At 38.6% G+C, this 144,179-nt stretch overlaps 4 protein-coding genes across 7 annotated transcripts in view; 1 reads left to right on the plus strand and 3 right to left on the minus strand.

Moving 5' to 3' along the window:
- Positions 1-8,441, plus strand: part of LOC121320074 (transmembrane protein 165-like) — a 12,890-nt gene extending 4,449 nt beyond the window's left edge. Inside the window, exons 4-6 of the mRNA XM_041258252.1 lie at positions 329-511; positions 1,416-1,521; positions 5,805-8,441. Coding sequence (XP_041114186.1) covers positions 329-511; positions 1,416-1,521; positions 5,805-5,881 — 366 coding nt within the window. The 3' untranslated portion in view covers positions 5,882-8,441. The remainder of the gene's footprint in view (positions 1-328; positions 512-1,415; positions 1,522-5,804) is intronic.
- Positions 8,442-14,174: 5,733 nt separating this feature from the next.
- clocka (clock circadian regulator a) lies at positions 14,175-72,795 on the minus strand. Of its 3 annotated transcripts, XM_041258273.1 has the most exons (22): positions 72,670-72,795; positions 49,474-49,558; positions 48,851-48,943; positions 46,582-46,641; positions 46,239-46,387; positions 44,254-44,345; positions 38,406-38,495; positions 37,857-37,977; positions 37,536-37,649; positions 35,012-35,130; positions 34,543-34,625; positions 34,122-34,228; positions 29,063-29,210; positions 28,578-28,653; positions 27,948-28,080; positions 26,421-26,524; positions 26,006-26,101; positions 20,535-20,693; positions 19,826-20,074; positions 18,635-18,831; positions 16,654-16,891; positions 14,175-16,381 (listed from the first exon to the last, which is right to left on the minus strand). In XM_041258273.1, the coding sequence occupies exons 3-22, from the start codon at positions 48,868-48,870 to the stop codon at positions 16,190-16,192; spliced, it is 2,547 nt and encodes an 848-aa protein (XP_041114207.1). In that variant the 5' UTR covers positions 48,871-48,943; positions 49,474-49,558; positions 72,670-72,795; the 3' UTR covers positions 14,175-16,189. The 3 variants fall into 3 exon arrangements, with proteins under 3 accessions (XP_041114207.1, XP_041114217.1, XP_041114199.1); XM_041258283.1 differs by lacking the exons at positions 48,851-48,943; positions 49,474-49,558; positions 72,670-72,795 and having other exon boundaries at positions 20,535-20,669; positions 46,582-46,904; XM_041258265.1 differs by lacking the exons at positions 48,851-48,943; positions 49,474-49,558; positions 72,670-72,795 and having other exon boundaries at positions 46,582-46,904.
- Positions 72,796-78,216: 5,421 nt separating this feature from the next.
- Positions 78,217-85,871, minus strand: LOC121321818 (phosducin-like protein 2). The gene is made up of 6 exons (XM_041261091.1): positions 85,866-85,871; positions 83,897-84,017; positions 82,257-82,347; positions 81,442-81,585; positions 80,360-80,568; positions 78,217-78,383 (listed from the first exon to the last, which is right to left on the minus strand). Exons 1-6 carry the CDS (start codon positions 85,869-85,871, stop codon positions 78,217-78,219), a joined length of 738 nt encoding a protein of 245 aa, XP_041117025.1.
- Positions 85,872-89,487: 3,616 nt separating this feature from the next.
- Positions 89,488-104,562, minus strand: nmu (neuromedin U). Of its 2 annotated transcripts, XM_041258296.1 has the most exons (10): positions 104,340-104,562; positions 100,338-100,378; positions 98,774-98,821; positions 98,604-98,664; positions 95,982-96,010; positions 95,837-95,887; positions 93,167-93,241; positions 90,912-90,965; positions 90,512-90,550; positions 89,489-89,938 (listed from the first exon to the last, which is right to left on the minus strand). In XM_041258296.1, the coding sequence occupies exons 1-9, from the start codon at positions 104,506-104,508 to the stop codon at positions 90,515-90,517; spliced, it is 564 nt and encodes a 187-aa protein (XP_041114230.1). In that variant the 5' UTR covers positions 104,509-104,562; the 3' UTR covers positions 89,489-89,938; positions 90,512-90,514. The 2 variants fall into 2 exon arrangements, with proteins under 2 accessions (XP_041114240.1, XP_041114230.1); XM_041258306.1 differs by lacking the exon at positions 93,167-93,241 and having other exon boundaries at positions 89,488-89,938.
- Between the last annotated feature and the right edge of the window lie 39,617 nt (positions 104,563-144,179).

A 144,179-nucleotide genomic window follows, 5' to 3' on the forward strand; every position in this document is an offset into this window, starting at 1 on the left:
CAGCGTGTATGAAAATAAATTGGACCTGACGTGCCTGACAAGTGCTGAATAAATGGACTGCGAAGGGTTAATGAGTACACGTCAAAGCAAAAATAAAAATTAGAAAACGCATATGACTTTCAATTTATACAATGAAGAAATACCTGTGTAGTATTTTGTATGTCTTTTACGTAACCCGGTTTTTATTTTGAATTATATACATATGATATCAGGAACTTGCATTATACATACAGTATAGAGTAGATAAGATTAACTCCCAGATTACAAATGGAACATTACAAGGATTTAAATAGCATGATGTGGTGGTAATGTATTTGATATATTGCAGCTCCAGAGATCCAAGTTGGTGAACGGCAGCCCAGATGTTGAAGCTGGGGCAGGAAGCATGATGCCACAGAAGAGCTGGCACAATATCATTTCTCCAATCTTCGTTCAGGCATTTACACTCACGTTTCTTGCAGAATGGGGAGACCGGTCTCAGCTAACAACGATTGTCCTGGCAGCAAGGGAGGTATTTGGAGTCTTCTATTTGATTGCATGCTTGTAGTTAGCTAGCCAAGAACTATACAGGCTCCAGCTAGAGCCTGCTATGTACAAGCTAATTTGGTGATGATGCAGAAATAAGTAGTGTTCTAATAATAGTTTTTGTTTTGTCTGGAAAATAGTAAAATAAGTAGCTTCAAATTTTTGCTTTAATTTGTTGACTGTTCCCTTACCTTTTATAATGTTTGCAATCATTTTAAGTTCTTATTGCAATTACTTAGGTACTTTTATTATTATTATTAATAAAAACATAGTTACAAAACAACAATGGATAATTAGGAAATATGCATATTTCAGAATTACATTATTATTATTATTCTGAGCTGCTTTTCAGTTTTATTTGCCTGTCATAGATACATGTAACACGGGTCAGTCAAAGTGTCTTTATTGAAGTAACTGTGAGCACCATCTATGAGCACCATCTATGGCTCTGCCTCTCTGGGTCAAGCTTCCCTTTGTTTTGCTGGCAGTCTGCTGTGCACTAGAGGGTGAGGGTGCTTTGGCTGATCTAGCTTACATTAGTTCTAGCTGCCTGACATAGACATCTGTTAAGAGACACCTAGGCATTGTACTTTTAAATCTATTTTAGTAATTACAATAAGAACCACTCTGAAAAATTGCAAACATTTATGTTGCTTGATTCCTTGAAGAAAGCAGTCCACTATGCAGTTTTCCACAGTCCATGCTCAAAAGCAGAGTTGATAGGTTAGCTTAACTACTGGATAAAGCTGGAGTTTGTTACCTCTACTGTTGGCTTTGCCATAGCCTAATAGTCCACAGTTTATTATATCATTAGTTATTATAAAGCTAAAACAAATTTAATATTATAAATAAAATGTTTTGTTAAAACCTTTACATTGCATTTGTTCTAGGATCCCTTTGGAGTAGCAGTTGGTGGAACACTTGGGCATTGCTTATGTACAGGACTTGCAGTGATTGGAGGAAGAATGATAGCACAGAAAATATCTGTCAGAACCGGTAGGCTATTATTATTTTAATGGGAATACATGAAGCTGTAGTTGAGCAGAAGTAAAGCATTACAGTAACTTGATAAAGCCTTGGTATTATGGAAAAGGGAAACCATTTTCTGTGATATTTACAGTTCCCTATTAATGGACAGATTCACACTTTGGAAACCAGCCAACAGCAAAATAAAATAAAAAAAAACACACCGGTTCAGCCTTAACTAATTTATTACCACACACCAGAGAAACTATGTACAAATGGGAAAGATCATAACTGCAGGGTGGCTGGTCTGCGCCTTTTGAAATATTTGACGCATAAACTGTAGTTTTGCACTTATATTCACACAGATCACAATCAAAACAAAAGCCTAACTCCAAGTGGGAGCACAAACTAAACTTTTTCCTAGTCCTTAACTAGATGGCTTACATACAGTATACAAGTTGCACACAGTACACACTTTACAATACCTTTGTTACACAGTTTCACCCCCTTGGGTCTATTCACAAGCCTTAGCCTTCACACAGACAGCCCTCTCACATTTTTACCCGCTTTTATATACCTGCCTGCTTAACGGCAGGCAGGTGTGTCTCATTCTATTAGAGCCAGGTGTTTCCCATCCTGGCTCTAATTCCAACCCTGAGGGAATGTAGTCCTGTATCCACTTGGTCTACACCTGTTACGCACAACAAACACTCAAACAATAGGACTCGCATTGAGGTTTTGAATTTCCCTTCCTTGTTCCCTCTTTCTGCCTTAATAGCAAGGGATTGTGGGATTGCTGTCTCTTAGAGGTATAGCTCTAATTAAAAATTCATACAGCGCTGCCTTGTATGTTGCCTGGCCAAGCATGTAAAGTATCATGATTTGGCTATTGGTGTTTTTTTAAAAAAAAAAAAAAAAAAAAAAAGAGAGAATTAAAACACTTGGGTGGCTAGGGAAAGCACCAGTCCATTTCCATAGTACACCTTTCTTAAGGTTGTTCAAGGGAAGAGAAAGATCAGCAAAGCGTGGAATGCATTTCTAATATCAACATGACAGAATCAAAAACTGCTGGTCCTCCTTAAGGGAGAGACTTTGAAGAAGTGGCATTTGTCCAGATAAGAGTGAAGATGGTCGAAGACACGATGAAGGTCTTCATAATGTTGGGCTTCATTGGGAGAGTAGATAATGATATTGCTAATGTAGACAAGAAAGCACTGGCCCTTCAGGTCACCAAGCACTTGCTCCATCAGGCAATGGAAGGTCGCTGCAGAATTCTTTAGCCCAAAAGGCATCACTTTAAAGTGGTAAAGACCAGAGGGAGTAATGAAAGTGGTCTTCTGAATGCTGTATGGCTCCATAGCCACTTGTCAATATCCTGACCTAAAGTGAAGAGTGCTGAACACAGACGCACCCTGGAGGAACTCCCAAGATCTCATGGACCCAAGGCATTGGGTAGGCATCAGTGTTTCTTGTTATTGAGTCGTTGGTAATCAATATAATCATCCTTTCTTTTCCACCAAGACCACAGGAGATGACCAGGCTGAAGATGACTGCTCAGTCACTCCATCTTTAATTATCTGCTCTAGTTGATGTTGTATAATGGTGCGCTTCAAGGGGGCGACGCTGTAGCCCGACTCCTCTGGTACTTTGTCTTGTTACTCCTAGGCCTTGGTTAGACAGTGGACCACTGGTTCATTTTTTTCAACTCATCCGACTGATGGGATGAAGGTGAGGGCAGTGACTCAGGACGTCCTTTCTGTGACCTCTCAGGTTATACGCTGTTTTTTCCCCTTTTGGTGGTACAGTTTTCACACAGGGCTGGGGTTGCATTGCGAAATACACATTCAGACCATGACCTCCGGTATCTCCCACACACCATGATGACCCACTCAACTCTCTCTACAAAGGGATAAAAGTGATATTGATCTTGATGTTTCACTCCGTAACGTCTGTGCTTGAAATCTCGACTGGGTTCTCTCCAGAAAGTTTAGCCCGAAGACTACAGGAAATGCCAGATGATGGTCAGCCATGAGAAAGATGTTGAATGACCAGAACCACCCATGGAAATCAAGAGTGACATGTGCCTTACCGAGTGATTTCGTGTGACTAACCGTCAGTGACAGCGAAAGTTTGCTCATAACAGGTTGTTAGGTTCCCATTCAGTCCTAATCTTCCTCCATAGCTGGTCTTGCATCAATGAGAAGGTTCTGCCTCTGTCTAAGAGCTGGACTGTCCACCCTTTGGGCTGCAATCTTCACCACCAAGTGGGAAAGGTTAGAGTGGTGCGCATTGACAGATTTGGCTTTTTGGCATCACGTGAATGACACTGACCTCTGCAGTTTTCTTTGTGGTGTATTTGGTGTTCTTCTTCTCTGCTGGGTTCTGGACATTGACCTTGGCCCAGTATTGCTTCACACTTGACTGGTCCCACTCCACCAAGGTTCCAACTCGGTCACAATCTTCAGGTCCAGCAAAGGCTACTTGTAAGCTTGGGGTTGTCGTTGTTTAAAGTCCTCCTCTGAGGTTCTGGTTCCTTGATGTCAGGTCTCCAGCGCATACAGGTAGCTCTGTAGTCATAAGTTGTCTTAGAGTCAGTTAGGTCAGTTGACAAAAAAAGCTTTAAGAAAAGTTTAAAATGGGCCTGCTTGTGGCCGTTCCGCTATCTACCAGCTTTTAGCGGGTCCTTTTAAAACTAAAGACAAAGTAGACATTTTTTCCTGTTCTCCCATAGGTCTTAGTGCTGAAAATATTGCATAGATACACTGTACTCTGTACACTGCTGCATCAGAGTTAGTTTGACCCTCTCCAAATTCAGGGAAGTTAATTTTAGTTGGAAGTTTGCTGTCCTTTTTCTGTGTTACCATGGGGGCCAAAGACAGCCCCGCAAATGTGCTTTCGGGCCTTGAACTGTGTTTTAGTTATGCTAATTCTTTTAGTGTTTTTCCTGAGCTCAGTTTCCCACCAGCTATGCCGGTGCTTAAAACAGTCAACCACTGCTCTCTCATATTCTATTGCTGTTGAAGAAACTAAATTTTCCAACCTCCTCGAATCTCTGATCCATATCTCCCTAAGCCTTTTTCTCTATTTATACTGCTTTGTTGGGCAGTGCGAACTTCATCCTCTTAATCTGCCACGCGTTTATTTATAACCTCAATTACATTTTCAAATTCTAGCAAGCTCACATTCTCAGCCTCATCATCCCCACAATCCTCTTCAGCCCTAGACTCATTTGCATACAAACCACTCGACAACTGGGTTAATTCATACACAGACCCCGTGGTGGGTAACAAAGAGACCAGCAGTGAAGTTCTACTACAATCCTGGGGTCTGTGGTGCCAGCTTGCTTTGTAATGGGAATAAAAAGGGACGCAAGTGAAATACGGGTGTAGTGGTTATTGGAATTTAGAGTAATTTTTCATCGTGCGAGCCACCAATTCTGTAACGGATACTTGGGGAACCAGTTATTACAAAAATCCCAACCAAAAAGTCGTCTCCAGCAGTCGTAGTTCAGCTGGCCCGGGTTGATGCTGCAGGTGCAAGATAGTAATGTGGAGATGACGTGGTTGTGAATACATCCAGACTGGTAGCACAATGGCATTGCATCTTTCAGCAGTGGCAGCGAAGTAGCAGTTTGCAGTGCAAAAAGAATGCAGTTCTTGCTCCAATAGTAGGTAATTCCCCCTCAGTCATCCAAAAGCAAAGAAATACCCACAATCAACAGCTACCTGCACACCCGTACACACAACAAACACTCAAACAGTAGGACACGTAATGAGGTTTTGAATATGTGTATATATATGTGTGTGTGTGTGTGTATATATATATATATAATAAATTAAATACCTGGGTATAAATGTAATGTCTAAATTTAACTTGCTATGTTATCCTTTATTGGTATTTCCAAGAAATTCTGGATTTTTTTGTGTCATTTCTGCACATTCATAGCAAAAAATCCTGACACCATAAAAGTTAAACCTAGAAATTATTAATGTCTAATTATGATACAAATGTATCTCTCTTTGGCCTCTGAAACCTAACCATTAAGTACCATTTCAATTTTTTGCTGTATTTTTAACTGGCATCTACCTGTTATTTTAATTTTCTTTCTAACTATATTTTTGTGATACCTTACTCTAACTTTAACTGCAAAAGTTAAGTCTAAATGTAATGTATCAAATTACATAAATGCAGCTTGTGTTCTGCTTTTTCATAGAACAATGTATTTGGTACTTAATGGGTTAATGTGCTAACACTAACTTCATCTTTAGTGGGTATGCAACTCTTAATAAATGTGTTTTTCTTTTCTTTTTCAGTTACAATTGTAGGTGGCATTGTGTTCTTGGCATTTGCATTCTCTGCACTTTTCATCAAACCAGATGCTGGATTTTAACCTTAAAGTTTCATCCCCAAGGTCATGGGTGAAAACAGAAGATTATTTCTCCTGTATATATGTACAGTGGTTCTACTCTAGAAACGGCAGGCTAGATACCCTGTCAAAGGTCTGAATGAGTATAGCACGGTTACAGATCCCATGTGTTTTTTTGTGAGTTTGCAACCCATTCACTGAATCAGTGTGCTATTAGAGGATTTACTTTTTTATCCAATCACTGCAGCCATGTGAAAAAAAAGTAGCAAAATAAATTATTAGCCACCAACTCTTAAACCCTGAATTCAGTATAACTTCCAGATGTTTTTCATCAAGGTATTTTTGTTGGTTTAAAATATACAAACCAGTGTAGAGATTTTCTTTCTTTTTTTTTTTAAACTTGTGATTTTTTTTTTCTTTTAAGATGAAGTATTGCACATCAGGGAATTTTTACATTGCTGGGTTGAAAACTTACAAGATACTGTACTACATTGTCAATATTTGATAAACTGCAGCAAACTGAAAGGAAATAATTGACTTACTATAATCTTGCAGAAAACATCTGCTTGTACACCGATACATGTAAAAAAATGTTTAAAAGCCAACTGTGCCACAATAAAGGTGATGTGTTTGAATTTATGGTATTTACATATTTACATGTTTTAAATATGCAGTGTTTTTACTGTATTCCATCGAATTTAAGATGTTCTTCTCAAAAATAGCCTGCATTTTAAAATCGATTACAGTATAGTGATGCATGTATTAAACCACCAACAAAAGATGTGACTGCCAGAGTACACAAACAGCGACATGACTTACTGCCGAGAAAAGACAAACCAAAACGTTCCATCCTGGTCTCGAATCATTCATGACACACAAGCAACAATTTTCAATTGCCGTTAGCTTCCTAAGGAATTTGAAGAGAAGCTTTTACAATTTCAGCATTTCTAACAAACTGTACCAGCTTGGACAGATTGGAAATGCTGAGCAGACCCCCATAGTTTTCGACATGCCAAGCAAATACCACAGTTTACAAACTGGGAGAAAAACAAGTGTGACAACTGGAAATGAAAAGCCACACATAACTGTAATGCTTCGTGTGTTAGCAGACTGTTGCAAAGTGCCTCCATATGCGTATTTGAGGTTGTATATTTGCAAATGCATATTTATGTTTTCCTCAAATTGAGAGTAGGAAATTTGGGCTGCGTCTTAAATTCAAAGGAATACGGTACATATTCTACATCGGTACATGTCCAGTTACAACATGCAACACAGTGTCGTACAAGCCCTATAAATGGAACACTAGGAGACTTTTTTTTTTTTTCAAAAATGAAAACAAACTACATCACTGCTGTTTTTTTAGCTCAGAACATGCTACTAGTCTTGAATACATGCAAAGTTACTGTAATGAACCAACTTTGTGGTCTTAAAGTTGTACATTGTACAAACCATACATTCTCTGTGATCAGGGAGAGAATTGGTTTAATACATTCTTACCAGACAGGTCTATTTGTATGTTTTAAGTAGTGAAGTATCCTAAAAGTGCTGCTTTAAAATGTATAAACCTATTCATTTGCGTACCTCATTTCATAAGATTTCTTGTGGTTTTTGCAGTGCCAAATATGCTCAGCCCTTTCACAATTCTGAATCTATTTACATAGAAATACCGGACAGTCTTTCATCATGTGGCAAGTGAAAATCACCACAGCACAGCCGATGGAGTAATATAGCAGAAATGTCATAACCAGCACTAATATTTATCCTTAGAGACATGTTTTAAAAAAAAATACTTTATTATATATATTGTATTTTATTATGTGTTTATATACTGAAATGGAGGAAGGGGTGTATGTTAATGTGAGGATGGTGTACCTCATTAAATGTTTTTTTTATTTTATGTTTTTTTTTTGCATTGCACATATTTAAAGCACCATAAACATTTGCTATGTACTGACTGAGTGAAGTTAGACTTCTAAAATCAAATAGCTCATTTATACATGAATCTTGACCCAGAGTTTACCATTTAAATGTAATGAGAATAAATTAAATTGTTAATGCATGCAAAACCCTGTTATTTCATAAGCTCAGCACAAAGAAAATGCTGTGCAATAAATAGTATGCATACAATACGACACAGAAAGAACACCAATAAAGATTCAGAGCTTTAACATTAAAAACGACAGAACATATAATATGATCTAACATGATTTCATTTTCTCTTGTCTCCAATAAACACTTTCAAAGAACAATATATTTTTATTGTAATTACACCTGGGTTTATTATTTTTATTGCACATTAGAACATTTTAACTTACTGTAATATCAGCAACAATTTAAAACAGCCAAAGAAACACCAATTTACATGATTTATTTTATTTATTTTTTTTTTTATTAAACTCAAACTTGCATTTTGGGAGTAGGTGGAATACATATAGTTTGAAAATTGGCTTTTTATTTCCTGGCATCTCATTGGCTAGTACCCTTGGCAGGGAGGGGGGACATTAACTTTCAATAGAAAAAGTAAGCATATCCTTGAGCCATCTACTCATCAGTATTAAAAATAAATAAAACTTATCTGTTTAAACTTGCTTTTGTCTTTTTTTTGTAACAGTTACCCAATTTGTAAGTGCAATAAGACCCTCCAGGGTGGACAGTGTTGGGAAATACCGGACCTTCCAGGTGCTACTTTGAATATTTTTTTTGTTAACTACACGACTATCAGGTATTTCTGTTTGTCCTTGATCACTACCTGGAAGGTATAAAGTATTCTGTAATACCTAGCATTTACTCTGTAGTTACCCTCATAGCATTTTAGAGATGCTTCCAGACTTGGTCCGGAATGCATTGATTTATATTCCTGTTCACTTCATCCTAGATGAGATCAACTGATATCTAGCCATATTAAGTTTGCAAGTGGCACCACAAATACTTTCTTTTTTATGCTGAAAGATGGATACACGGACTTTCAAAGGTGAAAAACTGAAGTAGAAACAACATTCTGTCAAGCACAGGTTAGTTTTGGGGTGTTTTGGTGCTGATATTCAGGCATCTGCAATAGCAGTGATCAATTAAATATACCATTTCCAATAAATTGTGCTTGAGGTACTATTAAAATGTATATATGGGCCAGCCCTACATTTATTTGTTTTGTTTTTTTTTCAATGTCAAACTACTGGCAAACCAAAGATGTTTTAATAAATCAGACTTTTGTGTAATACAGAGCCATCACCACTATAAATCTTGTTCTTGCTGTTAGTCTGTTACAGTATCAGTGATCATTGTAGCAAACATCATGTTTTCAAGAAATTACCCAATTGGTTATGTATGAGTGCTCGTCGATTCCAAAGTAATTTAGGTACAGTATATGTGATGATGAATCAACAGCAATACAGAACTTGTGTACTTAAAAGACAGATAGGGTATTTACATTTTGCTCGGGGTACATGTGGCAATATTAATATTTAGTAAGGGACTAATCAAAGGACCCGACAAACTCTTTATACTGTTTTCATTGGAACAGAGAACGTTCTATATGTAGATATATGTGAATATGCCTGCATTTTATTTTATTCTGCAAACAAAGGTAATCAAGGTTGTAGTGGCCTCTATTCCTGCCAATTTTAAATATAATGACAATGCCCTTCCGGAGACTTGAAAGTCCAGAAATGGTATGCGCATGTGTGTATATATATATATATATATATATATATATATATATATATATATATATATATATATATATATATACACACACACATTTTCTTTGCAAAGAAAATGTACAAAATGAAATTTACTGGTTGCAAAGATATTCAGCCCCTGAAGTCAGTACTTGGTAGAAGCACCTTTTGCAGCAATTACTGCCATGAGTCTTTTTAGATAGGTCTCTACTAGCTTTGCACAGTAGGATGGTGACATTTTTGCCCATTCTTCAAGGGAAAGTTGCTCCAGTTTTGGTAAGTTTGTTGGAGATCATCAGTGGACTGCAGTCTTCAAGTCTCGTCATAAAATTTCATTTGGATTCAAGTCAAGACTTTGACTGGGCCACTCAAGAACATTAATTCTCTTCTTGTTCAACAACTCCACTTTGGCTTTTGCTTTGGGTCATTGTCCTGCTGAAATGTGAATTTCTTCCCCAGTCTCAGTCTTGTCCGACTCAAACCGGTTTCCTCAAGGATTCACCTGTACTTTGCACCATCCATTGTCCCCTCTATCCTGACGAGCTTCCCAGTCCCTGCTGAAGAGAAGCATCCCAATTACATTATGCTGCCACCACCATGCTTGACAGTTAGGATGGTGTTGACTGGGTGACGCACAGTGTCAGGCTTGTGCCAGACGTAACGCTTGGAATTTAGACTGAAAAGTTCAATTTTTGTCTTGTCTAAAGACAAAACCTTTTTTCCACGTCTGCAGTGTCATCCAGATGCTTTTTAAATACAGTATAATCGTAAATCTCAAAAAACTACTCACTTCTAAATCTTTTGTAGTAATTTTTGTATTACTTTAGTATAAATACATGTTAATTTGGATTCATATGTTGTTTTTTTCTGACTTTATGTGAACGAAAAGGCACACATTTCCTGTTTTCCCATTGGAAATAGTGATATTTTGAAATATCACTGTCCTGGTCACAAAATCAAAGTTTGTGGGGAATAATAGCCATTTTCTATACTTTTGAGGCATAAGCAATTAGGAAATAACACTTACTACCCAGGAACCCAAAAATAAAAATAAAAAATATTGTTACACGGGGTAATCAGCGCCTTTGAAATTTTCTTGTACCCTTCTGCTCTGTGCCTCTCTACCACTTTATCCCTGACTTGTTTTGAAAGCTCTTTGGCCTGTGAAAGCTATAATGTGTCTGGTCTCGCATGACTTAAACAAAAATACAATAACTTCAAAACAGGAATTCAAATAACCCCGTGCTCCCACTGCCTGGGAAGAAATAGATTATTCTCTTGTGCTCATCTGAGGTTTAGTTCTTAGTAACCTTGTTGAAGATGCAGTAAAATTAAAATTAAAATAATAAAATAATAATAATAATAATAATAATAATAATAATAATAATAATAATAATAAAAGTGCAGTCTGTAAATAAAAAAAAAAAAAAAAAAAAAAAAAAAACACCACACTGAACAGGATTGTGTTCTGTTTTGTCAGTTTAGTAAATTTTTTTTGTTTGAAAAATGTAACCACTTTGCTGCAGAACCTACTGTAATGGATCTTTAACTGCAAATAAATACATTTAGATCATTTTTGTTCCCAAGTATTTACATTGGGTTTCTTTTGAAAATGCCAACTATGCTTAAATAATCCATACTTTGTATGTTTCATTGACGCAACTACCTTTTACAAACAATAGAACCAACATATGTGCATGAGTAACGCTTATCCACTTCTATTGCGAGCCTTCCTACTTAGTAAATAGTAGAAAATTATTTCTTTATAAAATAAAAATATGAATGGAAGAATAGTATGGAAAAATACACAACATTTTCTGCATTGTCTGGTAAAATGACATGTTAAATAAAACCTGTGAATCCCATCCTTATTTTTAAACTGGATTTAAAATATACTTCCTTACAGTATATTTCTGCAGCCGAGTTTATACTGTATGAGATATTTAAACTTTGTAGAGTCTTTAATTGTAACCTATATAGTCATTAATTTAATAATAATGAATAATTATCTATAGCTCAAGTAAATTATTGCTGGCAGTTCCTAAAGATGTCAAAGTTTTTTGTGTTTTTTTTTAATCAAATAGATTATTCTTGTGCTTTTATATACAGTAGTTTAATGTAATAAGAAAATGTACAATGTGTGTATTTGAAATAATGTTAGAAAATTATTATTTTCAGATGTAACTTGCTGGTACAGTACAATGCATTTATAGGGTTGAACCTCAACTGGAAGATGAAGTTAACTTGTAATACAGTGGCTTGCAAAAGTATTGACCCCCCCTTGACATTTTTCCTATTTTGTTGCCTTACAACCTGGAATTAAAATGGATTTTTTGGGGGTTTGTATCATTTGATTTACACAACATGCCTACCACTTTGAAGATGCAAAATATTTTTTATTGTGAAACAAACAAGAAATAAGACAAAAAAACAGAAAACTTGAGCGTGCATAAGTATTCACCCCCCCAAAGTCAATATTTTGTAGAGCCACCTTTTTTAACAATTACAGCTGCAAGTCTCTTGGGGTATGTATCTATAAGCTTGGCACATCTGGCCACTGGGATTTTTGCCCATTCTTCAAGGCAAAACTGCTCCAGCTCCTTCAAGTTGGATGGGTTCCGCTGGTGTACAGCAATCTTTAAGTCATACCACAGATTCTCAATTGGATTGAGGTCTGGGCTTTGACTAGGCCATTCCAAGACATTTAAATGTTTCCCCTTAAACCACTCGAGTGTTGCTTTAGCAGTATGCTTAGGGTCATTGTCCTGCTGGAAGGTGAACCTCCGTCCCAGTCTCAAATCTCTGGAAGACTGAAACAGGTTTCCCTCAAGAATTTCCCTGTATTTAGCGCCATCCATTATTCCTTCAATTCTGACCAGTTTCCCAGTCCCTGCCGATGCAAAACGTTCCCACAGCATGATGCTGCCACCACCATGCTTCACTGTGGGGATGGTGTTCTCGGGGTGATGAGAGGTGTTGGGTTTGCGACAGACATAGCGTTTTCCTTGATGGCCAAAAAGCTCAATTTTAGTCTCATCTGACCAGAGTACTTTCTTCCATATGTTTGGGGAGTCTCCCACATGCCTTTTGGCGAACACCAAACGTGTCTGCTTATTTTTTTCTTTAAGCAATGGCTTTTTTCTGGCCTCTCTTCCATAAAGCCCAGCTCTGTGGAGTGTACGGCCTAAAGTGGTCCTATGGACAGATACTCCAATCTCCGCTGTGGAGCTTTGCAGCTCCTTCAGGGTTATCTTTGGTCTCTTTGTTGCCTCTCTGATTAATGCCCTCCTTGCCTGGTCCGTGAGTTTTGGTGGGTGGCCCTCTCTTGCCAGGTTTGTTGTGGTGCCATATTCTTTCCATTTTTTAATAATGGCTTTAATGGTGCTCTGTGCGATGTTCAAAGTTTCGGATATTTTTTTATAACCCAACCCTGATCTGTACTTCTCCACAACTTTGTTCCTGACCTGTTTGGAGAGCTCCTTGGTCTTCATGGTGCCGCTTGCTTGGTGATGCCCCTTGCTTAGTGGTGTTGCAGACTCTGGGGCCTTTCAGAACAGGTGTATATATACTGAGATCATGTGACACTTAGATTGCACACAGGTGAACTTTATTTAACTAATTATGTGACTTCTGAAGGTAATTGGTTGCACCAGATCTTATTTAGAAGCTTAATAGCAAAGGGGGTGAATACATATGCATGCACCACTTTTCCGTTATTTATTTTTTAGAATTTTTTTAAACAAGTTATTTTTTTCATTTCACTTCACCAATTTGGACTATTTTGTGTATGTCCATTACATGAAATCCAAATAAAAATCAATTTTAATTCCAGGTTGTAAGGCAACAAAATAGGAAAAATGCCAAGGGGGGTCAATACTTTCGCAAGCCACTGTATGGTTTATTCGTAATCGAAGAACTCCACAGAAAAGTTTGGTTGACAAAAAGACACATCCAAGTTATGATTTGCAAAAGTGTTGACAGATGACCAGGTACCAGCCTTGCAAATGTCCTGAATGGGAACCGATTTTAAATCTGCCCATGTATTTGCCACTCCTTACTGCATGGGCTCTTATAGATCCCGGAATACATTACAGAAAATTGGACAGTGTTACTAAGCGGGTGCGGGGTTTTATGGAGGAGGGACAATATTCTGGCGCCAACAAGGATTAGTTTAAGGATCTCTGGGAAAGAGAGTGTTTTTTTTCTCCTGACCCAAGCAACATGAAGACTGGGAGTTCCCTTGGTGTGTGGAGTTAATCTGACTAATTTTACAAATCATAAACATTCACTAATACTAGGAATATAATGTCATCAGCAATTAACGTGTACACTAAATAATCCTCTGACATGTATCCATATATATATATATATATATATATATATATATATAATCTATATATGATATATATATATATACACACACATCTATCTAGATTCTATAGATCTATATATATATATATATTTAAAAAAAAAAAAAAAACATGAAATTTATATATCTATCTATATATAAATTTCATGTTTTGCCACACAGGTAAATCTATGAGGGTGGGACATCATGCATTTCAGACAATAATCTATACACTCCACAGATGAGTTGATGCATAAATACATTTTTTTTATTATTATTATTTAGACCCTTAATTATTATATACATGATGTATTTTATAATTATTTTTTCTTTTTTTTTCTTTTTTTTATTTAAACACTTGGACAGCACACAGCAGTGGTTAAGGAAAACAATATTTTTTACAACATATCAACCATGCACTGTTATGTTAAAGTACAACATTTCTTTCAGAAAAATCTGAAAAGGGGGGGTGGGGGTTGTTTACATCTAGAGGAACTGGACAGGTTGAATGTGCTCTAGGAGTTGAGGACTAATCCAGTTAAATAGCAGCAGATATCACAGTGTGTGTGGAATTGGGTCAGCTGTTGTATCATGTTTTAACCTTCACATCTTGACAATTCCTTTTCCCCTTTGAAAGAAAAATGTTCATTAAAATGTATACCAGCACCCTCTGCATTAGAGCAATACTAGCTACATTTTCCAAAATGTTTTTGGGAGATCTGTACTCAGCATCAATAAGTACCAACTGTTCATGCCTCAAAACACTAAGGAGTAGAGCTAGTCAGGAGAATGGATCACATCCACACGCCTAATACTGGGCGATCTAATCAGCAGTGGGTATTGGTATGGCATTCATAATCTTGCTTCAACTATTACGGTTATTTGAAACACTGATCACATTAAATAAACACAGTTAAAATCAGAGCAGCATTGCCATGAGTTTTAAAAGGTAACATTCATGCAGATTGACTGTGCTTTCTGGGTTCTTGCTTTACAGGGGTGGAGGTCAAAACCGGTATGTTCATTTGCATGAAGTACGGTATATGCCATAAAGTACCCAACAGCTCTGTCACTTTCATAAGCCACGGTGGTCTGTATTTTGCATTTCAGGTAATTATATTATAATATAATTGTAGTGTGCAAATGTGTAATTGTGTGCAGAAAGATAGCTCTATTAGGGATAATATTGTTTGTACTCTCAGGTTTTTACAATTTAAAATTAATTAAAATATACTGTGTTATATATCTTTTTTTTACAGTTACCAGGATAAACTCTGAAAATATTAAGACTTTCTTCCATAAAACCTCTGGATAGTTATTATAAAACTAATGTGTAGTATAATGACAGTAGTTGTTATTTCTTGGCACTGATTAATGAACTCTAAAACTGCATGCAAAGCTTTACAATCTCATTATTTACATATTAGAATATGACTTTGTCACCTTACCTTACATTTAAAATGTAAGATATAATTTGTCTTAGTGTGCATCTTTGGAACACAATTTTACAGAAATACTTTCTTTAAAATAAATCTCTCAAATTCACAAAACAGGATACTTAAAAAAAAAAAAAAAAAAAAAAAAAAAACACATACCTTATTAAAACAAACTGACACACATACTTGAAGCACAAACAAAAGGTGCTGAAGTTAAGCAGATGCAATATATCAAGTGAAAATATTAGCTTTAGCATCTTGTCAGAACACTAGAAAAAATATATATTCAAACAGTTTATACTTTCATGCATCATAAAATATGTTGTATCTTTCCTTTTATCCAGATATTTACATATAATTTTTACTGGTGTCTGTATAGTATATTTGAATCCACAGGACAGTCAGAAAATATTTCCTGACCCATAATAATTTGACATGAACAAAAATGTCCTTTGGACTTTTCGAAAAAAAAAAAAAAAAAAAAAAAAAAAAAAGGCAGTAGCACTTCTGCTTAAACACTCTGCATAATTAAAACTACTGCTTGAAATTGCAAATGAGAAGGAACATCTTAGCGCTGCTTTCCTGTTGCCATAATTAATATGTCTGAACTTGTGATGCTTGGCAGAGCAGTCCACTGAGAAGGGGGCAGGACACACAGCTTGCTTACTGGGGTCTTGTTGCCTCTTGGATCAACTTGTGTTAGAAACCCAAAGCACTTTGTAGTGATGTGTTATGTTATTTTTCTCCTTTAACAAAATACTTCTGAAGTACAGAATAAATACTGCCCTTTAAGCTTCCTGCACTACTGTTTCGTTCAGTGCAATTACTTGATTGGAAAGCACCAATGCTTGTCTTATGAGCTCTGCCCAGGTCACTGAGGCTGCACACTGGAAGAGTCAGACATGCTGTCAGTTCTACGCAGAGAAAGTCTTGTTTGCGACTGTTGCTGTTGCTGTTGTTGTTGCTGGTGGTGTGCTTCTGTAAAAGTGCTGTGTTGCTGTAATGGAAAAGCAGCTGACAGGATAAGCTGAGTGGACTGGTTGCCATGAAGGAATCGAGGACCCTGTATACAATAAAAAAAAAAAAAAAACTCAATATAGGCAATATAAATATCAATATAAAAAACAAACAAAAACACTTATGAAGCAGGAATAAGTTTGTCACAATTACATACCCACATATCCCCATGAAATGGTTGAGCAGAAATGGTCTCTGCAGAAATAATTGTCTTAGTGGTTAGGTGAACCACATTACAGTCGTCCGTCCCCCAACAATTTCAGGGATCACACAGACCATGCTGTGGAATAAGATACAAAAAAGATTTAAAGCCCTTACCTGTAAGAACTGCTGTGATTGGGATGGTTGCTGAACTGTGCTTTGCTGCTGTTGCTGCTCTTGCTGGCTCTGTTGCTGCTGTGTTATTGATACTGTGTGTGGCTGCTGCTGCTGAGATGCAAAGGTAGGATATGCTGTCACCACCTGACTCATAAACATAGTACTGGGTACCATGACTGTCCCACAGGCCACTGGGGCCGTCATCAACTTGGTAACAAGCTGCTGTCCTTGAGGAAACCTGTGAAGGAAGAGAACAATTAAATCAACATCTAGAGTTACTTCAGTGTCCTCTTATAGATACATAAGCACCAGACATTAGACAATATATTACACCGTGTAACACATTTTTTATTTTTTTTGGTTCCTGGGTAGTAAGTGTTATTTCCTAATTGCTCATGCCTCAAAAGTATAGAAAATGGCTATTATTCCCCACAAACTTTGCTTTTGTGACCAGGACAGTGATATTTTGAAATTTACCTATTTTCCAGAACATTGCAGATAGATTCAGTGCTGAGTAAACTTGGAGTAACTTCTAGAACTTTCCAGTAATATAAATAGTAGTATAAAATACAGGGGCCTTAAGCCCACCAGTTCAGTTTACTTCCAGCTGCCTAAGTGGATACATATCTGCATTTTTCTGAGATGGCATCAAGAGGCTGCAATGGTGGCATTCCTGATGGGTCTCCAAGGCGGTTTTACCAAGTTTCCCTGCTATCTTTGCCTTCGGGACAGCAGGGACACCAAGGCGCACTACCACAGGCGGGACTGGCCACAGCGGACCGAGTTCTCTGTGGGGAGGAACAACGTCAAGTAGAAGCCACTGGTGGACCCCTGGAAGGTGCTGATGCCACCACTGCACATCAAATTGGGCCTTATGAAACAATTTGTCAGAGCTGTAGATAAGGAGTTGGCAGCCTTCAAGTACCTTCAAGACTTCTTCCGTAAGCTGTCTGAGGCAAAGGTCAAAGCCGGTGCCTTCGTCGGACCACAGATAAAGAAGGTCCTGGAATGCAATGAATTCCCCAAGAAGCTCACTAGTAAGGAGAAAGCTGCTTGGAACAGCTTTGTTGCAGTGGTTCGGGGCTTCCTTGGCAATCACAAGACCGAAAACTATGTGGAGCTGGTTGAGACTCTGGTGAAGAACTATGGCACAATGGGCTGTAGGATGTCCCTCAAAGTCCATATCCTTGATGTTCATCTTGATAAATTCAAGGAGAACATGGGAGCGTACTCGGAGGAGCAAGGCAAGCGCTTCCACCAGGATATACTGGACTTTGAACACCGCTACCAAGGACAGTACAGAGAACATGATGGGAGACTACATTTGGGGGCTGATTCGTGAAAGTGATTTACAGTATAATCGTAAATCTTGAAAAACTACTCACTTCTAAATCTTCTGTAGTCATTTTTGTATTATTTTAGTATAAATACATGTTAATTTGGATTCATATGTTGTTTTTTTCTGACTTTATGTGAACAAAAAGACAGTTCTCATTGGAAATAGGTACATTTCAAAATATCACTGTCCTGGTCACAAAAGCAAAGTTTGTGGGGAATAATAACCATTTTCTATACTTTTGAGGCATAAGCAATTGGGAAATAACACATACTACCCAGGAACAAAAATTGTGTTACATAGTGTTATCAATCTATTAATATATTATCAAATTAGTTCTATTACATTTGTACAGACTTATAATGTAAAAGGTGGTAGTATTTTTGTCATGAACAAATATTATAAAGATTGTTGGTTACACTACCAGAAGTTGTGTATTTTGGTCTTTGTCACATTAGTTAGTGGTTAATGTTCACTAAGTACTTGTATTTAACATGTTTACTTATATTAAGTGTTGGGTGTCAATACTTTTGTCTGAGTAGTGGAGTTAATCTTAAATTATGGTTATTGGTACTGCAGAACTACATGATAATATGACTAATGATTTATTTGCTTCAAATCCAGCATCTTGTGTCCCTTACTTACCGTATCGGTCTGTCCTGAGTGAAAGTGGCCACTGCCCCACTTTGGTTGGTGTTTTGGGGTAAACTGGATGCAATCTGTACCATGTTTGCAGATCCCGGCTGAGAGATCATCATAGTGTTATACAGTGAGGGGGGGAATGTGTTTTGAGGGGAAGTCTGCTGGCTGTGTCCTGGTTGCAGAGACTGCTGAAACTGTTGCTATATAGAGGGAAAAAAAAATAAAAAATGCTTTTTAGTCACTAAACAAGAAAGCATTCAAAAACCTAAAATACTATAAAATATGGAGAATATTTTGTAAGGCTGCCAAATTATTTTAAGTTTATAATGTAAAGGAAAAAAAAAACTCCAACAGAATAAAATAACATTTTAATACAAGCAGTGCTAATCTCTGCTTGTCAGTCAAAAATAAACACCTTAAATGTATTGAGAGCCCTGCCTGTAAATAAAGTGTTGGGGTTAAGTGTTTTGGTGGTGGTTGGCAGGGATGGGGTTAATTCCTATCCCTGCCAAATACATGTGAGAATGTGGCTGTTTAAAAATTAGATAACTGGTGCTAATTGTTAACAACCACAGGATATAAAAAGGGAGCTTGAAGCTCCATAAGAGAGAGGACTGCCAGGGAGCTGGTAACAAGAGAAAGTACTGTGCGTTTATACTTGGTGTATATGTTTTGTGACCGGTAAACAGCTTAGCTGTCCGGTTTAGTTAAAGAAAACCAGCGAAGGCTTTACCCAGCTTGGCAAATTAAATGAGTGGTTTTGTTGGGAAAACGGCTTAGCCATCCCAACCCTTTAGTTACAGAAACACAAGTTTAGTTAGTGCTCCCAATTGGAGTTAGGCTTTTGCTTTGTTTGTTTTTGTGTGAATAATAAAAGTGCGCAGGAAAGGGCTAAACTACAGCTTCTATGTCGCCTATTTAAAAGGCGCAAGCCCAGCCTTGACTGGGGGCTATATCAAAGTATGTTTAGGAACCATGGTTTGAATAGTTATATTTTTAACATGTCCTTCGGGAATACCAAAGAGAAAGGAATTTATGTCAAATGTCCTTGTTCATAAAGAAGGTTAAACTGGCCAAAACAGCGCTAGTAAACAAAGAACCTAAAGTTGTAAACTAACTGTCAAGAAACTTTACAAGTGCCCTAATTAAGTTTTATTTGAGTGATGGTCATTAAGCATGTTCCTGGAAACTCACTTGTGTTAATGTGGCGTTTTGCTCTCTTAGTAAAAGCTGCTGCTGCTGCTGCTGCTGCTGCTGCTGCTGCTGTTGTATGACATGCTGTGTGCTGATATGACCAGTGCTCATGCCTCCTTGGATTGGACTTGATGGAATGACTTGTCCCTGCATTGTGATTGAGGTGGCCTGCTGCATTGTAGGTGGATTTCCACTGGAAAGCTGCACAGAACCAAAGTTTAGCCCACCAGCAGGCTGCTGCAGAAACATCTTAAAAGAAAAGTCAAATAATTAACTAAGCTAAATGTTCAAAAAGTGAGAAAGTTTGTAAAGTCATCCAGATCAATAGAATGCTTAGCAATCAAAGTTTTTGAAGAACTCTTTTACCCCACATGCATGGCAACTCTACACTACATCAGATACTGCGATAGCTGTGGGAATTTTTAAACATGGTTCAAATGAATTGTTCGACTTTAGCTTGTTACTTATCATTTTTATGTTTACACAGGAATAAATCAATGTTCCTGTTTAAAATTTAGTCTCATTCTCAAGTAAAATCTCTGGGACCACCAATAGAAAGGCACAAAATAAAGAAAGGATCTTAATCTCAGAAAAATATAATTTGAATCAATGCAGCCAGTAATTAGAACTAAATGAAAACCTGGGACAATCACTTTGTACCTATACCAAAACTGGGGGGCTGGCCAACAGTCAACATAGTGTGGCACACCTGCAGTCCTTGTCCCTGAACCATTTGGAGCTGCTCCTGAATCTTTCGTAACTCGTCTTGTTGTCTCTGGATGTTTGCCTCGATCATCCGTGTCCTCTGTTCCAGTTGATCTTTGAGATGCTGCATTGCTCCAAGCTGGGCAGAGAATTGCAACATGGGCTAAACACAAGTTAATATGAGGTCACAAAATGAGGTAGGTTATGAGTTGTGTGTATTACACCATGCTATTATTCCTCACAAACTTTGCTTTTGTGACCAGGACAGTGATATTTTGAAATTTACCTATTTTCCAGAACATTCCAGACAGATTCAGTGCTGAGTAAACTTGGAGTAACTTCTAGAACTTTCTAGAACTTTCCAATAATATGAATAGTAGTATAAATACAGGGGCCTTAAGCCCACCAGTTCAGTTTAGTTCCAGCTGCCTAAGTGGATACATATCTGCATTTTTCTGAGATGGCATCAAGAGGCTGCAATGGTGGCATTCCTGATGGGTCTCCAAGGCGGTTTTACCAAGTTTCCCTGCTATCTTTGCATTTGGGACAGCAGGGACACCAAGGCGCACTACCACTGGCGGAACTGGCCACAGCGGACCGAGTTCTCTGTGGGGAGGAACAACGTCAAGTGGGAGCCACTGGTGGACCCCCGAAAGGTGCTGATGCCACCACTGCACATCAAATTGGGCCTTATGAAACAATTTGTCAGAGCTGTAGATAAGGAGTTGGCAGCCTTCAAGTACCTTCAAGACTTCTTCTGTAAGCTGTCTGAGGCAAAGGTCAAAGCCGGTGTCTTCGTCGGATCACAGATAAAGAAGATCCTGGAGTGCAATGAATTCCCCAAGAAGCTCACTAGTAAGGAGAAAGCAGCTTGGAACAGCTTTGTCGCAGTGGTTCGGGGCTTCCTGGGCAATCACAAGGCCAAAAACTATGTGGAGCTGGTTGAGACTCTGGTGAAGAACTACGGCACAATGGGCTGTAGGATGTCCCTCAAAGTCCATATCCTTGATGCTCATCTTGATAAATTCAAGGAGAACATGGGAGCGTACTCGGAGGAGCAAGGCAAGCGCTTCCACCAGGATATACTGGACTTTGAACGCCGCTACCAAGGACAGTACAGAGAACATGATGGGAGACTACATTTGGGGGCTGATTCGTGAAAGTGATTTACAGTATAATCGTAAATCTTGAAAAACTACTCACTTCTAAATCTTTTGTAGTCATTTTTGTATTAGTTTAGTATAAATACATGTTAATTTGGATTCATATGTTGTTTTTAACTAAACTGAACTGGTGGGCTTAAGGCCCCTGTATTTATTACTCTTTATATTACTGGAAAGTTCTAGAAGTTACTCCAAGTTTACTCAGCACTGAATCTATCTGGAATGTTCTCGAAAATAGGTAACATCTCACAATATCACTGGCCTGGTCACAAAAGCAAAGTTTGTGATGAATAATAGCCATTTTCTATACTTTTGAGGCATAAGCAATTAGGAAATAACACTTACTACCCAGGAAAAAAAAAAAAAAAAAAAAATTGTTACACGGTGTAATTATATAGTGGAGCTCTCTGTTCGCTATGGGGCTATTATGTTTTATAAATACCACAAGGCTTTTTCAGCTAAAGCCGCCTCCATTTTATCAGCTGACAATCATACGTGGACTGGTCCTCTCCCGATTTGGATCTCTTCAACGTCATCTTCAGCGGCCTGCGAGCCAATGCCTGCGGAGTCTGCGCATCCACAGCCCACTCTACCCACCTCTGTCCAAAAGCAGCTTTAACCTCATTCAAAACAGGTTTTCGCTCCACCCCTACACGCTTCAGTTCAAGATTAAATGCTCCAAACCCTACCCATGCATCAGCTCCACCTGACAGATCGTCAATCTGTGATACATGGCCACAAACTATTAAGTTCTCTGGTTCCAAACAGACCTGTAATAACTTCAATTCCTCAGTGTTACCTTCCTTCCTGCAAATTCCTTAATATCTGCAATTTCTGTGGCGAAGCCCACTCCAAATCTATCTGTTCATCCCATCCCAAATGACATTCAAGCCTTATCAGAAGAGCTTCATCACCACTCGGACAAATCATTCACCTCCTATCTCATCAATGGCATCACATACAGATTCTCCACCGGCCTCTCCGAAATCCCATCACCTTCCTACATCTGCAAAAATGTGCGCTCTGCTTTAACCAAACCTCAAATTGTCAGCTCTCTCATTCAAGCAGAATGTTTTATGGTTGGACCATTTTCTGCTCCTCCATTTCCCATTTAATCGCATCAATTCCATCGGCATCGCTACCCGTAAATACTATGCAAAAAGCGCCTCATCATCGATTTATTAGCCCCTTGAAGAATCCTTACAAGCAAAATAAACACTCTGATCTCTCATGATCAGTTCTCCTTGCATTATATTAAGATATCAGATGCTGGGGCTCCCGAGTGGCGCATCTAGTAAAAACGCTCCACGTGGAGTGCAGGATGAACCCTATAGTCTGGAGATTGTAGGTTAAAATCTAGGCTATGTCACAGCCGACCGTGACCTGGGGTTCGTAGGGGGCGGCGCACAACTGGCTGAGCGCCGCCCGGGTAGGGAGGGCTTAGGTCGGCAGGGGAATCCATGGTTCACAGCACATCAGAGGAGGACGTGTGTTCTAGCCGCTGTTTATGGAGCCTGCAGGAGGGTTGCGAGCAGTGAGCCGAGGACACAGATAATAATTGGGCATAGAAAATTGGGGAAAAAAAATAAAATAAAAAATCAGGGTAAAAAATTTGCGAGGATTAAATTTATATATATATATATAAAAAAAAAGAAAAGACAACAGATGCTATCAAATTTATCAAAATAGCAGGCCAAGGTTCATAGCTAGCCAAAGCAGATATATTAGACTTTCAAAGTGATACCTCCTCACCCCTCCCTACACCACCTGTTTGGAATCTGCTGGAACAGTAAATATTATACCTCCACTCAGCTCACCTTTGGCTGCCGTAGCAGCCCCAAAATATTCAACACTCTCTCAGAAGCACTTTGCTGGATTCTTTTCAACTCCTGCCACATTCCATTCCTCCTCCACTTGATGGATGACTTCATTCTCATCTCTCCTCAATCGCATCCTCCAGCACAAGCAATTAATCAACTAGAAACCCTGTTTGCCTCATTTGGCGTTCAACATTCCAAAGACAAAAACCATCGGTCCGGTCCATTCTCTGGAATTCCTAGGGATAATGCTCGATACAATAAAATTCAAAGCCAGCCTCCCTTCTGCCAAGCTATAGCGCATTCGCTCCTTCATCAAATTTCAGCTTTCCTTCTCCATCAAGAAACAAGACTTTCTACCTGTCCTTAGCCATTTCAACTTCGCTTTATGCATTATCCGCAGGACAGAACATTCATCTCTCATCTCCTCACACTCCACTACAGCCAAGAACCTAAACTCCCACATCATTATATCCTTTGAGGCAATGAAAGACATAAAAAATGTGGGTTAAATCTCCCACTGGAACGGCCTCTCCTTGTTCTATGACAACTACATCTCAGCATCCCACGATCTCGCTCTCTTTACCGCCACTTCATTCATCTGATTCAGTAACTTTCTCGGTTCCCAATGGTTCACCAGCAATTGGCCCCCCAAAATCCAGTCTATCCACCCACCTTAAAATGTACAGCTTTAGTCGTCTCCAATTTACCCTGATTTTCTCCTCAATTTAGTGTGCCCACTTATTATCTGTATCCTCGGCACACCACTCGCAACCACCCAGCCGACTCGGGGAATGGAGGCTGGAGCACGCGTCCTCCAAAACGTGCTCCTGCCAGTCCATTATTTTTCATACTGCAGATCCACAGTGATCGGCCCACAGGAGTCGCTGATGCGCAGTGAGCCATGGATTCCCCTGCTGACCTAAGGCCTCCCTACCCGGGCTGCACTCAGCCAATTGCACTCTCGCCTACCCACATCAACCAAAATTTTGCTTTCACCAAATCTCAACTCTTAGGAAAGGCTGCTTTAACCCATTTGAGGATCTTGTCATGGAAGTATTGTGCCTAACATCGGTTTTCTCAGATGCTCATAATTCACAGTTTCATCAGCCTCCAGCTTTCACGCATCTAGCATCCATTCCAGCGAGCTTTTCCTGTTCCCTGACTCACACCTCCTCACCTGGCTCCGGACCCTCAAAATCAATCAAATTCATCAAGGTCATTTCATCCAACTATCAAAAATCAATTCTCTAATACGCCCCTACTCCTCCATGACAAAATCCCACTCCGTTAACGAACCTTACCTTCCCCTCAGACCCCCTATTCATTGATTCCACCCACACAATTATATCCAGTTACTGGTTTGCAGAACTGGCCTTCTGTCCCAAATTTACAATTGGGGCAACTGCATCCGCAGCTGAAACCAACATCAATCTCCAGCTAATCAAGCACATGGGACGATGGACCTCTGTAGCAATACCGCTGTTCATCCCCTACCAACATAGCAGCAGCCCATCAAAAAATAGCTAGCATGCCCGGAGTGTGGACTACCTGACCGCTGGGCTACCAGAGGTTTTCCCCTACTAGAAAAGGCTTTTTTTCCTATCCACTGAGCAGCAGATAATCACATTACCATCCCACACTAACTCGATCCTATCCCTCCCCCATTTGTCTCATACGTCCTTTCCTTACCCGTCTCCTTTCTAGCGGTCTTATTTTTATTTTATGCACGACTATTGTTTGTCTAATGGTGAGGGTTACTGTGGGGAGCCGGGGGTCCATCCTTTTGGGGGGGAAAGTGCGGATTCAATCCCGACTTCAGGTCAGCCACGTCAGAGGGGGACCCCCTGCCACACTATCCTTGCACAACACATGCGCCTATTTACCTTACCACGTGAGGCACTGTTCTTCTTTCGCTCGGGACATGGCCTGCTTTATTGTCTCAGTGTCCGAGTCCCAGTCTAACCCATCTCTCTGTCGCAAGTTCCCTGTGGGATGCGTTCCTACTCCTGGTTTCGGAGGCCTGTGCCTCAGTCAGGGAACCCTTTAATATCTCTCCCTTCAGGTCCTAATGCAACTGGACTATTCCTATTACCCCGGGAGGTGCCTCTGCCATCAGAGCCCTTTTATATGTTCTCAGATCCTCAGTAACGTGACCTTCGACCAAGCTCGGTCCTCATGCAAAACGACAGTTCCTCTATCAGGAACTGTTTTCTATCCTAATTTCAAGCCCAGGCCTCACTAAGACTGCTCATAATTCCGGGCCATGCAGCTCGTCCCTCTGCTGAGCTTCTCTCAGCTCGCTACAGACTTACAAACAGCTCGTTTCTGCTTCCTCTGCTCTATCCTTACACCCCCGGGAAACACCAAATATTCCTTTGCAAGTTTGAAGGCCAGTGACATAAAATTAAAGTCTTTTTTTTTTCCAGTGAACTCCATTTGTACGAAACCCACTATTGTGTTGACCAGTGTAGAAACACATCCCATGTTCTCACCTGTGACATGCTGGGTGAAATCTGTAGAGTTGCAGGCTGCTGGGTGATCATAGGTGTGGCCATAGCTTGGCCAGTGTTTTGAGAACTCATTGATTGCTAATCAAAGAGATAAAAAGGAAGGAACAGATTGACCCAAGAAGTAGACTTGTCTACGTTAAATATTTGTCTTCCTAGTGATATTCTTTGATATTACAAGATACAGTAATTAAAAAAGGAACTATGCTGCAGGTTTACTGGCATTCTTTAAATAACACTATATCTGTATTGTGAATGTATTACATTTGCAAATATATACTAAACTCACTTCTTATATTCGGCAGTAATAAATATACACATTATTTGATATATATATATATAAACATTTCTTATGTACTTATAAAGATGATATGCAAAGTTTAACAGCTTTGATCCTTACCTGGCTGCTTACTGATGATCTCCTCTGTGAAGTCATTCCAATTGCTGAAGCCATAGACTGCCGTGGGGGTGTGCTGGTTTCTGTTTGTAGCTTTGTGGGGGTTGCTTAATCAAAAAAAAAATATATATATATATATATATATATATATATATATATATATATATATTATATATATATATATATATATATATATATATATATATATACACACACACACACACACACACACACACACACACACACAACACACAGGTTTGCAAAAGTATTCACCTCCTACCAATAGTCATATTTTGTTAAATTACAAATAATGTATGCACAGTTTTTCAAACAAACTATTTTTATTCAGAGCTGTAGTGGTTAAACTGAACATTGTTATATGAGGAGGTTGTTAAATATTAGCAAAACTTGCAAAGAAAATGTACAAATGTACCGGTTGCATAAGTATTCGGCCCCTTAAGTCGGTACTTGGTAGAAACAACGTTTGCAGCAATTACTGTCTTTTTGGATAGGTCTCTACTAGCTTTGTACAGTAGGATAGTGACATTTTTGCCCATTCTTCATGGGAAAATTGCTCCAGTTCTGACAAGTTTGTTGGGGATCATGAATGGACTGCCATCTTCAAGTCTCTCCATAAATTTGGACTTTGTCTGGGCCACTCAAGAACATTAATTCTCTTCTTGTTCAACCACTGTAGTGTGGTTTTGGCTTTGTGCTTCGGGTCACTGTCCTGCTGAATGTGAATTTTCTTCCCCAGTTTCAGAGTATTGGCTGATTCAAACTGGTTTTCCTTCGCCTGTACTTCGCACCATCTATTATCCCCTCTATTCTGACAAGCTTCCCAGTCCCTGCTGAAGAGAAGCATCCCCATAACATGATGCTACCACCACCATGCTTGACGGTTGGGATGGTGCTGACTGGGTGATGTGCAGTGTTGGGCTTGTGCCAGACGCAACACTTGGAATTTACACCGAAAAAGTAAAATTTTTGTCTCGTCGGACCTCAAAACCTTTTTCCACATGTCTGCAGTATCATCTACATGCTTTTTTGCAAACTCAATACGTGCTTTTTGAGCAATGGCTTTCTTGCCACCTGTCCATACAGGCCAGCTTTCTGTAAGGACCGGCTTATTGTTGATGTGTGAACACTGACTCCCATCTCAGACATAAAACTTTGCAGATCTCTCAAGGTCATTGTTGGCTTCAGAGTGACATCCCAAACCAGTTTTCTTGTTTGCCCGGCTGCTCAATTTGGGAGGACGACCTGATCTGGGTAGTGTCTGGGTGGTACGATGCATCTTCCACTTCTAAATGATGGACTTCACTGTGCTGACAGGGATAATCAGCGCCTTTGAAATGTTCTTGTATCCATCTATCTATCTATGCTTGTCAATGTAGAATACAACTGTATTTTATACACAACAGATTACTTTCTTAAGAATAACTTGCATGTATGCTTTTACATAGCCATTAAATCAAATTAAAACTGAGCCGTTCATGAATATTCATGCAGCAAGTCTACAATACTTACAAGTCGGGTCAGACACTGCAGTGTGGGGTGAGGACTTTTGTGAACTCCTCGAGGAGGCTGAAGGAGTCCGATCAAATCTTTCCAGAGTCTCCTTCAGACTGACAGTGTTCAGCTGGGAATCCGAGTTTTGACTCTGTGCACACATACAATAATTTCTTTAGAAGTGTCTGTGTCTTAAATATATTCAAGCAACTGTACATGAAAGACATTTTTTGAAGAATAAAACAGTACAACAACTAGCAAGAAATGACTTACAACAGTTGCAGTACTGTTATTCAGTACTGTACTGCTTAGCACATTAATATTACTGTATTCTCTGAAATGTCTTTACCTTTGCATACACTAGAGTATTCTACGACAGTAATAGTTATAAAAGCGCTTTACCAGTAAGATTTATGAATAACTATAGCAAGCCCTTGTGACCAGGTCAATAAAGACCAACTCACTAAGAAAAACAAATTTTTCTTGACGTCTCTATTTCGTAACTATTTTCTCTATCTATCTAAGGGCATTTTACTCTTATGTGGTTGTAACAGGGATTTCACCAGAGCAATACAACTCATACTGCTGTTTTGAGCTGAAGAGTGCATTGAAATGCAAGTCAAAAATGCCATTCTAAAATGGGGTCACCTTATCTGCAACCACCTCCTGTGGAGTCTCTTTAATCCCAAGCTCTCTTCTTTGTTCAGCTCTTACCTCATCATAGCTGTACAACACATAAAATGTGGCTTAGATCATTATTTGGGAAAGATTCCTCAAGACTGATTGCAAGGAAGTGAGGTGGGGAAAGTATTAGCTGTACACTGAAGGACTTAGGACTAGCAAAGACTAAAGACTGTGCAGCGGTAGAACAGTATGCCTCCCCAGATTAGTTCCTTAAAATCAGCCGTAAAATCCGTTAGAGGCAATGTGTGCTTAAAATACTTCAGGGCACAAAATTGTAACTAATCATGTATATATTCTCTAAAAACACTGGCAACAAAAATATGAGAATACCAACCATGCTCACTCTGTCTACTGACAAAGAATGATTTAAAAAAGTATTAAATGGTATTTTTGAATTCTGAAGAAGAGTACAAGATACAATTACAATTGTATTATATGGTTCACTTTACCTTACTACAGTGTGTGTACAGACAATGAACTCAGGTCTAGAGTTCCACTGGTGGTAAGTGATATAGTAGTGGGTCTGAAGCCAAATCCACTGCTGTCCTTTGGTCAAGAATCTGTAATAACATGATTTTCCCTTCCCGTACTGCATTACTAGAAAACAAAAATAATGACCACAGTCAATCTGATACACTGTCTAGACATTATTGCTGGGAACCAATTGTCCTGAAAGATCATTCTTATTGTACACGAGTGGTTCAATATCTCTTATGCCACGGGCATTGCTAGAGGTCCTACAGTATATTCAGTCACATGATATCAACATGATAATGGATATCAAGGCAATGGATACCACAAGAAAATTAAAACAATCATTATATTTTAAAGTAATTTACATGCAAATACACAACGATTCAAGTATTAATTTAGAATACTGTATGTCACAGAAATAACAAACATTAAAAGATTGATGGTGTCGCATGATGCTTCAAAGGAGGACAGAGGCAGGGATAGAGAGCTCTGTGTAGTGAGGGAGTTTTTAAAATATTATTAAAAGGGACATTTTACCAAATTTCAAATCAGAAGCATTTACTAACTATGGATAACAGTCGTGGGAATAAACTCAGAAAAGCCAAGTGCTGCCAAAAAGTGTAAAAATCCGGATCTATCGCTGCCGATATCACTACTTAAGCAAAGCCAGGGCGAAAATAACCCTGAGAGAAAAAAAAAGAAATAAATAGTCAATGAAGCAATATTTGACAAACTGAAAAACCTTTGAACGATGTTGGAGAACTTAATAATATGGAAATTAAAATCAATAATAAATCTACACAAATAGAAGCAACTAATCTTGAATATCCTATGCAGAAGATGTGATAAGGAAACAGGACTCAGGTTGGTGTAAACCTAACCAAACAGGTAACAATTAAAAGAGAAACCTGAAGATTTTCAGAACAGAGCTAGATGAAAAAAATATGCAATTTGTTGTCTTGCTGAGGGAAACGAAGGTACTATCTGTACAGAATTTATTTAACGACTCCTGACTGACATTTTCGGAAAAGAGTCGTTAACAGAATTTCATTCAAAGTGGAATGACAGCACAGAATTGGAACAGGGAAGCAGGGAGGCTTCGAGTCCCCAAGACCAATAATTGCCAAATTACTTTGATACAAAGACAAACAGAAAATACTACTATGATTGGCTCAACAAACATCAACACTGAAATACAAGGAGCGCCAAATTTCATTCTGTGGAGACTTTTCAGCTGAAGTTCAGCGCAAAAGAATGGATTTTAACCAGGTGAAAAAGAAATACTAAAAAAAGGACAAAAACGTGAGATACGGCATGATTTACCCAGCTTGGCTCCGTGTCAGTAAGGGTTATCTCCTCAAAACGGTCCAGGAAGCTGAAAAGTTTATTCGGGACACATTTACGTCAGAGAGTGTGGAGATGAAAGAGTTGACTGACAGAAAGGTTATTCATCTCAAGAAAAATGAATAATGTAAACATGGTAATGCTTAGCACAGGTTACTCACTCTAATTATAACTAGGGCTACGATTTTGGCACAGTAATTTTTTGTACATTTCACAGACGAGGTGCGGCAAAAAACCAAGAAATCATGGAAAGGTCACCACATAAATTTAGTTTTAGCTACATCAACAGACAAGAGATTTTAAATAGTACACAAAAACCAATAATAAAGAAGATTTGACTACTGACAAGTTTAAATGTTACTTTGAGTACAAATACACTACATACTTCAACATAATTTCTGGTCGGAGTCAAGGGTCTCCAACCCTGTGCGAAAAGTCGGTATTACATCATCTACAATCATGCGACGTGCATCTTTTTTGGAAAGGCACACAGCCTTAACAGATCATCAAAACCTTTCATCTGTCATTCTAAAATAAATCTCTCACTGTTACATACCTGCATCTCTGAATAATGTTTGAAATTCTTCCCTTTGGGTTCTCTGTTGGTTGAGAGGATGAGTATACCAACAATGTTGCTTCTGATTTTTTTAAATGCTCTTGGATAGAGGTACAAACTCAGCACATCTACTTAAATGTATCCAATTCTGTGATGCAGTCTGTATTTAAAATATGAACAGCTGCAACCACTTTGCGCAGTCAGTCAAAGGGGCTGCGACACGATGCGTCCTATACAGCAAATAGTGAAGCTGCACCTGGCATACCGCATTCAGTGATGTATGAACCAGGCTTGAGTTTTTCACAGACAGTATGTTGTAAAGAAAGCCTCTAAGTTGCTAAACTTCTGCTCTCCGATGCATTTGTTCTGTCTTTTCAGAAAACAGCTCATTCACAATTTTGTTCGTATTTTAGCTATCACTGATTTACATGCTTGCTCATTCAGCTGTCTCATTAGCTGACATACATAGCTACATGTAAATGCTGCGTGCACACAGCCAAACAATTTACAGACACTCGCAGATTTGTATTTTCAGTGCATGACATACTGCATTTTTTTAATGGAAATAAAGGAAGCACCCAATCCAAATTGTTTTTACATCCATTTACTAGATTTCAGACTCTCAAATACACGATTTTCATGATTTGTGACCTCAGTGACAAAACTGTAGCCTTAATTATCACTAATTGGTTAGTTATTGGAGTGTTAACTTGATATGTATATATTCTGTATATTGACCTTGCCTTTCTGCAAGAGACACATTTCAAAACAGAAAGTTATGTATTGTTATCTTGCCGTATTTCTAAATCTAGGGGAGTTGCTATCTTAATAAAATATTAAGATTTACAGTAGCTGATACGCTCAAAGTTAAAGAGGGGTGATTGATAGCTATTAAAAATATTTATGCACCTAACAAATTAGGTTAAATTAAAAAATGCCCCTTTAGGGCAGGATAGAAGTTATTAAGATGTGATTTTTTCCTATAATAGCATATCCTCTTTCTGTGATCCACCCTAAAAATTCCTCCTCACGAATCCAAGCAAATGAATAGAATGTTTTCTCAATTTGGAGAAATAAAAGAAATCCAACTTGATTTGGGGAAACCCACAACTACAACTTAAACAAAAACCCTTTATCAGTGAACATTGGAAAGATAAAGCATTTGGATTTGAGAAATATTTGGTTGTCATTTGTATCCTTAATAGAACAGAATAAATTGTAGGGTGGCGATTCCAGATTGTATACTTAAATTTTAAACTGATTTATCAATTAATCTGATCTCAGACTACAATCTCAGTATTGTGACCACTAGAGAGATATTTCTAAAGGATGTAAGAAAAATATGTTTTATAGATGTATTCATTTATTAGAGATAAGGTCACAAAAATACAAATTAGAGATAAATGGAAAAATTCATTATCAGAAGACTATTGGCTATTTGTAGAAATATCAAAGTAGCTACCTTTAATGCTAGACACAGATCAATATACAGCTATGGACAAAGTTTTGCATCGCCCTACAGAATTAACTCATTTTGTTTCATAAAGTCTAAAGTAACCTGCTGAATAATGTTACACTAACATATTGAATTATCGTATTCCTTTGAATTTAAGATGCACTTTTTGCTTCTCAAAAATAGCCTGCATCTTAAATTTGAGTACAGCATAGTGACGCTTACATAAAAAAAAAAAAAAAAAACTGCAACAAAAAAGACATGACTACCTGAGTGCACAAACAGAAACGTGACTCACTGCCAAGAAAAGACGAACCAAAATGTTACTGCCCGATCTCAAATCTTCCATGACATGGCAGCCATTTTCAAAGATGTGTCATTAGCTTCATGAGGAATTCAAAAGAGAAACTTTTACAAATTCAGCATTTCTAACAAACAGTACCAGCTCGGACAGTTTTGAAATGCTGATCAGACCCCTTGTATTGCTCGACATGCCGAGCAATACCACCGTTCACAAATTGGGAGAAAAACAGGTGTGAGTAATGAGAAGCAGCACATCACTGTAATGCTTCGTGTGATAGCAGACAGCCGCAAACTGCCTCCATATATGTAATTGAGGTTGTATCTTTGTAAATGCAGACTTATTTGATATTTTATTTTTTCCTCAAATTAAGGGTGGGACATTTGGGCTGTGTCTTAAATTTGAGGGCGTCTTAAATTTGAAGGAATATGGTACATACCGCTTTTTAGTTTTCCATAAACTTAACGGAAAACTGACAAAACTTGAAAAATGTGACATTTCAAAATCTAACATGAAATACTGTACTACTATTATGGCTTCCGGTAGACTTTTGCAATACCATTTTGTAGTTTCTTTGATTAAATTATGTTAAATAAAATATCTAAAATTATGTTCACATATTTACTTTTTTTTTTTTCTTTAATTGCCTCATTCCTAAAATGCTAGGTGATGCAAAACCTTTGGCCATACCAAGATCATTCATAGAACATATTACACCCCGGCAAAACTATTTAAATGTAAACCAATGGATCATGACAAATGTTGAAGGTGTCTTTCTGAATATGGGTCATTTGAACATATGTTGTGGAATAAAACAATTTGAACAATTCTGGACAGATGTGTTCTTTCATAGTTCTAATATAGTTGGGTTTTGGATCTAGCTCTATTGGGAAATACAAATGTGGCTGACTGGACAAAATAGCCCTTGCAATTAATGTGAATTATATGACTAAGTGACTATGTTATTCACATTCATTGGGATGTTAAACCCTGTTATCCTAAGATAACATTACACAAAGTGTGGCGACGCACATGTCACAAAAGGCAGACTCGGCTGTCAGACTCCTGGAACAAGCAGCACTTAGCTGACCTTTATAACAAACTTATAGTAGTCCAAAGCATTTCAAGTACAATATATGCACATTATCTAGCTAATATACATGATAATACTGGCTAGCATAAAATCCTCTACTATCACAATGTTATCCACTCAAGACTCGTTATTGATTTGTTGTACCTGTAGCAAAAATATTTATATTGTAATGCTCTGTGAAAGAAATGTTTTGGATTACAGACTAGTTCAAATCAGGGCATATTTTATTGTGATCTGATATTTAAATCATTTACACAACACCACACCTGTGTCATGTGTCAACTTACAATGTTCGTGACACTTTGCCAAAGTTTCCAGGTCATCCACATGGTAGTAATCGTAGCCAGACGTGCCAAGAACTTCAAAGGGTAAATATCCAATTAATGGAGGTGCCCTTGATAAATACAAGAAATAAGTAAAAATAAATAAACTAAAATGAGGTGACTTGATTTTAACAATAAAAAAACAGTACATCTACATGTGCAAATGTAGAATAGTTAATAAGTATTTCACATGAACTGTACCTTTTAACACTAAATGCTCCTTTCTATATTTGACAGTTAAACATACACCAGTACCAGTAAAACTGAATAACAGAGGCTTCATGTATAGAATGGTACAAGGAACTCTGCCCTTCAATGTGAGGAATTGTGTTAAATGCCATGCTGCAAATAAATCCAAGGAGTACTGTTATTGTGCAAAACGTACCTGTGATCCAAGAATAAAAACTTCCACTCTAAGCTATGTCGTGACGTGAATTCTTCATTAAGTTCTTCCACAGTGCACATTTCCTATATGAAATAAAAAAAGAAAAAATAGCACTACTGCATCCTATTTATTCTAAAGAAATATGAATTTGCAAAGATTCGCTTTACCATTGGTACCAGGATAAATTCCAGATATTCATGTCAAAGTTGCATAAATCCAACTGGAAGCTATTACTAAATGTGAATGAAGGACCCAATATTCCAAAAATGTATGCAAGGCACTAGCTTTGCGCTAAAGTCTCCCAAACATGGGTAGATCTGCATTCCAATGTCATGTTAACTGGATCCAGGTGACTTTGTGCACATCAAGTAACTTTAGGCGTAGGCAGATAAAAATTTGGGATATTTTGGGGATTCTAATGAGCTGACATAAGAAACAAGCAACATTTTTTTTGTAATTGGTATCTTACCTTAATAAACTGGGGTTTAGCTAATCTTACGGTTGCTATAAAACACACACCCCCTTCATATGGTGGCCTTAAGGATGTTTGTACAACTCCTTCAAAGCCATTTCGTGTGGAAGTAGGCACTAAATGAAAAAAAAAAAAGTAATAAAATGATATATAATTAGACATTATATATATTTAGCTCAAAAGAGCCAGCTGCCCTAATATATACAATAATAATATATACACTGCTGTGCAAAAGTCTTAGACATGTTGCATTTTTCTACTCCAACGCATTATGATCATCAACAAGTTACTCAAAGCCTCCAGTAGTGTTTTCTACTATTATAAAAACTTTGACTTGCAGGAAAAACATTGAGTGAAATAGCTTGCATCATTGATTTTCAAGGTGTGGTATCCAAAGCATAAAATCAACAATTACAGAGAAACATCATCTGCAATTGACAAACCTAGGACTAGAAGACCCAAAAAACTGTCTAACAAGGATGAACAATATTTGAAGATAATATCCTTAAGGAATAGAAAGACGACAAGCATTGAATTGACAACAGAACTGGCAGAAGGCACAGGTGTCGTTGTCCATCAAATCAACAATACGAAGGTCACCTGAAATCAGGACTTGAAGGATGTATTACACTAAGAAAACCTGTGTTAAGAAAGGGGAACAAGACTAAAAGCCTACAATATGCATAACACAGGAAGTGGACTATGGAACAATAGTCAAAGGTGCTTTGGACTGTTGAAGGATGAAAAACGGTTCCTAAACTTTCTGCTGTGGTCCCCCCTTGGTAAACCGTATAATATTTAGAAAAATATGATTTTCCTAAAATAACATTGTAACGCTGCGTGTAAAATGAAAGCAGGCTCCACACAGGCAGTAGCTTCGTGCTCGAATTGAGCAGTTTGTTAGCCCAGGACAAAAACAGTTAAGGCCATGCCAAAGCAAAAAAAAAAATAAAAATAAAAACCTATCACTCTGTGCTGAATTCCAGTTTACCTCTCTGTCACTCACTCGCACAACTGCGCTCAGGCACGCACTCCTATTTATCTCGTCACATTAAACCGCATCCTCCATCCGCATTCACCAATTCTGGGCATATCATTTGGACCCCAAACTCCTGCCAGTATTCTGGGGGTTCAAATGCATGTCCACAATTGGTGAACCCAGACAGACTGAAAACCAACAACCCCCACCCCCTCCCGCTAGCTAGTGGCATGGTACAGCAAAACATTATGTAATACAGAAATATAAAAAAAAAAAAAAAAAATGAGACAGTCAATAAGTCCTGCAATGATGGAAATTGCCGGGCCATTACAATATTGTAGCGTTGAGCATGCTGTAGGTTCTACCAGGATAGAGTCTGGCTGGGACAGTAGCAAAGGTGCAGCATTTAAATAAGTGACTAATCATTAATAAAATTAAATATTTTTAAAAGATGGGTACACTTTATTACAATCACTATTCATAATTGTATTAACATTAATACACAGTCACTTATTATCATTCTTCATTCCACATTTAAATGAGAAAGTAAAGACCTGGAGGAATTAAAAGCCCATTTAATTGTTTCACAGCCAAACGCCATAAATTAAACTGATTCTACTATTATTATTACAGTACTGTTTTTACAGTATACCTTATTTATATCATGGTCTGGCTTTACTAGTAGAAACGCCCTTGTTTTTAATCTACGATCACTGAAATGCATTTCAATTTGTTTATGTCTGTGAAATAAAAGGTATACTGTATTAACAATAATAATAAAAGCAGTTTAGTTTACAGTATTTTGCTATGAAACAACTAAATGGTTTTTTAAATGCACCACGTCTTTACTATAAAAAGCATGAGAATGAGGGTGAAACATTTTAAGCAACTAGTCTACATTAATGTTAATGCAATTACGAATAGTAATGTTTGTCCAACTTAATGTTTTTATTCTAACTTTATAAAAGATTTATTTAATAAAATGTTGCACCCTCGTTTGTCAGTTTTCTACATTCTGCATGCAGCAAAAGTTATAAATTAAACTAAAAGCGAAGACCCCCCCCCTATTTATAAACTGTATGTGTAGCTAAATCTATTTTTTATAGCGATAAAATTTGGTATAGCGATATGGTCCTATTACTGTACAATATTTTTAAATGTTTTTTTCTTTTTTCTTAAGCTTTTGATTGTGTGTTTCTAGAAATGGATAATGTTCATTGTCCTAATGTAACAATACCATACTGTTTAGCAAACTGTGAATTGCTAAAATTCATTAAAGCTGCGTGTTGTTTAAAAAGTTAATTAAGAGGTAAAATGATTAAAGCAACGTGCACTATTGCAACTGCTAAATACAAATGTAGATTTTATCATCAACACGAGATCCACAGACAACCAACATCCTTGTATGGTCCTAAAGTGTGTGAACAGCGTCAGCACCACCACTTTGCCCATTCATGAAAATCGGGCCCTTTGTGTTCTAAATATTTAAAATAAAAATAAGCCACACATGTAAACATGGCTTAACAGACTATGTTTACTTACCTTTATTCAAAGACTTGAAATTTCCTATAAATTTAACATATTCATATACAGGAGTTTCCTTAGGATCTATTGTTCCTCTTAGCATATGGCAACAAAATTCTAACTGATTTTTTGCTGAAAAACAAAAGGCAGTAAAATTACTATTAAAAAAAAAATTAACATTGTATTCCAAAATAAGATGCAGGATATAGTAATTAGAAAATCAGTAAAATGGTAATTCATTATTATTATTATTATTATTATTATTATTATTATTATTATTATTATTATTATTAACAATAATAAATCTATTACTATTAACCATATTTAAAAAATACATACTCTTTAAGTATTCTGGAGCCGGAGTCTCCCCTTCCAGCATTTGAGTAGAGAGAACTTTATATATCTCTGAATGCTCCCCCACTGGGAGAAAATTTAACAGGTTCTGATCCAAGAGATCGGACTGAAATACAAGTATTTGATTATTAAAACCTATTCTTTTCCATAATTATATCAAGCATGCAACTTGTTGCAGAGACTAACTTTCTTTGAGATCTACTGGTGAATACATAGAGAAACTACATGATTTGCTATTACACAAACACACTGGCAATGCCCCCAAGTGCAGCACAAGGCGGAAACAGGAACAGCTTTAAAACATATGGAATAGAAAAGCTAAACTGAAACCACTATATATAGTTTGTACTTTAAATCCAATATAAAAATAGATTATATATAGCTTGTGCCAATTTAAATACAACTGACAATCAAATTCACACAGAATTACAGTTGCCATTTTTAAACACAGTAAATTTACAAGAACTATTTTTCATCTAACCATATTATCACGACCGACTTCTAGACGCAAGAATTTGTCATTTTTATACTTACAGGTAAATGTTCAAGTAAGGAGGTAACACTTTCTGAAACATATATTATATTTCCATCCGTCATTATTGCTAGAAAGAATCCATCTAGTGCCTGCAAACAATGTAAAAAAAAAAAACATGTAGTTAATGAAAGATTTTACATGTCATGCAAGTATGTTTCTAATTCATGTGCGTCTCAAAGCTTGGTAGGCACATCACATTATACTGTCCTGCACACTGGGCTTTGGGCACTAAATCTGTTTATAAGAATCACATCCATCCTGGATGACTTAATTCTTAAAAGCGGAACGATACGATTACTGTGGTGAAGTGCTGCAGAGACAGTATGTTAGTTTGAGAATTAGAGCTTGTTCCCTGCAGTATAATAGGGTGACCACTAGATGTCGTGAGTTCCCGCATGTATGCTCGCCTCTGGAAAATCCATAGTTATTTCCTAACATATTAAGGATAATGGTCAATTGGTTAACTGCTTGTTAAAGTTAATGTCACCTTGATAAAAAGGGCTTAGCCGATAGTTTTGTGATGGGGGTATAGAGGAGTAAGGAAGTGGAAGAGTATGTGCATTGCAGAGCAGAAGTAAGAGAAAGAAATCACATCCAAACAGCAAGTAAGAGATCTGTTTGTTCCAGTATTATACTGTGCAGATAAGTAGTCACAGTATATGTGTAGTTCCAGGGGGAGCGTATGAACGGTTTTGACATGTACTTGTTTAGTTGGGTAAACGGCTCATCTGACGTCAGACAGGGACCACACAAAGCATTGTTTAGGTAGTGCTCCAACTGACAGCTGGGTTTATTCTGTTTGTTTAGTTTTATTAGTGGTTGTTTCCCCACTGAAAGAAAAATATAACCAACACCTGTTTTAAACTGTAAATCAACACTCCAGCCTGATCATTTACACTATACTTGTTCATGTCACACGACAATTATCAACAGCGCCTGTGTAATCAGCAGTTTAAATACAGTATACAAATGTCAATGGTGCTCAATGGAGGATAATACATCAAAACAAGTCCTCGTGGGTACGCAGTTTGTTATATGATCGCGAATATGTTTACTTAAGGCTGCAAAATCCTATTTTATTGCAATATACTTGAGAAGAGATCGTCTCGTGAGGGTGCCTAGTTTATCTGCCGTGCGGTGTTGTGTAATGAGCTTTTGTTCTGGTAAAGGTTCATTGTTGCTATTTCAAAAAAAATACACATACAGTGGCGTGAAAAAGTACTTGTCCCCTGTGTGATTTTCTGCGTTTTTGCGCATTCTTCACATTGAATTTGGTCAGATCTTTTTGTGGGTTGTAGTAGTATATAGAGGGAGTCTGAGAGAAAAAATGACCCTGAAGTTTGGTGTGTCTTTCATTTGTTTGGTGTGCAAGGTAATCAAACATGCAATCTTCAGGTGTGAAAAACGTATTGCCCCACTAGTTAACTTAACCGAATTAAAGGGATAATTAGGGTCAGCTGTCTGAATACTTTGGTTAACAATCAGGTCTGATTTGGCAGAGCCCTGCCCAATATAAACCTGACTAACTTTGGCCCTTACCATCAGCGAAGTTGTCAGCACACAGGTTCTAGAAGCACATCGTGCCACGATCAAAAGAAATTCCTGAAGTCCTCCAGAAAAAAAAGTCATTGATGCCTATCAGTCTGGTTAGAAAGCCATTCCTAAGGCTCTGTGGCTCCACCAAAGCACAGTCAGAGCCATACTGTCCAAATGGAGAAGGTCTGGGACAGTAGTGAATCTTCCCAGGAGTGGCCGTCCTGCCAAAATCTCCCCAAAAGCAAGGCATAAAATCATCCAGGAAGTCGCAAAGAACCCTACAACAACATCCAGGGATCTGCAGGCCTCTCTCACCTCTGCCAAGGACAGCGTTCATGATTTCACCATCAGAAAGACACAATTGGATTCATGGCAGAGTAACGGAAACCACTGCTCACTAAGAACATGAACACTCGTCTCAAGTTTACCAAAATGCACCTGGATGATCCTCACGAGTTCTGGAACAATGTTCTATGGACAGATGTGTCAAAAGTAGAACTTTTTGGCCAACATGGGCCTCCGTTATGTCTGGTGAAAACCAAACACTGCATTCCACAGTAAGAAACTCATACCAACAGGCAAACATGGTGGTGGTGGTGGTAGCGTCATGATTTGGGGATGCTTTGCTGCATCAGGACCTGGATGACTTTCCATCATGAATTCTGCTCTGTATCAGAGAATTCTACAGGAGAATGTCAGGCCATCCGTGAGCTGAAGCTGAAGCACAGCTGGGTCATGCAGCAAGACAATGATCCGAAACACACAACCAAGTCTACATCCGAATGGTTGAAGAAATTTAAAGTTTTGGAATGGCCTAGTCAAAGTCCAGACCTAAACCCCATTGAGATGTTGTGGCAGGACATGAAACAAGCAGTTTATGCTCGAAAACCCACAAATGTTAGTTGAAGCAGTTCTGCATAAAGGAGTTGGCCAAAATTCCTCCATGGCGCTGTGACAGACAATAACTAGAGGAGGCGTTTGGTTGCAGTTATTGCTGCTAAAGGTGGCGTAACCAGTTAGAGTATAAGGGGGTGATTACTTTTTCACACGGGTGCACTGGGTCTTGCATAACTTTCTTTACTAAATAAATGAAATAAGCATCAAAATGTTGTTTATTTGTTCACTCATTGTCCCTTTTACCTAATATTAGATTTTGGTAGAAGATTTGATAACATTCAGTGTCAAATATGCAAAAATGCAGAAAATCAGGACGGTGCAAATACTCACGCTAGGTGAGGTTATTTATATAGTTAATGCTATTATTTTGTGTTACTTGATGTCGGCTTAAATAAGCGGCATAAGAAGGCTTGTATGCCTAACGTTAGCCAATGTTACATTCTTGCCAGCAAACTAACTACTGGGCTTTGTACTGTCATGTAGTTAGTTTTCTACCACTTAAATTATTAAGCTTATGTCAAATCGCAATTCTGTGTAACAAAGTTAGATAGGTTATCGCAGCCGCTTTTATACACCACCATCTATCTATCTATGTGCACGTTATGTTAACGTTACTTATCCACATTATACATAGCTTCAATGTAGAAATGTATGTATGTTAGTCTAGCAGGTGTCTTATTTAACTTTCTTATTTGTGTATGCTTCTCTGTTGTAGTTTCACACCTACCTTTTTTATTGCCACATAACATATAAATGTGCTAAACCCCAAAACGTCTTGTGTGGTGAAGAAGGGGGGAGTTTAGCTGCCTGTCAACCTTCAACAAGGACTACGCTCACGGGGTGACAGAACATGTGTAATGGGCTTTCAATTAAAATGACATTACAGTACAGTATTTTACTGTCAAGACTACCACTGCATTAAAGCATCTGTGGCTTACTTATTTTCAGTTGCAATGCTTTTCTAAGTTTCACTCTAAGAGGAGATGCAAAGCTCCGCAATATAAATGTCAAAATACAGAACTGTTTACTTTACAATTGCAATAAAGGACAGGACCATCGCTGCCATAACCAGTGGTGTACTCGAGTCGGAATGCTCCGGAAAAAAAACATTCCGGTACTTTTGTTTTTTCTATAGGTAGAATCTTTACTTAAGAATTAACTAAGAACACTTACCATTCTCTTTTATGAAAATGCTTATATAGAGCCAGACCACTCTAATTTTGGTGGCTGGGCATCAATGAAGCGATATATTTTGTGTCTTTCCAAAAGCACAAGGAACAAATAAAATGTGTCCTCGATTCCCTACATACCAGTTTTGATGGTACGTTCAGAATCCGAACTGGATTCTGAACTGGATAAAATGTGTATAGTCAAATCTCCTGCACAATTACGATTCAGTCGCCTTGTGATGCACTGAAGGGAACATTAGTACTTTTATTACAAACTACAGTACAACTTCAAGAAGAATAACACTTTGTTTTTGTAAAAACGCTGACGACGACAGCTGAAGTACATGCTACGATTGTGGCCAGAAACACGGGTTTAAAGCTGTTATGTACATCGGTCACAGACCTGGGGATTGGAGTTAATGACTGCCTTGCATCTAGGATTTAATATATATTACAAAACCATAAATAAGTGCTACACATTTAATTAAAATAAAAAACACTGGTAGGTAATGTTACTCACAACTTACAAAAACAGAACCAATGTTTGTTTATTTTTTTTTAGCAAATATTCAGAATGTAGTATACAATGAAATTGTTTAAAAAAAAAAATAAAAAAAAAAAAAAAAAAAAAAGCATTGGATACAGTTCTTAAATTGGTGACAAATAAAAATACTGAGCGTTGGTGTGATTCGTAATTGTATTGGATGCAGAGCTCCAGCAAAAAGACGGGGGGAGGACATAATATACTACATAGTGATTGAAGTTCTGCGCTGGAGAAGACGTAATAGAAAAAAAATATAAAACAAAACATGCATGATAAAAATAGCAAAAAAAACAGACAGACAATATTAACCCGATAGACGCTTTCAAAACAGGCCAAAGTTGGCTGTAATAACGACACTCAGCAGTGGGGGAGTACCCTCAACATAGCAAACAAGACGCATTACCTATTAAAACAAATGTTCCCTCAAGTTCAATGTACAAACAGAATCTATATTTTAATTGGCATTTCGGTACTTTAAGATTTAGGACTACACCACTGACCATAACCCACCATTTTCTTTAATGATGTTTCAACCTGTGTCACCTGATCTGAGATAGCGCTATGAGGAAAACATTACCGCGATGACTGACCAGAATAAAACCCACGTTGATTTAAATGCACAGTGTGTGTAACACATATCAAATAAGATATGAAATAGTTTAATGTAATTTACTAAAGCATATATTGTTCAACAAAGTCTTGCGCATCTGACAGCTGTAAAGTTAAAAAAAAATTATATTTCTGTGCACCAATTTAAAAAAATATTCTCAGTATAATCTCTAGAACATGTTTGACAGGCAAAGCAACAAAGCACAAAAGTCTTCAACAGTTTACTGCATAACTTTACCCCATGAAAAGGTGCTATTGCATACGGAGGTATGTTTGCATTCAGCTGCTGCGTGTGTTTAGTGTGTGCGCCACCAGTAATTTAGGGAGTTGAGAGCTGCGACAGAGTTCATAAAACGTGTTCTTGCTATTAAATACTGTACAACAGTTACGTTCAATATGGGATTCAGATGTCTTCTATTTATTTAAAGAAGAACTGCACACATTGGAGTGATATGTTAAAATGGATGTATGGATGTAGGATTCAATTAACTGAATCCTAAGTATTCGGCCTAATCCAAACCCTGCTCAAAAAGTAAGTATTCGGGCTGAATCCGAAACCGAATCCTGGATTCAGTGAATCTCTACAAACAATGCAGTGTTTCCTGCATCATTGCGCGATCCATGCTGCGTATGTGCCTAATAACTTGGGATCTGATCAAATTCAAATTCAAAAACAGCTTTATTAGTTGTACATATCACTACACTTGATCAAGTACTGTATTACATGTAGACCGTTTGACCCAAAATTATTCTTATAAGCAGATTGTTTGACTCTTACAAGCGGAGTATTTTAGCATGGTTAGTACAAGAATTATTTTGTCCCAGTGGTTTTGATCACTATATGCGGTTGATTCTTACATCAATGATTCTTAAAAACCAAGTGCACTACATGCAAATACAGTTATTCACAAGGTTATCACAACTGAACATGTCCACTTATTTAACAATGATTAAATCCTTTTTCAATGCCAGTATTGTGAAGCAATCACTTCAATATTGTAAAAAAAACCAAAACAAAAACAACTGTAAGCTGTGATATCAAACAAAGTATAATTGACTTGGTATTTTTGGCACTCCCCGTGATACACTCACCTCCAGCATTAACTGTGTAAACTCCTCATTACTAAGGAATGGAGGCTTCCAGTCTTTTCGTATTTCACTTGATTCTGACTGTGCAACAATTTCTAAAAAAAATTCAAATACAAAAAAAGAAGAAAAAAGATTCCATTATGGTTGCATAAAATGTATTATTTTTTATAACATAGGGTATAACCAGATATTTTGGTTAGGAAATCTATGTTCTGTACTACATGTAGTACGGTGCATACAGTGCCTATAGAAAGTCTACACCCCCTTGAACTTTTTTCACATTTTGTTGAGTCAGTGCCTGTGAGTTTCATGCATTTAAATGAGGATTTTTTTCCCCCACTTATCTACACACCATACTCCACACTGTTAAGAGGAAAAGTGTTTTTAATGAGAAAAAAATGATATATTATACAAAACTGAAAGATCATAATTGGATAAGTCTCCACCACCCTCAGTTAATACTTGATGGAAGCACCTTTGGCAGTAATTACAGCTGTGAGTCTGTTGAGTTCGGTCTCTACCAACTTTGCACACCTAGATTTGGCAGTATTTGACCATTCTTCTATACAAAACTGTTCATGCTCTGTAAAGTTCCTTGGGGAGCATTGATGACATCAATCTTCAAGTCATGCCACAAATTTTCAATTGGACTGAGGTCGGGCTCTGACTGGGCCACTCAAGGACATTTACCTTTTTGTTCCTTAGCCACTCCAGTGTAGCTTTGGCTGTGTGCTTTGGGTCATTGTCATGCTGAAAGGGGAACTTCCGTCCCAGTTTCAGCTTTCTAGCAGAGGGCAGTAGGTTTTCCTCAAGGACTTCTCTGTACTTTGCTCCATTCATTTTCCCTTCTATCCTGACAAGTGCCCCAGTCCCTGCCGGTGAGAAACATCCCCATAACATGATGCTGATACCACCATGCTTCACAGTAGGGATGGTGTTCTTTGGGTGATGCGCAGTGTTGGGTTTGCGCCAAACATAATGCTTTGCATTTAGGCCAAAAAGTTGCATTTTAGTTTCATCAGACCACAAAACTTTTTGCCACATGGCTACAGAATCTACATAATGTTTTTTTGCATACTTCAAAATGGGATTCAAGGTGGGCTTTCTTGAGCAATGGCTTCCTTCTTGCCACCCTATCATACAGGCCAGATTTGTGGAGTGCTTGTGATATTGTTGTCACATGCACATTTTGACCAGTCTTGGCCATAAAAGCCTGTCGCTCTTGTGAAGTTGAAATTGGCCTCTTGAAGCCTCTCAGATCAGTCTCCTTCTTGCTCGGTCATCCAGTTTGGAGAGACAGCCTTATCTAGGCAGGGACTTGGTGGTGCCATACACCTTCCACTTCTTAATAATCGTCTTGACCGTGCTCCAAGGGATATTCAAGGCCTTTGATATTTTTTTATACCTATCCACTGGTCTGTGGCTTTCAACAACTTTGTCCCGGAGTTCTTTTGAAAGAGTCTTGGTACTCATGGTTAAGTCTTTGCTTTGAAATGCACTACCCAGCAGAGGGAACCTACAGGAACTGCTGAATTTATCCTGGCATCATGCAAATCACTACAATTTAACACAGTTGGAGGCCACTTAACTTGGTGTGTGATTTTGAAGGCGATTGTTTACACCCGAGCCAATTTAAGACTGGTATTACAAGGGGGGTGGACACTTATCCAACAAAGCTATAAGTTTTTATTTTTCATTTATTTTCTACCAATTTATAGAATATTTTTTCACTTGGAAGTTGTGGGGTAGGATGTGTAGATAAATGAAAAAAATAAACTATTTTAAAATGCAATTTAATTCCAGGCTATAAGGCAACAAAAGGTGAAAAACTTGAAAGGGAGTGTAGACTTTCTATAGGCATTGTACATTCACATGAAGGTTTAAACTAAAAAAGCAATAATAAAACTAAAAGAATGTCTCCGAACACTCGCATGACACTTCTGCTTTCTTGCCAAGTAGTCATCAATAAATAAGACTGTTACAGGAACCTTTGTGCTTGCGCAGAAAGTCGATGCTCTTTTGTAATATTGTTGATTTGTCCATCTTCCGGGTGTTACCCGGGAGCATGGAGCCAAGCTCTTTGATGAGGACATTGAACTGATCTCTGCGTTTCTTCTCAGATTTGTTTCTGGAAACCCTGAAAGGAAAACTAACAATAAATTTAGTGAACAAATCCCCAGTATTAAAAAATGGAAATGTGTCCTTTAGCTAGTTGTACCCTTGGTTTAGGTTACTCAAAAGGGGCCCAACTACATCTTACCTTTTTTTTTTTTTTCCTTCAATAGGCTTTATAGCTTACACACCATTTTTATCATGTAAATTAAAGCATACCTTTTAGCTTTGTCCTTGTCATCATCTTCCATCAACCCATCAAAAATGCTGCTGTCATCTCTGAAACAGAGTACATGTGCAGAGTAAAATGCCAAACACATATATCTCCATGCATCCCATGGACTCAACTTGGTCCTAATAATATAATAAATAGAACAATGTAAGGGTCTGAATATATGATCACACTGTAATATAGGACTCGGTTGTTTTAGGGCAGTAATGCACGAGTCATCATTGTGTGATAATATATTCTAACCAATACGTTATTTTATATATTTTGTTTCTTAATCATAGAAAAGTGAAAAAAACATTACTATATTATTGTTTGTCAGTTTTTCACCTGTTGCAAATATTGTATAAAGTGTTTTATTGATATTGTTTTTATTCATGAACTGCTGAAATAATGTATCTTTTCAATGTGTGCGATATTACCTATATGGAGTGGAATTATCATATGGGACATTAGTGATGAGGGGTGTTATATTAAAACCTTCAGATAACATGTATAGTGGATATTTTGCATTGTGTTACGTTATTCTGTTTCTTCCACTGAATGCAAATACTTTGTGAGGTTTATATCAGCAAATGTATTTCCTTGTATTTTCATTTTCTTGTGCTTTTAACAATGTCTCCAGACATTTTTCTATTATTGGTTTGAACCATACTGTTTGAGTTCTCGTCATTGTTTGGTCGAATGTCCCATGTCTTCATTCTGAATGCATAATTTATTCTCAGTTGTACTGTAGCGAGGGAGATAATGGCAGCGCTTTGCTTTCTTTATTCGTCAGTGGAAACGAGTTCTTTCATTTTACTTCGACAGTTATTCTTCCACATTGAACTTACCGTGTACTTTTGTCCTTATGGCATATAAAAATATGTCATATTATTATATATATATATATATATATAGATATATATTTATATATATATATATTATATATATATTATATATATATATCTAATATATATATATTGTATATTATAAGAAATATATCCGAAATATATATTTTTTTAAATATAGCGTTGTGTTTCCATTGCAATTTTTTTTTATTGTTTTTTTTTTCATTTTAGTTGTACACAATATACCCATTCCCTATGAAGCATACAGTGTCACTGAAAACAGTGCAGATTTAGTCAGATTTACTGCAATTACTGTAATTAGCCAGAACAAAACATATCAATGCATCTTCAAGGAGTTCCATATAATTTGGGTAGGAGCATGCACTCTCACTTATTTAACCATCCTGTATGCAAAAAAATATCCAACAGATGGTGCTAGTGTTATAGTATACAGAAATACAAAGTTAGACTTTTGGACTGCTGGTGTTTAAATACCACAACTAGATGAGTACTTTTCTGTATTCAGCTTGTCTACTTGTCTTATTCAAAACCGGATAGTTCAAACTTTCCCAACCTCAGAGTATCACAAAAGGATAAGTTTACTGTGGGGAGCCACATAATTGGCAGCAAGCACCTATGCAGGCCATCTTGCAAACAAGAGACTACATACAGTGTGCACAGCATTAGCAGAATGGTGGGACATGCTTTGCATGTACTGCAGAATAGACATTTCAGTTTACAAATACAAACTATGAATGTGTACAGTTAAAAACATATACCTGGGATTGCAAGGCCAAACAAATGTGCATTAAATTATGCTACAAATACTGTAGTCAAAACACAATATAACGGAAGACTAACTATCACCTTAACTTGCTAAAAAAAACACACACCAAAGTCATGAAATGGATAAACTGAGTGTGTATGTATGTATGTATGTATGTATCATATATATATATATATATATACACACATAAAGAGAGATATAGATATAGAGGAGAGAGAGAGAGAGAGAGAGAAACAGCCATACGCTTATCCAGTAATCAAATTGCCCTTTTACTGACTTTCAAAAACAAGCAATAAAACCAGTAGACGTTCACACAAGTGCAGATTTTATTGCACTCTTAACTATTATTAACCCTTTCTGTGCTGATTTTGTTTTGTTGAAATTTGTTTCTTGTCTCATGAAACTATACTGTATTAATGCAAAGCTAACACTTTTGAATGTTGACTATTTTGAATCAACTGTCTGTGAGTACAGGACAAATAACAGAATACTTGGATAAGTACAAAGATGAAAAACTATTTACCCAACAATGTTTTCTTCATAGCAGATATATACATATTTGTTAGCATCATCACGATAAAATGCCTTAAATGGATGCCACTGATAATACAGCTTTTCAACTAGAGTAGCTGTTGTACATACCTGTCTACACTGGAGCTCATTTTATAACCTTCTTCACCTTAGTAAATACAGCGAATCACACTCTAATCGTGAGGTAGACATTTGTAGTTGCACCTGAAAAGAAATAGATACAAACCTAAATACATGGTTATGTCTACTGATCCCTGATGATCAGTTTCTAATAGATGCAATGACGACATCGTCATTACGGGACACATTCCAAAACAGTATAAAAGATATACAGTATACAAAACATTTTCTGTGTGCACTGAAGCAACATCAGTATACTATACTGTATACATGTGTTCCTAATGGCCGTCAGTTTCAAGGGATAACTTTCTTCAGGCTGTTACCTTACAGGTTAAATTAATGCTGTATTTTAAATCAACTGCCAGCATGGAATATACTTACTCCAACCACAACACAAAATGCAGGTATAAATAAAAAAAAAATGTAAAAACTAAAGTTAGATGCTTCATTTTCAAAACCTTGCTACACAAAGGACCCCGTTTTAAACTTCAATGGACTTCATCATTTTAATGTCAACTCTTGTTAAAATTCAGAAACACACTAACACACAACAGATCTATATAGTGAGTTTTCGACCCCACGTCTTAATACTCAAGTAATGAAAACATACTTACAATAGCAAAAACAGAGTTTCAAATCTGCAAAGTCTTTTTGCACTCTGGCCCTTGTTTGCTAATTCAATGTTCTTTTATTTTACATCTAGAAAACAGAGAACAAATCTATTAGTTTTCACATTCATGGAAGAAGTTACAAATACAGTCATTAGCACAATGTTCCAAAATCAGGATCGCTCAGTTTTGGGAGTGTCTGCCCACCGATATCTAGCAGATCAAGACTAAAAAGTTGGATGATATGAAAAACAGTTGTATATAGTTTTTACCATGCAGGGTTTTCAATTTGCGTTGTATTTGTTTAGTTTTATATGCAACTCTAAAAGTGTCACTTTATGGTACATATATGAAGGCTCCATCTACAGTGATTCATCGAGGTTCTGTAATTTGACCTCACTGTGCATTACCTAGTAGGTAAAGAAAATCTTCCACATTAAATCTTCCAAATTCCACATTAACTATCGATAGGATCTAAAGTCAAGTAACATTAGTGTAGACATCAGTGACTCAATATCATGTGCAGAGCCAGAACCAAGTATTGCCAGCTGCTCCATTTGATTGAATATAATTATAGGTATCAGGTTTTTTTTTATGGTTTCCCCAGTTTACTATTATAATTTTTTTAACACATTTGTTTCCATAATATAATTTTATAAGTGCATTATAAAAAGGTCCTTTTGACGACTTCAATTTATTTCTATACAGTATACAACTGACCAAAGTAATCCACCACTAACCCACAATAAGAAAAATAAATAAATACAAAATAATAAGAAAAAAATAACAAATCATAAAATCACACTTTATGCTTAGTAAATTTCGAAGTACGGCACCATTCCACCTACAGTATTGGTACACAAAGCTAGGAACATTTGACAGATTTGAGATACAGTAATGGAACAAACTTCAAAGTATTTCTGTATTGCATAACCTAGTATATGAATATTACTTTTACCAGTAAGCAATCCCAGCAGTGGCATACTATATTCATCAGTGCACAAATTTCAACATTCAAATCTACTGTAGCAATCTCTTTACTTGGGCTTTTTTTTTTTTAATGCAATTCTTGTAAACGCTGTCTGGAGGCATTCTGTAAAAAGTACGGAGGTGTCCCTTGGCATGATAAGACACTGTATAAATCAAAAGCTGTTGTATGGCATGACAGTTTCCACATCCATCTTCTAATGTCCGGGGTTACTGTATACTGGATCCCCCAATAAAATATACTGGCAAGAGCCTTGCATTTGGATTTTAGACCAGTCTAACTACAAGCACTAGAATTGCTGAAGCTGCGGTTCTGTAGGAAAAGCTGTATACATTATATATGTACATGTATAATAGGTTTATAGTAAATATATATATGCAGTCAAAAATGTTTAGCAAATAATACATGAACAATACACCACGCTTTCTTTGGAAAGTTTTTTTTTTTTTGTATTTGTTTAACGCTAATGTCTGGGATTTTGTTTGGTTTCTCTTGATATATTTCTGTGGCCAAATGAGGCAGGCTCCACAAGCTAAAAACTGTGGAAACCCAGTTTAAAGAAAACTGCATTGTATCGGTCATCGGCGAAGGCCAAATTGGAACTCCGACAAAAACATTTAAATATACCCACCTTAATTAATAATAATAGGCCATCTAAATTTGGAAGGAGAATTTCTCTCCCTAACAGAAAACTGCAACCAAAATTTTTCGAAAGGTACTACATGGAAACCCAGCCAATGTTTACCAGCAAAATACTGTATAACCTTGAACCTGTGAAATTTACGCAAATAAAGAGAACTCACTTAACGTGCCAGAACTCGGGTAGTCGGGTAGAACTGCAGGCCGGAGGGAGTGCACACACAGCTTTAAAATACAAATGTTTTTTGAACAAACTGACTAATATTGTTAAAATAAAGTGCAATGTCTTGAAACTAATTGGAAGGTCCTATTCAAGCGACCCAGACATTATGCATTCATGGACCACTCTTTTTAAATAACTGAAATGATTAGGAAACAATTAATTTGTGCAAGGCACAGAATCTAATTATATACAGTATCTTCCCTCATTAGTTTTTTGGGGGGCATGACAGTGTTAAAACAATCATTCTTTCAGAAACGAGGGCAAGTACTTTTCTTTAACTTGTTCTGAAAACTGTTAATTTTAGTGTTATATTTCAATTCAGTACAACGTTTCAAACTAGCATTCTCAGGCAATCTAACAGATACATTGTTTCAGGTCTGCCTATAATTCCTTTCAACTGCAGAAACAAAGCAAGTACATTGTTCAAAGTTTACCATGCAGTTTACTCCAATACAGATTCACATAGTACAGTACACACATATCAAGGTAGGCCTCGAAGTTGAAAGGAATGTCCTGTTGATGCTTCAGTACTGCCAGTAGAGAACACTGGCTATAAATTTAGTATTAGTTTTGCGTGCGAGTTCAGAATGATTGCAAAGTACTTCCTCTGCTTCAGAACAGTTCAGAATTCTGGTAGCCCATTCTATTTGACCAGAGCTGTGGATATTAGGGAAAGCTGTTCTTTCAGCACCACATGCCACAGGAATTTGGGGTCTACTTGTGTCCCATTTGGTACTTTTCTCTCGCTGATGGAGCATTTTAATTAGAAAAAGTGCTCTAGTTTTGTACCGTTTTGTCTTGGACAGCATATGACTTATTTTAGACCTTAGGGGCCCAGGGCAATTGCAGCAAGTGGTCCTGTTTATGGTGGAAGGTATGATAACAGCAGTTGGATAATGCCTAAATAGTGAGGTTATTTTTGTGTCTAAATAATTGAAAACCAGAGTTTTCCACTGCATCTGTCTGTTGCCACGATCTCTGCCCTCCAATATCAGTTTTTCATTTTGGTCCATGTGAAGTTTAGGCCCGGTATATTCTGCATGCAAGTATGGTAAATAATAATAATTTCTTTGTATTGCTCTCTGACGTGGTGTAAAGGTGTGGTGTCTGATAAAGCCCTTCTTACATTTCTTTCCCACAGCCTGTATCTAGCAGCTCATACCTGTTACTCCACTGCACATTCTTCATAATCAACTAAATGTTGATGTAGATCGGTCAGCTGCTTGCAGTTCTTTAAAATTAATTTTATTTAACACTGAAGCAATTGCCCGTATTTGGGATTCAATATTCTGATGGCAGAGACTGTGGTTCTCTGATAAAACAATAACTATGATTATTAATTATTGTTTCTATATAATTACAATATATATATATATATATATATATATATTGTGTCATAGTATTCTTCCCAGTCATTGTGGTGCAGGCTGACTATGATCATTTTGTTACACAAATAACATGTATTTAAGTTACACGATTGTTTAGTTTTCTATTTTTTAGGGAATACGTTGAAAATCAAGGTATGCTATGGTTATTTTCACCAAACTTTAAACATTTCAAATGTTCTCATTACAAATGTAAAATGAAAATAAATAAATAAATAAATCTGACCATATTTTAATATTGTATTAAACATTTAGAGAGCCTTTCAAATTAATCAAAGTGCTTTACAATATCATTTTTTTAAAAGAAAGCACAGTAAGCACTTTGTTACAGCCCTACAAAAGGGCATTAATAAATAAATACATTTGCAACAGGGTGGTACTATATTGTCACATGACAGGGGTGTAACGCCTTCAGTGATGACGTATTTTAAAGCTGCAGGCGCACACCCTTCCACAGAACAGCCGCTGACAGTACAGGACTCCGGCCTGCAGTTATACACTCTTAGAACTCATTAGGCACTTTCCCAAAGGGAACTATAATCATCAGTAAAATAAACATGTAAATAAAAGCTAATGCATCAAACTTCAACTTTGTGCAGCACTTTAACAAAACTAAACTTTTTTTTTTTTTTTAAGAACAACATACACATTAATAGGACATAGCAACTGTTCATGTGGATAAATACTGTAGGGGAAATAAGACATTAGGCTTACTGTATAAGGTAGTTTAAAAAATGCAATATTTTTCAGTATGATTATAGAGCTCAGACGACATCCTGTGTGAAATAATTATATTCATAAGTACAGCCTACACATTCCCAGTTAAAGTAATTAAGACTCAATGCATTCACCTGTGTTTCATACAATTTCTGAACTTAATGCAGATCTTAGCAGTGCGTATCAAGGTACACCAGTCTTAGGGTCCCCATTCCTTATTTATGTATTCCCTGTCCAACAACCTCATGCAAGAAGCAAACAAATTACAGGAAGGGACCATTTTTTATTTAATATATTAGAAGACAGTAGGCGGTAGTCACTAATTGAATGAAAATGCAACTTTTAAAATACTTTTGCATGAAATAAACATCAATTTATTGCCGTGAAGAATAGATTTTCAGGTAATCTTTTCTTAATTACATTTAACAGCAATGTTATTTAGCGCTAATATTTTTAAGGAGGTTCCTCTGTATTGTTTGTAACATTTTATTTTCAGCTGTTACTGCTGTCCAACTTTAACAAGCTGACCGACTCACTAAATTAATTTATCAGTACTAGTAATTTTTAGTAAAATGACTTTACTCACACCCCCAACAATGGCAACTACATTTGTTTTCAGCGTGGTGTGTCTAGGGTTATAACCTATTTCGAAAAACTACACATGTTGCTTAAAGTATCTGTTACCTTAGTAGCTTGTGTACTACCGGTAATGGTTGCTTTCTGATTTATATGGTTATGGTTGCCATACTATTGATTACTGTATAGCCCTAGACTGTTGTAGTACAGAGTTTAAACATTTTCGTAACATTAAACATTTATAATGTTGTCTAAACATTACCAAAAAAAAAGTTATTACATTTATAAGGGGCACCAATATTAGTGCTACTGTAATCAGGGTCTTTAAAACTAGCCATTAGTGCACTGTATTAAAGTGCTTATTGTAATCAGTTATTTGAGCGGTTACCAAATATGTTGAAGTTTAAATATTTTATCTTAAAATGTTCAGGAATTTCAACAGAATCTAACACACCTATGTTGTCCAAAGCTTTGTCAAATTTGTATTCCCAAGATATATGCTTCATTGGCTTCTAGAATGGCTCAAACAGATTTAAAACAAAAAAAAAAAAATCGGAAAATAAAATGAATATTTAAAAAAAGATAGGTTTCATTGATATGGTCAGAGATGGTTAAACAATATGAAAGTTTATTTTTACTGGACAATACTGGTAATGAAACTTGACAGGAAAAAAAAACCCATAGAAAACACTTTATTTGAGACATGGAAAGTAAAAGAAATGTAAACTTTGTACAATGTACAGTACAATAAATGTAAGGAGGCAAATACTGTACTATACTAAGTATACACTAAATGGTTTAATTCCTCTGAGAAAATTACCACTTAAATACAGCCATTATTTTGTTTAACATGCATTTATTCACAAAATAAAGAAAAGCCCTTATCAGTGTCTGCAATTAAAATGGCTGATCAAGGAGGCATTTAAAAAAATATATATTTCTATTCTAATTCTAGAATATAAACATAAAACATTTATTTCAGTCCCTGACGCAAGCAAGCTTTCAATTGGGTCTCGGTGTTCCTATTCTTAAAGCAGCCCACTGATCTAAATGTCAAAAACAAGTGCATAACGGAAACAGTGAGACCTCATTGTGTTCCCTAGACAGCAAGCAGGCAGTGGTTATATAACCATGAAGTCATCAGCAGCATTCCCTGTCCCAGTAACCCGCTGGTCCATTGACCTACTTTCCCCACATCCACACTCTTATATCCGCGTTAAAAACAGGTGTATTTCTGCTGCATTGATTTTTTTTTTTTTTTTTTTTTTTTTTTTTGGAGCAATCATTAAATTGGACAAGAAAAAAAAAAAAAAGCCCATCAAGCTTTTAAACATGTCTAGACCTACAAAAATATTTTAAACTGTTGCAGAAAGGAATGGACTTAAAACTAATCTGAACAGACATGTATCTACATGAAGAACCAACAGCAGTACTTTTACTGTACCACAAACTTGTCTTATAAAAACGGACAATGTTAAGCCCCTTTCACACTGGCATGATCTACCCGGGTCAGACCCTACCCAGGCAGGAAAAGGTGTTATGCGGGCACGTATGTGCTTTCACACGACTTTTGATAAAGCAGGGTTGACCTGGGTGACAGAAGCAAGTAAACAATGCGCGTATCAGTGCCCCGGAAGCAGCTTGTTACTAACGCTTCCATTCAAGCTTCTCTGGATTAAACCGTCGGCCCAAATGTTGATTACAGCAAATGTTTATTCATCCCTGCTGCAATCTGCCTCATGGTGTCTCTCAAGCAAAAAAAACACGGCTAAACAGAATAAAACAGAACCGTTCCTTGCAAAAGTGAAACTTTCATGCAGGCATGGCTGTTTGTTATTGCTCGGCTCACGAAATGGCAGTTAAGTATTTTGTCTCGCTCAGACCAAGTCAAAGAGAGTAGACCATGGGTTCTCAAACTCGGTCCTGGGGACCCCTGTGGCTGCTGGTTTTCATTCCAACTGAGCTCTCAATTACTTAACTAGACCCTTAATTGAACTAATCATGTGCTTAATTAGACCTTTTTACTTGTTTTCAGCTCTTATGACACCAAAGTTTGGTGCTTCTTTCATTTGTTTGGTGTGCAAAGTAATCAAGCATGCAATATTCAGGTGTGAAAAAGTTATTGCCCCACTAGTTAACTCAACCCAATTAAAAAGATAGTTAGGGTCAGCTGTTTGAATACTTTGGTTAACAACCAGGTCTGATTTGGGCAAGCCTTGCCCAATATAAATCTGACTAACTTTGGCCCTTACCATCAGAGTGAAGTTGACAGCACACAGTTTCTAGAAGCACATCATGACACGATCTAAAGAAATTCCTGGAAAGGGTTACAAAGCCATTTCTAAGGCTCCACCAAACCACAGTTAAGGCCATATTGTCCAAATGCAAAGTTTGGGACAGTAGTGAGTATTCCCGTCCTGCTAAAATCTCTCCAAGAGCAAGGCCTAGAACAACATCCAGGGATCTGAGGCCTCTCTTGCCTCGGCTAAGGTCAGTGTTCATGACTCCACCATCAGAAGGACACTGGGCAAAAATGGGATTCACAGCAGAGTAGCAAGGCAGAAACCACTGCTCACTAAGGACATGAATGCTCGTCTCAAGTTTGCCAAAATGCACCTGGATGAACCTCAAGAGTTCTGGAACAATGTTCTATGGACAGATGAGTCAAAAGTAGAACTTTTTGGCCAACATGGGCCCCATTATGTCTGGCGAAAACCAAACACTGCATTCCACAATAAGAAACTCATACCAATGGGCAAGCACAGTGATGGTAGTGTCATCATTTGGGGATGCTTTGCTGCATCAGGACCTGGACGACTTGCCATCATTCTGCTCTGTATCGCTTCAGCTTCAGCCAGTGAGCTGAAGCTGGATCATGCAGCAAAACAATGATCCGAAACACACAAGAATGGTTGAACAAGAAGAAATTTTAATTTTTGGAATGGCCTAGTCAAACCCCAGACCTAAACCCCACTGAGATATTGTAGCAGGACCTGAAACGAGCAGCTTATGCTCGAAAACCCACAGATGTCACTGAGTTGAAGTAGTTCTGCATGAAGGAGTGGGCCAAAATTGTTCCATGGCGCTGTGAGAGACTGATCATAACTACAGGAAGCGTTTGGTTTCAGTTATTGCTGCTAAAAGTGGCGCAACCAGGTTATTGAGTCTAAGTTGGTGATTACTTTTTCACACAGGGGCATTGGGTGTTGCATAACTTTCTTTAATAAATAAATGAAATAAGCATCAACATTGTGTGTTATTTATTTCTCAGGATCCCTTTTATCTAATATTAGATTTTTGTTGAAGATCTGATAACACTCAATGTCAAAAATATGCAAAAACGCAGAAAATCAGACAGGGCAAATACTTTCACTTTTTTTTTTTTTTTTTTTTTTTTTTTACTGTATCTGGTTTATTTCACTGAACAACTACTCACAGCAACTGCTGGAAACATTGTCCATACCTTGAAAAAGTTTCTCTAAATCACAGGGTTACTCCTGAGAATATAAACACAGCAAGCGTTTGTCTCACCGACGCACAGAAAAGCGATCAGATTCTTTAAACCCCCCCCCCCACTAAATCACCATGTTTTCTATATCAAAGTACAACACTGTACTTGTAAACTGCAGGAGTTGTATTTACAGTTAGTTTTATATGAAATGTACATATCGTTTTCAAAGTGTGGTGTACTAGTAAGTGAAGGAGACATTAAAAAGAAGATTCTATCAAACCATACATACTTCGATTTTCCACACCATGATTACATGGCAAGATTTGTGCCACTGCCATCTTAAAGCTCCGTTTACACTTGCATTTTTATTCCAGTATCACTTTGGAACAGTAAAGCGACGTCTGTTCACACTGGAGTTGTTACTGGCGTCATACCAGTATAAATATTGACACAAAACCCAGACAAGAGCAAGTTTCGTACTGATACAGTTGCAATACGACTCACGCATATGCACACTTACACGAAAGATATTCTATATTACCAAGATTCTCAACTCCATCTTTACATTAATTAATGTATTGTTTTTGTATATTTACAGATAAGTTACAGTAGTAAAAACATATAAAAACTGCTAATACTAATGTTCCACCGCTGGTACTGCGTTCAGAAAAGTGCATTTTTCATATAGATTGCGGTGGGTCATCATTATCACAGGTGTTTTTCGTCAAGACACCCTGGGCAAGAGTAAAATAGACTTCACAAGTGTTTTACATTTTTTAACATCAATATAACAAGCTCAAAAGCAGCTCAATCCGACACCACTCCATTGACCGTTAATAGAAAATCTTCTGCCAAGCTCTCCATATCCCACATCCCTTTGTGCGCAGTATGACAGAGGTCCCTATAGAGAATCATGGAGTGGAGTATCTATCTTGTTGGCACAGGAAAAGTGCCTTTAGTCAAACAATTACTATAGGCTAATATTTCTGCTATGCTGTACAATGTGAATTTCATTTTTGTAAACAGCTGAAACATGTAAGCTATGGTTTAAAAACAAAATACAGCTTTCCTAGATTTAAATCCCAATTATTTAACCACTTATGCCCTAAATGACTTGTCTGGATCTAAAAAAAATGCAAGAATGGAAGCAGCTACGCCAATGAGGGTTTGTAGATTATTATTATTATTAACATCATCATCATCATCTAATTTGTTTTACTGTTAAACACCACCCTCCAGTTTTGCTCTTCAGTTACAGAGAAGCACAGTGCAACTGCTCTTAACCCTTTAAGGACCAAGCGTTTCAGTGGAATGCTCCCCTAGGATTAGTTTGATGTTTTTTTTTTTTTTTTTTTTTTTTTTTTTTTTTTTTGGGGGGGGGGGGCTGTATTTGGACACTTTTCCTACATAAAGATTAACTAAAAATAAATTTTTTACAGTATCATCTTGGAATTGGTGTCCTTTTTTTCAGAACACTGGGAACATTATAAAGTACTTCAGAAACCACACTATACATTTAGTATTTTTGATTATGTATTCCGCTTCATGTTTTCAAAAGAGTTAAATGTATAAAAACATAGTATTAAATAACCAGAGGGACCTTATGATACCTCCTGAAAGTTTTGTTGATAAATACTGATGTTTGGGGAAATTACCTGCGATTTTGTGACTATGTATATTTCACCTGACTTTGCCTTTCTATCTTTGAAATTCATCAAAAATCTATTTTTAGTAGTTTTGGTTCAGGACACTATAGCAGGGTATCCCAGTCCTGGTCCATGGGACCAACTGTGTCTGCCGATTTTCATTCCAACTGTGTTCAATGAATTAATTAAATGCTTAATTAAACTGATAATTTACTTAATTATACCTTTTTGCTTGTTTTCAGCTGTTAAACAGTAGCAGTTTTTAAGTTAGCTATAACATTTTATAAGTAACTAGAACCCTGCAAATGTTTAAGAGCTGTAAACAATTAAAAATGTGTAATTAAAAGCAAATTATCCTTTCAATTAAGGGTATATTTCCAAACACAGGGTGTCCCCAGGACCAGGACTGGGAAACCCTGCTCTAGAGAATATTATACAACACTTCAGGAAAAAAAAAAAAAAAAAAAAAAAAAACAAAACACACCACACACAAATACTTTTACTGATTTTACAAGAAGTAAAAAGAAAAAAAAAAAAAAAAAAAAACTGATATTCTTCTAAAACATATGTTTTTTTTTTTTAAATATTAGAGTAGATTTCTGGTTTTCCAAGAGATAAAGGTACAAAAAAAACAACACTCCTTGAAAGTTTTATTGAAAAGTTGTGAAACAGGGCAAAATACAAGGTGATTTTATGAATGTAGAGCCTACTGTTAAAAAACAAACAAATGGTTTAGAACAGAACATTATTTTAATAAATAAATACTGAGAACATCTATATTATATAAACTGAATCACTGTCAGAAAATTTTGATTTACCAGAATCGGACGCCATGTATCTCTGCCAACGATTCAAAATTGTCTTGCCATCTTAAAATGAAATACTGTAGCGTGGAAACATTTATATTATTGTGCCTATCAATTTCTGTAGGTCAGGGGTTCTCAAACTTTTTTCAGTCTGGGACCCTCTTTCTGATGGTGAACAACTCGTGACCCCCAAAGTAAAATTTAATTTAATATTTTTAAACAAATTTACGGATTTCAAAACATTTAAATCACACACTTTAAAAGGTGCATTAGCAGTCAAACACTAATTTAGTAACCTATACATTTTCACCTTTAAAAAATCAAAAAACATCACATTCACAGATCATCTTCAACACTGAGATGGTTAAGGTATTTGCTTTTGATTGCAATCAGATTTGAAAATGCTGACTCACAAAGGCTTTGCATACAGTATTCCATGTGCAGAGATAACCAAAAATCACAAAGTAACTGGTTTTGGAAAAGTGAGCTTCAGGGTACTAGCACATGATAAATCCACAAGCTTGTCCTGTACTGCTGGGAAGGCTGCATTTTTAGCTATGAAAGCCATTATGTAGGATGCACGGAGAGCTTTAGTACCCTGCTTGCTTGAAAAATTACGTCCTGTTTTTTTTTTCTCTCTCCCCCCCCCCAGGATTCACTGACTTCCTATGGAAAAAATCAATTGGTTTGTCCTTCAAGGAAGGATGCTTGGTTTTTAAATGACGGCCGATTTTCGAAGGCTTCATACTTTCATGAGCAAGTATTATAACACAAAGAACACACTGCATTTGCGGGTTAGTCATGGATCCAAAAACTCAAGCTCAATATATTTTTCATCATATTTCTGACTTTACTTCCATGCTCACATGCTTCACTTGCAGTCTTAGAAGAATGTTTTTTAAAAAAATGATCCATATTATTACACAATGTACTACATTAATGCTAATACTGAAACTCAGGTCACAAAAAAGCTTGTCTTTGTAAACTTAGTCACTTAGTTTATTAAATAGTTTACAGTTTTCACAGTTTAACGTGTAAATCCCAAAAATGTCAGTATATCTGCATGGTAGTGTCCTGGTATACTTGCCTAAGGCAGCTGAGGAGAACATACAAGAGACAGAGGTAGGGAGATTGACGTTGCTACGCCGATATTGGCACACAGGATTTAATTAATAAATAAACACAAACAAAAAGTAAACAATGTGACGCTACCAGCAATGGTAGCGCACAGAGGACTGTACAAGATTGCACAAACACTAAAAATAACACAATACAACAAACTATAAAATCAAAGGTGCAGAGAAGACGGCAGGCCTTGCAGCAGGCCCGATCACAGTGATCGCCATGGTTTTATACTGACGCTCTGCTGACACGCCCACCTGCCTGCTGGAACAGCTGATTGCTTTCAGCTGCTGCTCCACGCAGACAGGTAATTGTCCCCGGCGGAGCACCACAGCAGCTAAAAAAATTAAATTTATTTACAATTAACCCAAAAATATACAATAAAATTACATATTTCCCATGTGCAGGCCACAATCTGTAAATAAGTAACTTCTGGTTACCTAAAGACATAGGTGGGACCCATATGAAGGAAGGAGAAGAAAGAGGAATGTACTAATTAATAGTAATACAGGGAGGGTGTGCTGTTTTGTAAGTCAGTGTGCATAAAGGTAATTTTTATTTTTTTTTAAATTTTTTTATATATATAAAATTTGAATCCACCAAATACTTTCCGGGCCCCCCTGTTAAGATAAACAGTAAATACACGCAGAATATTCTGTTATCAAAACAGTATTTTCTAAACAGCAAGAACAACAGAATTTCACAAGGTAAGAGTCAGGGCTGGAGTGAAAGGTTGTTTGAGGAGTGGCCTCAGATGATGGAAAGAAAAGGAAAGGGGTTCCTTGGCCAGAGAAGAGAGAGCGGCCTCAAAGGCTGGCTGTTCAGCAACCTCGGGAACCAGAAAACATAAATGACAGATTGGCTCGGCGGAGCCCATGACAGCCTCTGCGGAGCAGCAGTTGTGTCAGAAAAAATAGAGCCCAGTTAGCGTTTGAGGAAGATAAAGAGCAGGCGCTGATAGAGAATAGAGAGTGTGTGTGGCTGGTGGTCCCCTCTGACACCCACGGTGAGAACATTTTGCATATTCTTTATAAATTTTTAATTAAAAAATACATTGAGTACATATTTTAGGACAGTTAAGCATGTATACAAATAAGTTAACGTAGGTCCACGAGACGGGCCTGCAATTTGATTTAAAATGTCACAAATTCAGAGAGTTGAACTTGCTCGCTCCAGTTATGAAAATGCAGCGGCAGGAAGCTAAAAGATTGCAGTACTGAGGCACAGAGCTCACAGGGCCTCATGAAACTGCCTGGTTACCACAGCAACGTAACAATCCCAGTAGTAGTTTCATGAGGGTATTGCCATGGTAACCATGGCCTGTGAGGCACCAGTGGAAAGTTGCAGCACAGCAGTGTCACTGGAGTTTGTGCGATCGGCAATTTTTTATTTTTATTTTTTTTCAGCAACGGTTTGTTTTGAAAGTGATGCTGTGAGAGTAGGCTTCATGTAATACGTTACAAAGAACGAAACTAGAATGAGAACAAAGCTGGGGTTCCCGCTTTGAAATGGGAATTGAAACCAAAATATCCTTATCCAATATGATTTTTTTTTTTTTGTATGTCTTGACTGCTGAACGTAAGTAGCAGTGAATTGCTAAACCATGAACCAACATGGGGAACAGACACAAGCGAGATGACTGACATATCTACTGTGGAGGCGCAAAGTTCGACATTAACCATGTCCCGGCGGCCTGGGGCCGGTAGAGAGCGCAGTTTGGCCATGTAGTTATGAAGCACCACAGGCCCAATTGGGCCGGTAACATTTTTAATTGTATAATGTATAAAGTATAGTCCACATGGCTTCTGTTTTATGAACGCAGGAAGGTTGGTCAGTGTGCCGAAAAGCTGGAAAACAAAAGGAAAGAATTTACAAACCCATTTTTAAAAACACACCCACCACCACCCCACCCGATAACGGCATAATTGAACTCGTCCGAACTTTCCCGTCGCACGTCATAACCTTTTAGTGTTGCTAACAGCTCGGCTGCAAGTTTCCTTGTTAAAAAAAAAAAAAAAAAAAGGGAGTCTCATTTGTACACATACATTTTCAAATCTTGAATACAGTATTTTCATTTTCTGACAAGCACGTCAATATGTGCATGTTAAATGGCTGAAATAACTACAATAGAATACATTGAAAGGCTTCGCTTAGCCCCTTTTTATTTGAGACGTGGGCTCTCTTTGGTTACCGTACACATTATTAAACATACGGAAATTGAAAACCATCATGAAAGAATATGCATGCGAGCTAAAGTTTTTTTTTCCCCCTCCCCCTTTCAGATTTTTTCAGAAACAAGTCTGTTTGTGTTCATAATGCAGTTCACAAGTGCACTCAGCCCGTTTATATGTGTGTGAAACGGATGTTTACAATATCCTGCAAGGAATATTGAAAGATTGCAGCTCTTTATGTACTTCTCTGGTTTTTAATATAGCATGCTTTAGATTCTTACACATTGCTGTGGAAGAAAGCACTGGGGAGCACTTCGCTAATTTAATGAACACATTTCTTGAATGCCTACAGTAGGATACTGCAGTATATAAACAGTATATAAAATAACACAATAATAGTTTAAAAATTAAACACCAGGTGAATTTACTGCAGATAACTAATTATTTTATTTTTATATTGTCATAGTCAAAGCATGTTAAATGTACAAAAATGGAGATTAAAAAAATAAATTAAAATCAGCTATTACCATTTAAACATATGGTATACTCAATCAGAATGGTTAAACAAATAATCCATAACATTGTTTATTTTATTTTTGAATGGCGCTTACACACAGCCTAATACATTACTCTGCTATTAACTTGCCGAGCAGGGCGATACAGTGGGCACGTTTTTTTATTCACCGGTTGCTCCACCGGTGAGCCTATGTGCTCCTCGAACCGTTGTTAAAGTCAGCCACCAAACTCACCGAGACAAAAAGCCAATGAGATTCACCGTAAACAATGTACAGACAACACAGACGCCCCTATGGAATCTGTCAATGTGAACTGTGGGCAGACTAAATTAAATATATAGGTGGACAAGAACACTGTAAATTGTGAAGTAATAAAAGTCCTACTAAACCCCATTAATTTAGGAACTTTTCAACCTTTAAAGTAAGCATTCAAATTATAAAAGCAAAAATTAAGTTGATGTGATTTTTTTATTTTTTTTTTAATTTGATTTTTTTAATTTTATTTTATTCAATGGTCGCCAACTGTTTTTATCATTTTTTCTCCCAATTTGGAATAGCCAATTATTTGTAGGCTCAGTTCACAGCTACCACCCCCGCGCTGACTCGGGAGTGGTGAAGATGAACACACACTGTCCTCCGAAGCGTGTGCCGTCAGCTTCTTTTCACACTGGAGGCCCACCATGCAGCCACTTCAGAACTACAGTGTCAGAGGAAAACACAGCTCTGAGCAGCTTACAGGCAAGCCTGCAGGTGAGCGGCCAGACTACAGGGGTGCGTGGCGAGCCGAGGACACCCTGGCCGACATAACGTTTCAACAATTCTAGTACTAGTTGCCATATTTAATGTCACCTAACTGTTGTTTTGATCCAGTCACCGGTGGATGTACTTCCAGCTCACCAATACATTTGCAGCGGTGAATAAAACACGCCCATGTTTGTACTTATTATTGGGCCAGTTAAAATAGTATCCGGGCCAGTAAAAACACTACCTCAGTGGCCCAAGGGGCCAGAAGTAAAAAATCTAAATGTAAAATTAAACCAATTACAAACAATTGTTAAAACATCCCAATATTGTTTTTAAAGATCACCCCCCCCCCCCCAAAAAAAAAATATTACCAAATATTACCAAAGTGTAAATGCAACCCAATAACCAGCAAAATTAAACTGCTTACTAAACAATGTTAACAGCCTTGGTATACCTTGTGGCAGCATATAATACAACAGAAAAAGAATAGGCAATCATGCAATATTAAATTTCTACTGCAGAAAATGAATGCAACAGTACATGCTATCAGTAACACCCAAGAGAGGGCCTCTATTGACTTTTCCACCTAAATGTAGGTCAGCTTAGCTTTTCAAGATGTGACTTAATCTTTGGATCCAAAGTTAGAATAAAATGACAATAGGATGTAAAAACTGAATCCCCCTTTCCAACACAGAATATAATTCCGTAATTCTTTTTTTGTAGAAGGGATGCTACTTTATTTTTAATTTTTAGTGGGACAAACTCAATGTTGATAAGCATAGTATAAGGGTGTTTACTGTATATACTTATTCACACATCCAGACCACCGATTCTTTCTAATTGCAGGGACAGTCCCAAACATTATTTGCAGCTTTTCAAAACTAGCCATTTTCAGTGAAGCTAAAGCTTTCCCTGCTTGTGTAGAGACTATGGGTGTTGCCTACGCTGCAGAAATCACCATGCAATGTTGATGGCACTTTGACAATGTATGCTCTTTGACACTAACTAACTTCCAGTTAGTTACTTGTTCCTGCCACAACTGGCATTCTGAGTAGTACGTTTTCTGGCTGGTATTGTGGAAAATGAGCCATTCCCAAGTTTATCCGTTGTGATCAATTCTCCACTTTTCGTTTAACTTTAGAACCCTTTTATTTTTTCTCTGATTTTAGATCATTGGTCTTTGTCCATCTGTTTTCTTTTAGGGGGCTTTTTTTGATACCTTCAAAATGTCTCCATATAATGTGTACAGACAGTATTTACCACAGATCACTTGATTGCAAAGTGTACAGTATTTGTACTTGTCCTTAGAAATTGTGGCATGTGATTGCTTAAAACCCCATCACATGAACAAAACTAATTATTGCCCCCGTGATGCTGTTTAATTCCCTCAAATTACTTCATCACGCTGAGTGTCCTTCCTCTCTTCACACAACAAAGTAAAATGGAGGACAATCCTGCATCTCGGTGTAACAGAAAATCTATTACAAAATATGCTACAAAAACAAAAATGGTGCAAACACTACAATCTTCATAAAAACTTTGCTCTGAGTCAGTGTTTTCTGACTTCCTAAAATTCAAACAAATCCAACTTGACGATGTAAATAAATACAACACATTCACAAACTCAACGGACTCCTCCAAAAACGTTATGCCACAGTCAGAAAGTCAGGATGGACAGTTCTATGCCCCCCCCCCCCCCCCCCCAAAAAAAAAAAAACCCCACAACTTTAATAACTATGCAATATGGACTTCAAAAAAAAAAAGACCTTGGCTGACAGTGGGAAACTAAAGGCCCCTAGGGAAGAACTATAGTTACCTCTATGGCTCGTCTCCATCAGATTTCTGTAATCCGGAGTAATGCCAAGTCATACAATTCTGAAGGCTCAGAAAAAGAGCAGGTGAATAAGGTGCTAACTTATGCTGATCTGCACTATAGTAGTTAACAATAAATATAACAGCATTCTTTGCAAGTGTATGATGTAAAGACATTAACCAATTTTATTACCAAGTAACTTACAATGCTAGAGACATCTGCAGTGCAGCTTGCACTACATCCAGTTACAAACTGCACACAGGTTGTCAGTTTGCAGAGATCCCATTACAACAAAAATGAATTACAACAACGTTTATTGCTCTTATTAGAATTAGTTAACCATATGCTGGATATTTAACATAGAACCTCTAAGGCAGGTTTTCCTTTTTTCTTTTTTTTTTTCTTTAAACCCAGTTTGTTGCTATCCTGAGATGGGTTTACATTTTTTTTTTCAAAATAAATTAAACTAAAATGTGCAATTTCAGGATTAACTGTTTAAGCATTAAATGTTAAACAAACCATATAAAATGAAAACTGTAGCTCGTAATTATGAGTGATGCCAGTGTTACACTGCTGTCCTACTTACAGACATATGGGAGAGTCTAATATTCCACAATTACAAATGACTGCTACAGTATGCTGTCAAGGACTGGTGTCCTGAAAAGAGTTGCATGTTCTGGCGATCTCTCAGCTGAACTTTGCTTGACATTTACTTTATAGTAAGTATTGTGAAGACTTGTATGCGAGGAACCACACTGGGAGGAAACTACCTGTACGGCAACCTGGAAAAGGGCACAAAACTTGAGAAAAATCCCTCAGTAATTTGCACTCCCCTAATGACTACATATTCCCCCCCTTTTTCTTTGTGTTACTGTACATAATGTTAGTTGAGATGCATGGGAAGTGAAATAAAACAAATCTGACATCATCTGGTCTAACTTAAAATGAGACACCTTCATGCTTCTAGTTATGCTCGGTTTGGTCTATCTAATAAACTACTAAATACAATGCAGGCCTATTGTTTATTTTACACTGCCAAGATTCTTCAAAAAATGTGAAATTCTCCTTCCACAATAACAAATCAAGATTTTTAGCATCCGTCTCCTCAAAATAAAAAAAAAAGGGAGGCATATGCTTAGATTATATAAAGAAAACAAATACAGTACAGTAATTGCCCTTGTACAGTGCAGAAAATTCTGAATCACTTGCACGGAAGTAACATGCAATATTTTCTGAAACTGGAGACATCTCCTGCAGAGGAAAACTAAAATATAAAAATTTTCAAACTGTCAAATTACATGTATGTAAATGTACGTATGTTAAACATTGGCTGGCATCAGTGCACCAAATATGCTGCGTACTGGGTGTTTTATACATTGAAAAAATAGAAATTACACATGCATTTAAAATGTAATGCATAAAGAATGGACTAGTAATTTTGCATGTTATCAAGCTTCTTGTACTTCGTAGGTTCCAGACCACTCAATGGCCAATTGTGAATGTGGCAGCTAAATAATGGATCATAGAAATGCAGAGGTAGCTAATTGTAGCCTGCCTGGGAATTGCCATGTGGACAATATGTCCAGGTTTTCCAATAAGTCAAGTTAATTTTGTATTTTACTCACCCAAAATATATTGTACTTACATTTGCCCTGAATATCAAAGCTTTTCCGACCGTCAGGGAGGGCTTTTGTGGCTGAGTTTTAACTTTCCGAATGTTTTTCATGTTTCAAGCAAAAATCAAAAGGAAGGATGAAAACTGTCACAAAACCCCAATTCTGACAGTATGAGGAATGTTATGCAAATTAAGTAGGTACCTAATTAATATACCCCCTGTGCAAAAATTAAATGGTTTGATGTGGTGGGCATGGTTATTTTCCCATCTAAAGTGGTCCTGTCTGTTTCAGAAAGTCCTAATGGAGATGTGAACCTATTTCAAACAGGCTCTGTCTAAAAAGGGCAATATGGGTGCAGTGACTCTGACTACTTTGGCAATGGAGCCCAATGTGCTGCTGGAGATTGCTGCGATTTTAGATGAAAGGGATAATGTAGCTGCTATACCAAAATGAAATAAATAAATAAATAAATAGATAAATGTATTTACAGATTTATTAGTCATTTATGTATTTATTTATTTTTCATGAAATCCTGCTCATTACCATATAGGTTTCTCATTTAAATACTGAATAGTTTTCCACCACTTTTGTAAATTGCACTCATTCCACCTGTCGGAAAACAGCAGAAAAGGGTTTCATTTTCTGATGGAAACAACGTTCGGGATAAGAGTCGGGTTAAAACAGATGGAGACAGCGAGTTTCGGACTGTTGGAAGGAACTTTTTTTATATTCAGGGCCATAGTGTCTAAATTGAAAAATAAATTATTCAAATGACACAAAACCTTATCATGAATGCTGGTTTGCATAAAGAAACGTGCAGTAAACAGTGCAAGTTACATATAACCTAAAAGTTAAACTCAAAATGCAATCAATAAAATACAGTTTGTGTTATAGTTATATTTACTGATTAATAATTGAGCTGCTGTAGCTTTAAGAGAGCGTGATGCTGTGTGTAGGGATGTCACGGTATACCGGTTTTACGGTAAACCATGGTATAAACTGCCACGGTTTCGAAACTGCAACCATTTTTCTACACCATGATTTTTACGGTATCGCCGTGTTTTTGTGTCCACCGTTTGTCCATCGGTGAGTTGCACTGGCATTTTGGGGTTTTGTTTGTTTGAGTTTAGTTTATGAGTGAGCAAGAGTGATACAGCAACTGTTTCAATCAATTGCCATGTGAGTGCTGGCATTTAGCATTTCAACCAATTGGCACTAAGCAATACTATGCAAGGGTGGGCGTTCATGGTTTCAAACTATCGCCAGTCGTATCAGCACCTGCTGCGATGTTGGATGGCAAAACTTAAAAATAAATCTAACTACAGAACACCACAGTAGTAGCTGACTCAGGGGCTCCTTGCAGCATCTGCATAAACTCTAGGATTACAGTACAGCATAAACTCTGGGTAAGATTTTGTGCAAACCGCAGATCCCTCCAAGAAAATAAATACTAATATGAAGAAAGTATAATAATGCATGTTTTTATTAATTGCACACCTCATTAATGCAGTGGTTTCATTTGCAATGCAGTCCCTGTACTGTCATTTAGAAATTCTCTGACATGTATAGAATATGTTTTAATTGAAGCTGCGTAATTTGTCCCAGTGCTAAACAAAATAATTGCGTTGCATGTTCAGTATTGCCAAGATCATACCGTACTGCTACTGCATCAAAGAAAATACAGCTCCACAGCATACATTCTTAAAATTGCACGAGATATTGTACTGTACTACTGTAGATACCCTATCCCCTTTTGCAAACTAGTTTTTATTTTGCCTCTTGAAAATCTGGCTGATACCACACAGAAAGTGCACTTAACCTTTTTTTTTTTTTTAAAAACTTGTTTTTAGTGGAATCACTATCTTTACAAAGTTGAACATACAGTATGCAGTGCAATTAAAATACCTTCACAAGAGGAAATTTGAATTGTGAATTTTCTTTTATGCAGATCTAGACAATGTCTGACTACTTAATAAACAATGCTGATTTAAAATGTAAGTCTTCATATCTGCAACATATCTGCCTTGCTGTTCCGTTTAACTCAGATACTGTAACAAAATAAGTATGCAGTCATGTTGCTGTTAACAGTACACTGACTAGCAAACTTCCTTGTTAAAATAACTTCATACGTTCAATATTCCATTATGTATGTTTGGTGTGTACAAATTTATGAAAACAACCCCCTGCCTTTGTAATTTGATTCGTTGTCAATGTATAGCACCTTTTTCATTTGCAAATGGAGATTACAAAGCCAGACCGGTTCATTAGTGTGGTATAATTAAATACACACACTCTGCTGTAATATTGTTTTTCAAATTGATGAAAAATTTATTTTCTCAAGTTTTGTAGCAGAAATTTAACTACAGCAATGTAACATTAAGATGTGTTTTAAAACTTTAAAGTTTTTTTTTTTTTTTTTGTTAAAAAGTGACTATCACAGTGTATTTCTTTAAAATTAAAAAATGGACTACAAAAATACATTATACCGTGGTATATTTTTTAACAGTTACCATATACCATCACATCCCTAGTTGCGTGCCACAGTGTTTGCAGGGACAGTGAACAAGTTATGGGGAAGCCCTTGTAGTACAAGCATGTAGTCAGTGTGTTACATTGGCAGCTTCAAACTTGCAAGAACATAAGTTCATACTGCTGTTTACATAATCGTAAAAGGCATTTAAGTCACTGCATCCCCTGGATTCACAAACATCTGTCTGGAAGCGGTATTCTTTCAGCTTGGCTGACTACAATTGCATGATGTTAATACTTTGTGTCACTTGTAAACAGGTGTGATAAACCAATTAATAGATTGAATGATAAATCAATCAATATCCATATTAACAAATATACTATAATGATAATTATCACAATATTTTCTTTAATGATAAGAAATAGAAATGTAAATTTCACAGTAGTCGGTAAAATACGAATTAATTCATTCATATATTTTCATTAACTAAATCAAATGTCAAGGGCATCTGTAAAAATGGAAATAATGTCCAATATAAATGGTCATTTGATTTCCCTAACATGAACTGTGCACGTTTCACATTATATTAAATTTTGAAAAATATTCTATAAAGTTTGTTGTGTTTTGTTGCTTTTTGTTTTTTTGTTTGTTTTGTTTTTTTAGAATGGTTTTCAATAAACAGTAGTCTAACAAATAATTTGTGCCTTATGATTGGCCGCGTAATTTTGCAAAAGTCAGATGCAATTCATAAAACCAGCTGACCGCTTGATGTTGATATTTATATAAACAGAGGGACTTGCAGACTAGTAATATCCTGCTAGCAGCTCTTCTACCTCGCTTTTGTTTAACACCGAGCTGCAACAGCAGTCCATAAACACGATACTCAACTCACACCCACAAAAGGCGAATAGAAAACTTGGATTAATCGAGAATGACAGAACAATGTCAGGGTTTCGCATACTGATCCACACCATAATAAAAACACATTTAAAATGTTAATAAATGTTAACCGTTCCTCTACACATATGGAAGTGATCAAAGGATACAAATTTTGAACCCACCCCCAAAAAAAAAAAAAAAAAAAAAAAAGTACACTACAAGTCCAAGGTGATTCAATAAATCAAGTTTGTTGTAAAGATGCAACCGTAAACGAAACTAAACATATGTCTGTTGAAGTTGGTGTTATTTTTATGAACTAAGGTACATTACCATGAATATTACTGAAGAGTCACCAGAATAAGACATTTGCGCTGAACCCATAAAGAACACCCATGATCACCAACCTTGCACTGCACTTTAGTAGTAAACACTCCCCTCCTCGGCGAAGGTAATGTGGGTCACAAGGCCTAAGACTCCCCCAACACTGAAAACACCCCCTTCACCGCTTCGCACTGTCTGTACCCCATGATCGTATACATACACCAACAACACTTAGCGGTATCTGGACAAACCCCGTGTATGCAAAAGTAAACACTTGCCTTGCAAAATCCCCCATTCTCCGGCTTTTCGTCATTATTGTTTTGGTTTAGATGGCTGCGTTGAATTAACTGGAGTTACAAAAACAGCAGTCCTACCTTGGGCTCCGCAAGCACAAGGCATGAGCAATGGAATAACAATCACACACTGGCAATAGTACACCGTCGAGCTGTGAGGAAGAGCCAGCGAGGCAGATATATTTTTTATTTATTGACATGCAACAGGTTAACTGAGATAACAAATAAATAAATACACCTCAATATGCTGCTTAGGTAGGAAGGAATTAGTAAATTAGCTGGTAGTATGAATCTGGAATACTAAAAGACCGTATGTGTATCTTCAAAATCACATATTATTAATTTAAAAATATACGGTATTAAAATAGCGTCATAAATCCCCCACCCCACCCCCAAAAAAGAATATATATATATATATATATATATATATATATATATATATATATATATATATATATATATATATATATAGTATAGCCATATTACCAGCGATTTTGTCATCAACATCAAACAGCCAGGACCCATGCAAATGTTTTAAATACCAGAGTACGATGTATACCTACAGTAAATTAACGCTAAACCAGTCTGTATCTTTCCAAGTCTCAACTTTAGCCAAAAAACCTATACTGAGGACTCCAACCGAATCCACCCATACTGGGGTTTACTTTAAAAACTCGAGTAACGAACATATCAAAACACGTAACGTTGTGTTGTTGTTACCTATGCTGTGTAATAAAATTCATTCGGAACGCAAAAATATAACAATAATTAAAACAACTGCTTACATATATCATTATGAATTACAGACATGTAAATTGTAAACCTACCTTTCACACTGCATAGTGATTTGCAAACTATTTTCCCTGTTAATTTTGTTTTAAGGTTTATTTCGGTAGTGTATGTTCTTTTAAATGCATGTTGTTACACAAGCGTTCCCACTTTTGGCCCGTATCTGTCACTCACTCAGCTGGCACAAAGCCAATCAGGTCAAATGCGCGCTGCAATCAAACATGAATTTATATAGTTACTTAGCACTGTCTAGGCATAGCACACTGCCTGATTGAAAGCAGCTTCGTCCTATCAGTTTATCAGGCGTTCACCTACTGTACTTTTTCGTAATCACTAGAGTTCAACCCTCTGGCACAGAAAGAACTGTAGTACACCAATCCCTGGTGATTTACTTCTTACCACATCATTGTGACGATTGTTACAAGTATTGGTACAACTGATTCTTGCCATTTTCTCCCTTATGAGAACGTACTATTTAATGATAGTAACAGTTTGTTCATATACTCGGAATAAGATAGGCACATTGTATAAATAGACCATACATGTAACCGAATTTCTGCAATAAAACTAAAATGGACGCAAGTTTAAAGCTGTAGTGTCCAACATGTTCAGTTTTACACTAAATCTGACTGAATTTTAGCATCATTCCAGAAGACTGCACAGTTTGCTTCGATTCACACAAACGAGTTATTTATTTATTTATTTATTTATTTTGCTGTCGTGACCCTATACAATTTACTTTAAAACGTATATGCTTCGGAAGATTACATATACAGTGCATATATATATATTAAAGCTAGATAAAAAATTCAAGTTCTGGTTTTGTTATTTTATGTTTGTTGATGCAAATCAAAAAGTAAGAAAGATCACTTTCCAAATGTTTTTAAAATATAACTTCTTGGTGCCTACTCTGCACTCAGTAGCCTTTTTGACTGGCCATTTTGTTTAAATTTCTTTAGAGTGTTTGAACAATTTGTGGCTGTATTTTATTTATTTATTTATTTATTTTGTGCATAATGGTTTCCCTGTAAAGCACCATGAAAAGTTGAAAAATTACCAAGGCCCCTCAGCCCACAATATTAATTGCATTTTATATATTTTTACTGTTTGTTAAATAAATAAATAAATAAATACATAAAGATATGCATTTTATGGTTTTTGAAATCAACATGGTTGATTTTGGTTTTTATTTTTTTAATAACTTTCTCATTACTGAAAGTCATGGGTTGAATTACACTGTCGTATGTCTTAAACTAGTGAAAAGAGCATACCAACAAGATCTAGACATTGTTGGAATTATTACTGTATAGCAATGATACAACCATCCCCTTTTCAGCAGTAGATATCTAGTCATCTCAGAAGGTAAAAACTTCGGTCTTATGAATGCAATTATTTATTCACCCTGATTAACTGGACTGAACCGTTTCAGAAAGTTTGGCTTGCCAGTGGAAAAATACAATCATCACCTTCTCAGGTATGCTGGGAATGCTGGAAAGAGTGCAACTCAGACGCAAGTGGAATGACTAGAATGTGAAATACTATAACGAAGATTGTCTGTATTGTATGAAAGAACAAAACTGAGTCTTCTGAATTAGTTCATATGTCAAAACAATGTAATTAAACCAAATACACAGTTTGTGGTCTACAATTAATCGCTAAATAATTCCACAAATTACAGTATACAGTAACAGTTTACTCCATCTAATATTGAGCTCCTTAAAAATCGCTAAATAAGTGACTAGTGACTTTCTCTGTAGTATACTTTTTCATTCAAATTCTGCTTCTTTAAAAAAAAAAAAAAGTTTTTCAAAGTACTATCAAGTAAACAAGCTGTAGTAGTTAATAACAGGGCTTTTCAACCAATGCTTAAGGGTTGGGTTTAAGCTCCACTCTAATTTGCATTCAAAAAGCAATAACCTCTAGTTTTTAATTTGATTTATATACTCAGGGTTTTCAATCTACAATACTCACTGCTGTGCCTAATTTGATAGACTCATAAGACAAAAGGTGAAGTGAATTACTCCCAGACCAAGCTGCTACAATGAGCCCAGGGTAACCACTTGACCAAGATCTCTCTAATCCATTCTGGGGGATAATTAAATGCTGTCTTGGATAGAGAAGCTGTTAAAACCAGGGCACCTGCTATCATCTCTTTTAGAGCTGCAGTACTACCTGTACCTTGTCCACAGTGACTGAAACTGACCTGATATAGGGGGATGCAGCCTTTATACAATATATATTACATACAGTACACAGTTGTAATCAAAACTTTACATACCTGTGGCAATGTTGCCCTGCCCCTGTGTGTATTTCTGTGTTGTATGCTGCGTGTAGTGTGTTATTGTTGGTGTATAGTCATTGGTACACAGGATGTAATATGGGTTACAAGCACAATGTATAGTTGTATTTAGGCACAAGGATTGCACAGCACTTCACATGCAGGTAAAAGGTAAGCACTTTTATTAATTCACATGCAGTTGTACCGAGACTCCAATTGAATGATTGATTAGCAAGTGAGTCTCGGTACAGCTGCATAAAAGCAACATGTTTTCACTCACTCAGGGTTGTGTGTTCGGTGAGTGGAGAACGGGATTGGAGACGGAGGTAACAGTTAGAATAATAGTTAAAATAACATCAGCTCACCGTGTTTGTCTGTGTAGTCCTTTTTGTTTGTCTCTTTGTTTTGGCTACGAGTGCCGTGTCCTTTGTTTTGTTTGTCTTTCAACCTTTTATTTTCTGTTTGTTCATTTATTAAATGCTGAGCACAACCAAGCGCTCAGCTTCACCAAATGCCACGTCTCTCTATTTATTCTGTGTTGGTTCCTGGTTCTGGTCTAATGTCATCCACTACAACCATCTTTGTGACAATTCCCCAGTGGAAATGTATAATTGCTAAAAATTTCTCAAAGAAAGAATTTTAGGAAAAATCTTTTGGTGCAAAAGTTTTATTTTTGTGGATGAGGGTAAAAAATTTACAAGAAATAAATGTGTACAATTATTTATTTCAGTATTTTTTTTTTTTTTGCAAAACTCTAAAAATGCTAATTCAAAAGTACTTATACCCTGACAAGGAAGATTAAATTAATAGCTAGCTGGGGGATCTTTAGTAATAGTAACCTCTATTAAACGATTACAATATTTGTCAGTGAACTTTTTGCATGATTCTTTCATGATTATTGACCATTCTTCAATGCAAAATTGTTCCAGTTCATTCAAATTTCGAGGACTTCTCTTGTGCACAGCCTTCTTCAACTCATACCAAAGATTCTCATTCAGATTTAGATCAGGACTTTGACTAGGCCATTCCAGAACCTTGATTTTACTCTTTAACCATTCTGAAGTAGATTTTAATGTGTGCTTTGGATCGTTGTTGTGTTGGAACATCCAGTTGTGCTTTAAATCAAGTTTTGTAGTGTAGGGTTTCAGATGATTGGCCAATATATTTTGGTATTCTTCAGAATCTATTTTTACCATGTATTGAAACTAAATTTCCTGTGCCATTATAGGACCAAATAGGTTGAGTTTTTGTTTTATGTGACCAAATAGGTTGAGTTTTTTCTTTTATGTGACCAAATAGCTTGAGTTTTTGTTTCATCACTCCACAAAACCTTTGACCAGAATTCATATCCTTCTGTAGCAAAGCGTAAGCCCTGCACATGAGGAAATATGTAGTTTATTGTATGTTTTTGTGTTAATTGTTAATATTTATTTAATTAATTGTTTAGCTGCTGTGGCGCTCCGCTGGGGACAATTACCCGTCTGCGTGGAGAAACAGTTGAAAGCAATCAACTGTTCCAGAAGGCGGGTGGGCGTATCTCAGTGGAGCGTCAGTATAAAAGCATGGCGATTGCTGTGATCGGGGCTGCTGCAAGACATGCCATTTTCACGGCACCTTTGATTTCTAGTTTGTTGTATTGTGTTTTATTTTGCATTTTTTGTACAGCTTGATGTACTAGTCCTCTGTGCGTTACCATCGCTGGTAACGTCACATGACCACCTTGATTTTACTTTCGTTTTCTGTCTGTTTGTTATAAAACCTGCGCCCCTGTGCCGGTGTTTTCAACTTCACTCCAGTTGTCTCTCTGTGTGCTTGAACAGAGGCAACCCACACGCGTGACACAAGGAAGACCCTGTCACACCATCATTCAAATGTTGTTTTGCAAACTTTAAGCGACTGTCCTTGTGACGTTTTCCTAAGAGTTGTTTTTCCCTTTGCCCATGAACATTGAGAGCTTAACCTGCAATACTTGACCAATGATTGAAATGGAAACCCCAATCTCACTTGCAGCCAGTTCACTTTGAATATCTTTGGCTGTCAATCTCATATTGTTATTAACCTTCCTTACAATTTTTTTTTTATTTGTTCTTGGTGAAAGAATCTTCTTTCTTTCAAACCGATGGAACGTTGTGACAGTACCATGAGTCTTGTACTTTCTGATATGGATACAATAGTTGTAATTGGGATACTCAAATGCTTGCAAATCTTCTTGTATCCTTATCCAACTTTATGACAATAAATAATTTTCTGATAGCTTTTTACTTTTTCCCATACTGACTTATTGGTAATGACAGCAATCATCCTATGCCTAACCCTTTTATACTCTGTAACAATGTTCACCTACAATCCAGCAAGTTCTAGATCTTTTCTAGAATTAGGTTCTGCTTTATCATACTGAAATTTCTAGCACCCTGAATTTGCATTTTTGGAGTTTTGCAAAAAAAAAAAAAAAAAAAAAAAAAAAATTGAAATAAATTCTTGTAGACAATTTTTTTTCCATCATCCACAAAAGCAAAACTTTTGTACAAAAGATTTTTCCTAAAATTCTTTGTTTTTGAGAAATTATAAATTTCCATTGGAGTATGTAAACTTTTCACTACAATTGTATATCATGTCACATACATGTATTTGCCATATATGGCATGTATTTAATTTTTTTAACTATTTTTTATTTGCTATATTATGCTGGTTCAAACCTCTTTAAAATATTTTCTCCCACTGTACTTTATATCTTACCTTACTAGTTATTAAGCATGCTCAATATCGTCTCACCACATGCTTAACTAAGCAAGGAAGTGTTAAGGTGTGACTCAAAACCAGCCTACAGTGATGATTTCAATGAGTCTCTGCTCAAACAGATCAAACAGTCTTCAGACATTCATGCAAAGCAAACATAGTTAGGACCAATGTATTTGGTGGTGGGTTTAAAACCAGAGCAGGCCCATTCAGAGGGTACTCATAATCAGTGTCTGAATGTGATTATGTGTCTGACAGCTACACGTTTAAAATTGGAAGCTTATCAGACTATAGCCCATGCCATCTGAAACTTCCACAGAACGCTAGGAGTGTTTCAGAAAAGTTTGTTGAAGAGTCAAAATCAAGACAGGTATCATGCTCACCGTGTAATGTGTGACAGACAGATGGACAAACATGATCAGCTTTTAAAAGTGCACATCTTTGGAACAAGGACATAAAAGTAAAAAAGACAATTTCTAATAAGCTTTAGCAACATCATATATCTTCTTTTAATATTGCGAACCCTGTTTTGATTATGATGAGCTATACAGTTTCTAGTTGGCTTCTTTCTTCAATCACCATCATTGTCGCTTTTGGAAGTGTCACTGTCACTGCAATCTGGATATTGAATGCAGCAGTTTCTTATTAATGATGTCATCATGTCTACTGTAGCTTTTCTTGGGTTTTCTTCAAGGTCAGTCTTGACAGCCCCAACACTAGCAAGCATCCACTCCAGTTCTAAAACAGTACATAAGAATTAATAAGAAACACACTGTGGAAGGCAAATATATAAAGCTAATAAAGCACATATTTTGCTTATGCAACATTTTAATGATCATACCAACTTCAATGGCTGAGAAAAATATATAATAAAGACTGCACTTAAGTATTTTAATTGTTGATACATTATTTGGAGGGTTTTTTTTTGTCTTAAATATAACATGGATGAAAGAATGAAAGGAATTCATCCTTTCCATTGCAGTAGAAATGAAACACAAAATCTATTTTTGACTATTTAAAAATGGAAACTGTATTGAAAAAATGTCATGGCTAAAAAGAACACACTGATGGGCTCAAATATTGTCAACATTGAAAACATTAACATGATAGACCTTCTAAAGTTATAATTTTGTTATCACTCACTGCTATAATGAATTTGAAAAACTGTCAATGTGCCCAAATTACAAAGATAACAAGTTACTGTTCAGAATATCATTTTTTGTAGTAAAGACTTCACAACGCTTTTGACTCTGAGTTATTTAAAGAATGTTTTAATCTTTAAATAAATTGTGAGGTGAAGCTTTGTTAACATGGCTCACTTTGCAAAATAATGCAGAAGTAATAATAGAGGCAATCCTAAAACTTCCATTTCCAGGGTAAACACAGTTGACGTGATTCAGCCAATGAAGAAGTTATATAATTTAAATTAAATGAAAACAGCGAATTTGTCTCACTCAATGAAGATCACGACTGCCCCCTAGTGGATGCTATTAAAACCCCTTTTCTGTCATTGAGAGGATTTTTTCTTCTGCAAAGCTGGTTTCTCAAACCCTGATTAGGTAAGTTCAAGACCATTGCTTATCAGGGTCTGTGAAACTAGTTATACCTGTTTAGTTTAAGCTATGGTACAGGTGCAGCAAAAGTTAATTATATACCATCCCTTACACCCCCCTCAAACACACACAAACAAATGGATCAGCAGCAAACACTTTGGAATTGGGTCCCACGAATGACATGCATCCTTTCAGAAATATTGAACCCTTTGAATAGAATGATGGTGTGCAGGCTATTACAATCTTTTCTGGAATGTTTTTCAAGCTCTGCCCATTAAATTGTTGATGTAATCCAAGAGAAAATAAATGTGGGCATTATTCTTCCAAACCTCTTTTATCTGGGTGACTGAGGGAAAAAAAACACCAGACAGGCACCTAAATATCTGAGTGGTTTATTTCTAGTTTGGTAACTTTACTAGCTGTTAGTCATTAAAAAAAAAAAAAAAAAAAAAAAAAAAAAAAAAAACAAGCATAAATTCAATGACAAGAGTAGAGGCCTGTTGTTTTCCTATAATTTATGAAAACAAGACAGAAAAGGAATTAGGAGACATGTATTAGTAGAGGACTAGTATTCATTTAGTCTTTTGTACAACATGAAAGGGGCAGGGTAAGTTGTGTTGTATTCAACCATTGGAAGTTAATCAGGCATATGGGTGGAATTTCACTTTTCAACAAATGCATGTCATGTGCTGACATCAAATTAATCTGGGAATTATGGAGAAATAATAATAATAATAATAATAAATAATAATAATAATAATAATAATAATAATAATAATAATCCAGCCATTTTTATGAGGTAACAAACAACATTCACACTTTCAAATGTGTGTGCAGGAAAACACACACAACAGCTGCAAATCAACCACAGTGTGGTCTTCCCCAGTGCATCAGCATGATAACCGTCTGGATTGAACTAAGTTGGGTACATCTCTGGGGTCTTCTGTCCTCAGTGTTTTGCTGACTAGCCCACGACACTTCAAGAGTGTTCAACAGTGACTCTGGCATCCCAGCATCACCCCCCTCCGTTCCCCACTCAACTCAGCCCAGCTTACTTACCCGTACATCAGCGTTGCTTTCTTTCTATTGTATAGTATACCTAATAAACTATAAGTTGTGTGCTTTTTAATTCTGAATATCCTAAACAGATAGTTGTGTTACCTTCCTTCTTTAAATTCTTCCCTCCACACAGGGCTTCACCAATGAAGTTCCCATGAATCTGAGCGTTCTTGTACACAAAGATGGTTGGCAAGTGTCTGTCAGGGTAATTTGGAATGCAACTGTTGGCAATAGCTTTCAGGAACTTAGTTTCTGGGAATTTCTGGGATAATAGGCTCAAGAGGTGATTGAGGAGAGTGCACATTGGTATTCTGAAAGGAAAGGCAGCTTATTATCGTTCACTGTCTAGACTGTCTAGATTTTTAAAGGTTGTGTATTGGACACATGGGGCCTGACGTAATTAATTAACCAGTTTTTATGGGGGGGGGGGGGGGGGGGGGGGGGGGGGGGGCTATATATACTGTAAAATTGGTTGCATATGACATTTATATTTAAACGGTAAATGTTAACATATCATCATGTACAGTAATTTGTATTGAGCCATAACACAGTTTACATAATATCCTCAAGATGTCACTATGCATCAAGATTCCACATATATTGATTATGCTACAACTGAACTGCACTTTTGAAGAAATGAAAGATACAACATATGAGAGTGTTGTTGCTCATATGAATACACAGAGTATTTAAAATATTTATGGGAGTTATAGTAAAACTACCAAACACACAACACCTAGAATTTATTAATAAAAGACCACAAAAAATATCATGTTTAGAAGTGTGACTAAAAAATCTTAGCAAATGATCTGCAATAGCAATGCATTGACAATACAATAGCAATGTAATGTTTCTGTACTAATGGGCAATGGTAGCAATGCTATGGGTCATATATAGAACAGAGACAATTCTTAAATTCTAACATGTTCATGTTTTGATATTCCACATCTCTGAAGAGATTAGTATGTAAAATGTAGACTGTAATGTTTATTTTGGTAACAATTCTAACATGTTTTTAAAAATTATATCTTCTCAAACAATTACAATAAACAACACAATGTGTTTAAAATATATTGCTGATTTATGTTTAATTTGTTTGGTTTTACAGGGCAGTCTTCCAAGTGTGTGTATTGCTGTGTCTCTAGAAGTATTTAAACTCATACCCTCTGTCTCAGCTTGCTTACCCAGGCCTATAGAGATGAAGAACAACCCACACATGTTCTCCAGCCTCTGTTACTTCCATCACATACTGGTCACCGGAAATCTCTGTCAACTCTCCAAATCCTACGTTTCTTTGTTTTGCCTTCCATTCTGCAAGACGTTGGCACCTACCAAAGATTACTCAGATAGTTACTCTAGATTTTAACCGGTAGGTTTATACAATATTATACAGGGTGTTTCAAAAGTCTGGAGTATATCACTATCAGTATGGGGTACTTTTTAAATAACTAACTAACTAACTAACTAACTAATTAACTAACTAACTAATTAACTAACTAACTACATACAAAATAAAATTATAAAAATGTCTGAATTTCTGGCGTTATTGCTTTCTTGTTTACTTCCTACATTTGGAAACATGTTATTGCTGTTCGGTTTTGAAGATTGTCAAGGGGTAGACTGTTTATAAAACGATTATATTTGAAAAACTATATTTGAGAACTGGATATATGAAATATGTCAATTACAACGTGGCAACATTTTTGTTTCCAGTTTAATCTGTACATCTCTAAGGGGAATTTGTTAGACTAATAAACTCCCTGGCTCTTCTTACTGAAGGTAAAAAAAAAATAAATAAATAAATAATGTCCACTGGAGGGAGCCATTAAGTTTGACTATGCCATCGAGTGAGCAACCCAATGAGTCATAATCGTGTTTGCTGCATTCTAATGCTTTATGATTGCAGGCCCTTGTTTTAGAAGGAAATCACATTTCTTTAATTTTATATATTAAAAAAATAATAAAAAAATGTATATCAGAATGTCCCATGGAAGCTGACCTGTGAGTTTCTATAGCTCTCTCATCTTCTTCATCGAAATCCTCTTCAGCTTCCTTCAGTTCATCAAGGGTCATATTTTCAAACGGTTTGACTGTAATGTAAATATTTTAATGTTATTATTGTAGCAGTGTTCAGTAATATTGCACAATTATGTTTAAATGAAGTGGTTGGGTACATGGAAAACAGCAAATGTATTATGCACGAGCTCATAAAAAATTTGTTCAGAAAGTATTTCCGTTGCATTTATTCACATCATTTATCGTACAGGAGACATTGTTATCCACACCTATTAAACGACATGATTAACCGAATTTTGCCTGTTTCCATCATAATTGTTGTGTTTTTTTTTTGGTTTGTTTGTTTTGTTTTTGTTTGTTTTGTTTTTCCCCAAACGCATTACTTTCAGCACATAAAAAGATCTGATGAAAACATAGCTTGTGATATGCTGAAATAAAGTTGCTGAAAGTAAGACTACATCCAGCTTGATTTCTTCAACTCGTCCTTCAAACAGGAGACTTCTTACCATTGTGGTTACTGTATTGCCAGCAAACACTATTGTCAATTTAAAAATAAATAAATACATAAATAAATAATAAAACTGTATTTGCTATACTAAATATGTAGATAGATGGGACGCGAGCAAGCAGGCGTCTACATTGAAATCGGGTTAAATGAGGGAGGCGCCCATACTTATGGAATTACACAAATATTAATTAACAACCATTAATAGAGTGTTTTCAGCACAACACAAGCTCTGCCTTAAATTTAAATTGAGAGGAAGGGTAGTTCCTGGCGCCAATTTATCAACGAGAACTGCCAGACTCTCAATACAGCAAGGATAGTTTACATGTTTTCAGGGTATTGGCCAAAATCACCAATTCACTTTTAATTTGTAGTTCCCAACACTCTTAAGTGAAATGTAGAATAAAAAGTCAATACCTCTCATACAGTAAGAGAAATAAGTCGCCAAAGTAAGGTAAAAATGTCCTTTTTCTCCCTTTTTATTTGCAGATTTTTGCAGACCTCAGGGCACTTTTATCCATGCATATATATATGTAAACCGATGAGAGGGTTGCCCCAATTGTTTCTTCTAACTTGTATCAAAAACACAAGCTAAGTTAGTAGAAACAACTGGGGCAACCTTGACCCTCATTGCTTTTTTACTGTTGTGTCTATTTTCTTGGTGCTGGTCAAGGTTGAAACTTGGCTTGTGTTTTCAATATCTCATCTTTAAATGGCTGGGCACTTTTGATAAGTTGGTGTTTTTCCTCATTTCAAATGTGTTTTTGTTTCAGATTTAACACATATATATGGCTGGACGAGTGCTGTATGTTTTTTTTTTTTTTTTTTTTTTTTTTTTTTAAATGTTTGATGGCAGAGTGTATTCATCAATCATAACAGATCATATTAGTAAAAACTGGCAAAAAAAAATGTGGCTTGAAATAAATAAAAGTTTATGGTGCCGCCATTATTATAGTTTACAAAAGCTTCAACACAGTCATATGTTTGACTTAATCCAGGCCCTTGTCTTTCATCACTAAAAGGCAATAATAAATTTGTTTTCAACTGAATTTGTGAATCACTCTGATGACTGTACAAATGGCAGTGTTTATTATTGAGGGAAAGTACCACAGATGTACCTTCTTGTTCTTTTTGCAGCCTCAAAACCAGCTCTTCAGTTTCATCTACAGGCTCTTCTTTAGCCGGTAGGATCCCAAACCTCCGCAAAGCGTCATTCCACTCAGTGTCTTCATTTGGGTCCTGTGAAGTTTTGAAGTGTTAAAATGTTAGGAATAGGAACGTACTCTGCAGGTGCCTTGACAGATTATTACAGTACAGTAGTTCTCATTCCAGATAACAGCACAGTACCTTTGCCAATGTAGAAACATCTTGATTAAAGTGACTGAAGGATATTTTTGCTAAACCTGTCTCCAAATTCAAGGAAACACTTACTTCACACATGTACAGTGGGTATGTTTCCTGGTGTAAATGTCTTGTAAATCTCCAAGAATATTCTGTGATGACTGTCTTAGACAAGAGGTTCAATTGAGTTTCAGCTAGTGTTTGATCCTTGCAATGATGACGGCATGCAGCTTTGTCTGCTTGAATTATACTTTATGCCTTATTAACATGATAGAAAGCAAGTTATTAACAGTTAATAAACAAAAAGAACGTTTTTTTTTCAGCCTTTTGGAATTTCCTTATCATTGTACACTTTGTGGTGACTATCAGACATTGCTTAAATTGTACTGCAAATAGCTTACACAGTGTACATTAATATCACATTTTAATCATATTCAATGGGCATCATACACCATCGGTACAGAATAAAATAAAATAAATAATAATAATAATAATAATAATAATAATAATAATAATAATAATAATAATAATAATAATAATAATAATAATAAATACCTGTATTGAAAACAGACTAGTGAATTATACAAAGTAATAGTACTGAACTAGGGTTGGTTTAATGACAAAGCTGTCAGAGGAAGGTTTAGCTTTCAACTTGAAAGAAAGTGTATGATTTAGAAAGTAAAATAAAGTTTTAACCTTAATAAACATAACTCTTTTTTATCTTATTTTAATATTGTGCATATGGAAAGAGAATGCATTTTGATTCTCTCATTTGGTTCTAACGACAGCACCTACAAATATCAATTTTGTAAGCAATATCAATGTAAATCAGGGTGACTACCAAAATGGACTTCCTGTAATCTTTGGTGGACAACTATTTACAATACATTAAATTATCTTAAATAAAAGCCTCTCTGTGTCTGTGTTGAATATAGATTTTTTTCATGTTTAACTTCGCTTGCTTCACAGTTATGTATTGTTTTAAGAACATGAAGTGATTTATGACAAAAAAATGATTTGTGCATGAATTATCTTTAATCTTACATGTTATTCTTTGTCTTGTCTCAGGCTGTTGTTTCAAGTTATTTTAATGTTTAAACATGTGAAATAAAAAGTAGTTAGCAAACACCTCAACAGCCTGTATATCCACTGTGGATGTGTGAATAGATCACTCCCAGCAAAGCCAAAAGCTTTTTTTTCAAACGGAAGACCTATTTTATCTTTCGCCAATGAAGGCTGGAAAAGAAACAGAAGGGAAAGCAATCTAATTAAGTTACTTATTATTAAATAATAATAATAATAATAATAATAATAATAATAATAATAATAATAATAATAATAATAATAAAAATACCATCATATGCTGAACATTTTCTCAGTAAATGTTTTGTTTCTGTATACGGTTTAAGCTATCAGGTGATTATTTGACAGTTGTCATTTATCGTTGTAGATTAAGAATGTTTGTCTCCATGTTATATAATATTACCAAGAATAGTATACTAAATTAGATTAATCATTCAGAAATGCTCCCAATGGACTCTTTACAACGTCTGTTTATCCAGACTGTACCGTATCAGTTTTTGCAGTTGGATTTGAAATCCAAGTGAAAGCAAATAGCAGTGAGATTCAACATAATCTATGTTAATTTTGAAAATACATACATTTTCCTTTAAATTGTGTTAACAGTTGTTAAAACTGGTTGTAGAAATTCCTAGAATACACATCATATATTACAAATGTCTTTACCTGCATTTCTGAGAATGGTCTGGTCAACAGAATAAAAATAATTTAACAAATAATAAAAATATCAGTACAATAAATTATGTGCGACTGTCTTTGGTGATGATGTGTTTATATATAAATCTAGATTAAATATGAAAATAAACAGCAGTGATGTCATAATAGCCTATGTCACAGATTTATGTGCACCTAGTCTTAAGAATCTTATTGGTAGTTACATTTGAAAGAAGAGGTAATTGAAGCATTTTGTTTGACACCATTTTAGATGTGGTCTTGAGAGAAGGTGGAGTTGTTTATACAGTACCGCGTTTAGGACAGTATGCTTGAAATAGCAAGCTTCAAAGTTCTGAAGTCCTGTTTGCTTAAGAATGTATCTACCGGTGGGTAAAGACCACTCCGGGGGCTAACATAAACAAAACAATGAGAGCTGTAAGAACAACTTTAGCAAACTGCATTGTTTTACAAACCTCTTCACGTCTCCAAACATCGAACTTCTATTTAAGTTCTAAAGTGCCTTGGGGTAATAATGAAATCTCATTGTATGGGAATGTGCCAGTGACATGTAGTGTGTAAACAATTCCAGGAATTTGTTTCTCGACAAGGGCAACATTTAAGTGCTCCTATGGTGGAGGGGGATAATAATCAAGGTAATTTTGTACAAAATATAATTTATCTGTGATCCAGAGCCCTCCTGCAGCATAAAATTATTAGGTTATAATCTATTGATTGTAATCTGAGCAATATAAGTATTTATATAATTTCTTAGAATACATTGCATCGGGATTGCAGACTTTACTAAGGCAACTGATCCTTGTAGAATTGTTGGTTTGCTGTAACCCAACTCTGGTTTCTAAAGTTGGATAGGTATACAGGAGTGAAATTGAATTTAAGACTGGGTAAATATACAAATACAGGGCTAATATCCCTTATTGAAATCCAATAATTGTGTTCAATTGTTTATTTATTTTTTATTTAATGAAATAGCTGTATGATTTCTCTAGAGAATAGACACTGCCGACGTGCAGATTGTTGATTTGTCCAGTGCTCCTGAAGCATCCACACTTTGAACAGCAACTGTTCAACAGTGTAATATTTAAATTGTCTAATAGTGACTTTAAGGTTAGGATTAAAGTAATGGTTTGTGCTGAAACATTAAACGTGCAATAAAGCATCTGTGCAATCAGGGAAAGATTGCAAAATGTATACGTTGGCTTTTATCATTGAGTCATCCCAAACTGTCTTTCACAGGACATATGTACATTAGATAGAAATAAAACCATTTTGAGTTTGTGATTAGAACATGAGAATAAGTCATGCTAACCCTATGTTCTAAATCCAGCTGTTTCTGGAGAGACCATTACCTATATCCACTGTATGCACATACAGACCAAGTTTCATTACAATTGAGTAAGTGTTTCTCTAGATATGATATATGTAAAGACTTTTTTTTCTCTTTAGTCCCTGGTTATAAAACAGATTACAAATAACTTGAGTAAATTAATGTTCTTAGGATGTTTCATTATAATTGGACAAGAAATTATTTAGATTTATGTGAAACTAAAGTGTGAAATATCAACTACAGTGAGGGATCATAAATATGGATACTGCTGCCCAGAAAATTATTTTGCAGTTTCCCATACTTATTAACTGCTTTATCATGGTTAACATTTTTGTAGGTACTTTGCCATGGCGTATTATGCTAAACCTAACTTTCATAAACTTTTCTCAGCTGATAATATATGGCAGTAGAGTAAATCCTGCATGTGTGTATTACTTGCCTTAATAAAGATTTTTTTCTTCTTTTCTTTTTATAATAACATAGGATTTGTCTAGGGGATCAACATTCACAAAGCTGGTAGCTCAACTCATATTTACTAAAGTGTTGGGCTTCATATACTGTATATTAATAAATCCAGTATTTCACCCTTCAGTCCCAGCTGTTCATGAAATGATTAGATCCCCTTTCACATTAGCATGCTCTACCCAGGTCGGAACCTACCCAGGTCAGGACACGGTGTCATGCGGGTCAGCTACGTGAATTCACACTGCTTTTGATAAAGCGGGGTTGACCTGGGTGAGAGACGCAAGTAAACAATACGCGTATCAATGCTCTGGAAGTAGCTTGTTACGGATACTTTCATCCAAACTTCTCTGGATTGATGTGATGATTAGAGCAAATGTTTCTTCATCCCTGCTGCAATCTGGCTCATGGTGTGTCTCAAGCAACAAAAATATGGCAAAACAGAATAAACAGAAATGTTCCTTGCTGAAGTGAAACCTTCACACATGTGTGGCTGTTAATTATTTCGTCGGCTTGTGAACGCCGTAATGCATTTTGCCTCACTCGACCCAGGTCAAAGTGTGTCGACCCACATTGTGAGGTGGGTCGCTGTGACCCAGGAACGTGGTTTCACACTATGTGAGATTGTGACCTGGGTAGGAGTAGGTGTGCCAATGTGAAAGGAGCTTTCGATCCACTGATCTTGAAAACCATTATGCCTACAGATGTGGTTCATTCTTAATACATTTTTTGAATATTATCCCCCCCCCCCCCCCCCCCCCGTTTTTTATTTGAGTTTCAAATGAAACAATAATCAAAGTTCGTGTTATTAAAGTTAAGGTTAGTGGTTCTTAAAAATGAATCTATTTTTACCCACGTGTTACTTCAGCTCTTTCACTTTTGCTCCTCATGTTTTAAATGCACGTCTTGTCTCATGTACACCTTTGGTACAGGGGTGTGGCTTTGTGGGTTATGTGGGTTTGGCTTGAGGAATTATCTGGGGGTATCTTCAGGGGTTACATGGGTATGGTCCTGTCATTCCTCCCCTCTCCCCCTCTCTTGAACACATCATAGGAAACGTGTCAACATATACAAAAAAGTGTGCTGTTAAAACAAAAAATGATATTTATGTAAAACTTGGACACATAAATGCATCCTGTTACTAGTTAATAGTGCAGTGTTTTATGGTGTTTTGGTGGTGGTTGGCAGGGATATGTGAGAATGATTAAGTGCTAATTGGGAGCAGCCACATCACCTAAAAGGAGAGCCCAGGGCTCTTTTTGGAGAGAGGAGTTTGGTGAGTGTATACTGTGTTTTTGTTACTGCGTTTCTGCATATTTTGTTTTAGTGTTAGTAGTTAAGGCGAATGCCCAGCCTACATTTTTGGATTTTGCTTAAACCTTTTTGTTTGGCCCCGTGTGCCTATTTACTTGTTCCTGTGTTTTGTTTTTGTTTATTAAAGTGCACGTTGGTGCTTCTTACTGCAGTTGCCTGGCTAGATGAGTCTCTGTCTCGCCGCTATCCTGTCACAATATCATAAGCCTGTATTAGTGTCAAAACAATTTTAGACTGTATTAACTCTTGATGTAGTGGTGTGGTCAAAACCCATCAGAATTGTCTTTGAATCTTTTATTAAGTTATGATAAAATTGATTCGGGGGGATACGTATATAAAGAGAATAAAATGGATAAATAAATAAAAAAAACTAGACACTGATAAATATCTAATATTGACATTTTAATATTAATATTGACATTTATTTTCCACAAACACAACAATGAATCAGGTAAAAAAAAACAAAAACAAACAAACAAACAAACAAACAAACAAACAAACAATCAAAAAAAAAAACTTATATATTGACAGCCCCAAGGCCAGATCCCTGTACCAAATTTGTACCCTGTAATAAGACCTTTGAAGCACAGCCTAATGTGTTTTAGTCTTTAGACTGACCAATGATAGAGACATATATGAGCTGGAACAACACATGGATAAGTGTAACTGTATATTGTTCTCCTCTTACTAGCATTCTCTTTATGCCCATCTAGATTAGATACTCACTTGACAGGCACAACACCACTAACAATAAAAGCAGAACGTTTCAGGAAGCTGATTTTTAATTTGAATAACAGATTACATTTAAACAAACAATACTTAAACCAAAGTGTATTTATTTGATTTTGTTTTATATTAAAAATGGATACATAACAAGTCTAGAGAACAGTAAAGCTTGTAATGTCCATTTGCATTGTATTCTTCTCCATTCATTTTATGTACAGGTGTCCAAACAGACAGAAATCTGTGAAAACAAAAAGATAATTCATAGTTTTCATTGAAAAATGTATGTGCTATTCAGTACTAAATTGAAGAATGTACAGAAAATATATTAACATGGAACAGTTAAAAATATAAAATTAAAATGCATTCTCAGTAATCATGGCACAGGACACTGGAGTCTATTATAATGACCAAACACTGCCACACTTATTAATCTAGCTGGGGTTTGCCACTTTTGTCTGTTAGTCTGAATTAGAATTTTTGTTTCAATTAAATTATACTATCACCTTATTCATTTAAAATGTAATTTAAAATGTAATGTACAGTAATTTCAAAAGGGACTGCAAAGTCCCACCCCAGGCCTCAGTGTTATTATATAATTTCTAATTACATTTCCAGCTCATTTAAAATGGAATATATTTGGTATCCCTACAAGGCCCATTACATTAATATATCAACATAAACATCTCCCTTACAAAAGTTAGTTTAAACTTAGACTTTTAGGTGTAACAAGGGCAGAATGTTTGCCTAATTGATATAGTTTCTTATACATGTTAACTTATAGTCTATAACTGAGTTTAGGGTATGTCTGTACCTTTTAGGCAAAGGTTGTTGACCGCTTTCCGTTCCTTGGCTGTAAAACAAATTTCATAGCATTGATTACAAACTAGTTAACAGTAATTATTATACTAATTCATATTAAGCAGTACAATTATTCTGCTAAATGTTTAATTATCATATAGTCCACTGTTTTTAAACATATTTTCATTTAGGCACTTTCAGTATTTGCCTGTAAGAGTACCATTATGCTCATTTAGGTAACTAAATATATATTCTGGCAGTGACAAAACACACTACATTAGATACAATTATTTTACTGTCAGATGTGTTTAGACTTACTTATCTATGAAGGGGTAGGCTAGGATGTCTCCACCCCCCTTTACAATCCATACACATTATTCAAGACTACAGTTTAGCAAAATACAATAGCATACCCTAAATAAGAAGTATCCTCTGCTTTGAATTCCTCCAGGTCCTTGAAGATCATCCTGAAATGGTAGAAAATATTGTAATACATTGTGCTATCACTGGTTGTAAATGGAATAAAACTATTTGCTTTCTACAGAGGCCCAGAATTCAATATGGCAAGAATACTCAATGTAAACTGTCAATAATCAGTGGTTTTGCAGGACGTTTTGGCAAATCTTTAAAACTATCATGCAATAAGGAGTAGCAGAGAAGTCAAACTAATATATTTTTGTACAATACTATCTTGCAACCAAGTAAATAATCCCCATCCTTTACAGTTTATACTACGCAAACAAAAAACAAAGAAACTGAATTCTATCTCATTACATTAAGGACAGGCTCAAGACTGCTTTGCTAATTGTGAACATGCAGACTACACAAGTAAATGATCAATGTTTTTATCAAGCTGCTCCCACCAAGTTAAATTGGTTTAAATAAATCCAGACACTCCCCGAGAGCACGATTTAAGACAGGCCATTCAGATACATTCCTACAAATACAGATTGAAAAATAAACTCAACCAAAATACGGGTTAACCCCTTCAGTTTGACCTTAAAGACATTTGGTTTTCTAAGCAAGACAATCCAGCACAATCAACATGATGATCCTATTACATGTAATAATATCTATTGCACCAAGATGCATTATCTTCCCTAATACCAACACATAATGAAACAGTCAGTCAGCCCTAACATACGCAAAGGACCTCATAACACAGAATTTAGTTAAGTAGAAGTTAACCCTGACTGGAAATGATGTGTACTGCATTGTTTGGTATCCATGTAAAGAAAGTGGCATTACATAATCAAAGATCAACAATGTAATGTCATTGTTGACAAGTAAACAAATAGTTAAAAAATAGGTTTGGGAGAATGAGTCTTAAAACAGGTCATAAACTAGGATTAGGACTTTATTCATAAACATTGTTATTTCTACAACTGTTGAGAGATCTAGCACCAAGTAGCTTTAAATATTTCATGCTGCTACTTAATATCTTTTAAAAATTTTGTATTATCTCATTTTGGAATCTTTCTTGCTTTCATTCAAATCCAACGACAGAATGACCAGGTGAATCACACTGTCCCAAACTAATGTTTAGCTACAAACAAATACAATAATTAGGGGTAATAAAAGAGTTCTAAGGGTTATGATTTCGATCAAGTTTAATAGCCACCATCCCACATTTTTTTATAAACATGTTTTGGATTCAATGAAAAAACAAAACTCTTAGTAAGTGATACTGAGTTATGGAAAAAGAGAAAAAGTGAACCTTATGGCCTTACAAGAGAAGACAAATTAATGTAATTAGTTAACAAAGAAAAGTATACATATATTCAAATCTCTTTGTATTGGTCAACACAAATGTGACACTAAAGTATTAGGTCATTTTCCCATGTATGCCAAATATTTTATTATAAGTAATGATGACATTTGAAATAGTGGAGAGACTGAAAGACATAATGTTAAGATGAGGGAGATTGCTCTCTTCACTACTTATTACTGGGGCATAATTAAAAAAAAAATATTACAAAACAGTTTAGGTATAACCTCTTCAAGCTGGGTTATTTGTTGACACAGCCACAGTTATGGCATCATTGAGGAAGTCAATGACTTTTGTGTTATGTTGTTGTTCCATGTTATCCTGTCCATTTCACTAATCTTTGCTACTAATGTCTAATACAGAACAGACATTACTGCTAATGTAGGAGCTCCACTAATGGCACATTGGAAAAATTCACCATGGTTTAAAATAATTTAAAAAAAAGCCTTCTTCAAATTGTAAGAGTAAATGGTCAGTCTAATTTAATACTGCTTCTTTTGCTAAAAACTCTTTGCTACACATCGAACTGTAAAACTAAGAGTTGTACACAGATGTGCTGTAGCTAATATCGCTTCCCTTTAGCCTTTGGTTCTGTTGGAGTTTTTAGTTTTATTGTATTGTTATTGCACAGGGAAGTTCAGTCCAATTCGATGCACACTTCTAATGCTGACTAAACTTTCCCAACCAATGAAAAAGGTGTAATAAATTGGTCTTCAAGATTTTAGCCAAAAATGTTTTTATACTGTAATTAACTTCTTTAGTTTGCCTTCTTTTTTTCCAAATATTGTTGAAGCACAGCTGTTTTGTTTGGAAACACATTGCTGCAGTACAACGCTTTATTGAGATTTTAGCTAGTGATGACATAAAAAAAAATGGGAGCATGCATAAGAAGTTACATACGTCATCTCTGAATCTCTTCAGTCTTCTCACATGGAGCTGGGGAACAAGTTGCAGCAAAGGATGCAGGACAGACGACTGAGAGGACATGAACACAGACACATGAACAACCATGAAGCTACTGCTCAAGTGCTGTGACAGCAGCACCCTTCATACCACGGGGACACTATATAAGGGACAGAACAGGGAGCTCAAATGTAAATCAGTGAAGTTGCAGCTAGACCTTGGAATTCTTGTTGTACTAGACAAATGCATCAACCCTTGCCCTGCTTAGAATGGCACCAGGACATGATAATTAGGTAAAACAGGAAAAAGTAAATCAGCACCTGAAATGGTATGGTTTCTAACTGTAAATTAAACCTATTTTTGAACACATCTTGGGCTAAATTCTCTGTTATTTATTCCAAATTGGCATTAGCACTTTTTTTTTTTCTGAAAGAAAAATAATTTGAACTTCTAAAATGAATAATAAACTATTTTAGACTAATCACAAGCCCATAAATGAAGTGTCTGAGCTGTTTATTTCTGAGTTGGTAAATTTATTGTATGCGTTTCTACTATGTAACAAAATCGTGCTTTGGAGTAAATGGGTTTGAGAATATAGTCCCATTTGTTTAAGGGGGGGTTGTAAGTAATTGTTTCTGGAGGTTTATGGATTAGGAATGCCATTTTAACAACGTTTCTGTAATAATTTCTGTAATAATTCCATTAACCAAACAAAAAAAGGCCTATTCCCTGGTTCCAGTTAGTTTGGATGAGAGAGGTTTTGCTGCATCTCCCTTTAAGTTAGTGATGGCTTCAGTTACAAAATCAGTATATCTAAAATGCAGTTTTGCCCTATTTACACAAAACAACAAATTGTTGGTCAAATGCAGAATTTTTAAACACCAAAGTTCATTGCTGACTTTAATCAGCATATTATATGGCACATATCAAGACTGTTTCAGGTTCAGAATATGAAAGGTCAGGTTTCTTTAAAATTAATGTGTTTTAGCAATATTGAAAGCTACATACTTGTAGTTCACATTGATTACCTATGAATGTGGGATTATTTAAAAAATATTTAATTCAGTGTCACCTTATATTTTTATACACCTGCAGGCACAGTTGATGCAAACGTATATCCAAGATACAACTAAACTTCTAACACAAAGGATCTTTTTTCAGTGTTTGTCATTCCATTAAGGTGGTATTAGATTTTTTTTACAAAGAAATGTCAAAAAGACATTGAACAATTATTCCATAATTTAGCTAAAAGCTCAAGTAAACATATATTCACAGCTGAGTATGACAAGGTGTCACAAAGACGGCTGCAGTGGGTGATGTCAGACCAGAAACAGGAACCAGGAAATAAACAACAGAGAGGTGGAGTTGGGTGGAGCTGAACGATTGGTTTCACTCAGCATTTAATGAATGAACAGAACAGTAAATAAAAAGGTTGTAACAAACAAAAACACAGGACACTGCATTTTCGCCAAATTAAAGAGACAAACAAAACGGACTACACAGACAAACACAGTGAGCTGATATTTTAACTATTATTAATTATTATTATTGTAATTATTATTATTATTATTATTATTATAACCTCCATCTCCAATCCCATTCTCCACTCACCGAAAACACAACCCAGAGTGAGTGTAAACATGTTGCTTTTATGCAGTTGTACCGAGACTCGATTGCTAATCAATCATTCAATTGCAGTCGCGGTACAACTGCACGTGAATTAATAAAGTGCAATTCCCCATGCTCACATATTACATTTTACTTGCACGTGAAGTGCTGTGCAATCCTCATGCCTAAATACAAATATACATTTTAAAAACTTGTGTTACACAGACCTGTTTATATCCTATGTACCAATGACTATACACCAAAATTAACACACAACATATAACACAAAATATACACAGGGGCGGGCACTTTGCCACAAAGGTTAACACATATTATTATTATTATTATTATTATTATTATTATTATTATTATTATTATTATTATTATTATTATTGTTGTTGCAGTAGTTTGTTTGCAGTAAATGACTGAACACCATGCATAGAGCTGCACAATTTTTTTTTAAATGTCTTCAATGAAAAAGACACAAGCTGCATAAAAGATCAAAAATATTTATGCTAATCCCCTAATATTTATGTAGGGGACATTTCACATATCTGTTTTTTTTTTTTTTTTTTTTTTTTGATAATTCACTGATGGTGAAATAGAATTTATTTAAAAGGTGGACATAAAAAGTAAATATTCAACAGTTTAGCATTTACTATTTTCCAGGTAAGCATCTTAATATTTAGGATAATTTGTTGTTAATAACCTATTTTTAGACCATGAAATGCAGTGAAATAAGCTTTTTTTACAGTGAAAAAATACAGCCCTAACTATGGCTAACAGTGGCAGATGAGAACAAGGAATTAGACTATTTGTGCTGCAAAGCTACAGTGATCTCTTGCACAAACTAGATCAAATGACTACAAAAAGTCAAATAAAAATCTAAATAGATTTAGATCAAACTATTTCCTTTATATGAAAAGGTTATATAAGTAAACCCTCTGGAACTAAATGATCATATCTGAGCATATGAACACGTTAGCAATTGCAAAAAAGATACCGTAGCTTTAAAAATAAGAACGGGACACACTGCAGAGCATGAGCTTCACAACTTACCATAATGTCTGAGTTGCCTGAGTCGTGAGTCTTAGAATAATGAAACAAGAACTGTATAAAAAAAGTAGAAAATACAGCATTTCAATGGCATTTACTCTCAAATGCCTTATACACATAATTATTATGGTATGCCATGTTTGCTTACCCTTTTTGTGTGATCTTTCCCTTTTAGATGTACCTTTATTTAGTTTTATTATAATAACTTATCGAAAAAATTTGTTTCCTTTATTTCTCTAAATAAAAGAATATATATATATATATATATATATATATATATATATATATATATATATATATATATATATATATATATATATATAAACTTATCACTTATATTTGTATAAAATTCACTAGATGTGAACAAAAAATGACAAACTCTATTTTAGAGCAGGTGCAGTGATTAATTATTCTGCTGATTAACAATTGACATCACGAAGATGCAAAATGATCTGTCAATCTTGGGCAGGTGTTGTGACTCTTGGTCTCTCAGTTCGTGGCCTGTCATTGACAGAGTGTGTCTGGTTATACCGTCTCGCCAGGTTTGAAATTTGTTGCTTTTATTCTAGCATGCAATTCAACAGCTGAAATCACTCCATATCCAGTATCCAATCAAGTGTCTCACTAATTAAGTGATTAAGTGCATATGCTTCAGTTATATTCACTTATGTGTGTCATGGTCAAGGATGAACGATCTAGTGATTAAAAAAAAACAAAAACATTTTGTTAATGTCCATCATTTATATACCTTTTCTTTTAAAATCACTGAGTTATAATAGTGAAGTTTCTTTTGATGTTCGGTATAAATAACTAGGACATTCGCAAACTCAAGGGGATCCTCTGAGAATTCTGTGCCGCAGTGAGAAACTATGTATATGTTCTGTATTAGCTATATTTAAACAAAATATATAAAGTCATATTTAGTACACAACCTTGCCTCACTTACTTTCTTGACTAACTCATAAAACAAATATGGACTGCAGACCTCGGCTCATAGTGTGAAACTAAAAGCCCCTCAGGAAAAACTATAGTTCCTGCGGCTTCGGGCATTATAGTCCCCTGTTTCTATTACCAGTTAGTTACTTAGTGCTATTTTACATTGATATAGATAGAAAAACTGACAGCTCAAATACAGACAAACAGATAAATATATGGATTGTTTTTTGGTCATTGAAGAAGAGAAACAAGAGAAACTCTGTGGTTCCTATTTCGAAGGAAAGACAAGAGCAGGTTTTGTGTAAGGAGTGCTGCTTCAGCCATCTGATAAGTGTATTAGAGTTAGCTAGGGCCCCTGGGATATATATATATATATATATATATATATATATATATATATATATATATATATATATATATATATATATAAACAATGATAATGTACTAGTAGCCTAACATATTGAATTAGGTCAAGTCCATGGAACATGTTGTTTTATCAGCAGGTTGAGTGCAAAACACATTTTAGTTCTTCCCGTTTTCAAATGTGCATCTAGCAGTGATGGTTAATGGCCAGCTTTGTGGGTAATTGCAGTACCAAGTGCCCTCTTTTGGTTTTTAATTGTGCAAAGAGTTAAGTTCAGTGCTACAAATAATAATCTAAACTGGTAAAATATAGAAGCTCAGAGTGAAGATTATGACAAATTAAAAAGCATTTTCAATTAATTATTGATGTTTTTTGTATTAATAATTAACAGGTACTGTATGTGCATTAGCAAAAGTCAGAAACAGGGGGGGAAAAAAGAATTGTGCCAGGGTTAAATATGTTTTATTAAAATCAAATAAAGTCATTTAGGAAACCAAAAAGTGGGAAAGATAGAGCAAAACAAAGGAACACACAGAGACAATAATTATGATTAGCTTGTTTCCACTGTCATCTATTCCCTGTTCTACTTATAGTCATTACCATACCCAGACAAGAACACCACAGTTCTGTAAATATAATTAGTGGGGAATAAGGGTTCGTTAATTCCTTGAAGGCATATTTGGAGTAATAAAAATAATACCAAGCCAGGTACATTTACATAAATTAGAGAATAATTAAAATCTGATGGCTTTGTAATACTGTAGGCATATTAAAATTTTAATAATCATTATGTCAGTGACAAACACCCCCAGCCCAGCTGTAAATACAGAATGTGAGCTAAAAAGTAAATTACCATGACCTACACCAGCCGTACATATGTGTAAAAATGTACTGCAAGTTGACATACAGCTTCTATATACTATATATATATATATATATATATATATATTATATATAGATATATATATATATATATATATATATATATATATATACTAAATCTATAGGAAATTAAGTGATGTAGACAACAGTTTTGGTTAGTTCCATTGGAACGGGCAGTGTTTTGTGATGTACTGCAGTTATGGATGCCGACTCCTGTTAATGATACGAGTTTAAGAGCTTTATAACCATGAATGCAGATGGGCATGGCTGTTCTGCATAGTAGTTATGATGCTTGCTTGCATTGTGCATGGTCTCCAGATCATGCCTCTGCCCAGTTACACCTTCTTCAGTGTACTGGAAATGAGCGTTTTGAAGTTATGGATGATTCCATTTACACCAAATTCTGCTAAAGAATAACTTCCTCAGATTGCTGAAGACACATTACTGCACATCGTCCCTTACAATACCCTCAAGCTGTTACATTATCCAGTACATGTCCTGGTGTGCCTTAATGATTAATTCTAATTTGGCTGGTGTCACAACCATACCTCTAGATTATTACAATAAAGATTAATTAAATAAAATGTACCTGCGACTTGTATACAATTCCCCAGGCCATGTAGCACAGTTCTTCAATTGCTCTGGATGCCTAGCAACAAGATACAAAACAGGAAAGGGATCAAACAAAAGCCTATCACTGACACCTTTCGAAACAGAAACACATTTTCCATGACAGATATCGTTGTAATTTAACTCACCTGAGACTGTGGGTCTGTGGAAAGAAAAGATGAGCACACATCCTCTATCTACAAAAGAAATGACCCATTAATTTATTCTCAAGAGGTACAGTATGAGGAAGATCTTATGAGGTTTGGGGCCTCAAAACTGAGCAAACAGATGTAATTTAGCCTACTGTAATTAACCTTGGTTAAAATATCACTTGAATATTCCAAAATGTTTTTATTTAATGGATACAGACATAAAAATACAATGCAAGGACACAATTTTCATTAAAATGTACACAGTACAAATCTACATGATATTCTGGTTTAGGTAAAATGATTACAATCATAAAAGGTACCATTTTACATATACTAACATGAAACAGTTCAGCTTTTTGAAGTAATCAATTTCCATAATGCACTATCATCTTGTAAAATCAGTAGGTAGAAAGAGGTGTCAAATTGGAACGGTAACATTTCTCATAAACCCTTAAAGATAGTTGTAATGACAATTCTTGTGCTTACCGCTTTGATTTACCATATTTGCCTGTGCTTTACCATGCTGTCACTATGCCTTTAGTAAACTTTACTACCCTTTGCTATGTTTTTACCAAGCTTTGATGAGGGAAGTTCTTTAAAACAATATATCAATAGGTTTCTTTCATACGTTAGCTGTACTCCTTTGAATTTAAGATGCCCTCGAATTTAAGATGCAGCCCAAATTTCCCAAAGATTTATGTAGACAGTTTGCAGCCGCCTGCTGTCACACAGGCCATTACAGTTATGTGCTGCTTCTCATTCCAAGTCATGATTACTCGCACGTGTTTTTGTCCCTTTTTGTGAACTGTGGTATTGCTTGTAAGTAGAAAAATACGGGGGTCTGATTAGAACCGAACCTAATAATGAAACGCTGAAATTGTAAAAGCTTCTCTTCGAATTCCTCAGAAAGCTAATGACTCTTTGTGACAGGGAGGATCCTGTCACTTGTTCACCTGCGCTGTTGCTTTGGTAAACAGGAAGGCTTGCCCACTGAGCTGATCAGGAGGTCCTGATTAGCTGGGTGTAGTCCACTCAGGAGGATAATGACTACGGAACCCTTCAACTGTTAGTTAATCACGTTGCTGTTTGTGTACTCAGGCAGTCACATCTTTTGATGGCAATTTTAATACATGCATCACTATACTGGACTTGAATTTAAGACACAGGCCATTTTTGTGATGAAAAAATTGGTTTAAAAGGTGTGTCGTAAATTCAAAGGAAAACATTATTTGGTTTGATAAATGCATTATTCATTTGATTAAGTTGGTTCCAGTATTATTCTAATTATTTCTCTAGCTATTTAACAGGTATTTAACATCTCAACAAGAAGCCCACACTGTGCTCTGGGTCAGTAGTTCATCTGTCCTTGGCTTAACTGGTGATGATAAAATATGTGTTGATTCATAATGTCTGACCTTAGTGTTAGGTTTATTTCCTAGGAATACATTCTGGATAAAAAAAAGGATTCATTTCAATTGAAGGATGCATCTGGTAAGAATTTATTTCTCATTCAGTACAGTAGCTGCTAGGAGATTCTCAGCTGACAGAGATTCACACTTACCTCATTCCAAACTTGTAACTCCTGTAGTGATGCTGGAGCACCTGGAATGAGAAATACATATTATAATGATCTTGGTTAAAGCAGGCAGATGCATTACATAGGGTGAGGCAATCCACACATTTCGTGATGAGCCTGCCTGTGTTAACTGAGATCGCTACATTGGTGACAGAAGTGGATGCAGGCATCCTGGCACACACTCGTCGGACTGTAGCCTGGTGAGCAAGTCCGGGGAGGACTTGAGGCTGGCAGGGGAGGGTGTAGCGTGCATGGGAGAAGACAGCAGCAGGGTTGGTAAGTGATGTAAGCACTCCACACACAGGCGGAGGGTGGCTGCGAACCCGGGACCGTTCACACTAAAACGTAGTGCTGATACCGCTGTACAAAGGAACCGGCTCTTTTGTACAGTCGTATCGGCTCTATGCTTTAGTGCAAGAGGTTCCGGGTTCACACCCGCCCTCCGCCTATGTGTGATTACGTCACCTGCCAACCCTGCTGCTGCCTTTCCCTGTGCAAGCTACAATATGTAACACTAAATACATTTAAGATTGTTATATCCTCTTGCAACCCCAGTACAGTACATTGTAAAAAATATATTTTTGGTTCAAACGAATAAATTCTTCTGGTCTGCAGAACTAAAAAAAGATTTAATTTAGAATGGAATTTTTCTCCATGAAATATAATTAGGTGTATTTTGAAATGCTTTCAAATCGGCATGACACACTGTGGCAAAGTGTCCCGCCCCTGGGCTATTTATTTGTGTTGTATGCTGTATGTAGTGTGTTAATGTTGGTGTATAGTCATTGGTACACGGGATATAAACGGGTCTGTGTAACACAAGTGGGTTTAAAATGTATATTTGTATTTAGGCACGAGGATTGCACAGAACTTCACTCGCAGGTAAAACGTAATAATATGTGAGCACAGGAAATTGCACTAGATTAATTCACGTGCAGTTGTACCGAGACTCCAATTGAATGACTGATTAGCAATCGAGTCTCGGTACAGCTGCATAAAAGCAGTATGTTTTCACTCACTCAGGGTTGTGTGTTTGTGAGTGGAGAACGGGTGTCGAGAGGAGAGGCTAGCTAAAATAAAATAAAAGAAAGAAAGAAATAACAATTGCGTGCTGGATGGCCAGCACAGTATTTATTTGTTTAACGTTCGTCCACTTGTTTTGTCTGTTAGTATGTTTTTGTTTGCCTATTTATTTTGGCCACAAGTACTGTGTCCTGTTTTGGTGTGCTGTTTTTGTTTAAAATCTTTTATTTTGTTTATTAAATGCTGAGCGCAACCAAGCGCTCAGCTTCACCAAACTCTGCGTCTCTGTCTGTCCTGTGAGTTACTGTTTCGAGTCTGATGTCACCACTCAGCCAGCCTTGTGAAACACACATACAGAAGTAAATAATTTACCTTCACCCTTGAGGAAAACTGGGTTGCGAGTTTATCCAACTCCTGAATTAATCAATCCTTTCTCGAAAGTAGCGCCATCATTTTCACAATAAGTGATGTCTGAGTTGCCTGAGCAGTGGGTTTAGAATAACTAAATAAGAACTGTACCAAAAACTGTAAATCCTGAAGTTGTGTGTGTGTGTGTGTGTGTGTGTGTGTGTGTGTGTGTGTGTGTGTGAGTTCTAGTACAGTGAAGTAAAAGTACTGCAAACCAGTGTCTGACTGTATCAACATTAATCGGGTACATGCCTCTGCTATGTGATATTTGACTTTATGCAATGAGAAGCATCTACATTGTAGAAAAATGGATGTTGAACTACACCTTTGTGAGTTTGTGCAGTGTGTATAAAAACAGAGAAATTATTTCATCATGAGGTATATGATTATGATTTATTATACACTATTATGTAAAATAAATGTGTCTCATCATTGGACACATGTAGTGCCGAATAATAGTGTTTTAATGTTAACATTTTCTACAGTTTTTCAGCTACATTTCTCAAACTGAATTAAAAAAAAAAAAAAAAAAAACTGCCTGTACAAACAGGTTCAAACAGATTTAAATTTTTTAATTCAATGAAATGAAAAAGTGAGAAAACAAAACTGCAAAAATATGAAAAAAAAAACCTAAAACCCACCAGGTGTGACTCATATACACAGATGTCAAAGTCTGGCACCATTCCAGGTTTTCTTTTAACCTTTCTGAGACCTCAAAACATTACCAACTATTTTCAGCTGAATCATCTTTAATTGACTATACAAGCCCAAGTGCAGTACAGTCATGCTTAATTGTTCTGTTATGCCACTATGTACAAAACAATGAAACAGAGAAAAAAAAAATCAGAAAAATGGATCAGCAACTCGTAAAGCCAGCCACTGAGTCAAACAAAATGGTGCCCAAACATGGCCATTCCAATGGAAGGCATTAGTATTTTTAATACATAATATGACCTATTTTGTCTCCCTCTCTTTTAGGTGATTTCGTAATTGTTGTTAACTTTAAACATCACTTTATGAACAATATTAAAGCTAGTGTGTGGCACTTGCTATAATTTTCTCTTAATAATGACAAACAATGTAGTGTTTAGGTGGGAAGACAACCCAGCTTTTCATTACAGAGACACTTTTTTTGACCTTTACATGTGCAAGGACATTAATTTGACATGAACGGAGGCACTCTACACAAAGAGCCAATAACCAAAAACACCTAAAATCTATAAGTTTTAAAGGGCACATTTTTTGTGTTACTCAAATGTCAACAAATTCCGACATTTTGATTTAAACATGTGCATATTAACATCATATTTTGTTAACACTCATTCTTATCACTTGCATTTAACAGCTGGTCTTTGACAGATGACCTCTTCAGAAATATAAATGTCAAGAATCCTAAGTTAAACCCAGTCTCAGATAAACCACTAATAGACCAATATCTCAATGTAGTATTTCATTACTGAATTTCTTTACTTCATAAAACAAAGTAAACATTTATTATAATACTTACTGTTGACATGCTGTAGCTACCAGGAGAGATGTTACAATGAAGTGCTATAATGTTCAGTGTCCTACCCAGTTCCACCTGTTATATCATTGATACATACTTGCCTGTGTACAGAACTTAAAATTACATTTTTTATTAAAATCTTCTACAGCTACAAAAGGTAAAATTGGGATCCACTTGGGATTCTAATTCAACAATTAGAATCTATCTGTCCCAGAATAAATGTACATTATGGGAGACAAAGGTCCATATATTTTCTTTAACCACACACACACACACACACACACACACACACACACACACACACATATATATATATATATATATATATATATATATATATATATATATATATATATGAATCTAATATATATAGATATATAGATATAGTATATATATAGGATGTCCTGGTGGATTTTCATGGTTTTGTATCCCATTGGATGAAAATTTGAATACAGTAATTTGCATAAACCTAATTGACCAAATAGATGTTATTTATTATTCATTAGAGATAATTCAATGTACATAGATGAATGTATAATTCATTGTACATGTTTATTCCAGTTTGGGTATCCCAATAGAGGGATGTAATCTGTAAAAAAGACATTTGTGCATTACCTTTCAATCTATCTTTTAATAAGTGTTAGATGGAAATATCGATTTAAAAAAAGATTAACATAGAGACGGACGAAGAAAAACGTAAACAATATTATACTTTTCACTGTGTCAAACTTTGTTTCTTGCTTTCTCAATCCAAATCATTTCTAAAACCGAGTTAACCAATTGAGTGGCTATAGAAACTGTATTAGAAAATTATAAGGGAAAAATAATAAATAAAAAGTCCTGAAACAGATAGTTTTTTTTTTTTTTTTTTTTTTTTTTTTTTTAATGCATTACCATCAATCGTTGCGTGCATTGAATTAAGTTTACCAGTAATTCATTCCGAATCAGCTAATACAATTTCCAACATTCAACTGGTTGGTAAAATACAACAATGAACTGAAAGTTAAAGCACTACATGTGTACCGCTGGTGGATATATTGAAAACTTACCTTTGCAGGTAGGTGTCGTTGTGATGAGAAGGATGAGAAGAGTCAAAGTTACAATACAGTGCGGATTCCTCATTGTGGTGGTGCTGCTGTTGCTGCCGGTGTGCAGAGGTCTGTGCTGACAGAGAGTGGAACTCAGCATCATTAATTCTCGTTTAGTGCCAGTCTTCATTGTCTCTTCAGGTCTGCTGTCTCCCTTGTTTCAGTGTTGATTCTTACTGTCAGACCAAATTTAAAGCTCCTAACCACACCTTCGACTCGGCAGCAGCACCAAATCGCGTCACAACAATTACAAAGAAACTCCCCATGGAATTTGTTTCACGGTTATCCGGCCAGTGATTCAACATTTACACATAACATTTCATTATTTGCGTATTACCAGTACGAAATTAATGTATTAGCTTTTGTTTTTCTTTCAATGCTGATATACAAAACAAGAAAAAAACAAAAAAAAAATGTCATGAAAACAATTCCTTTCTGATTTTAAAGCTTGGGAGTTAGTAATTGCCAATAAATTTCTTAAGTTATTTACTACCATATTTGTATATTCATACCACGTTATTTATAAGCAATACACGTTTAACATTACCTTTTGCTTCTAAGTTTCTCTGAAGATGTTGGATATTGAACGTTTAAGGTCTAAATTGTGTTTGTAATATCGCTGGGTTTGAAAATTATTTTCGTCTAAAAAACATGTATTCTAGATATGCTTTTATTTAACATAAGATAAACAATCTTATTAAGTAGTTTGCATAGAATGGCCAAACACGTAGGAATACAGTGAAGATAACAATACAGTATTTTAGTAATAACTTAAGAAGCACTGCAACTTCAAATCAAATTGATATGCATTGTAGCGATCTCGTTCCCGCAGGCAGGCACATTACGTAGGGCAATGCAATTCACACGATCCCGGGTCCTCTTGCACTAAAGCACAGCGCTGATACTGCTGTACAAAAGAGCCAGCTTGTGTTAACCTATTTCGATACATTGGTGTGAGAGAGGGATGCAGGTACCCCGGCACGCACTAGTCGGACTCTAGCCTGGTGAGCAAATTCGGGGCAGACTTGAGGCTTGCAGGGAAGTGTAGCCTGCATGGGGAAGGCAGCAGCAGGGCTGGTAGTTACACCTCCTTGCAAAGGAGCCGGCTCTTTTGTACAGTGGTATCAGCGCTATGAACCAGAGCGCTGCAACAGACGTCCATGCACTGCTGTAAGGGGGGACGGGTCCCTGCCGAGACGTACAGTGAACAGGGGTGGAACTTTAAGGCATAGGTGATCCACAAATCCCGCACTACACCCTTCCACCCCCAGAGTGACGACATGTTCACACGTTCAACCGTACCATGGGGAAACAAGTGAATATGTTAATCCAGGGCCACAATGTGGCTGGCATCAACACCTCCCAGTTCTGCTGCTGTTGTAACACACCACTGCCAAAGAGTTCGCCAGCTCCCTCATGTTTGGTCGGGAGCTGTGGATTTGACTTCAGACACCCGAACCCTGATGGAGACCCAATGCCAGCAGGACCAGAGTATGTAAACCACCTGGATGCCTGCAAGACCGCCTGGATGCTGCACACTAGTTCGCCTGGGAGCACATTGCAGAGACCTCGAGGAGAAAAAGGAGGGGATACAACCTTCAATGCAAGGGCTAGGACCTCAAACCCGGAGAGGCCTCGAGGAGACAAAAGAGGGGATACAACCTTCAATGCAAGGGCTAGGACCTCAAACCCGGAGAGCAAGTGTCGCTCTATGTCCCTAAGCATCAGATCGTGGGAGGGCCCCTACCGGGTGCTCCACTGCATCTGTGATGTGGTGTACATAAGACTTGTCCCTTGTTCACACACCATTTTTCCCTACTGGGGTGAACTAATTAAAAAGCACAGAATTTAGACTTTTAACTGTTTCCAGCATTTTAAATCATACAACTTCAGCTGATAGGCTATTCGATGCATTTATAACTCTTTGTGTAAACCAGTGCTTCCTACCTTCTGTTCAAAACTTTTACTCAGCTTCCATTTGAGCCCTCTTGTTTTTCTCTTTGTGCTAAATTTGAAGTAGTGTCTTTTGTTAACTTTATCTGTACCATTTATGACTTTAAAGACTTCAATCAAGTCCAGCTTTTCACTTTTATTTTCTAGGCTGAAGAGATTTCATGATTTTACCTGTCCATTGCTCATGTCATTAAGTCCTGGGATCAGCCTAGCTGCCCTTCTCTGTACCTTTGAGTGCAATTATGTATTTTTTGTAGTGAGGTGCCACAAACTGCACACAGTATTCTATATAATCTTCTTATAACCTGGATTATTATGGCCAATATGCAATACTTTCTATTTCCTAAAATTAGAATAAATGTGCCACAAGTTTGCCCAGTTACAGAGAAGGTCCAAATCCCTTTGGATTACCTGGGCTGTGGATTCAGAGTCCACTACTCCCCTAAATTTGGTATCATCTGCAAATTTAACAATCTTGTAATGTGTATCTTGGTCCAAAGCATTTAAACTTGGTCCAAATACTAGGACTGTCTGGCCCCAAGGAGCCCCCATTTACTAACAGAAAATGCATGAATTTACCCGCACAGTATGTGGCTAATTTACAAACCATACCATGCACACTACAAGTATTGTGTCGATAATTTAATGTGCACAATAATGTCAGACCACCGTGATATCATAAGCCCCAGCAGTCCAGGCGTATCTTTTGGTCTGTAGCTTATTGTGAAGGTGGAGGTGGCTTACAATGACCGAAAAAGAACGAGCAACAGACACAGCATTCAGCAGGGGACAGGCAGAGGCAAACTAAAGTTAAACCTCACTGCTTACCTTTTAATTTTAACATGTATTCCTTGTCTGAAAAAAAAAAAAAACTTTTCCTTTCTTTAATGCATACGGCCCTCCCATTAGTTTCTAAAATTGTATTGTACTGTATAGTTTTGGAATCATTTTAAACAACTAGCCTCTGTAATATAACATGTGTATTCGCCATGAGCATTCTGTATTGTATGAGTGACATTCCTATTAAGCCAATCACAGCTCACTGAGGTAGTAAAATAACCAATCAAATAGCATACAGGATTCGTTTTCTCACGCACACACAGTTTGATTAGGATAGCGAATTGAAGGCTTCTATAAACCATTTATTTTTGTGGCAGGAAATGGTGTTGCAGTGACTCAGACCAGAGGAAAGTACACACAGGTCAGGGAGCTGCAGTTCCAACAAAAAGACGCGGCGTGTGCCGTTTTTATTTTAAATACAAAAATAAATAAAATGTTTAAACAAAAATAAACACTTGCTCACAGAGCACAGAAAATAATTAATTAAACAAAAATAATCACAAACACCAATAGTAAGTTATGGTCCGGCTGGGCAGTAGCCTTCACGGATCCTTTATCTGCTGTTTTTAAATATATTTCTCTCCTCTCACTCTCCAGTTCCTCCTCCGAACACACACCTGGAGTGCAAAGAGTTGCAGGTATTTATGCGGGTGACCGTCTCCCGATTAGCAACAAATTAATCACTTAATTAATTCGGGAGATGGCCACCTTCTGCACAGGTTTTACAATGTGGATGGAGCTTCCCATCCACGCTGCAAAATAATAACAAAACTAAAAACACAGCTACACTGCGATAGAAAAAATAATAAACAAACAAAACACACGGCAGTTCGCCGTCATCTATAAACAAAAGTAAATAATTAATAGACATAAAACACAGTACAGGGGCGGAGGGGAAGCCCCGTTCTAAAATAAACACTGTACAGGGTTGCTCGCCCTGTTACATATCCCACCCCCCCTTGTGCAAAGCACACATGGCCCCAACGACTGCCTCCCCCCTTAGTCTCAAAGTCCCGGAAGAGGGGGAGCAAGGTGTCAATGGTGGCGGCCACGGTGGGAGGTCCTTTCCCCCCCACTCCTTCGTGGCTGGCAGCTCCCTCTTCCGAGGCTTCAACTACTGTTCCTCTTGGCGTGAAAGTGCGGCTGGGGGAGCTGGTCTCCTGACCCCCCCCCCCCCCCCCCCCTTCTTTGTAGCCAGCAACCCCCTTTTCCGAGGCACCGGCCCTGGTGCTTCCTGCGGTCCTGCAGGACTAGTACCGGCTCCAGGCTGCGCAAGCCAGGCAGCGGCCCCAGGTGAAGCAGAGCCAGCAGCGGCCCCAGATGAAGCAGAGGAGAGACAGGCAACCCCAGACGAAGCAAGATCCTCAGCGACCCTAGGGGATAAGAGAGAGAGAGAAGCAGCCCCAGGCGATGCGGCGCGACAGGCAGCCCCAGGTAATGCGGAGCGACAGGCAGCCCCAGGCGATGTGGAGCGGCAGGCAGCCCCAGCTGATGCAGACGTGGCATCCTTGGGCGGTGCGGACGTGGCATCCTTGGGCGGTGCGAGGCAGGCATCCTTGGGAGGTGAGAGGCAGGGCAGCAGCGGACCCTCTGCAGGTGATGGCGGGAGGTGAGCCATGTCTACCAACCTATGCAGGGGCTGCGGAGGTCCGGCAGCATCCTGCCCTGTTCCCTCCAATGCTGAAGGAAGTGTCAGCTCCTGCTTCTCTCCCTCTAGTGGGTTTGGAGACAGAGGCAGCTCCTGCTGTTCTGCTCCTGGTGATGGAGACAGAGGCAGCTCCTGCTGCTCTGCTCCTGGTGGTGGTGGAGACAGAGGCAGCTCCTGCTGCTCTGCTCCTGGTGGTGGTGGAGACAGAGGCAGCGCCGTCCCTTCTGGCAGCGAAGGCGGCAGGGGCTCTTCCCCTTCTGGCAGTGAAGACTGCCGGGGCTCCTCCCCTTTTGGCAACGACGGCGGCCGGGGCTCCTCCCCTTCTGGTTGCAGTGGGGAAACCAGCGGGCATACTCCTTCTGCTGGTGGAGGTGGGAGCGACAAGTAGTCCTCCCACGGTGGTGGAGGTGGGAGCAACAAGCAGTCCTCCCATGGAGGTGGAGGTGCCATCAGCAGGTATTCTCCCTCTGCTGGTGGAGGTGGCAGTGACAAGCAGTCCTCCCATTGAGGTGGAGGTGGAACCAGCAAGTATTCTCCCTCTGCTGGTGGAGCTGGGAGTGACAAGCAGTCCTCCCACTGAGGTGGAGGTGGAACCAGCAGGCATTCTCCCTCTGTTGGTGGGTACCTGGGCTGTGGACGCACCGGCTCCCCCTCTTGGGATGTGGACGCACCAACTCCCCCCTCTTGGGCTGTGGACGCACCGTCTTCCCCCTCTTGGGCTGTGGACTTTCAAGCTCCTCCCACTCGGGCACAAAATGTTCGGGGTCCTCCCACTCCAGGTCCGTGTCTTGGAAGATATCCAGGCAGTGGTGCTCCTCATGCCCGTAGCGCATGCAGTTTGAGCACCACTCTTGCTCCCATGCCTTCCTTCCTCTCTGCCTCCTCCTCACCTCTTTCAGTTTCTTCCTCCTGCCATATGGGGAAGGTGCCAGGGGATACATGCCAAGGCTTCCCACAGTTGAAGCACCACTCCTCCCCCCACAGGCAGATGAGGCAGACTTGCTGCAGCTGCTGCAACGGCTGCTGTCTCCTTCTCCACCTCCATTTTCCTCTTCCTCCCATCTTTTTGTCCCCCCAAAAAAATAACACAAAATCAAAATGAAAAAAACTGCAGTACCCTTGTGAAATACCTCCTCTGGCCTGGGTACAGGAGGCACTGGTGATCCCACTACTGACACCACATGTGGCAGGAAATGTCGTTGGGGTGACTCAGACCAGAAGAGAGCACACACAGGTCAGGTAGCTGCAGTTCCAACAAAAAGATACGCCTTGTGCAGAGAGCTGCAGGTATTTATGCAGGTGACCATCTCCCGATTAGCAACAAATGAATCACTAAATTAATTCGGGAGATGGCCACCTTCTGCACAGGTATTATAATGTGGATGGGGCTTCCCATCCACGCTGCAAAATGATAACGAAACTAAAAGCACAGCTCCGCTGTCATGCAATAAATAATAAACAAACAAAACACACGGTAGTTCGCCGTCATCTACAAACATAAGTAAATAATAGATAGACAAAAAACACAGTACAGGGGCGGAGGGGAAGCCACGTTCTAAAATAAACACCATACAGGGCTGCTCGCCCTGTTACAATTTTACTTTGTGTAAAATTATAAAATCAGTAGCAAAAAGAAATTGGAGATGACACAGATGTGAAAAGTGGAGGCATGTCACAAAGACGGCCGGAGTGGGTGACGTCAGACCAGATCCAGGAAATAAATAAACAAAAAGAGAGGTGGAGTTTGTTGGAGCTCAGCGAATGGCTTTGCTCAGCTTTTAATGAGCGAACAGAACAGACAGAAAATAAACAGTTACAACAAACAAAAACAGGACACGGCACATTCGCCAATGGACTAAGACTACACAAAACATGGTGAGCAGATATTTTAAATACGATTATTCTTATCATAATATTACATTTTACTTGCACATAAAGTGCTGTGTAATCCTCGTGCCTAAATACAAATATACATTTTAAACACTTGTGTTACACAGACCCGTTTATATCTCGTCACCAATGACTATACATCAACATTTAACACACCACACGCAACATATAACAGAAAATACACACAGGGGCGGGCACTTCGTCACATATAACCCCCCCGGTGCAAAGCACACATGGCCTCAATGGCCACCTCCCCCCTTAAAATCCCAAAAGTCTCGCTCAAAGTCCTGGGCCAAGAGTAGGGACTCTAAGGGGTTGATGGGCGGCAATGTTGCCAGTAGCCAGGCGGCTACTGGCCATGCTGTCAGCAGATGTGCTGACAGTGGGGCGAATCTCTCCTCCCGCTGTACTACTGGCAGCAGAAAATACCAATGGTGCGGCTGTCAGCAGACGTGCTGACAGCTCCCAGACTGACTCCTTCAGCCGGGGCAAGTCCAGCAGCGGAAAAGCTGCTGGGGTTGGTGTTCTCCAGACCTACCCAAGATCTCCGGCAGTGAAACTGCTATGGGGGAAGGTAGTCTCCTGATCTGTCCCCCCTTTATTGCCAGCAGCTCCCTCTGGGGGAACTCCAGCCCCCAGAACTCCTGCAGTGAAATTGCTGCGGGGAAGGGTGGTCTCCTGACTTCTCCTCCCTTTTTCATAGCCGGTAGCTCCCTCTGGTGGGGCTCCGGCCACACTGACCCCTGCAGCCAAGCAGAGCTGACTGCAACCCCTGGTGAAGCAGTTCCAGTGACCCCAGGCGCTGCGGAGTAGCTGGCAACCCCAGGCGATGCGGAGCGGCTGACAACCCCAGGCGATGCGAAGCGGTGGGCAACCCCAGGCGGTGCCAGGCAGGCATCCTTGGGCGAAGCGGGGCAGGCATCCTTGGACAAAGCGAGGCAGGGAGTCAGGACAAACTGGGGTACGGGCGTTGTCCCTCTTTTCGGCCACTGCAGCCAGGCAGATCTTCCCTGTGCTTCCCTCAGCAGCCTATGCAAGGGCTGCTGAGGACCGCCAACATCTATTCCTGGTCCTTCTGGTGCAGGGAGAGGCAGCTCCTGCTCCTCTCCCCCTGATGGTGATGGAGGCAGAGTCAGCTCCATCTCCTCTCGTCGTGATGGTGGAGGAAGTGATACCAGCAGGAATTCATCCTCTGCTGGTGGGGGGACCCAGAAGGTATTCACCCTCTGCTGGTGGACGGGAACCCAGCAGGCATTTACCCTCTGTTGGTGGACAGGGACCCAGCAGGCATTCACCTTCTGCTGGTGGACAGGGACCCAGCAGGCATTCACCTTCTGCTGGTGGACAGGGACCCAGAAGGCATTCACCTTCTGCTGGTGGACAGGGACTCAGCAGGCATTCACCCTCTGCTGGTGGAGGAGGCAGAGGCACCTCCTACTGCTCTGCTCCTGCTGGTGGAGGTGGCGGAGGCAGAGACAGCTCCTGCTTCTCTGCTCCTGCCGATGGAGGTAGCGGAAGCAGAGGCAGCTCCTGCTGCTCTGCTCCTGCCAGTGGAGGTGGGAGCGACGTGAATTCTCCTGGTGGCAGAGGTGGGAGCGGCGTGTAGTCTACCCTTGTTTCAGTGGACTGGTGCGGCTCTCCCTCCCTTGCAGGGGACTGGTGCGGCTCTCCCTCTCTTGCAGGGGAGTGGTGTGGCTCTCCCTCTGGCTCTGGAGGCAAAACCAGCAGGCATTCTTCCTCTGCTGGTGGAGATGGGAGCGGTGGACAGAGCCTTCCTCTTCCCCTTTCCCCTTCTCTGCCTCTTCCTCACCTTCCTCTCCTGGGCCAGTTCCTCCTCTCCCTCTTGGTAGGAGCAGCCCACCACCGGGTGCCTGAACTCCACACAGGCAAGGCACCAGCCTTGGTCCTCTAGACCACCGAGGAGGTCCTCCAGATCCTGGCAGCCATCTCTCCAGCTCAAGCCTTCCATTTCTTTATTTATTTATGTATTTTTGTTGTTGTTGTTGTTGTTGTTGTTGTTTTTTGTTTTTTTTTTAAATCAGAAAGTCTAAGTGGCACTGGTAATCCCACGATGACACCACGTGTCACAAAGACGGTCGGAGTGGGTGACATCAGACCAGAGCCAGGAAATAAATAAACAAACAGAGAGGTGTAGTTCGGTGGAGCTGAGCGAATGGCTTCGCTCAGCATTTAATGAGTGAACAGAACAGACGGTTGCAACAAACAAAAAATGGACACGGCACATTCGCCAAAATAAACAAACAAAACAGACTAACACTACACAAAACACGGTGAGCAGATATTTTAGATACGATTATTCTTATCACAATTATTACCTCCGTCTCCAATCCTGTTCTCCACTCACCGAACACAGTACCCCGAGTATGTGAAAACATGTTGCTTTTATGCAGCTGTACCGAGACTCGACTGCTAATCAATCATTCAATTGGAGTCGCGGTACAACTGCACGTGAATTAATAAAGTGCAATTCCCCGTGCTCACATATTATTACATTTTACTTGCACATGAAGTGCTGTGCAATCCTCGTGCCTAAATACAAATATACATTTTAAACACTCGTGTTACACAGACCCGTTTATACCCCATGTACCCATGACTATACACCAACATTTAACACACCACACGCAACATATGATAGAAAATACACATAGGGGCGGGCACTTCGTCACAAGGCGGAATGCAGAAGATTCCAAAATCGTTAGCCAGATGATTATTTGATCAATTAATAATTATGATGGCAAGTCAATGGAACAAAGATTATTCTCAGAAGAATCTGGATTTAATGAAGTCTTTGTCTTGCCTTGTACCCCAATCTAGAACTTTCTTGATGCAACCATGCTAGAGCCTCTTCAGATAATAACTGTTGTTGACATGGCCAATGAAATTGTTGTAGCTAAATCAATGTTGCTTAAGAAACTCAATAAAGATGCAGACTGTGCTGCTGTCTGTAAACTTCTGGATGGATATGCAGGATATGCAGGTGTAGAGACGATGCAGTGCTCAAGACAATGACAAACAACAAAGTACTGGTGAAATGATGGTTTAGTTATAATCCAAAGTCTGATGACAAAAGTAAAGAATAATGAGAATACACAACGATGTGTATAGCTCACTTAACCTTTAGCAGTCCATTTATTCAGCGCTTGTCAGGCGTGTCAGGTCTAATTTATTTTCACATGCGTTGTTTATTTTACACGTGCTGTTTAAAATATTTTTTTCAGAGTAAAACAGATTTAAAAGGCACTGAATCTCAAAAGGACACTCAATACTGTATCACCAGCCAAGCCCCACCCTATTAAGAGCCTCGTATAAATCTTTGGTGATTTAATGCTATCTGGAACAGGGACATACCTTCTGCAAATGAAAACATTTCCTGGGATACTGTTTGAGTTAATCTGAGCCGCGCTTCCAAAAACCCTAATCACCAGCTGATCCATTTTAATTTTATTGACAGTATATATTTAACCCCTCGGAGACGATTCCAAATGAGATTTATTGATACCCTGCTGTGTGCCAAGGGCACCTTTTATCACATGGTATGGGAATGCCCAACTGTGGCTTTATTTTGAGAACGTGTTTGTTAAACTTTATCTAATATTCTTGGTAAAGATATTCATTGTTCCCCTCCGATCCTTTTGTTGAGTGATGACTCATCACGTGACATGTCTCTGCAGCAGAAGTGGATTTGGTTGGCTAGCCTTACTGCTGCCAAGAAAATGATTGCCGTCTCCTCACAGCCTCTGCATTCCCTGCCCTGGTGTCAGTGGACCCTTGCATTCCTTGACATTATATATATATATATGGAGCTTTCTATTGCTCGGGTCCATGGGGCCAGGGAGGGGACTGTACAGGCTTGGGGAGCAGTGGCAGACACCATTAAATCACTAATAGGTCTGTCTTCAGTTATTACGATCTGAAATAGACTCTCAGGGTCCTTCTTGGGGTAGGGGGTTTGACACCAGGGATGTGGGGCGAGGGGTAGGGGTGGAGTGGGGAGGGGAATATAAGGGAAAATGGGAGTGATTTTCTGTTTTGAATTGTTATGTGGTATTTCTTGTTTTCCAATAAAATTTTGATTTGAAAAATTTGATAAAAAGTTGTCTTTCCCTCAGCTGTGCAGAAAGAAAAATAAACACAGTGCAGTTAAACTTGTTATTTAAAAAAAAATGATGTGGATGATTATGTCAGAAGAAAATGTTCATTCCAAGAGGTTTTGTTCCATAGCACAAATTTGTTCCAGTGATTATCATTTTTGAAATGTCAAGCTACTGGAAATGTAGTGGTGTTAATTTGAATGCTTTGTAAATGTTGCACAAAGTGGTCTACTAAACGCCTTTTCGTTTCCCTAATGTACAGTTTATTGCATTTCTTACAGATAATAATAATAATAACCACACACACACAGACAGTATATCCATGTATCTATGTATGTATGTATGTATCTATCTATCTATCTATCTATCTATCTATCTATCTATCTATCTATCTATATATATATATATATATATATATATATATATATATATATATATATATATATATAGTGATGGAGTGTACATTCCAGAGCAAACTTGATCAGCTGTGAGGCCGTGGCTGTAAAGAATGCACACTCCATCTGGAAAAAGGTTGTGGTGATGGTTTCAAAGAAAACTAAAATAATAAAATGTGAAGACAACATAAACCAACTGGGTAGTAAACAAACTGTGAAATAATGTAATGTGTTTAAAAGTAAAATTATAGTTAATAAATGAATGCAAATTGGTTCCCACAGTTTGATGTATTAGGTTGAATCACACACTTGGGTTTATGTTATTTTTTGTTGAAAAAAAGGTATTATGTTAGAAGGATATTTGAAGGCTTTAAGACCCTGGGGAGCATACTGATGTCTGGAGTGATCATCAATTTGTCTTAATTGTTTAATTACCTAATTGTCTAGCAGTTAAAGCTGGTAAAGTTGAGATGGTGGGGGAAGGGAGAAAAAAAGAGAAGAGACCAAACGCTGAGGTAACAAAGAACTTTAAAACTGAATGGATAGTTTGTTTCAGGGTAAGCAGAATTAGCCTGTCCCTGTTTAGTTTGGAGGGAAAAATAAGTGTTTGGTTTAGGACCCAAGAAAGGGTTACGTCTTGTTTGTTTATTTGATTTTGTTTTAAAAAAAATTTTAATAAACCACGGTGGGGTAACTGTACTACTGTTGTCATTGTTTGTTATTTAAACACATCTGGTACAGTGTGGAAGACTATACTAACTACACAGGGAGTCATAGAGTGCAACCAGAAGCGTTCTTAATTCTCTATATATATATATATATATATATATATATATATATATATATATATATATATATATATATATATATGATATACACAGTGCTCCCTCGCTATAACGCGGGTCTAAGGGGACACACAGCATGAGCGTTTTAACCAAAGAGCGTTATAAATGAGGGACACATAACAACATAGCAAAAATGTAACTTTCTGTGAATTAACCATGCACAGAGCACCATGTAATCAAAACAAGAAGAAGTTAACAGTTTTTAAACTGTAAATTCCTGGCTAAACGTTGGTTGGGTGTTCAGTTCGAAGCGACAGACAAGTAAACCAAGTGCGAGAAGGAGAGCGGGTCGGGTGAGGGGAAGAGGGAATGGGCTCACCCCAGGTTCGGCTGCCGGACTGAGGCTGAACGGAAGCTGAAGCATCTCGTCTCCTGGAGAAAGCCACAGCTACTCTTCCATTAAAACAGTAAATAAATTAGGAAACAACCACGTAATAGGCCTAATATTTATTTTATTATAAAACAAATACTGAATAAGATGTCTGTGTTATATTACATGCTATGTTACATGTTGCAGGAGTGTTATATCTGAGGCACGTTATAATCGAGAGCCTTATAGCGAGGGAGCACTATATATATATATATATATATATATATATATATTATATATATAATATATATATATATATAATATATTATCAATATTATATATTAAATATTAATAATATACAATGTACATACACTGTACAGAATTGTATAATTGGAAATAATATGCAAACAATGAGTCTTATTTTGAATCAAGCATCAAGGCGCATTTCCAGATAGGAATGCAATCATTTAACTGTATACAACTAGAAGGAAACTACACAGGGCAAAATGTGACTACTCCTTGTTACAAGCAAAATGTTTCTTACTAGTCTTATGCCATGGGTTATAAAGCAGGGGGATATATTTCCAGTCTTTGTTCCACCAGTGTCTATACTCAATTTTTTTTATTGAAAACACCTTGTACTATGATTAAAAAGTAGCATTATTTTTGATTTTTAATAAGTTTAAATCCACCTATAGATTACTATATTAAAGTACAAGAAACTACTCAAAACAATAATTTAACTTTCACTTCCAGCAAGTAGTTTCTTGTTGTTTCTTGATTGTTTCATCATTCCTGTCAGTAATAAATCAGATGAAATCAAGCCTAAAGTTTTAAACTGAGTATATAGTATACTGCACCCAAGTACTTTCTTTCTTTCTTTCTTTCTTTCTTATTGTGAGCACTTCACAGCAGATGTTTCAGGGTAGACAATCAATTCAGGAGTGGTGCTCTCTGCGTGTTTCTTTAGCTAGAAAACGATGCACTGTACCATGTATAACAAGAATAAGAACTGTAAGAATGTGCTATACTTATTTTTAATAAGTATGATGGACACCACCTTCAGGCTTGGTGCAATATCGACAGATATGACACCTTAAGGGAAATAAAAATAGCTAAAATTGAGACAATTTTTTTTCATTCAATGTCCAATGGGTTATCACTTTATAGTTATAGGCTAAACAAATGTTCATGCAATACAAGTGGTGGAATTGGAGGACACCCACTAACCTTAAATTCCACTGAGCTGTTTTTGGAAGGGGGAGTGGTCAAAATAACTAGAGAATTGTCAATGTATTAATATAGTCAGACTTACAAATCAAATTCTCATCAACCTTGTTTAAGGGAAATCCGTCTTTTCAGAATCATAATGTAGTTCTAGTGTGATAATATCTGTCAATAGTCAATACCGTACTATGTCTTAGAGAATTTTTAAAGTCCTGGACAAATCTGAGTTTTGATGGATTTCACCAATGAAAGCTATCTGAATGTCTGCAAAGGTGAATATGAATTTGTTGATTTTCTGTTGACCATGATATAAATCATTTTGGTTGTTTATTTAGTACCACTGTAGCGCCTCCTAGGTGACACAGGTGGCCTACAGCAAGCGCTTCAGGGTCCAAATCAGTAGCTTATCTACACCCCTACCAGTTTTACACCAGTAGAATTTAAATACATTTGGTTAACATCGCCAATTAAGTCACTTTTAATAAGCATTGCACACAGGTTTGTTTAATAGGGAGGTGGTGAATAACTGTGATAAATCAAAGAACAATGGACACACAGGGAGGAATAAAAAGTCACAAAGTGTTTATTAACATAGACAGTAATAGTAGGAGGGTCAATCCAAGTAGGATAGCAAAGTTCATATAATGAGCAAATTATACAAACAATCAGCAACAGCTTCAAGACATAAAATACATCCAGCAGTGTGGTAGCGTGCTGTCCTGGATTGTTAAAATATATAAGAAAATATAAGCAAACTATCTAACAGTAAAGGAAATGTTGACACATATGAATACATCAAATAAACTGCCACAATTTTAACCAATCATACACAATCCCAACAAAACCACAAACATGCAAAGTGCAAACTTTGCCAACATTTAACTATGTAACTATACCATTACAGCACGTACAAAGCGACACTTATTATAAAAGTAATGTGTTTACCATAAATGTAAGGAGGTAGTTTACTGGGCGAGTTATCATCACCCACTGACACAGTACAGTTGTAATTAATTACATGGGAACACAACCTTTTTAACCTGTCCAGATGAGGATCATTAAGTAAGTAATTTGCTGAAATGGGGGGAAATCAGAGGGACCGTCCTAAAAGAAAACAAAAAAAAAATTTAAAAAAACATTACACACTATATTGTGATAGTCCAAGCAGGACTGCCTATTACCTTTACTGCAATTGGCATTGGAGGAGGTTACAACCAAGAGCAGGTTACAACCAGGTCTACATGGGGCGTATATACAGTAAGTATGGCAGTGAGTGCATTGGATGTGTGTTGCTGTACCTGCAAGTGCGTGCTGAACAAAAAGCTTTCTTTTTCTTGAATCTCTGTGCCCACCCACACAGCTTGTTACAATACAACTAGCTCCACCATCTTTTCTCTATTTTAAAAACCAACTTTGGTCATTCTGCATTTGTAATTTGTAGGATTTAACTACATCTCGCCAAATTACTTCAATTAACAAGTAGCAAAATATTTAATAACTAGTTCCAAACAGGATTGCAGCTCAATTTGTGTTTCAAGTTTAATAAAAAGAGATCCAAACCCTTAATCATATGAAATAATGTTAGTCCAGACAACCCTGGGTTTAAATTCCAGCTCTTCAGTGCAGCTGTTGTCAGTAAAAGGACACAATTATTCTGCATCTGAGTGACTGGTGCTTGTTGAAAATGAAGCCACATGGCTGAATCCAGTTATGTTGCTGTGTTCTATTTCTTCATTTTTGTTAATCCATTCCCAATTGAATCTGGTCCTGTGACAGGATGGTCACAATGCGCAGGTGCGTGGTGATGTCACGGACCAGGAAGAAGCGAGACAACACAGACAGGACGGGTGAAATGATGAAGGCGCTGATGTGCAGTTTAATAATCAGGCAGTAAAATAAAAGGTTTGAACAAAAACACAGAACAAAACAAAATGGCGCGTTGGCCAAACAAACAGGCAGATAAACAAGACGGTGGACGAACGCTAAATACTAAACACGAAAACCCTCCAACATTTGTAGCAATCATTTGTTTTATTTTAAATTACCTCTCCTCTCTCTCACCCGTTCTCCATTACCCGCACACACAACCCCAAGTGAGTGAAAACATATTGCTTTTATCCAGCTGTACCGAGATTCGATTGCTAATCAATCATTCAATGTAGAATTCGGTACAACTGCGCGTGAATTAAACTCTTGCAATTTCCCATGCTCACATATTATTACATTTTACCTGCACGTGAAGTGCTGTGCAATCCTCATGCCTAAATACAAATATACATTTTAAATCACTCGTGTTACACAGACCCATTTATAGCCCTTGTACCAATGATTATACACCAACATTAACACACAACACGCAACATGTAAACATAAATATGCACAGGGGTGGGAACACTGCCACAGGTCCATGTTTGACTTTTACCAAAGCTGCTCTTGTGTAACACATCTATACATTAATTGTCTGCATGCCCACTGAAGTACTGAACCACACTCATATGCAAGGTCAAAAATTGACTCAATTCTCCTTTTGAAAAATGACTGTTAAGGGTGTTAGTTAATTTGTCATTTCTGTCTCCTCTGTAACTGATTTTATATTGACATTTTCCACTCAGTTCTTGAGTGCGTAGACATTACAGTTGCATATCCCTAGTTGAAATATTTGTAAACTCACTGAAAATGTTTTATTATACTGTAAGTCTTTTCAGAAGTAGCCCCTGTTGTTGACAAAGGACAGTTAGTAATGATAAACAATGATCCATGCGTAAACAGTACTAGAGTATTATTCATAATACAGTAGTTATAAAGGATTAAATAGGCAGGGGGTTAATTTGTAAATAAAAATGAACCTGATCTTATAATTAAGAAAGAGGGATAACATTTTTTGTTTATAGACCTAATGTACTGACCTTGAATTACAGTAGCTCCCATATATTTCTCATCTGCTTGGGGATCATGTTGCATCCTAAAAATATCTTTCAGTATACTTTTGTCATTCAATTCATTGAACAGGAAATCGTTTTTTTTTTTTTTTTTTTTTTTTTTTTTATGGTAATGTGACGACGGCCCAAAATGTTACCGACAGGAAAGAGACCCAGAGACAAAAAGCTGCAGTTTTACATGCAAAGCACACTTACAAAATTAACAAAAACAAAACAATTAACAAAAACAAACAGGCACAAAATAAACACAAGGGCCAAAACAAAGATTCAAACAAAACACAAAGGTGTAGGCTGGGCATTCACCTTCACTACTATTACAAACAACACACAGGTTCACACAGTTACACTCACCTAACTCCTTCTCACAGACAAAGCCCCCCCCCCCCCCCCCCTTTATACAGGTTGCCATTCTCCAATTAGCACTCAATTACCAAATTGGAGAATTGGAGACAAAATTAACCCCATCCCTGTCAACCTAACATTCCTACACACACTATTTATACAAGCAGGGCTTTTGCCCTGCCACACATGGATGTCACCAACCACCTCCCATCTTGTTAGTTTTTCTCCCTCTGGATACTCTTTGGTCAGGATTGTGGTCAAGGTGGTCCGCTTTGGCCAAGGTGATCCTTGGTCTTGGTGGCGACATTAGCAGTGGTGTGGTTCACTCCAGCAGTGGTAATGCTGACAGCGGCGCAAGGCACTCCGACAGTGGTGACACTGGCAGCGGAGTGGGATACTCTGGCAATGGCGACTCTGGGCACTTCAGCGGTGAGGCACCTCAGCAGTAGCGATGCTGGCAACAGTGGCACCATACCCTCTGGTTGTGGACGTGTGGCTGGCTTTCTCTGTGCTCCCCTCAGCAGCAGGTGTAGCAGTTGCTGAGGTTGGCCCGGCAGTTGTCCTGCTGACTGTGGAGCAGGTGGAAGCACCTTCCCTTCCGGCTCTAGAGAGACCGCGTTCCCTCCCCTTTTTGCACTGGAGATAGCAGTGGCTCCTCCCCTTTTTCATTAGATATGCCAACGGCTCCTCCCCCTTTGGCACTCCACCCTCTGCTCTCTTCCAGGAACGGCCACCCCTCCCCTTCTTTCTCTTTCAAGCAGGTCCTTCCTCCTTCTTGGGCATTTGGACAGGTAGTTCCTCCTCCTGATATTAGAGGGGGCAGCATACACCAAGTGCTGAAATCCCTGCAGTTGAGGCACCAACCTATGACCTCCAGACAGGCAAGGCGAGCATCAAATCAGCCATCCCATCGGGCTTGGAAGTCTTGTGCTGTTGGTCGGGTGGCTGGGGTTGCCTTTGTCCCCCTCAGGTGGCAGTGGTTTCTCCCACTCTGGCTGGTGGTGGCAGTGGCCGTTGGGCGACGAGGCGAAAGCAATCTGTTGCATCCCCAAACTCTCCCTTTCCGTAAGCCTTAATAAATCCAGGGTCTTCATATGGGAACTCCACAGTACGGTGCCCAATCTCCATACAGGCACCGCAAAGCGGAGCAACTTCGGCTGCCCACTGCCTTTGTACTTTATGACACTATATGTGACAGGATAGCATCACGGCCCAAGGTGATACCAACAGGGAAGAAACCCAGAGACAAAACACAAAGAACTCTTTAATTAATAAAAACAAACAGGCATAAAATAAACACGAGGGCCAAAACTAGGGTTGCCACCTGATCCCATAATTCCAGAACACTGCAAGACACAACAGGATTTTGAAGTTGCCTTTAACCTGAAGGAAATCAACACGTAAATTGAGCTCTAAACCTTTGCTAAATTGAAGCAGCATGACAATACAATAATAGCCGTTAACAAATTAAATAAATAAAAATAAGTACCATCATCAATATTTATTTATTTTATTAATAGTTTTAAATATATATATATATATATATATATATATATATATATATATATATATATATATATATATATATATATATATTGTGACAACTCTGGAAAGGTTTGGTGTGTTTGTCACTTCTCCGGACCTTTTACACTGTCCTCTAGCAAAAAAAGAAAGTCAAAATTCCAGGAATGCAAGTTAAACAGGATGGTACCTGTATGTTTATTATTTACAATACTTCAAAACACCCAAAATAAACAAACAAAAGCCTAACTCCTTAATAGAGTACTAACTATAACAGAAAGATTCCCTAACTAACTGTCCGGGCAGCTAAGCTACTTACCGGCTCCAAATACCAGGACTCTTTTCCAGCTCACTCTCCAACTCTCCAACTCTCCAACTCTCCAACTCTCCTCAACCAACAGGTTGACCCTGCCCTTTTTAAAAGGCTCCCAATTGTTTAACTGATGGCAGCTGTTCAATCAATTACACAATCACCTTGTCTAAGTATGCCATCTAACATGGCCTCCTGGGAATTGAAGTCCTTCTGTGCCAGATCGGCAGGACTACATTTCCTTAAAGTGGGTACAGACTGTGCATAATCCTTGGCCCAAAATATCGGCCCTCGATCACAATGCCCCACACTTCATTACACATCCCCCTCCCCAGCTCAGACTCGAGGGGTTGAGCGACACCGGACAACAAACAGTGAACTCTGGATAACCCGTCTGCATTCCCCTGCTTTGCACCAGCTCTATGTTCAATTACAAAGTTGAATGTCTGTAAACTTAAGAACCACCTTGTAACCCTTGCATTCTTTTCCTTGCTTTGGTGCATCCAAGTAAGAGGGGCATGGTCTGTAATCAATGTAAACGGTCTTTCTAAGAGATAGTATCTTAATGTTTCCAGTGCCCACTTAATGGCTAAGCATTCTTTTTCTACCACTGCATAGTTTCGTTCCTGTGGATTAAGTTTCCTGCTCAAGAACATGACAGGGTGTTCTTCGCCATCCACCTCTTGTGATAACACTGCCCCTAGCCCAACCTCAGAGGCGTCAGTTTGCACAATAAACCTTTTATTAAAATCAGGGGTGATTAACACAGGCTGTGCACACAGAGCACTTTTAAGAATTTGGAATGCAGACTCAGCCTCTGCACTCAACTTTACCATTAGTGGCCCTTTTGCTTTGGTCAGATCTGTAAGGGGGGCAGCGATTGTGGCAAACCCAGCGATAAAGCGCCTATAATACCCAGCCAAACCGAGGAAGGCCTTCACCTGTTTTTTATTGACAGGTCTGGGCCACTTCCTAATGGCCTCCAGCTTGTCTATTTGGGGTTTGATCACCCCACATCCAATTGTGTACCCCAAATACTTTGCCTCCTCCAGACCAATGGTACATTTGGCTGGATTTGCAGTTAGCCCAGCAATTCAAACAGCCTGAGCTTTCTGTAAATGCGTGTCCCAGCTAGTACTATGCACTACCACATCATCCAGATAGGCGGTGGCATACTCCCTATGGGGTTTTAAAATCTTATCCATTAAACGCTGGAACGTTGCGGGAGCCCCATGAAGACCGAAGGGTAGTACATTGTACTGGAATAGCCCTCAGGAGTGGAGAATGCTGTTTTGGCTTTAGCCCGTTCAGTGAGTGGTACTTGCCAGTAGCCTTTAGTTAAATCTAAAGTGGTGAGATACCGTGCATCTCCTAACCGGTCTAACAATTCATCAACCCTGGGCATAGGATAAGCATCAAACTTTGAAACTTTATTTAGAGCCCGATAATCATTGCAAAACCTTTGTGACCCATCTGGCTTTGGCACCAACACAATTGGACTGGCCAACTCACTGTCGGATTCCTCAATTACCCCCAAATCTAGCATTTTTTTACTTCCTCACCTATGGCCTTCCTACGGGCTTCTGGAACACGGTAAGGTTTTAAGGTTACCCTTTTCCCTGGCTCTGTTACAATGTCATGTTTGATAACATCTGTTTTACCCGGTTTAGTCGAAAAAATATCACTATTTCTCAGAACTAGGGCCCTAATATGCCTTCTGAGACTCCCCACTTAGAAATGGGGCCAGCAAGCCAGCCCACTGTCCCACCGGCCACCGCTCCCTCTCTGCGGTCCGCTCAAAAGCCATTAAAAATGCCTCCACATCATCGGTGTTAGTCATTTTTTGTATATAATGACTAGCCCTGATAGATGCAGAGGGACGTGGTGTCTCCCTGGTCATCTCGTCCAGCTTCTGGGTCAGCACTTTTATTTCCTGTTGGGTCTGAAGTGCAGTACGTTGCTGCTCTTCCCGAAGTAACGGTTTGCATCTTGTTGTGCTGCAGCCATTTGTTGCAGCGCTGCCATGCCCTGCAGCAGGGCTTTGAGGCACTCCTCCATATTCCTAAAGTTTTTTGGTTGGTTTTTTTTGCACAGACAACTAATATGCTGCCCGCATTCTCCACCATGTGTGACAACTCTGGAAAGGTTTGGTGTGTTTGTCACTTCTCCGGACCTTTTACACTGTCCTCTAGCAAAAAAAGAAAGTCAAACTTCCAGGAATGCAAGTTAAACAGGATGGTACCTGTATGTTTATTATTTACAATACTTCAAAACACCCAAAATAAACAAACAAAAGCCTAACTCCTTAATAGAGTTGTAACAGGGAGAGATCTGTGCTGACTCTGCTGGCGTGTTCACGGGCTGCAGGAAGAGGGCGGCAGTCGCCCAACAACCGCCTGTGAGTCATGGCAGTGACACGGGGAGGTGGGAAAGTGTGAGTGTGGACTTTCCCCCTCTCTGAATGGCCGAGAGGCGGGTCTTGGGTGATTGTCGGTCCTATAAAATAACGCTCTGTTGTTTCCTCAGGTCTGCCCACTTAGACGCGCTAAGGGTGCGGACACTTGGATTCGGGACCGGGAATCAGCGAGACAGAGAGAGAGAGCGGGGAACCCTTGGGCAGACCCCGGCGTATTGTAAAAGAGCAGGCTAGATAGCCGACAGAGTAGGACGGTGATCCGGGTCGTGCGGGTAGCGGCGACCGGGATAACGCTGCCGAGTGCAGCACCTTTTATTTGTAGTTTTATTACTGTTTTATTTTCCCTTGTTGTTTTCGCCTTCTGTTTTCATTATTATTTCTTTGAGCACCTGCGAGTGCGTTTGCGGTTCGTGTACCAGCTGTGGTATTTCCGTGGTGCTGTCTATCATCGTTGATAGGCAGCCCACGGTCAACAGTGCCCTCTGCCGGAGAGAAAGAAAAAAAAAATAACTTGTCTAAAATAAAACTGGGCACCTGTGTGGTGTTTCCCGAATACACCTGTCTGTCTCCTGGTCAGTGAATTACCCACACCCCTTTCACACGAGTACTAACTATAACAGAAAGATTCCCTAACTAACTGTCCGGGCAGTTAAGCTGCTTAACGGCTCCAAATACCAGGACTCTTTTCCAGCTCACTAGCTCACTAGCTCACTAGCTCACTAGCTCACTAGCTCACTCTCCAACTCTCCAACTCTCCAACTCTCCAACTCTCCTCAACCAACTGGTTGACCCTTCCATTTTTAAAAGGCTCCCAATTGTTTAAGTGATGGCAGCTGTTCAATCAATTACACAATCACCATGTCTAAGTATGCCATCTAACATGGCCTCCTGGGAATTGAAGTCCTGCTGCGCCAGATCGGCAGGACTACATTTCCTTAAAGTGGGTACAGACTGTGCATAATCCGTGGCCCAAAATATCTGCCCTCGACCACAATGCCCCACACTTCATTACAATATAGTTTCAAATAGCATATTGCCTTCTCCCGCTCAAATCATAATACTAACCAGCTGTTCACTATCCTGAAACCAGACAGCGTGAACACCTGATCAGTGTTATTATTTAATTGGGAGTGTCAGTGTAAATTAGGGCTATATATTACTATTTAAGTTTTAAATATTGATAACTGAAATACTAATTTTACAAAATAAAAAAAGTATCTTGAATAAGTCTAACCACGTTTATTCAAGATGCTTTTTTCTTATTTTGTACGATTTGTATTATCACAATGATTTGGATAATTAAGAAGCAGTATAAATTAAGCAGGTGTTTATTGCTCAACTTGCATATTTCTTTCTTTCAGTTTAAGGGCAATTTAAACACCCTGTCCCATCCAGAAGTGTTCTGGAATTATGGGACAAGGTGGCAATCCTACACAAAACAAAGATTCAAACAAAGCAAGAATATGTAGGCTGGTCTGTGGCAGAGCAAAGCTCTGCCCTTTTAAATTGGCAGGGATGGGGTTAACTTCCCCTGCCTGCCTGGGTTTATTATGTTCAGGTGGCTGGGGTTGATTAGTTGATTAGGTTGATTAACGATCAATCAGCGCCCAGCCACCTGATATAAAAGGAGGCCTCAGCTTCTCATTTGGGGAGGGAGCTGAGGAAGCAGGTTGGTGTTTGTTTTGTGGTTTTTGAAGTTTCTAAATCCAGTGAAGGCATTGCCCAGCCTGGAAACTTTATTTTTGTGAGTTTTGTTTTTGCTTTATTTATGTTTGAGTATTTGTTATTTTGCCCTTGTGCACTTTATTTTTGTTTATTTATAATAAAATTGTTATTTTTTTTTGAACTGCAGTCTGTCTCTGGGCCTCTATCCACTCGCCAGCCTGCCACATTTGGTGTCAGAAGTGGGATAGCGCCACCTAGAGGCTCAGAGCAGTATTTATTTTTTTTTGAGAAAAAAAAAAAATGGGAAAGAAGAGCAGACAGTGGAAAAGGCAGGACAAGCAGCAGCTGAAGAAATGTAAGCTGCTGCAGCCACCGCTGGAGGACCCGGCCAGCCTCTTCCCCTGGTGTTCCTGGTGTGGGAAGGAGGACCATCGTTGGCGGTCCTGCCCAGACGTGCCACCGGCAAACTGGTGTGGCCGGTGTGAGGAGGACGGCCACAACTGGGCAGGATGCCCCTACAACCAGGCCCAGGAAGAGGTGCCGTGTTCACCCCGGGCATCAGGGGCCACCCCACTACCTCCAGCACCACCACCTTCACCACCGTCCCAGGAGATCTGGGACTGGTTGATGCACCCTGAGGCAGACCTCGTCCACGATCTCCCCATAGTTATCAACACGCTGTGGCGTCGAGATGGGGAGAGGTGGGAACAGTGGGAGGAACAGCACCACCCGGCCTCCTTCCCAGAGGTTGCCCTCATGGTGGTTAATTACCTGGCGGTAGACATGGGAGATCCACCGGTCACTCCAATAAAGAGAGGTGAGCCGCCTTCCCGAGAGCCAGAGAGGGGTGAGCCGCCTTCCCGGGAGCCAGAGAGGGGCGAGGAGCTGCCGTCGCTCCCAGAGCCAGAGAGGGGCGAGGAGCTGCCGTCGCTCCCAGAGCCAGAGAGGGGTGAGGAGCTGCCGTCGCTCCCAGAGCCAGAGAGGGGTGAGGAGCTGCCGTCGCTCCCAGAGCCAGAGAGGGGTGAGGAGCTGCCGTCGCTCCCAGAGCCAGAGAGGGGTGAGGAGCAGCCGTCGCTCCCAGAGCCAGAGAGGGAGGAGGATCTGCTGTCGCTCCCAGAGCCAGAGAGGGAGGAGGATCTGCTGTCGCTCCCAGAGCCAGAGAGGGAGGAGGATCTGCTGTCGCTCCCAGAGCCAGAGAGGGAGGAGGATCTGCTGTCGCTCCCAGAGCCAGAGAGGGAGGAGGATCTGCTGTCGCTCCCAGAGCCAGAGAGGGAGGAGGATCTGCTGTCGCTCCCAGAGAGAGAGAGGGAGGAGGATCTGCCGTCGCTCCCAGAGCCAGAGAGGGAGGAGGATCTGCCATCGCTCCCAGAGCCAGAGAGGGAGGAGGATCTGCCGTCGCTCCCAGAGCCAGAGAGGGAGGAGGATCTGCCGTCGCTCCCAGAGCCAGAGAGGGAGGAGGATCTGCCGTCGCTCCCAGAGCCAGAGAGGGAGGAGGATCTGCTGTCGCTCCCAGAGCCAGAGAGGGAGGAGGAGCTGCCGTCGCTCCCAGAGCCAGAGAGGGAGGAGGATCTGCTGTCGCTCCCAGAGCCAGAGAGGGAGGAGGATCTGCTGTCGCTCCCAGAGCCAGAGAGGGAGGAGGATCTGCTGTCGCTCCCAGAGCCAGAGAGGGAGGAGGATCTGCCGTCGCTCCCAGAGCCAGAGAGGGAGGAGGATCTGCCGTCGCTCCCAGAGCCAGAGAGGGAGGAGGATCTGCTGTCGCTCCCAGAGCCAGAGAGGGAGGAGGATCTGCCGTCGCTCCCAGAGCCAGAGAGGGAGGAGGATCTGCCGTCGCTCCCAGAGCCAGAGAGGGAGGAGGATCTGCCGTCGCTCCCAGAGCCAGAGAGGGAGGAGGATCTGCCGTCGCTCCCAGAGCCAGAGAGGGAGGAGGATCTGCCGTCGCTCCCAGAGCCAGAGAGGGAGGAGGATCTGCCGTCGCTCCCAGAGCCAGAGAGAGGGAGGAGGATCTGCCGTCGCTCCCAGAGCCAGAGAGGGAGGAGGATCTGCCGTCGCTCCCAGAGCCAGAGAGGGAGGAGGAGCTGCCGTCGCTCCCAGAGCCAGAGAGGGAGGAGGATCTGCCGTCGCTCCCAGAGCCAGAGAGGGAGGAGGAGCCTCCGTCGCTCCCAGAGCCAGAGAGGAGTGAGGAGCCGCCGTCGCTCCCAGAGCCAGAGAGGGGTGAGGAGCCTCCGTCGCTCCCAGAGCCAGAGAGGGAGGAGGATCTGCCGTCGCCGCCCTCAGAGCCCGAGAGGGAGGAGGCCGCCGCCGCTCTCAGAGCCAGAGGGAGCCGGGCCGCCGCCGCCGCCTCCGCCACCAGAGGGAGCCGGGCCGCCGTCGCCGCCTCCGCCACCAGAGGGAGCCGGGCCGCCGTCGCCGCCTCCGCCACCAGAGGGAGCCGGGCCGCCGTCGCCATGCTACCTTGGACATTCGGGGCCCCCTCAACCAAAGAAGGCTTGGGGGCTCCGACATCAACCCCGCCCACCACCACCCACCATAACAGCCCACCCAAGGGACATAATTGGACTCTTGGGGGGAGGAGGGTGGGGGGGGGGGGGGGGAGGGTGGAGTTGGCCGATTGCGGCCGGTGTACGTTGTACATGGGGGGAGGTGTGTGGCAGAGCAAAGCTCTGCCCTTTTTAAATTGGCAGGGATGGGGTTAACTTCCCCTGCCTGCCTGGGTTTATTATGTTCAGGTGGCTGGGGTTGATTAGTTGATTAGGTTGATTAACGATCAATCAGCGCCCAGCCACCTGATATAAAAGGAGGCCTCAGCTTCTCATTTGGGGAGAGGGAGCTGAGGAAGCAGGTTGGTGTTTGTTTTGTGGTTTTTGAAGTTTCTAAATCCAGTGAAGGCATTGCCCAGCCTGGAAACTTTTTATTTTTGTGAGTTTTGTTTTTGCTTTATTTATGTTTGAGTATTTGTTATTTTGCCCTTGTGCACTTTATTTTTGTTTATTTATAATAAAATTGTTATTTTTTTTTGAACTGCAGTCTGTCTCTGGGCCTCTATCCACTCGCCAGCCTGCCACATGGTCATTCGCCTTTACTGCTGTTACAAACACCATAAAGTTTCTCTCATCTAACTCCCTCTTCCAAACAAAGGATTTTCTTCCCGCGTGGCAGAGCAAAGCTCTGCCATTTAGAAATTGGCAGGGATGGGGTTAATTTCCCCTACCTGCCTGGGTTTATTATGTTCAGGTGGTTGGGGTTGATTAGTTGATTAACTTAATTAACAATCAATCAGCGCCCAGCCACCTGACATAAAAGGAGGCCTCTACGTCTCATTTGAGAGGAGGGAGCAGAGGAAGCAGGTTGGTGGGTTGGTGGGTTGATGGGTTGGTGGGTTGGTTTTTTGAAATTTTGCTAAATCCAGTGAAGGCATTGCCCAGCCTGGAAACCTTTATTTTTGTGAGTTTTGTTGTTGCTTTACCTGTGGTTGAATATCTGTTATTTTACCCTTGTGCACTTTTATTTTGTGTTAATTTATAATAAAAGTATATATCTTTTGAACTGCAGTCTGTCTCTGGGCCTCTATCCACTCACCAGCCTGCCACACCCTGTTATACAGGTGGCCATTCTTCAATTAGCACTCAGTTGCCTAGTTGGAGAATGGCCGCACCTGTGGTTGTTGGCAGAGACAAAATTAACCCCATCCCTGGCAACCTTACATTCCCACACACACTATTTATACAAGCAGGGTTTTTGCCCTGCCACGTTACATTTTATGTGTATAGAGTTCTTTTCTGCAACAAACATTACATTTTTTATACGGTTCGTCATTTGCAAACTGTATATTTCCTGCCTGTCAGACAAAAAACTACTGGTGCGATCTAGCACAAATTAACACCTGTAAACAGGTTAGATTAATCAAATATTCTGAAAATACACTTGGTCTAAATCAGTGGTACTCAACTCTGACCATCGAGATCCATTGGTCTTTATTAATTGCATCTTAGAGCTTCAATTAACTACATTAGAACCTGCTTGGAGTTAAAAGCTGGACTGGGCTGAAACTCAAAAGATAGAGTTGAGTACCACTGGTTTAAACTATCCCTTTAAGTCATGTTCATAAACCTGTTTATTATACTCTAGATATCATTCCACAATGATGGTGGGTATCCAAGCAATTGACTTTTTTCAACAATAGTAACTGATTATTATTTTGTTGCTACTGTAAGTTTTGCAGCAAAAATAATAATTATGTTGAAGAATAGTTATCTTTAGCAATGCAATACAAATAATTGACAATGTATTCCATTCTAGATTGTTTAAAGATAAATGAAAACATAAACTTCTGCTTTGTTTAATTATTAAATGCTGAGGGAAAACAATCGCTCAGCTTCACCAAACTCCACCTCTCTGTTTATTCTGTGCTGGTTCCTGTTTCTGGTCTGATGTCACTCACTACAGCCGTCTTTGTGACGGGTACAAATGAAGAATTGAGATGAAAAACCATACTGCATATGTGCATTGAGAAATCAACTTCATACCCAATTTAGGTTCTTGAAACAATATTCCTAGGTTTCATTATATTAATCATATTTACTATTCTGTAGGTGAAATAGTGGCAGCTATATACCAGATGGTGTCTGTGTGTGTGTGTGTGTGTCTATATATATATATATATATATATATATATTATTTTTATATCATAGATATTATATATATATAATATAATATATGTTTTTGTTCAAGACAAGTTCTTAAAGAGAACTTCATGGCTTACTCTTTACGTAAAAGAGAAATGCATGGCTTAAGCCTATCTCTACTAAAACTGCACACACTGTTATCTAAACAATTCAAATATTATACTAATACATATAATAAAAGCCCTGTATATGTTAAAATAATCAGTTATTCAGCTCGGTGAAAGCCTGCTGTCATCTTATTGTCAATCACCTGTGATGATTATTGATGACGGACATAAAAAAAAAAAAAAAAAAAAAAACATAAATAAATAAATAAATTTTAACAGTGCCTGTTCGTTTTTCCTTTCAATATATGTCCCGGACAAGCAAAATGGAAGTTATATACAATTACATGCATTTGTGTTGGACGTATTCATTGCCACGGACATGCGTGTCTGTGTATGGCTAAGTTGTCGACTCCTGTTGCTGTAATTAGTGATAAATATGGTGGCTGTTGACATTAGGCGGCACAGGCAGGCACTGCACACTGAAGGGTGATAACGTAGGAAGGAGTCTGATATGAAAAACATTAGTCACGTTCATACAGATTTATTTTTTGCAGTTTAGGGGTCTGTTGTCATGGTAACATTGAATATAATGAGTGCTTGCCTCCTTTACATAGACCATTGAATAGGTTATAGTGCTTATATGCAACTATGTAATTCCTAACTCTTAAGGCATGGTGTCACAAGGACACTAGAGTGGTGACGTCAGAACAAGAAAGTAATACAGAGACAACTTTTGATATAATGAATGCACTGCTGTGCATTTATTTAAACAGAAATAAAAGTTTTGAACAGACAACACAACACCAAAACAGGACACAGCACTTGTGGTCAAAATAAAAAGGTAAACAAAACTGACAACACTAAAGAAGATGGTGGACGAACACTAAACACATAAGTAGAGTGCTGGCCCTCCATCACTTGTAGCAATTGTAAATATTATAGTCTCTCACCTGTTCTCCACTTCCCAAACGTACAACCCCGTGTGAGTGACAACATGTTGCTTTTATGCAGCTGTACCGAGACTCGATTGCTAATCAATCATTCAATTGGAGGGTTGGTACAACTGCACGTGAATTTATTTGGTGTAATTCCCCATGCTCACATATTATTACATTTTACCTGCACGTGAAGTGCTGTGCAATCCTCTTGCCCAAATACAAATATACATTTTATACACTTGTGCTCCTAACCCATATTACATCCCATGTACCAACTACAATACACCAACATTAACACCATACATACAACATATAACACAAAAATATGCACAGGGAAGGGGCACACTGCCACACATGGTCACATGGGTGACTTTTGTCGACGGCAACAAGGGGACGATAGATAGGGAACAGCTTGTCACCTTGTGTGACCTCCCTGGTCAACACCCCGGGGTCTTCCACTTTAGAACCATGTCCTATTTTTCGGGCGACACAAGGGCAGTATTTTCAATACCAGCCAATAACATTTGCTAGTAGTGTCACATGATAATAAAGACCATAAAGTCAGACAGTGTATATAGTACATTCCGATTCCTGCATTTCATCCAATTAATTGTATGTAGGCTACAGATACAGTGTGGATAAGTGACTGTTAATGTCCACGATTACAATAACATATTTAAGCTATGAATAAAATTCTTACAATAATAAAATACACGTGTAGCATATTTTTAAAAAAAATTTGTAGTTTAAACGAATTTGCCGTGTCTGCAGTATGCCTGTCATTCCTACATTAAACCCCAACACCTTTCATTTAAACAGTAAACTAAATGAAAAAAAAATAAAAAATCTCAGGTCTACCTTCTTGCTCTTGAAAGCCTAGAATTGCAAGTATTGAAAACATTGTGATGAATACTGACATATTTATTATGTTTGGCAAATTAAATATGTAGATCTACTAATTAAATAACTCTACTAATGTACACCTTTTTGTTTAATTAATAAGGAACTACAGGCTTGTTAATGTAATTAGTACCTTTTTATATCATAGTCTTCCTTTGCAGCTTGTTTACGTACCATGATAAAAATGTGCATTATGACTGGGTTGCATTACATTGTTGCCTGTGTGTTGTCAGCTTGTCATCTACATGCTTGTCTCTCATGTGACCACCACAAAATGCAAGGCAACACATAGGCAACAAAAGTCATCCGTGTGACCAGGCCTTAAGGGATACTTTATTAGCACTATTTAATTTCAGTTGCATAATCATTCGATGCTCTAGGTAATTGTAAGGCACTGTATGCAGTGCTAAATAAATACAATAACTGTGGGTTTGATTTACTGTACCAGCAGCACAGAATATGCAAAACAGGATAATAGTAAACTGTTCATACTTTCTGATTCTTAATGCATACATTAGCCTCAATGGGTATGATAAGCAGCTTTCTACCATGCTGTTTCATCAAGTTGACATGTTTTCTGAGGTTAAAAAAGGGAAAATAAGTAGTCCCTGAACATGGTCGCCTGGTGTACAGATCAGGAGCGCTCAGGTTTGCATCTTGTCTGTGCAAAGGCACGGGTCTGCCCTAGAGATACCAGAGGGATTCCATTGGCTCTGGTGCTGCCTTGGCTTAGGGAGGTAAAACCAGTAAAGACTATTTCTCCTCATCGCACTACAGCAGAATACATTGATATGCTGAGCAGGTGCCTGGAGAGCTCAAGGGGACACTTGAAGGGCTGGCTTTTGTCTGCCAGAGGCTGGTAGTTCTCTGACATCAATTCTTAAGTTTCTAGTGTAAATTGGCAAGCAGCTTGGTCATGGTTGACAAGAAGGGCTTGAAAACTTTTGTTTGACACTTTTTTTTATACAGTCTAATAAAACATGTCAATATGACTGCTTACAGTTTACATTTTTTTAAGCACCCAAACACTGTATCTCATTATATGAAGGATACATGTTCAGTTATATTTGAACAAATGTCATGACCTTTTCCAAACAAGGAAATGTGACAGAATCTTGGCAATATCAATGGTCAGAATGATTTTGCATAGTGTGCTGCAAAGAACTAGGTGGCCTTTATTTTCTGCCTAATTAGTTTGCTTACCATAGGGATAATTTGTGAAGACTGCCATTCACTTCTGATCTAATATAGTATGTAGAAACTTAAAGGTACATTTGAAAGTTTCTATTGTTTTATATCGTAGAGACAAAGTAATATGGTAGCAAATGAATAAGAATAAGAGAGAATAAGTGTTTCATGGAAGTCTTGCATGTTCTGTAACTGTTGTACCGTACTTGACAGTCATGTGGGTAGACTTTCACAGTAGCTGCTCATGTGGCATGTAGATCTTTTTTTCATGAGGAACAGTATAAAGACTGAATATTATTTTGTAAAAAAGAAAGCTCAATTCCCCATATGTTGCATGTCCAATAAATGTGTCAATTTCCAGAAAAAGTCTTATTATTTTGTGAATTCCCTCAGGTACCAAAAAGAAGTGAGTTCAGTGAATTCAAAACAGTAAAAGATTCACCTTAAGACAATTTTTACATTTCACCGATCCCCTCATTAGCCTTCTAAAACTCATTAGTTTCGATAATGAGAATCATAGAGGGATAGTTTGAAACCAGCAGCATCAGCGTTAGACAGTTGGGAGGAATAATTTGTGAATGTTGCCTGTAAAATGTATACAGTATTTATATATACGTTATTACAGGCAACATTTACATTATTCCAAGTGCTCGGAAGGGCTGAACCTTGGATGAATCTAACATTAAATATGTCTTGGAACTGGTTGATAAATGTTGACATACAGTAAAGTATTCAGGTACTAGATTAAAAATAGATTAGCAGGGTTCTGTTCAAACCTTTTACAAGTAGGTACTGTAAGGCATCTCTAGAACTTATAGATTTTATCAAAAGGTATCTATTTTGTCAGCTATGCAGCTTTTATGTGCTTTTTTAAGGAGATTAGAAAAGTATTAGGAAGTAAATCATGTAGACGCTGGTAGACAAGCAGAGGGATGGATATATAGATGTGTAATTGAGCACAAATGTATTAAACATGAAGTTTTAGTGGCTGAACAACAGTATTGCCTCAATATGGTCGTTGTGTGAAAACGCTTGAAACCCTTTGGGGCCATGCTTGTGCTAAGGAATAGTGACTGGTCAGAAGAAGACTAGGCCTAAATGTTATTGATTTCTCCCACCGATAGCTGTAATATAAAACTTTGACAACTTTCTCTTCTAGCTTTAAAGGTCTCACACACAGTCACAGCTGGGATTTTGTTATGATCATTTGTCAGGAATTTAAGTATACAAATGGGTCATTATTATTCAGGTAACATTTTGCAATCAGTACAGCAAATCTCTCAATCATTTATATGTTATAACACTGATAAATGGGTTTAATAAAACAGATTGAATACCAGTTTTGGCAGAACTGCTAGTATAATTGTCCCCACAATGTCCTTTGGTAGCCCCTAGCAACCATGTAAAATATCAATACACAATGTACTACAGCCATGTTAATAAAACAAAAAAACAAGCTTTTACCAAAGAATGTTCAACATGCCTCTGGAATTATTCCACCATATATTCCATGAACTCAACTCATTTTCATTCAGTATCCTTTATTTATCTCATCTGGAATTTCAAACAGTAACTTAAGTGTGTTTCAAGATTATCTTGATCCAGTCAAAACTATTTGAAATAAGTGAGACAGAAAAGTATTAATAACACCTTGAAATGCAGTGCAACGCTGTTTTAATACATCCTATAAAACATGTCTTAGCAAGCCCTGGATGCTTTAGATCTAAAGGCTTTTGAATGTCCATTTTCTAAAGAAATGTGCATATTAAAAATATTATTTGATTGGCTAACATGTTGAACTTTTAAATATGGTAAAATATATATGATAAAATAAAATAAAGACAACATACACATGTTACATGTAAACATGTTAACTTGTGGGCAATTCCCCAGTAACTAGGGTCAATGAAATATAAAGGAGAAAAAGCACCTTGGGGCACATAAAAAAAAAATATTACTCAATATTTGAGTATCATGACATTTGACAATTGACTCTGATAGAACGATTGCTTAAGAGATGTTCCACAAATGACCTTTCAGAAAATATACAATACGTGAGTGTAATGGGGGTGTTCTGTTACTGTGTGGGTATCTGCTGATAGACAAGAGAGACACATAGGTTGACACTGAAAAGGCTTTCAGGCGTCCAAGTTTTATTGACAGAAATTACAGGGGTTGCTGTGGTAGGTGGCCGCCACTAGGGTACCAGCAATGGTAGCCTTAGTGCAGGAGGATATACACCCAAGTGTACATGGAAATGATTAATACAAACAATGGAACAAAACACAGTGGAAAAAAACAGCTAACAAAACAAAAGCTGGCCAAACACCGGCCACATGTGTTTGGTTCACTCACCCTGGATTTACAGACAGTCATGAGCTTCAGTCTTTTGGCGACTGGCCTTGCAACGCCCTGAAGTGTATAATTGGGACCTTGCTGTCCCTCAAGCCCCGTTGATTAGAATACACATTTGGTAATCACACATAACAGCCAGGCTCTCCCAGGAACTCCAGGTTCTTCCCTAACTATTTACAACATTAATCTCATATATTTACACACTACTATTTACAACAAATACCCACATAAAAAAAAAACCCTGCCGTGCCACAGTAAGTAAAATTTATTCAAATATAGCATACTTTGTGAAATTGGCCAGGATTTCTTAACTAGTTTAGAGTGGCACACGTACACACTTAAGTTCAGTCTTGTTGTGATATATCAAAGATTTTACAGCAGCAAATCTTATCTCTTGAAACAATACATGAATCAGCCTAATGGTATGTAAATTAATCATCAATTCATGACCACGGAATTATAATGGACATTTAATGAACATATGAAAATGTTTACTTAAATATGACTTGGGGGCACTGTGGCAGTGTGGGAAGAACAGAAGAAGAAGGACATAAGAGAGTTTACAAACGGAGGCCAGGCCCATCTTGCTCGTTTGGTTGTTAGTAGCTCATTGATCCCAGAATCTCATCAAGAAGCTTCTTGAAGGATCCCAGGGTCTCAGCCTCAACAACATTACTGGGAAGTTGATTCCAGACCTTCACAATTCCCTGGGGGGGATAGGAAAATTCTCTCTGCACATCAACACGTGAGGATGTAGCAGGAGCCATCAATTGAATAAATGATAAAGTTATTAATTAGGTTCTATCCACAAGTGTATTTAAAGGGTGATCATGAGTGTTAGTTAGAAAGGGGGTGGGGGTGAGTTTTTGTAATCCTGTTTATTTTGGGCACTGTCTTTTGTTTTTGTTAGTGTTTGTAATAAACGTGCACAGAAAAGTTGCTTCACTGCGGATTTTCCATGTGTGAGTCTCTAGCCGTGCCAATAACATCTTGGGCCATGACGCTAGCCTGAATATAGTTAACCTAAATTGTCACTATTTGCATTGAGAAACTGACTAAGACTAAAATCTTTAAAAGTACACCATGAATTAAGTCAATATTAATATATTTTTATTTAATAAAATATAGCAAGTATAACTGTTCTGAAATTCAACTAGCCAATGATTAGGCATGCTTTTGTTGGCATATTCATGTTGATTTTGATTCTAAACAGAGATTCATCCAAGTCTTGGTCTGAGTAAATGACAGATTGATACCATATACATGAATTATGTTATGTCAAGTACAGAATATAAAGTAAATAGAGTAAGTAGAGTAGTATTTTCAACTTTGTAAAATAATATTTTTAATTTGCTGTGACAGGGTAGCCGAGTGGTGACGTCAGGCTAGAAGCAGGAATAAAAAACAAAGAAAGTTGCAGTGCAAAAGGCGTTGCAGCTCTGCTTATTTAAACAACAATAATAAAATAAAAGGTTTAACAAAAAAACACACTTGATCACCAAGCGAAATAAAAGGTTCAAACTAAAACAAAAATCACAAACACAGTTCTACAAATATGATCTAGGTCAGGCTGGGCAAATCACCTTCACTGTTCCTAGATTTGATTTACTTTGTTTTGTTTTGTTTCTTTCTCCTCTCTTTCTCTTGCTCTTTTCTCTCCTCTGAACTCCCACACAGAGCAGGGAGAACTGCAGGCTTTTATATTAGCAACCGAGGGATTAACTAGCGATCAATTATCTGATAATCCCTCAGCTTTTTAATGTGGATGGGGCTTCCCATCCACGCAGCAAAACAATACAAAACATATGGCTCTTCGCCGTCATATAGATACAATAAATAAATCATAATAATAATAATAATACAGCAAAACAAATATAAAATAATAAACAGCACAGGGGAGAAAGGGTACCCCATTCTAAAAATAAACAAATAATCATATACAGGGCTCCTTGCCCTGTTACATTTGCATATTGTACAGAACATAAAAATACAGCATTTGTAATAACAGTATATAATACAGGAAAATTACAAAACAAAATACAAGTTATAACATTATTATTAAGTATTGATATTGTATTGATATCAGTTATTTCTTAGGAAAGCAGAGTAAAACCATGCTTCGCTAAGCATTTTACAGGCAGTGGACAACAAAATGGAAATACCAATGTAAAGTCACTTAATAGGGCGTTGGGCCACCACGTACGACCTCTACGTGGCATAGAGTCTACCAGCCTCTGGAATTCTGCAAGAGTGATGTGGCACCATTCTTCCATGAAAAAGTCAATCAACTCATGCCTGGTTGATGGAGGTGGAAAATGCTGTCTCAGGCGTCGTTCCAGAATATCCCATAAATGCTCGATTGGGTTCAGATCTGGTGACTAAGAAGGCCATAACATATGGATAGCATCAGTGTCATGCTCATGAAACCACTGGGCGACCACACATGCTCTGTGGATGGGGCCATTGTCATCCTGGAAGATGATCAATCCCCCCCAGCAGGAAAGAAATGCTGCAACATGGAGTGAAGATGATCAATCAGTACAATTAAGTAGTTGTTGGAACCAAGCACTCAGGGCTGTCGAGTTCTTTAGGTTGGGGCCACAGGTGCACTTGCCCATTTGTCGAGAACATGGATGATTCATCTGACCACATCACATTTCTCCACTGCTCGGTAGTCCATTGCCTGTGCTCTATGCATCACTGGACTTGCAAACGTGCATTGTCAGGTGTGATGAGCGTTTTGTGCAATGCAATCCAACTATGGTATCCTGCTCTGTGGAATTCTCGGTGGACCGTTTCTAATGAAACTGGCTACTCGCGCCCCAGGTTGAAATTTGCAGTCAATAGATCTGCAGTTGCGCGCCTGTTTTTTCTTGCACTTCCAATTAATGCATGGATATCACAGTCCTGGAGTATGCACTTCCGTCCCCTGTTGTCCTTTGCTGATTATGTCTTTCCCTCGGCGTTCAGTGCCGACACCACCTTAGACACCCTTGCTGGTGAAACATCACCAAGTTGAGCTGCCTTGGTCACTGAAGCTCCTGCCAAACGGGCCCCAAAAATCACCCCTCTTTCAAAGCCACTGAGGTCTCCTCTTGCAGCCATGCTAGCCATAATTATAGGCAACCAGGCCTATCCAGCATTTTTGTACATGACTGTAAGCATGCTGGGATGTTATTTGTTTACAGTGGCTTGCAAAAGTATTGACCCCCCTTGGCATTTTTCCTATTTTGTTGCCTTACAACCTGGAATTAAAATTTATTTTTATTTGGATTTCATGTAATGGACATACACAAAATAGTCCAGATTAGTGAAGTGAAATGAAAAAAATAACTTGTTTAAAAAAATTCTAAAAAATAAATAATGGAAAAGTGGTGCGTGCATATGTATTCACCCCCTTTGCTATTAAGCCTCTAAATAAGATCTGATGCAACCAATTACCTTCAGAAGTCACATAATTAGTTAAATAAAGTCCACCTGTGTGCAATCTAAGTGTCACATGATCTGTCACATGATCTCAGTATATATACACCTGTTCTGAAAGGCCCCAGAGTCTGCAACACCACTAAGCTAGGGGCACCACCAAGCAAGCAGCACCACAAAGACCAAGGAGCTCGCCAAACAGGTCAGAGACAAAGTTGTGGAGAAGTACAGACCAGGTTTGGGTTATAACAAAATATCCGAAACTTCGAACATCCCACGGAACACCATTAAAGCCATTATTAAAAAATGGAAAAAATATGGCACCACAACAAACCTGGCAAGAGAGGGCCGCCCGCCAAAACTCACGGACTAGGCAAGGAGGGCATTAATCAGAGAGGCAACAAAGAGACCAAAGATAACCCTGAAGGAGCTGCAAAGCTCCACAGCGGAGATTGGAGTATCTGTCCATAGGACCACTTTAAGCTGTACACTCCTGTCACAGAGACGGCCGAAGTGGGCGGCGTCAGAACCAGGAAAGGTAATGCAATACACAAAACACAGGACGGATGAAATGAAGTGATGAAGACGCCTGTTGGCGCCGGTTTAATACAAAATAAAAGGTTTACACAAACACGAAAAACACAGAACATGGCACTCTACGCCAAAATAAATAGACAAACGAAAACAGACTAAACTTAACAAAACGGTGCACGGGCAGACACTGACAAACACGGTGAGCAGATACTTTGTTGTTATTATTACTACTTTACTTATTTCCTCCGTCTCCAATCCCGTTCTCCGCTCACCGAACACCCAACCCCAGTATGTGACAACGTGCATCTATATATACTGTTGTGCTGGGATTCAATTACCAATTAATTATTCACTTGAATCCCAGCACGTGAATTAATAAAGTGCAATTCCCCGTGCTCACATATTACTACATTTTACTTGCACATGAAGTGCTGTGCAATCCTCGTGCCTAAATACACATATACATTTTTAAACACTCGTGTTACACAGACCCGTTTATATCCCGTGTACCAATGTCTATACACCAACATTTAAACACACCACACGCAACACATAACAGATAATACACAGGGGCGGGCACTTTGTTACATATACCCCCTCCTGTGCAAAGCACACATGGCCTCAATGGCCACCTCCCCCCTTAAAAGCCCAAAAGTCCCGCCCAAAGTCCTTGGCCAGGACCAGAGGCTTCCAGGGGCCCACAGGTCGTAATGCTGTCAGCGGGGTAGCATTCTCCTGCCAGGGTAGTCCTAGCAGCGGAAAGGCTGCTTGGGGTGTGGTCTCCTGACCTTCCCCCTCCTTCGGCGCCGGCAGCTCCCCTTGGTGGGGCTTCAACCACCGTTCTTCCTGCAGGGAAGAAACTGCAGAGGGAGCAGGTCTCCGGACCTCCCCCACGATCTCCGGCGGAGAAACTGCTGCTGGGGTTGGCGGTCTCCAGACCTCCTCCCCCTCCTCCGGCAGCGAAACTGCTGCTGGGGTTGGCGGTCTCCAGACCTCCTCCCCCTCCTCCGGCAGCGAAACTGCTGCTGGGGTTGGCGGTCTCCAGACCTCCCCCCCCCTTCTCCGGCAGCGAAACTGCTGCTGGGGTTGGCGGTCTCCAGACCTCCTCCCCCTCCTCCGGCAGCGAAACTGCTGCTGGGGTTGGCGGTCTCCAGACCTCCTCCCCCTCCTCCGGCAGCGAAACTGCTGCTGGGGTTGGCGGTCTCCAGACCTCCTCCCCCTCCTCCGGCAGCGAAACTGCTGCTGGGGTTGGCGGTCTCCAGACCTCCTCCCCCTTCTTTGTGGCCGGCAGCTCCCCTTCATGGGGTTCCGGCCACAGTACTTCCGGCTGTGATGCGGAGCGGCGGGCAACCCCAGGCGATGCAGAGCGGCGGGCAACCCCAGGCGATGCAGAGCGGCGGGCAACCCCAGGCGATGCAGAGCGGCGGGCAACCCCAGGCGATGCAGAGGCATCCTTGGGCGAAGCGATGCTGGCATCCTTGGGTGAAGCGAGGCTGGCATCCTTGGGCGAAGCGAGGCTGGCATCCTTGGGCGAAGCGAGGCTGGCATCCTTGGGCGAAGCGAGGCTGGCATCCTTGGGCGAAGCGAGGCTGGCATCCTTGGGCGAAGCGAGGCTGGCATCCTTGGGCGAAGCGAGGCTGGCATCCTTGGGCGAAGCGAGGCTGGCATCCTTGGGCGAAGCGAGGCTGGCATCCCTGGGCGAAGCGAGGCTGGCAGTCAGGACAAGCTGGGGTGCGGGTGTTGGCCCTCTTCTCGGCCACTGCAGCCGGGCGGTTCTTCCCCGTGCTTCCCTCAGCAGCCTATGCAAGGGCTGCTGAGGACCGCCAGCATCTAGTCCTGGCCCTTGTGGTGCAGGGAGAGGCAGCTCCTGCTCCTCTCCCCCTGATGGAGGTGGAGGCAGAGGAAGCTCCAGCTCCTCTCCTCGTGATGGTGGGGGAAGTGATACCAGCAGGCATTCACCCTCTGCTGGTGGGGGAAGTGATACCAGCAGGCATTCACCCTCTGCTGGTGGGGGAAGTGATACCAGCAGGCATTCACCCTCTGCTGGTGGGGGAAGTGATACCAGCAGGCATTCACCCTCTGCTGGTGGACAGGGACCCAGCAGGCATTCACCCTCTGCTGGTGGACAGGGACCCAGCAGGCATTCACCCTCTGCTGGTGGGGGAAGTGATACCAGCAGGCATTCACCCTCTGCTGGTGGGGGAAGTGATACCAGCAGGCATTCACCCTCTGCTGGTGGACAGGGACCCAGCAGGCATTCACCCTCTGCTGGTGGCGGAGGCAGAGGCAGCTCCTGCTGCTCTGCTCCTGCCGGTGGAGGTGGCGGAGGCAGAGGCAGCTCCTGCTGCTCTCCCCCTGCCGGTGGAGGTGGCGGAGGCAGAGGCAGCTCCTGCTGCTCTCCCCCTGCCGGTGGAGGTGGCGGAGGCAGAGGCAGCTCCTGCTGCTCTGCTCCTGCCGGTGGAGGTGGCGGAGGCAGAGGCAGCTCCTGCTGCTCTGCTCCTGCCGGTGGAGGTGGCGGAGGCAGAGGCAGCTCCTGCTGCTCTCCCCCTGCCGGTGGAGGTGGCGGAGGCAGAGGCAGCTCCTGCTGCTCTCCCCCTGCCGGTGGAGGTGGCGGAGGCAGAGGCAGCTCCTGCTGCTCTGCGCCTGCCGGTGGAGGTGGCGGAGGCAGAGGCAGCTCCTGCTGCTCTGCGCCTGCCGGTGGAGGTGGCGGAGGCAGAGGCAGCTCCTGCTGCTCTGCTCCTGCCGGTGGAGGTGGCGGAGGCAGAGGCAGCTCCTGCTGCTCTGCGCCTGCCGGTGGAGGTGGCGGAGGCAGAGGCAGCTCCTGCTGCTCTGCTCCTGCCCATGGAGGTAGGAGCGGCGTGTAGTCTCCTGGTGGTGGAGGTGGGAGCGGTGTGTAGTCTCCCCTTGATACAGGGGACTGGTGCGGCTCTCCCTCACTTGCAGGGGACTGGTGCGGCTCTTCCTCCCTTGCAGGAGACTGGTGCGGCTGTGGAGACAGCGGTGGGACCTCTGCCTTCCTCTTCTGTGGCAGTTCCTCCTCTCCCTCCTGGTAGGGGCAGCGGAAGGGACAATTGGCAAAGAGATGGTCCTGGTTGCAGAGGAGGCACCCCGGCAAGGACTGGTTACATCGCCGGGGATGTCTGGCCCTTAGGCGGCACTCCTCCTCCCTGTCCCTCACCTCTTTATCCTCTTTCCTGCTTCTCCCCATTTCTTTCTTTTTTTTTTTTTTAGTAATCCAAAGACGCCCCCCTTTTTTTTTTTTTTTTCTCCCACACAAAAAAACCTCTCCTGGTCTGACGCTTGGAGGCGCTGTTAAAT

Source organism: Polyodon spathula, chromosome 1 (assembly GCF_017654505.1).
Source record: "Polyodon spathula isolate WHYD16114869_AA chromosome 1, ASM1765450v1, whole genome shotgun sequence".
Taxonomy (NCBI): Eukaryota; Metazoa; Chordata; class Actinopteri; order Acipenseriformes; family Polyodontidae; genus Polyodon; species Polyodon spathula.

What these genes read in the sequence shown, in the direction of transcription:
- LOC121321818 (XM_041261091.1), bottom strand. An exon ending in GCTGCAAAAAGAACAAGAAG is followed by an intron (nt 82,348 to 83,896) that starts GTACATCTGTGG and finishes TTTACATTACAG; the next exon opens with TCAAACCGTTTGAAAATATG. An exon ending in CTTCATCTCTATAGGCCTGG is followed by an intron (nt 80,569 to 81,441) that starts GTAAGCAAGCTG and finishes CTTTCCTTTCAG; the next exon opens with AATACCAATGTGCACTCTCC.
- nmu (XM_041258296.1), bottom strand. Translation starts at nt 104,508, where the DNA reads ATGAAGACTGGCACTAAACGAGAATTAATGATGCTGAGTTCCACTCTC. An exon ending in AGTTACAAGTTTGGAATGAG is followed by an intron (nt 98,822 to 100,337) that starts GTAAGTGTGAAT and finishes TTTCTTTTGTAG; the next exon opens with ATAGAGGATGTGTGCTCATC. An exon ending in GAGGATACTTCTTATTTAGG is followed by an intron (nt 90,551 to 90,911) that starts GTATGCTATTGT and finishes TTTGTTTTACAG; the next exon opens with CCAAGGAACGGAAAGCGGTC.
- clocka (XM_041258265.1), bottom strand. Translation starts at nt 46,682, where the DNA reads ATGTGTTTGGCATTTTACTCTGCACATGTACTCTGTTTCAGAGATGAC. An exon ending in GACAAGGACAAAGCTAAAAG is followed by an intron (nt 46,388 to 46,581) that starts GTATGCTTTAAT and finishes TTTTCCTTTCAG; the next exon opens with GGTTTCCAGAAACAAATCTG. An exon ending in TTTCACCCAGCATGTCACAG is followed by an intron (nt 20,694 to 26,005) that starts GTGAGAACATGG and finishes ACTTGTGTTTAG; the next exon opens with CCCATGTTGCAATTCTCTGC.